This window comes from Electrona antarctica (genome assembly GCF_951216825.1).
Source record: "Electrona antarctica genome assembly, chromosome: 16".
NCBI classification, from domain to species: domain Eukaryota; kingdom Metazoa; phylum Chordata; class Actinopteri; order Myctophiformes; family Myctophidae; genus Electrona; species Electrona antarctica.
Window position 1 is genome coordinate 15885030 of NC_136797.1, and position 144179 is coordinate 16029208.

The window sequence follows — 144179 nt, forward strand, 5'->3', positions numbered from 1 at the left end:
ACATTTCAATGAGGCAATGATGTGCGAATTAATGTTACCAAAGGAATTGGGTGGGGTGTGTCACTCACCATGTGCTGTGTGCGTACTGCCTCGATTGGGTAGTCTCCCTTGGCGGTCTCTCCACTCAGCATGATGCAGTCAGCTCCATCCAGCACGGCATTTGCTACGTCGCTGCCCTCAGCGCGGGTAGGCCTGGGCTTCTTGATCACATATGCTTTTTGTTTTTTTCACTTGCTGAAAATAGCCAATCTACAAGCCGGCTATCGGCTATTTTCAGCATGCAACTAATTGTAAAATGACTTATAGTGGATCTCTTGTCCACTAGTCCCTTCCTAACATTTTAGTCTAGTTTTTATTTGTTGACGAAATTGTCAGTATATTTAGTCTTAGTTTTTAGTCATCGTAGCTGTTTTTAATTTAGTTTCCATTTAGTTTTCGTCAGTGGAAAAAGGTGGTCGACGAACATTTTTCATCTCAGTTTTAGTCAACGAAATCAACACTGCTGTTTAGGTGAGACGTGAGCTTTGACACGATCTAAATGTCTCCATAGAAGAGCAGGGAGACTAAATACAACCGATTAGGGGTCCACGATTATGAAATTATTTGCAGGGTCATATCTGCCGATACCGATTCTGACCAATTCCGATATTAGACAGAGGACCACAATGGAAACAAGCCTATAGGCCCGGCCTAGGGGCTTGGCCCAAAGCCTGTTAATAAATTAAATCAATCAATAAATAGCCTATACTCTTTTCCAAGTGTCTGTTTTCACAACTGAATGACTACTGACTGAGTTGACTACACAAATTAAATGTCGAAAAATGTAAAGTTTATTTTTACTTAAGATTTGACATCATATTTGATTTGGCTTTTGTTCTAGAATAGAGGTACTAGACAGTAGACACTTTTGATTTATATTGAACTCATTGATGATTTTTTCTTTTTTTTTGCTGGTGAAAATGTATTATTTTGAGACCGTTCCGATACCGATATGGCATTTTTATGGCCGATACGACCTATTCCGATTATGCTACTGATTAATTGCGCATCACTAGTTGCAATGTGTCGTGTTGTGAGCTTGTACTGTAGATTGTGTATTTTTTTCACAACAACGTGAACATTTCTGAACATTTTTGAAATAGGGCCGCCAGCTTGAAAGTGCTTAACCCATTATGGGCGGGAACCCTTTTTGGTGTTTTAAGCTTTATGTTATGCTTTAGCTGTTGAAAAATAGCAGATCTACAAGCTCATAGCGTGACACCGAGTGCCACGCTATGAACTTGTAGGTCTGCTATTTTTTTTTAATCATGAAAATGTAGCGCAAATCTTTGAATATATATTCTTTCAGAGCGAACGTTTTTAACTCAAATCTACAACAACATATGTTGTTCCCTGGAACAACATATTTTGAGATGGGGGTCGGCGGCCAAATACATAATTCTAGGGGTCCTGAAATAGTTTGAGAACCACTGACATAGAAACATGGGTTTTTCAGAAAACTGTCAGGATTTAGAAGACATTAGTAGAATTGTCCTCAGGTCGAAAGTGCTTAAGGCACAGAGTACACTGTCCAAATGTTCATGGGTGAGGCGTAGAGTGTCTTATACTGTCTTTCAGAATCACAAAGATTTTGATGTGTTCCGCGGCTCGCCCCGCATGAATTATGTAATGCTGAGAGCTGACGGACCCTCTGAACATCGTGCCCAGTTGGCTGCTTTGAGGAATGGGGGCACGACCATTGTGGCACCATCTCTATCTCTGGACAGTTTTTGAGCTGTCAAGAAAACCCTGTCTGGGTCTGCCATAATCTGATCTCCTATTCCTTTTCATTTTTATTTTAAATATTCTTTTGTAGATTTTCTTTTCTTTTTTTTCCTTTTTTTATTTTCAGATCACCTATAATTCTATTGGTAAGAGTGATCTCTTTGTGATTGTAATTTGACCATGTTCAAAGCCTGACACACACAAACATATTAACTGTATATGATTTTGGGTGTGACAGTACAGTACAGTACAGTGACAGTACAATACAGTATAGTACAGTAGAATTATCAATTTAGGCATTTAGCAGACGCTCTTAATCCAGAGCGATTTACATTAAGCAAGAACAAAAAAGCATGGGAATACATCACATATATAAAATGCATTTATCAAGAAACATGCGTAAGCTAAGAACGTAACTAGAACATATCTATATAATGACACTATACATATAAACTATACATATACTATACTATGCTGTACATATATACTATGAAGTGCTATGACTACATACAATGCAATTATTGTGCTGTCTACATGACATGCTATAAGTCTGTTTCAAATGCTATCTAAGTCTTAAAAGTGCTGTCTAAGGGGGTAGGGTAGGGTAGGGTAAGTGCTATGGGCCATGATGGAGTCTGAAAAGGTGGGTTTTCAGACTACGGCGGAAGATCGGGAGTGATGCTGCAGTTCTGATTGCAACGGGAAGTGCATTCCACAGTTTTGGGGCCAGAAGGGACCCCCTGGGGACCCCCACACAGTAACTCTGTCAATTCTCAACCATTTTGGACGCGGGGGGGCATTCCGGAACTTCTGTGGCATACTGAACACTGTTAACACTCCCAACCGTATTAACACACTATACATACCTAGTTACCTAACTACCTGCGAAGACCAACTCAATGACCTTGTGGTTGGAGTGTCCCAGAGCCATAGAGTAAGACAGAGTTACGACATTGAGGGGGCCCATAGACTCCAATGCGTTCCGTAAACTTGCCGGTTGACCCTTTTCAATAGAAGTCTACGTAGAAGAGCCTGGCCCCATGTTGAGTTGTCGTAACTCTGTCTTACTCTATGGCTCTGGAGTGTCCGCCCTGAGACTGGGAGGGTCATACCAAAGACTCTAAAAATGGGACCTGATGCCTCCCTGCTTTGGCACGCAGCATCACGGGTTGGATTGGGGGTAAGTCCCTGCGACATACTAGCGTCATGTCCAGGGGGTGTACTTGTACATCAAGCCGCCTCACGCTACAGAAACAGGAGATAGGCTCCTGCCCTTTGGGCCTCATGGCTCTGCAATTAAGGCTTACTGCCAACACAGAGAGATGACAATATCTCTTCAGGAACAGTACGTTCTAGTCTTATACTGTTTCTCTCTCTTTAAGTTATTTGGGTGGGGCTTTTTTGTACAGTGGAGAGAGAGACAGGAAACATGGAGAGATAGATAGGGATCGAGTGACATGCAGCTTGCACGCATATTATAAACAGCAGGCTGCTGTAGTAGACTGAATCAGAGTCTGAACTTTGGGGGTGTGGTGACTATAAGGTTAACAGTGATGTATTCCATAATCATCAGCTAGAGTTCAACAGCACATCTAGAAGGGCTGCCATGGCCTGGGCCGTGGCTCAGCGGTCCAGGCACCTTGGCTGGTAATCCAGTCTGGCAGTGTGCCGCGGGTTCGACTCCCGATCCCGACGGCCTTTACTGCATGTCACCCCCCATCTCTCTCCCCATTTCCTGTCAGCCTACTGTCTGTCCCTCCATAAAAAATATAAAATAAAGGCGAAAGCCACAAAAAAAAAACATTTAGAAGGGCTGCCACGACAATGCCCCTCCAGAGCCATCATTCGGGCCTTTTCATCCATGCTGACTGGCAGGTGCCCCCCTACACACGCACGCATGCACACACACACACACACACACACACACACACACACACACACACTATCTCACACCCTTTCTGTCTCCACAAGCCCATCACCCCATATAGTATAGATCATTTATGAGCTTGAACTACAACTCCTGTTTAATTCATGCTCCGTCGTACGACTCACCCTGCTGGGACAGAGTGAGCTTGAAGACTGTCTGCGATGGAGTATAAACGGTCACGCTCAGTCGCTCACCCTACGCCGACCTCACGCCGACCGCTCGGTGTGGGCAGTTCTATTCTTCTTGTATTTGTTGTTTTCTTTCACTGAGAATAAGGTTAGAAATAAGTTCAGGGTTAGGCATATAGTTCTACTGCATGGGGTTAAGTTTAGGGTCAGGTTTTGGTTTTGGTTTTACTGATAGATTTACTGAGGTTACGTTTAGGAATACCAGGCAGTGGAGTTACACCGGCTATACAGTATGCTCGAAGCTCGAAGTGTTTTGAGGGGAGCATTTTCATATAAATCAGGCTTCAGTCTTCCTAAAACAGCCTGTACTTCAGCCTCCAGTGTTGTTTTTGGCAGCAAATTTTGATTTTAGTTTTAGTCGTAGTCTCTTGAATAGTTTTCATTTAGTTTTAGTCACATTTTAGTCACCTGGAATGTTTTACTGTTAGTCTAGTTTTAGTCGACTAAATATCATGAGATTTTAGTCGACTAAATCTACAGTTGATTTAGTCGACTAAAATGTATTTTGGCGGGCCTTGATGCCGTCGTATAATGACTGTTCTTTTCACATGCTGAAAATAGCTGATCTACAAGCCCACAAGTCGCATCGCGACGCGTTGTGGGCGACGTTTTAGTTGACGAAATCAACACTGCTTGCCTCGCACTCCCTGACCCAGTGACAGAAGAAAGAGATATCTGTTTGAATCCCCTGCGTTCAGTCCAACATCTTATCGCAGTGTTTACACACATCATGCACTGCAACCTTGAAATTATCTAAGGAATGGAAAGTACCATTCATTTTTCCCATAGACATTTCAAAAAGTATTTATTTAAAGACGATTACGCCACGGAAAAAGCCAACTCGAGTTGTGACAAATCATGACGACAAACACAACATGTTGGGCCGAACAAATAATTACAAAGAACAAAAAGAACAAAAAAAGTGTTGTAACCTGTCGTTTTCTTCTTCTTTCTAATTATTTGTTCGCCCCGAAAAACTGTGTTTGTTTTCATGATTTGTCACAACTCGAGTTGGCTTTGTACGAGGCTTAAAAGGTCTTTAAATAAATACTTTTTGAAATGTCTATGAGGAAAATGACTTACTTACTTACGCCTGTAGCCCAACTTTGGGCATAGGCCACGAACAAGAGCTCTCCAGACATCTCGGTCCTGGGCCATCCTCTCCAGCTGTCCCCATGTGTGGCCAGATCCCCTCACATCTGCATCCAGGTCACGCCGCCAGGTGTTTCGTGGTCTGCCCCTCTTCCTTCTCCCTTGTGGGTTCCAGAACAAGGCATATCTTGTGATGCTAGATGCAGGCTTGCGAAGAGTGTGGCCGATCCATCGCCAGCGCCTTTGGATGATTTCTTCCTCCACCGGGTGTTGACTTGTTCGTTGCCACAGTTCCCGGTTACTGATTTGAGGAAAATTAACGGGGAATCATTTCCTGGTCGGGACTGCGACTCTCTATACCAGTGGTTTTCAACCTTTTTCATATCAAGGCCCATTATTTATTCGGCATTTGAGCCACGGACCACCATTTGATGACATTTAGCCTCTCAGACCCCAAACTTTGAATATTTTTTTATCAAAATAACAATTCTTGTATACATTCTCTAATTGTCTAGACTTCTTGTAAATTATGTAATTTGTTTAACAATAATGTAACTCTTGAGCGTGTACAATTTTACACACTCAAGAGTTCAGATCTATGAGGGTCAATTTGGTTGCCGACTCTCCCATCATTTAGCTGGGGACCACCTGGAACCCCCTCAAGGCCCACTGGTGGTCCCCGGACCACTGGTTGAAAACCACTGGCATATACCAAACGTTGTTAATGGTATTTATATTACTATATATTAGGTGTAAATGTACTATAGATTCTCAGTGGGTCCTTCCCTCCTGGGGGTCCTTCCCTCCTGGGGGTCCTTCCCTCCTGGGGGTCCTCAGCTAAATTATTGATATGTCGTTAGGAGCTGAATGGACCCTCACAGGTCTTTAACAAATTTAGCCCTGAGGCAGATTGTAAAGAAATGTCTTCTAAATCCTAAACGTTTTCTGAAAAACCCATGTCGTTCTCAAACATTTTCATGTCAAGGATCCCCAACAATATATATATATATTTGGCCGCAGACCCCCATCTGAAAATATGTTGTTCCAGGGTAGCAAAGATTTGAGTTAAAAACGTTCGCTCTGAAAGAATATATTCAAAGATTTGTGCCACATTACGATTTCTCAAAAATAGCAGATCTACAAGCTTGTAGATCTGCTATTTTTTCAATAGCTAAAGTATACCATAATGCTTAAAACACCAAAAGGGGTTCCCGTCGTCCTGAATGGGTTAATTAATGTCATCTAAAGAAAAGAGCAACAAAAAAAAACATTACTGCATCAAAGGTACTCTATGAAAACGGGTTAAATATTGGCCAAATTGTGATTATTTATCCGTGGAACAGAGTCAAACTAAAGGTAATGCCGTAACGCCTACATTCCAAGTGCTTTGAACTGCATGGGTCCCCAGTTAAAATATGATTATTATTTATGGTGAGGTCACGGCCTGAAAAGGTTGAGAACCACGGCATTAATACACAAAGTGGATTTGACAATCAGCAGGGTGTAATTAGTAGACCTTTGCTGTCATTAAGTAAGTGGCAATTAGCACAAGACATCACACATACAATAACCCAGGGACTGAACCAGGTCAATGCTACTGCTGAGCCCTCAGGAGCTGTCAATGGCAAATCACCTTAAAATGTCACGTCTATCTGTCTCTGATGTCATACAGGAGATATTATCTTTTAGTCAGAAGACGTTTTCTAGTTCAGAACATCTTCTGATGTGTGAAAATCAAAGCCAGATGTTCTAATTCAACTTATCCCCTGCTATAATCCCCTGTGGTATCAGTCAGACATCTTTCACATAATTATGAATGTATACGGATATGGTTGCCAAAGTCATATCAATACCGGAAGATGCTAGTACAGATAAGGCACATCCTCTCATATCTAGAACAAAGGAACCATATTCACAGAAATGCTGACAAGTTGTCAAAGCCATCCTTTTTGGTAGTGCAGTGCATACTGTATAGTCACACTGATGCAGTGTCTAGTTTTGAAAATGCCTTTTTCTGACATCCTTCTCCATATTCTGCCTGTCTGGGGCATTTTCTGATGTTATGAGCATGACCCTTCTCTCACTTTTACCGTTTCTCCCTCCCTTTCACCCTTCTATAAACTCTCTATCCCTTTTGGATTCTCCTTTTTCTCCCTCAGACTGTCTCTGTGCCTCTCCCAGCTTCCTGTCTCCCTAATCCTTAATCCTGTGGAAATCGGTCAGGCGGAACGATGCAGCTTTGATCAGGCTCTCATATCAGGCGTGCTAACAGTGTCGGCACGGCCGGATCCCACAGAACCCCGGAGCCCAGGGTCACAGCTCCAAACAGGACCCCGGAGCCCAGGGGCAGAGCTCCACACAGGGCCCTGGAGCCCAGGGGCAGAGCTCCACACAGGACCCCGGATCCCAGGGGCACAGCTCCAAACAGGGCCCTGGAGCCCAGGGGCACAGCTCCAAACAGGACCCCGGAGCCCAGGGGCACAGCTACAAACAGGACCCCGGAGCCCAGGGGCACAGCTCCAAACAGGACCCCGGAGCCCAGGGGAAGAGCTCCAAACAGAACCCTGGAGCCCAGGGGAAGAGCTCCAAACAGAACCCTGGAGCCCAGGGGAAGAGCTCCAAACAGAACTCTGGAGCCCAGGGGAAGAGCTCCAAACAGAACTCTGGAGCCCAGGGGAAGAGCTCCAAACAGGGCCCTGGAGCCCAGGGGAAGAGCTCCAAACGGGGCCCCATGGAGCCCAGGGGCAGAGCTCCATACAGGGCCCTGGAGCCCAGGGGAAGAGCTCCAAACAGGGCCCTGGAGCCCAGGGGCAGAGCTCCACACAGGGCCCTGGAGCCCAGGGGCAGAGCTCCACACAGGGCCCTGGAGCCCAGGGGCAGAGCTCCAAACAGAGCCCAGGGGCAGAGCTCCAAACAGAGCCCAGGGTCAGAGCTCCAAACAGAGCCCAGGGGAAGAGCTCCAAACAGAGCCCAGGGGCAGAGCTCCAAACAGAGCCCAGGGGCAGAGCTCCAAAAAGGAGTTCAGCCCTGGATAAACCTGAGAGAAAAATCGCAGTCCTTGTGAACTGTGTGGTATAATAATAATGCAGTGGTCAACGGGTGTGTGTGTGTGCCTGTGTGCGTCCGTGTGGAATGGGCATCTGCAGGGGTCATCTGCAGGGGTCAACAGGTCGTACTGTCTAAACAGCAGGGTCAAAGGTCCTACTCTAAACACTCATACACTCTAAACACCCATAGGGACAGACAGACGGACACACACACACACACACACACACACACACACACACACACACACACACACACACACACATAGCCATTTGAAGGAGGCGCTGTGCACCGCTCAAAAAAGAGAGAGAGAGGTACGTCAACTGCGAGAGTTCCTGCCTGCACCCACAGATATGGGAGTGAGACTGAACATTTCAAACATGATGTGGCATTATATGATCATGATAACTTTTCACTTTTAACTTTTGAATGAACGCCACAGCGCCTGCCAAAAACACGATTCTCTGTTTGAATGAACTCCACACCGCCTGAATGCCAAACAAGATTCTCTGTTTGAAAGGAGATTATTCGCCAACCATGATTATGACATTTCATTAGGGCTCTATATCTGAGGAATGTGTGTATAGTCACATGTATTTCTGTCAGTGGTGTCCCTGTAACAACAGCCCTTAGGGTCTGTGTCACGACTGTTTTGGTGCAATGTTTCAGTGATAATACCTGCCTTTGTGGAGGCATGTCATCCAATACCTAGAGGGTTATATACAGCAGTGGTTCTCAACCAGCGGTCCGGGGACCACCCAGTGGTCCTTGAGGGGGTTCCAGGTTGTCCCCATGCTAAATGATGGAGAGAGTTGCTAACCAAATGGACCCTGAGTGCACAGGACGGAGTTCTCCGCCCTATCAATTAGTAACGCCCAGCGCTCAAGACAGAGATTGATCAAAAGGACGGAGATTATTGATATCAAAACCGATCGCATCGCTTCACAGGCTGGGAGCGTCTGTTGCGCAACACTCAATGTTATTTTCCGGTGGGATGTCATCGAAATGTCCCCCCCCATTTTAGCCGACGAGATCGAAAATCTTAAAACGTTAATAACTATGAAACTATGAAACCAAATGGACCCAAATGGACCCGCTCACTATCCACAATTAACTACTCACAATTTATTTCTATACTCGGTCTGTGTCTCATAATAGGAGGGCTGTGGGCAGTTCAGAAACCCATCGTCAGATTTTTTTTTTAAACAAGATTTATTTATATATGTATTGTGAGAACGATGGCTTCCATTATGGTATTGCAACTTTTCAGGAATAGAAAGCCTGCCGTTTCTATTAGCTTGGATTCCCCATCGATTTTGTCACTGCAACACAGGTTTCTGAACTGCCCACAGCCATCCTCTGAGACACAGACTGAGTAGAAGAACAGGTTGGTGAAGTTGGTTGGTGAAGTCGTGTTGGTGAAGTTGGTTGGTGAAGTCGTGTTGGTGAAGTTGGTTGGTGAAGTCGTGTTTGCACACTGGTTTTTCGGACGAATATCAGAGCGAATTTCGGAGGACGTAAAAAGGAATCTACCTCCCTTTATGTCAATCACGTTTGCACACTGCCGCCAAATACTTCGTCTGTATAAAGTTTTTTCTGACCGTGGTCTAGTGGGGTGTTGGTGACAGGCTGACAGCTATTAAAGTTCCGGTTCATGAAGGAAATCCAAGCGTACAAAACTTCTTGCTGAAACACAGTCGTATTTGTCAAACAGCTCTTCTGCTTAATGGACACATTTAACTTGATTTGTAATGCGTACATGAGTATGCGTCCTGAACCACAGTTGCAAACTGGGTCCTTTCATGAGTGGAGAGGTGATCATCATCACTCTACAGATGTCTAATGTGTGCCTATACTAGTTGCCCTGAGGCCTCATTCACACGCATCAAACGAATGTGCTGTGCTCTGTCTGTGATTAATGGCTGCCACAATGCAATTCCAATGGGAGTCATCACATGGTTTGACCAAACATTGTGGCAGCCATTACTCACAGACAGAGCACAGAACATTCGTTTGATATGAGGTGAATGAGGCCTGTTTACACGACACAGAAAACAGAAGTGGGAAGAAGGTGATTGGTCTCACATGCCAGTTGCTGCTCTACAGAATTTGTAGTGTTCAGTATGAAATGAAATGAAATGAAATGATTACTATATTTACCCAGGGTATCTGGGCTAAGCTCAAGAACTTGTTTCCAGCCAGGCCCTGCTCATAGAACATTTCATCGTAGTGGTTCAATGCCTTGTTCAAGGGCACTTCAGCGGTGGTAATTCTAACGTGTCGGACCGCTGATTCGAACTGGCGACCTTCCGGTATCAAGACCGCTCCGCAATCCGTTCGGCCACCGCTGCCACTGTATCACGTCAAAGACCAGTGGAAAAAGTACTCAATTGTTTTACTTAAGTAAAAGTACCAATACTGCAATTTAGAAGTACTTCGTTACAAGTAAAAGTACGGAATTGAAAATGTACTTGAGCAAAAGTACAAAAGTATCGGCATCAAAATGTACTTAAAGTACTAAAAGTAAAAGTACTCATTGTGCAGAATGTGCCATTTCACAAGTTCGAAATGTGTACAAAATCTATTGAAAATAGCAGATCTACAAGCTCCCAATGCGTCGCATTGTGAGCTTGTAGATCGGCTATTTTCAAATGGCCGAAATGTATAGGGTTGAAGTGGTTAATGTATGTTTTCTAATCAAAATTAAAATCTCCAAATTAACTAGTAACTAAAGTTTTCAAATAATCGAAGTGGAGTAAAAGTACAAATTTTGGCTCTGAGATGTAGTGGAGTAGAAGTGAAAGTATTGGAAATTGGAAATACTCAAGTAAAGTACAAATACCTCAAAATTGTACTTAAGTACAGTACTTAAGTAAAAGTACTTAGTTACTTTCCACCACTGGAAAAGACCATGTCCAGTCATAACAGCAGTAGTTCTAAAAGGGTGTGCCAATAAGGGTGTGGTTGTAACAACCACACCATTATCATCGCAATAGCCTATAACAGTGAGACGCCTAAAGGCGTGCATGCATCCGCCTGGGTGACTGCTGGGCGAGTGCTGGCACTTATAAATATAAACCAGTAAGACGCCTTGAGGCGAAGTCGGGAGCACGCATCCGCCTGGGTGACGGCAGACTGCTGGGCGAGTGCTGGCGCTTTGGCATGGGGGGGGGGGGGGGGGGGGTCACATCAACATAATGGCATGAATTCTGTACTGGACATATAAGGAGAGTGTCTTGAGTGTACAGGGTTTGATGAGGTCAGATCAACATACAGTATGTGTCTAATAATACTAGTAATACCTGACTAATACTAGTATTTGATAATATGGGATGTCAGAAGCTCCATATATGGTGGCAGCAGGGGCAGTGTCTTGAGTGTACAGGGTTTGATGAGGGCCCAGGTAATTTCCGGGCCTGTTGAGAACTCTATTTTTTTCCGGCTGCCGGGCGGGGCTGCACTAATAACTTTGGGGCAGGCCCGTCTAGAGTTTGAATGGACAGGTATCAGTCAAAATGGAGACATCGAAGAGGAAGGATGGATGGGGAAGGATCAACATGAACATGTCAGCTCCATATATGGAGATCTAAGGGTTTGAGGTTTGAGGTCAAATAATAATGAATTAATGAATTGCATTTTTATAGCGCTTTTCCAAGTGCTCAAAGCGCTTTACAAATGGTTCATTCATTCATACATTGGGAGGTGAAGCGGCGAACAGTCGACGCCAGCGTCCTCAATTCCCACATTCACACACCAATGGTGGCAAGCTCACACCGACCAACTGATTGGAGGCAATGTAGGGTTCAGTGTCTTGCCCAAGGACACTTCGACATGTGGACAGGAGGAGCCGGGATTCGAACCACCGACCCAGGGATCATTGGACGACCTGCTGTACCTCCTGAGCCACAGCCGCCCAATGTAGAGTTGCTGGCCAATATTGATGAAACAGGGATCTCCGTATATGGGCATTCCCATACTGTATATGGGCTTAATATTGATGACATCAGGGATCACCATCCCTGATGATGTCACGTGATGTCACGACTCACGAGGCGCCGCATGACCATATTTGATCATGCCTGGGGTGACGGACTATCTAACTAACTAACTGACGGGAAATTCACATTCCTGCAGTCACAATAATACAACTAAAATGTTTTAAGGCTTTAAAAAAAGAGAGAGTACTATATCAGTACTTTGTTTCAGTACCTTCAGCAAATACTTACTATAGTCTATACCGTAAAAATGTATCTTTCCTATTTTGGGCATATGTCATTTCATGCATGACATTTCAAATTACATTTTTGTCCCTCCGAAATGTTCAGAAATACAGGAAATCTGGTGACCTGGTAGATCTGCTATTTTATACAGGTGTGCCCTGATATTTTTGTACTTGTCCATTGGTATGCCACAAATTGTTCGAAACCCACTGGTGAGTGTCCGTGTGTGCGTGTGTGCATGCATGCGTGAGTGAGTGCGAGAAAAGGGTTTCCCCCCTTCACTACCACATGATATGCTCTCTCCCCATCTACAACAATACTGTCAGTGTACTCAGGCCTCATATTTAATCATTTCAGAAATGTAATCAGGTGCTTTGAATCAGCCAGAGAGAGAGAGACGAAGCATTCAGTGGGCAATGCATCCCGGCTGTGTATTTACTCTGGCTCTCACTCGCTCTCACTATTTAAAGATAGTAGATACTATAATAGATAGAGTAAATGCATGAGGTCATACCTCGACTCTTACAGAGGAAGTTGGAAAGGGCAACATTATTAAATGTTTTCACTCGCAAGTAATTTACGGGGTAATCCTATGTCCCCAGGATCATTATGTTCCCTTCCATCCTATTAGTGTTATGGTTGGGATTAAGGTTAGGGGTAACGTACGGTGGAACTGAGGGAACGGGCGTCGGGCAGCTACAGTACACATTGCTGTAATTTCTACACAAATATACTAGCAGCCGTTCGCAAACCCTCGCAAATTGGGCCGAAGTAATTCGGCCACATTCTTCAACCCAAAATGGTTGAGAGCCTAAGAGTTTGAGTCTACTTTGTAATAATTATAGCCAAGTCTCCATCCCCATATGTGGCAGAGACAGCTAGCTACTATTAAAAGAAGATAAACCTAACTTTGAGTGTACGAATGGAACCAAATGCATTTGGTTTGGTGGTATAAGATAGCGAGTAGAGACCAGTAGAGTTATTGAACCACAGCTGTGGTAGGTTACACAGGCATGTATATAGCCTACTGTATGTATAAGCACTCCCCCTATTGACCTAGATAACATCTAAAGCCTGATTTATACACTGTTGTATGATGGTATATAATTTAAAGCATATAACAGCAGTTTCTTGCTCATTTTCTCCCTCTCTTTCCTATAAACATTCATCATCCATCAAATGATCACATGACAAACTAATATAATGCTAATTTCATCTCACAATTTCATAAACCTTTGAGTTTTGTCTACTTTTGTAAATGTCATTTTGGCGGAGAATTTCACAAAATGCTCCACTTTAACATAATATAATAATACAAATAATAACACTATATACGGGGGCAAATATGTCTTCATTAACACTGAATAGGAGACTGAACTTATGGTCTTGCACAATATGGTTTTAAGATAAGAAGCATTCATAAGCTATACGTAATTATAGTGCTCTGGGTTCAAAACTACAACCTGGACTACAGACTTGAGAGAAAACATTCCTGCATCCTGTCAGCCAGTGTTGTTTTTGGCAGCAAAGTTTTATTTTAGTTTTAGTCATAGTCTCTTGAATAGTTTTCACTTAGTTTTAGTCACATTTTAGTCACCTGGAATGTCTTAGTGTTAGTCTAGTTTTAGTCGACTAAATATCATAGGATTTTAGTCGACTAAATCTACAGTAAAATGTATTTTGTCAGACCTTGATGCCGTCGTAATGACTGTTTTTACACTTTCTGAAAATAGTGTATGCTGATTCCAGAGTAGAAGGGAAGATATAACCTCATTGTCAGCTCTGTAGCAGTGGCTACACTATAAGACCATATCCAATATGCTATCTAAATAAGGAATATTCTTTTTTTTTTTTTTTTTTTTTAATGTTCTGTTTATTCATTTTTCGTTTTTTACAAATATAGAAGTAAATTGAGAAATACAAACAGAGTAACAAATACAAAAAAAACTTAAACACAAACAACACAAAAATTCCAAATCAAGACAACCAAAGAACATTCAGAACAAAACAAAACAAAAAATAAAAAATAAAAAATAAAATAAAAACCCACTCCAATATAGTCAATGTACAAAGCAGTTCTTGGTCACAAACATCATCCAGACAAGACAGGTTGGCTAGTCAGGCGACAGCTATTCAGGTTCAATCGGGGGCACAATAAATAAGGAATATTAAAACATACTTTGATATAGTGAGTGACCGAATACTCTGATATCAACAATGATCTGTGATACGGCTCTGGGCCCTATCTCACCCCTATATCTCCATATATGGAGCTGGTCTGTTCTGACATCATTCTGACATCTGCATATACTCCATATCTGAGCATGCCTGACAAAGAACTCCATATATGGGCATACAAGGGACACAGACATAATAACTGGGTGGGGCATTCATTTCCAACTTGCATCGTTCCAAGTAGGCCAGTGCACAACGAGCACCGCTCTAGAGGCTCTGGACAGGGCCCCTGCCCAGGCTCTGGACAGGGCCCAAATTAGCCAATTGATCACACCTGATCATCTCTAAATCTCCATAATTTATATGGGGCCTGTTCTGACATCACAATGTTTGTTCTGACATCTGCATAGACTCCACATTTGGGCAAGCCTGATAAAGAACTCCATATATGGGCATAACTGGGTGGGGCATGCATTTCGAACTTGCATTGTTCCAAGTAGGCCAGTGCCCAATGGGCACCACTCTAGCCTATCTATAAACGCATCCAAGTCTCTGTACGTAACTCGAGAACCATTCGCCCCCACCAACTTCAAATTCGACACACGTGTTCCTCACCGCCACAGGGAGTGCAGTGCCTGGTGTCGAGTCTGGACCTGATCACCCCTATATCTCCATATATGGAGCTGGCCTGTTCTGTTCACAACACTCCATATTTAGGTGTGCCTGACACAGAACTCCATATATAGGAATAAAGGGACACAGAGAGACAGATACAGAAATCTCCATATATGGGCATAAAAGGGACATAGACAGAAGAGAAGGGTGGAACGGGTACTCTGATACGGGTACAATGGGTATTGCGTGGCCGGGTGGGGCATGGATCTCCAACATCGATACCGACTCAGTGCTCTACAGCCGGGCACCGGTCTAGTCATAATAAATGACAAAACTAACATTGTTAGGCCAAATACAATTTGAAATGTTAGTAAGTAAAGAAGTATGGTTCTCTAAAACAGGAATATCTATTTGTGATAGAACAACTTAAACTGAATTAGTATCCTTCTCTACTATCCCTGTCCACTATCCCTGCCACTATTTTACAACCATCCTGTATATATAAACTCCTATGCAAGGCTGACAACTAGTGGCCACAAATAGGTATTACTTCCTATGTGTCATCATAGTTCTTTCCTGAGAGAAAAGTGTGTATAGAATATGTGTAATATATATATTCCTAACTATTAACCATATTTTCAATACAGTGTCTAGTTTAAATGGTTATGGTAGCCATAAGTATACTCATGGCCAGGCCCCATTATCAAACAGTTTTGTGCTTGGAATAGCTTAACAAGTGCTGATATTGGTAGTATGATATTGGTAGTCACGTCTTTTCATAGCCTACATTACAATGTATTGGGCATTTCTCTCTTATTCAAAGCGTCTTCTAAGTGTGAAATCAGAGTAGGCACAGTAAGCATGAATCCAGTCAACAAACAGGGTACCTGTAAATTGTCACGAGTAGAGTGCAAAGACAACAATGTCAAAGAAACTAGGACACCAACCATAAACAACATCTAAATAACATTCTTAACATCTGTGGTCAAGAAAACAATATATAACCAGAATGTGAACAAGTAACCAACATTATTTATCTGCATAGTAAATTGGCCCTTAGTGGCCCTTCTGGCTCCAAAACTATGGAATGCACTTCCCATTGCAATCAGAACTACAGATTCACTCCCACTCTTCCGCCACAGTCTGAAAACGCTTTTATGTAGACTTAGATGGCAGATAAATGTAGACTTATAGCATTTTATGTAAACTATATAGTTATGTAGCACTATATAGTATATATATGCATAGTTTCATTTTATAGATATTCCACTGTTACGTTCTTAGCTTACGTATATGATTCATGATAACTACTTTGTATGTATGATGTATCGCCATGCTTTTTGTTGTCTGCTAAATGTCTAAATTGAGGGGGGAATGGCTGTTTGTAGTCGTCCTACACACCATGCAGACATTCAGGGCACGTTTGATTTGCTGCATCAGCAATACAGAGAGTGAATTTAGCATCATGTATCATTACTGCAAACAATAAAGTTATGGAGATATGGTTAAATAAGCAGGGAATGTCCATAAAATGCTTGTCTTCATCAAATAAGCCAATTCCGGCGAGCTGCCTGCATTTGAAAACGTTGAATAATGACAGTTACAGACATGTGGAGGTCCCTGGGGGGTCCCCGGAACATCCACACCCCCAGGAACGCGCCCAGGGGGCGGCCCGGTTCCGGCGAGCCATCCCACGTCCGAAATGGTCAAGAAATGACAGAGTTAAGGTGGTTGCACACTGGACGCGTTTTTCGGAAAACCGATGGAGAAACGCCACTAAAAATCCGAAAAATGCGCTCAGTGTGCAGGGACCTTTACCGTGTTGCAAATTTTCGTGCTCGGACATACAGACACAGAGACAGACATACGGACGGACGGATGAACATAGCTCCGTAATGGAGTGGAGGCACCGCTCAAAAACACAAACACTAAACGTTGACAAGACATAATCATAACACCGGAGTGTACAGAACATTTTCACTCGTAAGCCCTAACACAGCAGCACCACAAAGGACAAATACTGACACAGTAAAGTTTAACAGCCTTCCTTTGTTATCTGATCTAAGTGAACGGGAAGGGTTCGCTGAGGGGATAGATCATGTCCTCAATGTACGGGGTGTCATGCCCTTGAATGACTTGTTGGCCGTCAGTTTTGCACTGGGAAGTGCAACAGAGCGGAGATGTGAATATTTTGTGGAGTTGCTCCAGTGAGCAAGCTGGAAGGCGATTAGTAACATCAACGTGATAGACAAGTGATACCAGTACATAAGGGACAATAACATAACATTTTATTTAATTTTTTACCACTGGGGCCTTAGCATCCCAATTCTGGGAGGAACACTGATTGCTGAAAAAATTGTAGATCTACAACGGGTTGCAACGTGACATTGTGTGAGCTCGATTGCCCATTTTTCATGAACAGATTTGGTGCAGAGGGGTCAAATGGATCAAGTACAGAGCCGATCCCAGTCAACTAAGCATTAGTTTCAAGACTGAGGGTTTAAATGGTTAAAGGTTTCATGACATTCCGTTGCATTTCTTTTTCTTTTTCTTTTTTTCTTTTAGCTTTTATGACCTCAATTACACTGAACTTTGAACATTCAGTGGATTTTCTGTGGACTGAGGTTTTCTCTGTGTGTTCCGAAGCCTTTTGAGCTGCAATGAAAACAGGCAACATCCCTCAACAGTAAGCATGTTTCCATAAAGCCGAGGTTTTGCGCAATGATGCTCTTGTGAATAAAATCCTGAATGGAAACACTTCAAAATGCGAATAAGTCTATCTTTTTCGCAAAAAACACTTTTGCGCTTGCAGGGGGTGGATTTTTGGGCTATATCGCAAATGTAAAATGTGCAAATGGGGTATGGAAACACTTGCGGAAAATATTTCTAATTAGAAAGCATTGAACTCACATTATATCGCTTTTGAACAGTTGGAAAAGAAAAAAAACACACGCGATGGTGAGCAGTGGACCCAGGGTGGGTGGGATGTTGAATGGATACACACTCTCGAAGCCTCTGTCTGCAGGCTGAGGCTCTTGCTCTCTCCTGGTGAGTGCATTGATCATGGAAGTTACTGTAGATCAGTGCTATTTCTCCTAAACAGCTTGGAACGGAACGGACGAGGGGAGACTAGTCAACAACAGAAGCGACATCAACACGGCCAAAATGGAAATGTACTGTCAAGTCGCAGGGCAGCGGTCCCTCGGCCTCGTCCCTGTAGGCCTACTTGAAAACGAAACTATATCAGCCCCTGTCAAGTCAACAACACACGCCTATTTGTTTAACAGACAGCCTGATAAGCCTATCTCACAGAATTTCCCCGCCCCCCTAAATACGCCCCCTTTCGGGGTTAGTGGTGATAGCGTGACGTCACTCCATAGACGCTACATGTTAACAGGGGTAATTTAAGAAGTCTACAACTTTTGTTTTCTCAAGGTAAGGTTTGTTCTATCTGTTCGACCTGATTTACCATCTTGTTTGCTTCATAATAATATTGGTCTGTCACATTTTTACATTAGAAAATGTACTTAGATTCTCCAGAGAAAAAAACGTGTAAATGTTAAAGACACCACTATTTACCGGAAGTGGGCGTGGAAAGCGGGCTGTGAGATAGGCCTATTGAAAGACAGCCTCTGGACAGCAGACTTGCAGACCATTCGCCAACCAGGCAGTACGTGTATAATATTTTGTTATAGCCTCAAATGCACCGTGGTGAAGCACAAATCAGACAACTGTGTGTGTGTGTGTGTGTGTGTGTGTGTGTGTGTGTGTGTGTGTGTGTGTGTGTGTGTGTGTGTGTGTGTGTGTGTGTGTGTGTGTGTGTGCGTGTGTGTGCGTGCGTGTGTGTGCGCCATGATACAATAATCGTGTAAGATTATCCTGTAGTGTGTGATGCAGATGCTATCAGATTTCAGATCGGTAGTGTCTTAACAAAACATCAAACAAAATAAATGTCAGATAATATGGGCCTCTCTGTGCGTCTCACTTGACTGGCAAAATAGCGCCACCTACTGCTTATTTAATATCTCCCATGTTATGCCATGAAACTTACTTACACAAAGACAATGACTTATTGTATTACAAATCTTACATTTTTAATATGCAAATTAGGCATTATATAGGAAAATGTGCAAAAAATTTAAAATATGAAAAATCTACTACTGTGGAATTTTATATCAATTCATAATTAATGTTCCAATTTTGTAGGTCTGGCTCATGGACTAAAAATTGGTTCTGAACTGAACCGGTTCCCAACCGGTGGAAAGGGGGTCTCAGAGTTACAGACCCATAAGGGTCCATTTGGTTCCAAACTATCATTTAGCTGGGAACCCCCTGGAACTCCCTCAAGGACCCCTGGGGGTCCCCAGACCCCACTTTGGGAACCACTGTTCTACAGAATGTGGATGTCGGGGTTTAAGTGATTAATTTGATAGTATAGTTAAATTGTGCTATGGCGTGAGAGAGCAGATGCTACATCAGTCTATGACACAGTAATGCTTCACTATCAGGCAAGATAACATCCTTTGGCAGATGAGCTCTGGTTATTAATATATTATTTTTAATAGTATTCAAATGTACTTTTATTACTTGTATTTCTTTATTGTTAATGTTTCACGTTTTGTGTAAAGCACTTTGAATTTACAGAAGGAGGAGAGGACACTTAGACGGACATTTAGAGCCTCTTATTAGGTGCTAACGACTAACGTTTCGACCTATGCGGTCTTCATCAGAGTCATGTCACTTTGAATTTATTTGTTGTTGAAATGTGCTATACAAATACACTTGGCTTACCTTGACTTGAAGCACAGCACACTACAGCACACTACAGCACTCACTACAGCACACTACTCCTCAGTCAGTCACTTTGAATTTATTTGTTGTTGAAATGTGCTATACAAATACTCTTGGCTTAAACCTTGACTTGAAGCACAGCACACTACTCCTGTTCCTAAATGATTGTGTCCACCAGTCCGAAGGCATGGGGGAGAGCAGTGAGCAGTGTTGATTTCATCGACTAAAACTAAGACGAAAAATGTTCGTCGACTACCTTTTTCCACTGACGAAAACTAAATGGAAACTAAATGAAAATGAAGCTATGATGACTAAAATGGTAAATGGTAAATGGTGCATTTATATAGCGCCTTTATCCAAGGCGCTTTGCATAGATTGTGCATTACATTCACCCATTCACACACCCATTCATACACCGATTGCGGCGGAAGCCATGCAAGGTACCAACCAGCACATCGGTTGGTATTATTGACAATTTCGTCAACAAATAAAAACTAGACTAAAATGTTAGGAAGGGACTAGTGGACAAGAGATCCAGTATAAGTCATTTTACACTTGGTTGCATGCTGAAAATAGCTGATCTACAAGTTCACAACGCGTCACAGCGCGACACGTTGTGAACTTGTAGATCGGCTATTTTCAGCAAGTGTAAAATCAGCCATTATGACGCCATCGAGGCCCGTCAAAATACATTTTAGTCGACTAAATCAACTGTAGATTTAGTCGACTAAAATCTTATGATATTTAGTCAACTGAAACTAGACTAACACTAAAACATTCTGGGTGACTAAAATGTGACTAAAACTAAGTGAAAACTATTCAAGAGACTAAAACTAAAATCAAAATTTGCTGCCCAAAACAACACTGGCAGTGAGCACTCCATCTGTGTCCGTCCGTCCATCCATCCGTCCATCCGTCCGTGTGTGTCCGTCTGTGACCGTCTGTGTACAGCTAATCTCCGTTTGGCACACATGTCCCTGGAGCCAACAACGAACCTCTGCCCCAAATCTTCCAGAATGGCCTGTTGGCACCAGCCGCGCCACCATGAGGCAGATTTCTTTACATTACTTTTTTCACATTTTATCCATACATAACACAAATCGGTACACACCCTCTATAGTCATGTGATCAACACAGATCTGTCCGATTTCGATTGGCTAAGATTCCCTTTCAAAGTTTGCACGATTGGTCCGTTTTTTGAACAAAATGCCTCAACACAGCGTGCGATTTCCATGAAATTATGCACGCACATTGCCAATAGGCCGAGGAATAAATAAATGCCCCCCCCCCGCTATTCATTTCAGTGAAGTTGCTCAGTGGCGTTTTGAAGCAACCGGAAGAACCGTCTACTTCTGCATTACTTCTGCAAATGCGGAAGTGCAACCGAGCACTCAATGTTAAACTCCAGCGGTGCAGGGTTTCCTCGTCATAAATCTACAGGTCCGCCTGCAGTTCACGCTCGAACCACTAGGGCCGAGTGCTTCAACGTTGGAGAGCCTCCCTGGGGGCTTGCTATAGACCGATTAAAAAACGGGTCCCCTGGTCGCTGCGAACGTATTTCCTGTAGGCGGAGACAACATATCTGCGGTGTAAACTCGCAGGTCTTCTACTGAATGGTAGAGTGACTGATGTTAGTCTGCTCAAATGTTACTCTTTTACCTGCTTTTTACTAACACTAACTTTACAAAGATGCCCAGAACATTGGGATGAACCTGTGTAGTTTATGGCTGCTCCAACAGTAGTGGCCACATTCAACTTTGGAGAAAAACGGGGAATGTCAAAAAATACACAGCGGTGGCTGAGACCAGAGCCATAGAGTAATGGTTGAGACGAAGCAGTGAAAGGTCCTGAAAGATACATAACGTTAGTCTTACCCAATACCCCATCTTTCTGTTGTATGAACACAAGGCTGCTGTACTTTATACCTCATATAATTGAAATGCTTAGTATGAGGAACAATTAATGCCACCCTTTTAACATTGCCCTATTATAGTGCCAGCAGGAGGCACATCAAATTTAAAAAAAGCAACAACAAACTCCTACACATTTTGTTCAAACATCACAAATGTTCCTGGCCTGGTGGAGACCTGTGCTCTGAGGAGCACTTTTTCTAGTTGGTTGTGTGGCCTTGAACATTGTATTGCAGAATATAATCTGAGTCTGAGAAGAGCAGCTCCTTAATGATTTCAGTAATCCCCATACTCCGTGGGGAGAAGGTATCCCCCTGACTCTGTTTAAATCCCTAAACCAACTTTGACGATGGAGAGGGCCACTATAATTCCACTCTCACGCCAGAGGGCCACATTGCATATTACTGTTGTAGCAAAAATAGCCGATCTACAAACTCAAAACGCGTTGCAGTGCGACGCGTTTTGAGCTTATAGATCAGCTATTTTTGCTATATTTGAATTGAAATCCTGAATAATTGTTTGCTATTTTTGAATTGCAATCCTGAAAAGTAAAATTTTTATTTAATTTCAAATGCCTTTAGTTATAGTTATGTTAACTTTATGAACCAAATACAAATACATTGGACATAAAAAAGACAATAACATTCTAATAGTAGTAATTAGCTGAAATCAATCATTTCTGAAATCAATACTTAGGCTAACTAGTATTCTGATATTAACCTGAGGGCCGCATTAAGTGATGGTGGGGGCCGCATGTGGCCCCCGGGCCACCATAGTTGCCCATGTATGCCCAAAGCCTTTTCTCATTCAAGTTTTCATTATTATAAATCTTTCACATACAGGCCCTTGTACAAATGTCAAGGGCCTGATTGTTAATCAGAGGACTGATTAACAATCGCAGCATCCGCAAAACAAAAGCACTGAGGCTTCGTACACACCTTTCGGACACACAGATCTGTCCGACCGACCACTGATTACATTTTTATGATTTGATGCCTCCATGTCCCACAATGCTTTGCGCGATTTGGGCGGTGCTACGATACACGGAAATAGATGCACATATGTTCAGTGTAGTTTTCTTGACTGCAGCAGCAGCTAGTTTGTCGAGGCCGTTTTTCACACTCACAGTTCACTTAGAAGGTCCGGATCAAGGACCAAGGACCAAATATTTGCATTTTGATTTTGGTCCGTTTGGTGTTCACACTGGACTTTGTAAAGCGTACCAAATATGTAAACAAATGACACGTGGACATGTTAAGCGAACCAAATAGTGAAAAAAAGAAAAGAGGTCATTTAGCGACGGAGGGAAAAATAACATGAGGGGGTGCGGGAAATCACTGTCTACAATTTTTGGGCGCAACCTTCAGTCACACAGAGAGAAGAGAACAGCAACATGAATCATGATTGCAGCAACAACTTGAAATTGCATTAATTTAGTCAGTTAAGCTTCAAGTCAGAACAGCTCCGCTGCAGTTGAGTCGACCTATATCACGTCTTTTGCTATAGTGATGTAATCAATTAATCATTTAGGACCACCTGTGTAGCTTATTTAACATTTGCTCCATTGGCTCTTTATGCGTGCGGCCGTGCGCTAGAGCGAGACAGGATGATTTTAAATATTTCTCTGTCTGCGTCTCTCCCATAGAGCTATAAAATATATCGGGTCTCTCCCCCCACATCATCACATGTGCGCGCGTCATAACTTTGCGTGGTGGCGGTGGCGCATGCTTAAAATAAACAGATCTACAAGCTTACATCGTGTACCATACCGTAAGTACCATTCGTGTCGATAACTTGTACATCTGTTATATTTGCGCATGTGAACCTCGTACGCTGCCATTACATTTCTACTCTATGCTACTCATAGACATATATGCGTCTACTATTAAAATCAATAGTGATCCCCGTAAAAAAGACATGCTTTTAGAACTAATTATTAATGCAGCCTCACAACTGCCGAGGCCCGACGGCTATTTTGGCTATCGTCATGTATTTCTGTATATAGAATAGAACTTAGTACCATGGACTCACTCACTGGAGACAGCCGTGCGCAACTTGGACTCTCCAAGTTACGCACGGCCGTAGCCAAAAGAAGACATACAAACAAGCGATATAATAGTCTGTGTCACGTAACTCAGAAGACTACAGCCTAAACCCCACCCAGTGCTGTCAAGAACGGAAGTTCTCTCCTATTAGTTGGCGGTTAAAAACCACCCTTCTGTCCGAGCAGCAATCAAATAGCAATCAGGCATCGCACACGGACCAAACATTTGTTCTTTAGGTGTGTACGCAGCCTCAGGCCTCATTCACACGTACCAAACACCAATCAAGCAATGTTTGGTCGTTTTTTTGTTTTTTTGGGCCACCACAATGCTTTTCCAATGGGAGTCACATGGTTTGATCAAACATTTGTGTTTGATCGCTGATTAATGATTGCTCCCCCCTCATCAAACAAAAATGTTTGGTCAAACCATGTGACTCCCATTGAAAATGAATTGGAGCAGCAATCAAAAAGCAATCAGGCATCACACACGGACCAAACATTTGTTGTGTAGGTGTGAACTAGGCCTCAGGCTGCGTACACACCTAAAGAACAAATGTTTGGTCCGTGTGCGATGCCTGATTGCTATTTGATTGCTGCTCCAATTCATTTTCAATGGGAGTCACGTCGTTTGATCGGACAAACCTGTCCGATGTGGGGGCGGAGGGCACAACAAACACATCGGACACCTTGTAGTCAAAACAGCCAACGAACAGGGTGGGACTTCAGATCGGACAGAAGGGTGGTTTTTAACCGCCAACTAATAGGAGAGAACTTCCGTTCTTGACAGCACTGGGTGGGGTTTAGGCTGTAGTTTTCTGAGTTACGTGACACAGACTATTATATCGCTTGTTTGTATGTCTTCTTTTGGCTACGGCCGTGCGTAACTTGGAGAGTCCAAGTTGCGCACGGCTGTCTCCAGTGAGTGAGTCCAGTCTGCTACTAAGTTCTATTCTATATACAGAAATACAGGACGATAGCCAAAATAGCCGTCGGGCCTCGGCAGTTGTGAGGCTGCATTAATAATTAGTTCTAAAAGCATGTCTTTTTTACGGGGATCACTATTGATTTTAATAGTAGACGCATATATGTCTATGAGTAGCCTAGAGTAGAAATGTAATGGCAGCGTACGAGGTTCACATGCGCAAATATAACAGATGTACAAGTTATCGACACGAATGGTACTTACGGTATGGTACACGATGTAAGCTTGTAGATCTGTTTATTTTAAGCATGCGCCACCGCCACCACGCAAAGTTATGACGCGCGCACATGTGGGGGGAGAGACCCGATATATTTTATAGCTCTATGGGAGAGACGCAGACAGAGAAATATTTGAAATCATCCTGTCTCGCTCTAGCGCACGGCCGCACGCATAAAGAGCCAATGGAGCAAATGTTAAATAAGCTACACAGGTGGTCCTAAATGATTAATTGATTACATCACTATAGCAAAAGACGTGATATAGGTCAACTGCAGCGGAGCTGTTCTGACTTGAAGCTTAACTGACCAGCACGGCTTCAAGTTTAACATGGAAATGCCCGTCGATTTGATGCGCAGAAATAACATAGGCCTATATCGAATCAGGTTAAGGTGCACACATGGAAGAAAAGTCCTTTTTATCGGGATTCGGGGATACTTTGTTGTAGGCTATACGTCTCCGGTGAATTGTATGCACCAGCAGCAAGCACATTATTGTTCAAACACCTGCTCCTCTGTTCATCTGTTGTCTTATTAATGCAGAATTAATGCAATTTCAAGTTGTTGCTGCAATCATGATTCATGTTGCTGTTCTCTTCTCTGTGTGACTGAAGGTTGCGCCCAAAAATTGTAGACAGTGATTTCCCGCACCCCCTCATGTTATTTTTCCCTCCGTCGTGAAATGATCTTTTCTTTTTTTCACTATTTGGTTCGCTTAACATGTCCACGTGTCATTTGTTTACATATTTGGTACGCTTTACAAAGTCCAGTGTGAACACCAAACGGACCAAAATAAAAATGCAAATATTTGGTCCTTGGTCCTTGATCCGGACCTTCTAAGTGAACTTTGAGTGTGAAAAACGGCCTCGACAAACTACCGCTAGCTGCTGCTGCAGTCAAGAAAACTACACTGAACATATGTGCATCTATTTCCGCGTATTGTAGCACCGCCCAAATCGCGCAAAGTATTGTGGGACATGGAGGCATCAAATCATAAAAATGTAATCAGTGGTCGGTCGGACAGATCTGTGTGTCCGAAAGGTGTGTACGAAGCCTGACAAAACATTTTGAAGGGACACTTCACCCCTTTTGCAACCAGATCTTATTTTAATGATGTTTGGTAGACAAGAAACACTTTCCTGGGGTTTTTATGTGGGTAATATATGTGTTTTTAGATATTTTAGAATTTCAAGGTGTCCATGATTTCATGGACACTGGTCTTCCTTCCTTCCTGGACTACAAGTTGTCTCAGTAAGACAGCCCTCTCCCTCTCCACAAGGTGGGGTGAGTGTACCAAGCATTATGGTAATTGTAGTCCAGGAAGGAAGTGAGACCAGTGTCCATGATGGGAAAGTGTTTCTTGTCTCCCAAACATCATTAAAATGAGATCTGGTTGCAAAAGGGGTGAAGTGTCCCTTTAAGAAAAACAAAACAAAACATGGTACATAACAGGATCACATCAACCACTTGACACAGACAGTCATAAACCCCCCAGCATGGCAGCAACCCAATACTTATCATGAATACATGCACGCACGTCTCTCATACACACACACACACACACACACACACACACACACACACACACACACACACACACACACACACACACACACACACACACACACACACACACACACACACACAGTCACACACACACACACACACACACACACACACACGCACACGCACACGCACACGCACACGCACGCACGCACGCACACACACAGCCTTTAGGCTAGTGGTTAGTTAAGATGTTGGCTTTCCATGCAGGAGACCCGGGTTAGAATCCTGGGCGTTACATGGATATATAGCCTAGACTTATCTACCACTACCTCTACTATCCTCTTGTCCTAAAGCCTTTTCTATAGGGACGCCAGGAAAGACAATGCCTTATCACCCATTAGCTAATGTCTCATAAATTATGTATTCTCAAACATACTCACATAATTGTCTCCACCAGGCCGAAGGCATGGGGAGAGTATGTTTTGCACTCCGTCCGTCCGTCCGTGTGTGTCTGTCCGTGTGTCCGTCTGTGGACAGCTAATCTCTGACTGGCACCGTTGATCGCAGCCAAACTCTGCACATACACTCCCTGGATGCCAGAGCTGAACCTCTTCCCCAATTTATTTTTTGACAGTACACCTACAGATTTTGTCCGAACATCACGCAAATTGGTACACAGTCTCTCTATAGCCATTAAACGAAATGGGTCTTTCAGAGATTGGCTTCCAAGGTTTGCAGGAGTGCTCCGTTTTGAACAAAATGCTGCAAATCATGAACACATTGTGTGATTTCCGTGAAATTTTGCACGCACACTCCCACTAGGCAGAGGAAGAAATGCCGCTTGACAAATCAGCCTCATGGTGGCGCTATAACTATAATTTGTGTTTTTAACTGCACTGATCTGTGTAAAACTTTGTATGCATAGGCCTACTCCCTAGAGGCCAAAGAAAAACCTTTGCCCTGTATTTTTCACATCTGCCTTTTATAGTGTCACCAAGAAGCCGACTTATGTAAAACACAAATTGGTTTGATTGATTGATTGATTGAAGAATGTATTAACAGTTTGCAGAATTACAGTACATTTCAAGCACAAACTCAATACAAAGGCTGTTAACTGTGAGTGGACGACCCAATTAAGCATTACACTTGTTTCCAATAGGGTCCACCATGTTCAAATCATCAAAACATTTAGAGACGTACAAATAGACACTTCTATAGACAGAACAGGAATTCATCATGATCTCACACACACATGATCTCTATAGTTATGTGATCAAGACTGGTCTGTTTGATTTCTCATATTCCATCCTGTTTGGCTAAGATTGGCTTCCAAAGTTTTCTGGAGTAGCTTGTTTTGTACAGAATGCTGCAAATCATGAAAGTCTGATTGCAGTGAAACTGTGCACGCATATTCCCATATTCATATATGAGGAAGACGCCATATGCCATATAGCATGAATGATCAGTGTGCTTGTTCTATGATTACCGGTGCCTCCACTAACAGTAACAATGATGCAACAATATATTTTGCGTATTCTTTTCTATTGTTTTTAAATTGTGTAAAATAAAATAAAATAAAATAAAAAGTGCATAGTTTGTGACAGATCCTGTTCAGAATGACCATGAGACTGATCAATCTATTTGTCCTACACAGTACACAGAAACACACTTACATCAGCTAAATGTAGCTTACTGGACAACTCTAGGCTTAGAGAAATAGCTTAATTAATTATACTTACATTTATTTACATTTCTGTCAAGTTTCCAGTAGTTTGTTTGTGCTAGATTTTAACTTGTGTTTCTATTTACTTTTTTATTTTTTTTATTAGGCCTACCTGCATGCATGCATGCAAAAATATTTTGTGTTTTTTATTTTGTGTTTTGTATGTTTCTCTATGGACCCTGAGTCTGCAATAAAGGCATTCATTCATTCATTCATGCGTTAGAACTTTAAAAAGTCCGGACAATGTTAATGATATTTGGTTAATCTGAGCTATAACACATTTTTACCAGATTATTTATCTTCCTCTCTCACAAAGTCACAATAATAGCAATAAAGACCAAATATCCTGATTTCTCTTCAATTCCACATTTCCCCATTGATTTTTTCCCCCTTTTTAAATATTATTATTATTAATAATATTATAGGTTTTAGGACGAGGCCTATTAAAAGACCAAATAGTTTGGGAAGTTCCGTTCTATTCAAAATTCCCCCAATGAGCTTCACTTTTTTCCTTTTAGATTTTTTTTTTATAATCGCAAATGATAATGGACTATTAGAAATGCCTCCAAAAAGCCAATGTTGTTGATAGGCTGCAGTGCTACCAGCTGAGGAGGAGAACAAAATGCATTTCAGTGCACGTCCTACTTGTAAACCTCTATAGCAGGGCGATTCTGCGCGTCCCCGTGACTCTCTCTCGCCACCATAGAAAACAAAGATATCTGAACGGCTTCCATTACAACCAGGAGGAGTGCAGACTTCAGGAATACACGAATTTGGCCCCGGGTGATCAAAAACCACGTCTGAATATGGATTTACAGTGGCTGTAGCATCTTTACATACCGAGCCTTCTTGGCCAAGAAGAGGCTGACGGGCAAGGAGGGCATTTAGCGAAACCCGACGGAAAAGAACTAGTTTTTTCCTCCGTCCGGGGGTTGCTTTGTCTTATTAGCCACCTAACGTTAGCAAACCATCATTGCCATTTTTTTTTAACGCACAAGCTATTCAGCTAGTGATCACTAGCTGCCTGTGGGACCCCGCCGGGATGCATCGACATGTTATCTAACAGTAACTACTGAAAGGGGACGTTGGTTTTTTTTCTTCTTTTAAAGAAGAAAGAAAAATATCTCCGAGAGGGACCTGAATCCGAGCGGAGCTGCTACCCCAGTGTTGTCGACATGGCGGAGCAGGGCTACGGATCCTGGTGAGTGAGTGCGCAGAGCAGGCTCCGTACGACGGCTGCTCAGAGCTACCAGAGCTGCTGCTGCTGTGTGTGTACTGTGTGGGGGGCTACTAGGGTCATTTTCTCTTCCTCCCCACTTCACATACAACCATGACATTGTCCGTTATGGCGTGCACGTTAATTCGTCTGGATGTACCTGTCATGATGTGTGTATATATTTGTTCCCCCCCCCCATGATTCGCCAGCGGCACTGATCATATTGCAACTGCGAGCGAGCAGCTAAGTTGTGTTGGCTAGGATGGTAGCAACAAGCCAAGCTACCTTTTACCCAAGCCAAGCTATACGCTTCATTTAATAAGACCTCGTCGTCGTCGTCGCTCGATCGCAAACATTTTGACGTGTTTTTATTCGAGAAAAGTGTCGTCTGACTGACAGTCGTTTCGGTTAAAGACCAGAGACGTCGTTTTTGGTCGAGCGATGAGGTTTCAAAAAAACAAAAACGACCAGACCTAGCAGCTGATGGTCTGCTCTGAGTGACCAAAGCCAACACCACAACAGCCCGTACGACTGTTTGTGTCGCGCGAATAAAATCGGAGATCTACACAGACGACCCCACAGCGCGTTGTGACTGTCAGTGAGCTTGTGGATCGGCTATTGTCGGCGAGCGACACCGCCACGCAACAAAATAATATAAAAGAGGGACTGATCAGACGTTGGACAGCTAGCTAACCGGGTTGATCAACCCACCCACCGGTTAACTAGTAGCTCAGTGACTGACTGTCTCTTTAGTTAACATTGGTGCTTGAGTCTGACAAGTGGTCATTTTGGGACAATATGGATTGTTGTTTACATGGCGACGTATAAAGGGTTAACTTAGTCAGCTATTGGTACCAAATCATGCACCGTTAACAAACTAAGCTAATTAGTTCGCGTAGTGTTAGCTTTCGTTGTCTTCTAACTCGCACACAATAACAGCCTTTAGTCAAAGATAGCCCAAACATTTAGACTCTCGTAGAGGTTGTTTGGGCTAAGTCAAAGACCGTGTCAGATTAGCAGGCTTATTATTATATCACAACCATGTCCGATATGTCTAGCTGCAGAGCACGCCTTGACTGGCTATTACTATTAAATTAATTAATGCTAACAGTTCATTCTTGTGACAAACCATTTTTTGCAGCATAACGTTACCTGCATGGCTGGGTATGCTTGATCAGCTGTTCAGGTTTAGTTAAGGCCTAGCTGTATATTAAGGCTATATTGAATGAATGTATTGCTATGGCAAATGTCTTGTCAAAATTGCTTACAATTTTATGTTTTTGTCTACACTGAACAGTTTTTGCTTAGAGTAGTAGTATGCATGTTCATGGTGGACAAAATTAACCCTGGACTAAATACATACGTTATAAAGCCATTATAGGAATAGGAAAGGATATCTCTGCAATATCGCCAGCTGGTTTATTTTGTGTACTGTTATTGGAGTGACTCGTAGGGGTCATAATTGAATCAACGGTTTATCCTGACACTGACAAGGATCCCTTTTTAACTTTGAAACACGAATTCTTATCATGGTAGACTTCTATTCAGGATCATATGAATTAGAGCTGACCCTTTTGAATTTATCCTAGGCTGTATGTTACCGGGAAACGCTCTATAAATCCTGTAGCCTAACAACTTTAGGATTTTCGTTTTTTTTATTGATATATTTAAGTGACATGTTGAAGCATACCACCTGTGTGAATCGGTAAATCCTAGTGTCGTTTGTGAACGTCTCATAGAGCGCATTCTGAGATTGGCTGTTTTCAGAGAAGACTTTTGGTGTCTTATCATCAATCACCACCAAATATGTACACCGGCAGCATTGCATTGGAGCAATATTATTCATTAACCTTAGGGCACTTTAAATATTATATCATTTTGTTCTACATAACCACCGGGTGACAAACTAAACATACAGCAGCTAATGTTCTGGACACTTTATATTATATTGTGTAAATATCCATAGACATTCTATCTGGAAATACCACAGAATACGTTTGTTTACACTCTGATCTTGTCAATGCTGGTGGACCTAGTATAGAGCCTGGGGGGACTACATGATCTAGTCTATACACTACACAGTGTTTTAAAGGTTCGGGTCTGAGTGGTTAAGCCTGTTCATTTTATAGTCCAGTCATACATGTTTTTTTCATCAGTGACCGTAAAAAGATAATTTATGGTTATTTTCTTGATGTAGTTGGCAGCAGTCGCACCGTTAACCCTAAAGTATTGTTCAAAATGTTCGCTCAGTAATCCTGGTCTCTAAACTACCTCCCCCTGGCCAGCCAGGGCGCCTGATGGAGGGGAAAGGAACTGGTCGGAATAACGTGTTCCTTCCACGCGCTACGTCCGGCCGGTTTTCTATCTTGTGGGTTATGATAAACATTGTTAACTTAAATGTTGAGTTTTACATACCAGAATCATTGCTGTTAAATACTAACGCTAATCTAATTAGACCAAACCAGACAAACCTTATTTTGTTGGAAGAATGTTTAAGCATGTCCTTCCAACACAATCGTCAAGTACTTTTGATGTTTTCCCATTATCCATGGCCTGATATTTGAGCATTGGTTGGTACGGTATTAGTTGTTTGGGGTATTAATATTGCATGTTTTCAAAAGCACTTATGCTTCTGAAATCTCCTGGTATTGTGACATAAGCAATGATTGGTGAAGTGAACTTTAGGACATTTGAATGTGAAGCCCTAAACCCTTAGCGTTGTTCTAGTTGGTTGTGATGCAGCTGCTGAATGCTCCATTCATGAATCTTGACTCTTAACATTTCCAACATATTTCCAGGCACTAGATTTAGTTGGCGAACAGTACCAGTATAAAACAAAACAAAAAAAAACAATGCATTAAGCCAGAGAAAAAGACTTGAGTTTCTCTTTTCCCACTTGATGTAGGCATAGGTAACATCATAGTACCACTGACCTCATAGATTGGTCTGAGCGAAACTACCCGTACATTGGGTACAACTGGTATTGTATAACCGAAGGGGCATGCCTTCCGAATGGGCATCGCACTATTTTCAAAAGTATGAAACATGGAAGAAAATAGCGGCGGTACTTCAGTGGCCTACTGCCAGTGTGCACAAGAAACCTGGCGCTGATCTGTCCAGTGGTTTGCATTAACCCATTCTGACCTGAGATCAGATTCTAAAAATGTCTTCTACATCCTGACAGTTTTCTGAAAAAGCTATGTTTCTATGTCAGTGGTTCTTCGATTTTTCAAAAATAGCGACCTACAAGCTCATAGCGCGCCACCGAGTGGCGCGCTATGAGCTTGTAGATCTGCTATTTTTCAATAGCTAAAGCATAACATAATGCTAACACCAAAAGGGGTTCCCGCCCAAAATGGGTTAAGATTGGTTCCAGACACCCAAACATACAGACCGACACATAGACAGAGTCTCTCATAGACGGCGAGCCCCCTGCAGAGCCACACCGTTAAATTAAAGTCTGAATAAGATGCGTTTGTTGTCTGTTCCATCATGTTGCACATGATGCTGCTTGCTGCACATCAATAATACATTTACATTACCTGTAAATTGGCTTCTGTATCATCCCCGTTTTGAAGGCTAAGGGCCGAAACAACCAGCAAGCGCGTGTGCATATTAACGGAATTAGCAACAGAATATCATAGACAATTTTTTTTTACAATATTACCGTTTCATAGCTTATGTGCAAACATTTCAGCCTCGAATATGAGCAAGTAGGAGCTTGAAGTAACCGAAGATATCGATCTGGACAATGTTAGGCATGATAGAAAACATTATTTTGTATGCTTGATGAATTTTTGATTCATAGCTGCCATATACTAATGCAAATACTCCTGTTGCACGTAGTTTTCTATACTATCATGGTTGTGTAATAATAATAATAATCATGGTTGCATAGGGCTATAATTTCAGTAGCTTGCTGTGAACCCATAGTACTGTAGGTTGGAACGGCAAGCAACGCCTTCATCCCTGGTGGTACAATAACAAGGAACTGCAATGTTTTCAATGTGGTCAGCCAAGTTAATCCTGGATATGGGTGCAACTATTGATGTCCTGGATATGGGTGCAACTGTTGATTATCTTACATGTAATTATATTGATTACTTTTGTGATTAATCAAATAATCGAGAAGCACATTTAAAAAAGAAATTATATCAATGGAAAGAAAACTCGAAAAAAATGTAATAGAGTTCTTTATAATCGACTAAATCACTCGCTTACTCTGAGTAACTACTTGAGCCCTATTTTATACTTTTTTTTTGTACAGCGAAAATAGCAGATCTACAAGCTCATTGCAATGCCTTGGGTGCTTGTAGATCTGCTATTCTTTGTTATTTTAGAAAATGTATGAAATGCATTAGTGAAGGGGGGTCCAGGAGTCGGGGTTTATGTAAAATGTGCAGTTAATCTAATTGATTTATAAATGTTTTAATAAAACATCTGCAAGAGTATCATATGCTGATAAATGCCTGGTTGCTTTGATTATGCATGTCAGAAACTGTCTTTACCAGGTGGATTAGGACTAAACTGGACAGTCTTTTTTTAAATTGCTGATCAGATTAAGAGGGAAAGCAATTGGCTCGTGTAGCAGCTGATGAAGGCACACATCGGTTTCATAATGAGTTTTCGTGTACAGTGTACAGCCGATCATGTAGTTGGTTTTAGTACCAACTAGGTTAGGCCCTGGTCCTACAGTAATTCAAATTAGATTTCATGGCCATCTAGTCTGTGATGGTTCTTTTTTTTAAGTATTATCAATTGTGTTCTTTTTACACATTTTTCTCCCAATTTAGTCCTTATGCCAATGAATTCCTACCCACACATTGCTGTTGTGCTGTACTGGCTCATCTGTCGATGAGGAATCCCCAACAGGAGGACACGGCATCTTGTGTTTCTATAGATACGAATATATACCCTGGCACATCCACGAGCCAAGAGTGTATACTATATGCTCTTGGCCAAGTTGGATGTGCCGTGGTGGATTCGAACCCTTAGACTTAATGTGTTGGGCAGGTACTTTTACCCCTGTGTCACCAGAGCCCACTCGCCACTCAATGTCTATTTATTTTCACAACTGTTCACATTGCTTTGTTTTAACCGTTGCTGCTTGCTAGTGAGGCTTTTTAGACTCGACAGGCTCTGACAGCAAGCTGGCATAATAATAACTAACTGCAGCTACGGCGCAATTCAGATTTGCGTTTCATCGGGTCACGTTTCTGGTAATAGTTGCTCTAGATTCTAGTGACTAGAGAACACATGGAACAGAATACAGCATGACAGTTAGCTGATAACTCTCCATACCCGGAGGTGGCAGCAGTCTGTATCATGGCACGTGTAGCAGAGACCAGCTCCAAAGCAGAGATGACACGGGCCCTTTCACAATACCATGCAAAGAACAGACCTGCATGGCTGCATCGTTTCGGAAGAATGTCCTTGTTGGGTAATTTGGGGAGAACTGTCATGACAAGTGTTCATATTATTGGCTCATAAATGTCTGGGCAAATATATGACTGAATAAGATTTATTGTAACAAATTAAATTAAAACCGATGCAAATCATGCAATCCAGCTGGGTGATGGGCAATCCCTGTCATTACTGACTAATGTTTTCAATAGCGGCACTCTGAATACAAAGCATACAGTACATACTACTACAATGCCAAGAAATATTACCACTGGATTATATTCCACAATGGATATGTAGTTCTAACACTTTTAAAGCATAACAGAGATGGCATTTTACTTTTACTATTAGGATGTGTGCTAAACCTTTGACTATATGGTTAGGTATAGTTATTTAAGAACATACAGCATAATTAAGCATTCAAATAAACTGCACTTATTACAAAGACTACTGTACTGTACTTTCAACAAGACCGGTTTTATTGAATAGCAGATTGCTCAAAGTTGACTGGTTAAATAACTTAACTTTAATGTTCAATCAATCAGTTTTACATAGGCTATTCTCTCTGCTTGGATGGGTTATTCACTGCACCACAATTTATTGGGAAGACAAAAAAAAGACAAACTGAGCATTTTCATGCCACTCATGTCAATATGGACCATGGCAAATTGTTAACGAGGTGCAACTTCCCATTGGCAGCCCATTCATCCAAACAGAAAAGTCCTATCTGATTGTATTACACAACGTCAAACTCACCAACATTGCAGCTGTACGAAAAGCCCCTCTTTTTATCCTCAAAGTGTTTTTTTCATAAAAATGCACCGCAGACATGCTACTTTGTGTCCTTGCAGGTGATTCTTTTTCTAAGTATTGCAGTTTGGAAGTGCTCGTTAGATATCACTCAACTGCCCTGCGTTAGCTGCAGTGCGTACCACCTTTTTTGAATTTGCACATAATGCAAGAGGCAGCAGGACATTGCTTTACTGAAAACGAGTGCTTTCAAACTCTGATGGCAAGATGGCCCCGGTCTGCAAATGGTCAATTGCGGGTCTGTGGTTTACCCCACGGAGTGCATCACTTAACTTAAGCGTGGTATTGGTAATGTGGATAATTGTCCTAGCCCTGGTTTTTCAGTCACAGGAGGGGAAAAGGAGAATGGACATCATCTGTGCTCATTTACAGTTGGTTGCAAATTGCAATTTACACACGTGAAAATTACACTTTAAATATCTGATTAAGTTTCCTGCACCAATGCAGAATCGAGGAATACAAAAATAATTGAGTATGCCAAACCTAGTTGAACACTTGAACTAGTCACTAGTTTTGCACATTTCATTTGCAATTGGTCTAATACATCACATCATTGGCAGTCTTGGCTAGTTAGAATCTCTCTTATTCACTTACTTGCCCATCTTCTTGTTTTACATTTGTTACATTTCTTTCTGGCAATTTCCAGAATGTATCCATTCCAGGCTAGACATAAGGAGGTTGTGAGAGGATGTTTTCTTTGTTGTTGCCAAGTATGTGTTGTTTCCGGCTGACTCCTTCATGTTTGGAATTGTTTGCAATCAGTCCACGACATGTTTGTTTTCAAATATACTATACAGTAGAGGTGCTCTGATCAGGTACGTTGGTACCGATCAACAATTGTTTTTCTCACGGTCGGCCGATACAAATCTTGTGCGTATTCTGCGTAAGGGTTTTTTTTTCTTCTCAAATTATGTCAAAACTGTTCGCGTGTGTGTGTGTCACAAAGATGCAAAACCATATACTATATATCTGATTCTCCAGATCGGGTAAATTGCGATCACCGATCGAGTCTACATCTCAGTACACCGGCACTACCATTAGCCTATTGAGCCTAATATAGAAATACTGCACTTTCCAGTGAAACATTAGGATTTAGGAACAGGTCTTCTGTCAAATGTTAGTCAAAACAACCAGTGCAGTTGTGTCTTCGTAATACCCTAACATATTAACTAACCTTGTAGATTCCACAATTCCACAATCCAAAAAGTAAAACGCAGATAAGCTCTTAAGATTGGACAATTTCTGAGACTATTAGCCTAATGGAGAGTGAAAGTCCTAGCCATAGCTGTACAAACGCAGTTAATATTTCAGTGTTCAACAGCTATTTTTGTTTATGACTCCTTTGGGTAATGGTTGCACTCCTGGTGTCTTGTGTCAAGAAAACACATATCACAACCCAAAGCTCTCTGGAGGGGTAGTTCAGATGATCCACCTAATTTTAAGCAAATGGAACAGCATTATGCTTTATTTTTCTGTGATCAACTCATGCGATTCATGGGGAGCCATGAACTATGTATGATAAAGTGGCCAGTCATTTTCTAGAATCATTAGACCGTGGCCATAATCGTTGAACAGGTCTGTGGCCACTGGCCATGGTCCTTGAACAGACTACTGTATGGCTATATCGCATTCACTATTACATCCTGACATGGGTCAAAATAGTCATGGAATTGGAAGTAGCCTGAAGCTTCTCAGTGAAGTTAAACTCCACCTGACAAAGGTCAAAGTAGTTTAAGTTATCAAATGAATGGGAACGATAAATTGCAGTCGAGTCTCATTCTAGATGACCTCAAGCTGATCTCTTTAAATGTATCTGTGATTTAATCAGAATACAGTGGAGGGAGAATGCGTTTGGTTCTCTTCTGCTCAACCAACTAGTCCACTCCACACACACAAAAGGACAACTTTTGAAAAATCAGGTCTTCGAAGTAGCCTGGTGATGTAGTCCATTGTGGTCAAGTTATGCACTGTCTTGAAGGAGGAGGGTTTTGGAATTGTGTTATTCAAACCTAGTCTGTCAGTGAACAAGGACGTCTTATGGCACTTTGGGCTGCCCTCCAGCCCTCAACAGTCCGGGATTGTATTTTGTTTTAAAATGTTCCATTCATTTATCTCACCCATGTTCGACAGGCTTATGTGAGCAGAATTCAGAGGAACCCATTCGCCACTCGAATATGAATAAGCTCTATGCGGTTTGAAACAATTTATGTTGTTCTGTTGTCGGCAAGAAAGTGACGACATAAGTTTCATTTTAACAAGTCTGAGGCATTTTGTAAATTTCTTCTTTTTATCACTTTTTGTCTGGCCAAGTAGTTTACTTTATTTGAACATTTCAATCAATACATATCAATGTAAATGAATATGCCAGAGTCTAAGTAGAATTTAAACTATCTAAGATGGGAGCTGCGGAGCAAATTGTCAATAAAAAGATATGGGCTTGGTTTTTAGGTGTTCTTTTTGACCTAGATCTTTTGGGTCAAGGATATACAGCCCCATTGTGTTTTAGATATATCTGTAAAGATGATTCCTGCAGAGTCTGTTTCCCAGTCCTTAGCAGCATGCCTGTATGGGACACGCAAGACCAGGCCATGGTTGGGAGGTGTCCTGTTTCAGTGGTGAACTAAATGTTACCCCTCCCCTCATAGACACCCTCCAGTCATTTCTGTACTATTGACAGAATGAAAGACAGGAGATTCCCTCTCATTATTCTCAGTCCTACAATGAAACCTCAACAATTCCTGTGTTGGAATAAGAGCAAAATAATTTCTAGCAGTGGATGTTTCTCACAACTGTAGCAAAACTGGTGTTAGAGACTGCATGCACTAGTGGTAGCCAGACTGGAAACGGGGCTCCCTGCGGTTGATCAGAAAAGCACAGATTGAATTAGTTTTACTTGGCTGGTGACTTCACATGCTAATGAAAGATACAGGTATGCTTTAGATCAGTACGTAATAGTTCTCAAACTATTTTGTGCCAAGGACTCGCAAATTTATATATATTTGGCCATGGACTCTCTCATCTGAAAATGTTTTGTGCCAGAGGGACCCCCAGAAGAAAATATTTGAAAAATGTGGGGAAAAAAAATTAAACACAAAATGTTCAAAAATCGCAGATGTACAAGCTCGCTGCGCGGCACAAAGTGACATACTGTGAGCTTGTACATCTGTCTATTTAATAGCCAACGTAGAAAATATGGATAAAGTGGTTAAATTGAGTGATTCTGTATTAACAAATCTAGCTGGCCTGGAACCCCGCCCAAGGACCCCACTTTGAGAACCACTGCTTTATGACTAGTTGGTATGTATCAATCACTACCCGTCCAGGACAATGTGATTATATTTGTATCAAACATGCTCAAGGTCTTTGTCTATGCAGCGGCAGTGTGCATTGTTCTGAGTTCATGCATGATAACAAAAGTTTGCAGATTACACTGCATGGTCCTCTTAACACTTCAGGGTGTAATTTCGGGAGTTTGAAATGCAGACTAAACTCGATAGCATGAGCAATGAACGATCCAAGAAGACAAACTGTTATTTTGGAGCGGGGTCCTCTTAACCCCGGACTAGATTCCAAACACCCATGACTGGAGAAGCAGATGAGAGACGGCTCAGGGCGAGGGTCAAAAAACTACCACTTTCTCAACCGAACGGCAACACTTAACAACGCTCGTCTCCAGAAAAGTGGAGTCGTGATGAGGCCGCAAAGCTACTGAAACCCTATGCATTTTCTCACACCACGTTGTGAGCTTGTAGATCGGATATGTTCCACTTCTGCTTAAAGTTAACATTTGTGTATGAAAAGATATTTTATATATATATATATTCTTTGAAAATCATTTGAAATAATAATATATAAAAATGGGGGTATTTATTTGTGACGCTTAAAAATGTGTCCACACAACCCACAAATGGGTTCCGAACTTCTGACCCACTGTTTGGGAAACCGTGTTTTAGTAGATCTCAGCCTGCTACCGTAGTACTGAATACAATTAATTCATTTGTGTCATTAAAAACACTTTAGACATAAAGTTGCTACTTAAACTAGGCATTATAGGTAATTCACTCTTGTGAAATATACACGTACTCACTACCTTTCCTAAGTTTTTCTATTACTTTTGTCCACCAAATGCACCTGAGGGGAAGATTTGTTTTAATTGTGTCCCTGACTTTGTTTTTTGAATTTCTGTAGCTCATCTCACTCAGACACTGGTAGTTTGAAGGAGAAAGAAGGCCTAAAGGCACCTTGATTGTCAGAGTGAGAATTCAATTTAATTAAGCCAATGTGTGCGGTCGTATTCATCATCATTTGGCCTACCGACTACTTGCTGTGGACCTGCATTTTGAATGGGTCGTGTTTTGAAACTGCTCTGTGGGTCATGAATGTTTACTTTATAATTTGAATGGATGCAGTGGAGAAATAGGGTTCCAGGTCATGGCCCCGCTGCCTGTAACAAAGACCATGGCCTGGATTCCTACTTGCCATGATATGGGATGCTTGAATGAGTACGTGCATGAATTTGTTTCTTCATGATTATACGATCATGGTAACAATATGAAAGTTGGTTTTCATTAGGCTATATAAACTGACCTAATTCAAATTATTAATTCATTGCTACCATCTTGTAAGGTTGAGTGATATGCCATTTATTTTCCTATCGTCCATCGGCTGGCCGAGTCGGGTTACTGTAGATGGAGACATAAGAATTTTACTCTGGGGTGGGGAAAAATTGCCACGGTTGTATTTACTTGTAAATGTAATAATGGTGATAAATATGAACCATTTTAGCTGAGGACGCCCTATTACCCCCTCAAGGACCCCTTGGTCCCCAGACCACACATTGAGAGCCACTGACTGCACTGAAGTACACACAAGCACACTGACTCACAAATTAGCACGTGTATGCACATCTACCTTGCGTGCATGCACACACGCCTTCATGTGTACACACACACACACACACACACTGTTTGCACTGTTGTCTTGACTCTGGACAACCGTGAATGATCAAACTCCCGTTGTCTTTTTTTTTGTAGTAGGATAGGATAATACAGTCTTTATTAATCCCCCAAGGGAGAAATTCAGGGTGTTATAGCAGCCCAGAATAAGACGCAACAATTTTTCGGGCAAGTGAACATGATATGACCTTTGGGTGAGTAGAATAATGCTTTTGAAAGAGACCTCAGTGTCAACGCCTGCAGGAAGCATAATTGCCCATATTACGCATTCAGCCTTATTTGATTTATTTATTAGATCCCCATTAGCTTACTGTGAGTCACAGCAGCTACTCTTCCTGGGGTCTTAAACATATCATCAAAAACATCTTTCCATATTATTACATACATATACATTACATACATACATATACATTATACATTACTCTTCCTGGGGTCTTAAACATATCATCAAAAACATCTTTCCATATTATTACATACATATACATTACATACATACATACATACATTATACATTACTCTTCCTGGGGTCTTAAACATATCATCAAAAACATCTTTCCATATTATTACATACATTCACATTCATCCAATACAACACAAAACAACTCATGATCCGTCTACTACATTTGATAGCTAGCTCCACAGTACAATCCAATCTTCAGCATTGACTATACAATAAATATACATTGTAATGGGATATATAGCTCGTATTGATTGATTGATTGAAATCTTTATTAACAGTTTGCAGAATTACAGTACATTTCAAGCACAAACTCAATACAAAGACTGTTAACTGTGAGTCGACGACCCAATTAAGCATTACACTTGTTTACAAGAGGGTCCACAATGTTCAATTCATCAAAACATTTAGAGACGTACAAATAGACACTTCTATATAGTCAAAGAACAGAACAGGAATTCACCCATCATATGCATCTCCTTCACATCTCTTTCTGAGTGAAATGTTGACGTCTACAAAGTAATTATCAAGTCATTTGTTACTATCAAACTGAGGAAAATGTCATTGTGGAGTGTGACACTAATGCCAAGATATTGTATGCTAACGTTACATTTTTGAATGTGTATTTTACACTACAGTATACAAATTGTATACAAGTTTCTTCGTTTGATGTTCGTTTGGTACTCTGTAGTACTAGTCATTGATGATCGACTGGCGCTGTCGACTGGATCGACAGCGCATCTAGTGTCCAATCGGATGCACCGCCGGCGCCTCCGTGACTGCTTTCAGCAGTTTGCACAGTTGTCTGGACAGCCATAGATGATCAAACTCGTCAGTGTCAGTTTTGTAGAAGGATGGGATAGGATTACACCTTAAACACATTTCCCGCCATTCCCGTCTTTAGACGGGTTCAAAAGGTTATCACTTACCTGCCATACCCGTCTTGCGATGGTTTACGACACCCGTTTTATGGCAGGCCTCTTACGGCACCCGCCTATGACCTGAAACGGCATCCATCTTGAAACTAACGAGAGAAAACAAAAAACAGTCGAAAAACGTTCATCCGATCTCCGTAGAGTCCCATAATGGCCGCGATCTTCAGCAGAGTATATCTCGGAATTAATCCTCAGATTTGGTGAGATGAGGAAAAAGTATGCTCTCAGGATGCCAATAAAAGGCTGGCGCATCGCTCCGGTTAGCATATTATCGTCTTGCATACTAGTTTGGGACCCGATTGAGCGATGGACAGGATGCACTCTTACTTCCGGTTTAAGATGGCTGGTCGAAGGACCCGCAAATTGTAGTCATTTTGTAGTTTTTGTCTGGCAAGGGCTACTGAGGTGCCCGAAAACATGCCGGCAGGGAATGTGTTTTAATAACACCCCATGGGGGAAATTCAGCTACAAATAACTGCTGCTTCAAATGGCTTTATTGACATTGTCAACCAGTCAGTGTGAGGGAGGATGCAACTGTGAAAATGCCTCTTTCTGTCAAATACTGTACATTTGAATAGAATAGAGATTCATAACACTAATCATCATTATAAATATCGTATTATCATCTTGAATAGCAAGCTGCATGTGATGAATCAGAACTAGGTGAGTACTGTATGTTTGCAAGCGCACTGTGCCTCATAGTCCTACTCCTACTAGATTGAATTTGGAGGAACTGTTTGTATAGCCCCTACCCCCATTGTCAACCCAGTCAGCCAATAAGGAGGGATTACAGGGGGTTAAAATATTAAATGCATCAAAAGCTGCTCCAGTACCTCTGCTATTCTTCCTGTTTGCCAGTGGACTCATTTAGAGGCTCTGAGCCTTGGACAGGTTTCCTGTGCATCTAGGAGTCGCTTCAAAATGTAATTTGTATTTTTAAGCAGATCACTCTCCTGGCTAGGATGTCTGTGGTACGCCCAGTACGGGAACTATTTGCAGTATTCAAGTACTAGCTAGGTTGTGACATTCCTTCCATGAAATTGCGATTTGTAAACATAAAATGCAATAGTAGTGTGTTTAGATTAGTGTTTGGTATTGTCACATAACACATTTGTTTCTGATAGCGTCTGATCATGTGTTATGAATGAGGCCGAGGCACTGTAAACTATTACTGTTAGTTACTGTTTCAGTGTTTCATTCATTTATGGAGTTGACATTACTCGAGTCGGCTACCCTGTGTATTGTTCTGTTTCTTTTTGTTGGCTGCAATCTTTGTTGAATGGGCAAATAGACTGGGATCAAGACCACATACCTCCCATCGCATTAATATTAATATCAAATCACATCATCAAAACAATCATCGGTGTCATGAGTCATGTCGCGGACAATGTGAATGAACAACCAGGTCAGGACATGTATAGTGAAGGGAATGTCTAAACCCTTGATAGTCTGTGTAATTCACCCATTTAAACGCTATTTATGAGCAGATAATCTTAGTTGCACCGTCTGACATTGCTGTTGTGGAACTGTCTTTATTAATGGGATACGTTTTAACAAAACATAGCTATATTACATGCTGCCTGCTAGATGATTAACAAGCGAGTCGGGATGGCACGGCCACACATTATGGTCAGCACCACTTTCAGAACGGTCCGTTTGTGCACAGTGTGACAACCAGTGTTTCCCCAAGACCCTCATCCTCATTCCTCACACAGTCAGGCGTGACACGGATAGCTTTGGTACTAAGACTACAAGTCGACTTCAAGTTAGTCACAACACAAGTTCAGAGCAGGGCCTGGGTCATCAATGTGTCTGTGGCTAGACTTGGCCTTGTCTGTGGCAAATTTTAGATTTGTTTTTGAGTGGTGCAACCACTCCTATAGACCGCTATCTGTGTCCCTGGGTCCCTGCCTGGGTCTGTCTGTCGAGCACGGAAATAGTGTTTGGTTACACACACACACACACACACACACACACACACACACACACACACACACAGAGATTGACAGTGTGTAGTATGCGCAACAGCATGATAGTCATAGCTGATTGGCCAACCGTTCTGTAGCATACATTTGTTTACTTTAGCAGTCATATTAGCATGCTTTATATAGCTTCATGTAAATGCCAAACAGTGGTGAAGTACTCTGATCACTGTTAAGCAAAACGTTCATGGAGGTTTTGCTTGCCCAAAGCCCACTTCAATTGAGCAGCTTACACACGGCTGCAGCAAATGAAATAACGAGCCTGAGTGAAGCAATGAGAGGGAAGAGGAGGAGAGCCTCTGTGCACAGCGCTGCTCTGGGTGTAAGCACACTTACACGAGCGGCAAAAAGCCGCTCGTGGCAGGCGTCTCAGAATGCCGCGTCGGCCAGATTCCCAGAAAAGTTTCCCCCACGGCAGAATGCCGCGTGGGTGGAGCTTCATTAACATCCACCAGCTGTCTAAAAAAACAGGAAGAGACGCCTGCCGCTCGCGGCTTTTGGCGTCTTCGTGATGCTAAAGTGTGCCTGCACTGACACAGAGGGTGCGTTCGGAAATACCGCACCGGAGCGCACTCGCCTATTAGTTTGCATTGCATAGTGCGCTCGGCGCGCTATTTCCGATCGTGCCCAGAGACAGCAGGCAACTCGGTCATTGGATGCCGCTCCCCATCTCTCTCTCTCTCTCTCTCTCTCTCCCCCCCCCCCCCCCCCCCCCCATTTCCTGTCAGGCAATACATATCTTTAAAAGAGTAGATAAAGGGAAAATGTCAAATAACAAAACAAACATATCAAATGTACATATGACCATGGTGTGTGCTCAATAAATAAATAAATAAATTAAATACAAATAAAATCAGAGTCTCTTGTCTCATGCGAGTAGCAGCCGGTATAAAACATGTATGAAGTGGGTGGTTTTAAGGTCCCAACCTGGAATTTGTAATGAACTGTATGTGGGGTGTGTGTACACTAGAGAAAACAGTTACACATACTACAAGATTCGTGATCATCCTTTAGGAGGCAAATCGGACTGTAGGACTGTCTGTTTAATAATCATAATTCTCTCTATCTTTTCAGGGCATACTCCTTGGTTGATTCCAGCCAGGTGTCCACCTTCCTCATCTCCATTCTTCTCATCGTCTATGGCAGCTTCAGGTGAGTCCATAATACTGATAGATAGTAGGTCAGTCCGGGGTCAACATTGAGGAAGAACATATAATCTTGTTTCCACTGGTACAAGACCTTGGAAAACATTGGGGGGGGGGGGGGGGGATCATGTTCCAAAACGGAGGTCTGCAACCATTTTTCACATCCAAGTGCCATGTTTTCATTTTTGTGATAGTCAGTGTGCCATATAGAATCATGACACCACATAAAAATTAAATATTCCCGACTGATTTTGATTGTCCATAGGATGCACATAACAACCTTAGAAATATTTTCTTTCACATCAGGATGCAATAATGACCATTAAACTCGGAGCAATAACCCACCTATCTCCCGGAATCCCTCCCCAGTCATGAGTTAAGAGTTTGAATCAACGTACAATTATGTGCAGGATGTAATTTGTAGATGTGAGTGGACTTAATTTAACTGACTAAACCTTTTTGGAACGAAAAGAAAAAACTTCTCTGTCTCACACTTATGTAGAATGGGTAGTATTGGGTACATTTCAAACGAAAGCACAAGTCAATGCAAAAACTGCTACTTGTGTGGACAAAACCATGAAAAGTACAAGACTTGTTTACATCAGGGTCCACCATTTTCAATTCATAACAATTAAAGACGTACAAATACACACAATATACAACATGTACAGTATGGGGATAAAGGGGTGGGGACTTTTTTTTTTTTTTACGGGGGCCAGTTTCGAATTGCAGCCGTAGGTGCTCTTTGAGAGCAGTTTTGAAGGAGTCGGGGGATTCACATATCTTAATGGCTGTTGGTAGGGGGTTCCACATTTTAGTGGCATAGGAGCGTGTGGTTTGTTGAACTCCCTCTGGTGTTGTGAGTGTGGACTTTATTGACATTAAGGACAGGTACATACATGGGTATCTTTGTGGTGTAGCGAATCTTCTGGACCAGACCAATTGCAAGATGCTGTACTCTGTCGTCAACCCTAAGCCATTCCAGCCCATCAAAATGGGCAGGGGTGAGGTGGGTTCTGGGAGTGAGGCCAAGTAGTAGCCTGACCAGTTTTGAATCTTCTGGACCAGACCAATTGCAAGATGCTGTACTCTGTCGTCAACCCTAAGCCATTCCAGCCCATCAAAATGGGCAGGGGTGAGGTGGGTTCTGGGAGTGAGGCCAAATAGTAGCCTGACCAGTTTTGAATCTTCTGGACCAGACCAATTGCAAGATGCTGTACTCTGTCGTCACCCCTAAGCCATTCCAGCCCATCAAAATGGGCAGGGGTGAGGTGGGTTCTGGGAGTGAGGCCAAATAGTAGCCTGACCAGTTTTTTGGGGGGGAAGTCTGGAGCCTTGTTTTAAGGGCCTTTGAGGTGCTGTGGTACCAAGAGGTGCATGGCTGCATGCATAGTCCAAGAAGCGTTGTACGAGGGCTTCTGTTAGGGTCTTCAAGGTGTTTTTGTTGACCAGTGAGGAGATCTCGTACAGGAATCTTGTTCTTTGGTTGACTTTTTTTATTTTACTACATTGGTGGTCATTTTATCACAGGAAAGATTTGCCTCCAGGATGGAACCTAGGTAGGTAATTTGAAATTTCTATGGTAATCTTTACGTGTGATAATATTGTCACCCACTTTAACTGAGAATCCGTCTGCCTTGCTGAGGTTACTGTTTGATCCAAAGAGAATGGATTCAGTTTTTCCAAGGTATAAAGATAATTTGTTATCAGCGAGCCAGGTTACATAATGTAAGATGTTTTAAATTGAATGAGCTCGTAACAGACTTGAGTTACAACAATAATGACCCATGACTTGACTTGCAGCTGGACTGCTTCTGTCTCAATATGACGGCAGTAACTTGACCATATTTGTCCTTCAAAATCCCGAGCAGTAGTTTTCTGTTTTGTTTCGTTACTTAGCATAATGCTCAATTTCCCAATCACAAGCCCAGTCCACTACTTTCCATCCGCATTGCTCTGCTTTTCTGCAGCGTTTGAAAGGTAACTATGGTAACAAGCTTTGCCCTGCCAGACTGGTGTGGATATGCTTAATGGGGGTGGTTAACAGTAAACACCCCTAACCCTTAATGTTGTTGAATAAGTAGTGAAATGATCATTGATCAGGGATCAAATCCAGTAAAAACAATTGAGGTCCCTATTGCTACCCAAGCATACATTCGGTAACAACGCCTATTATCTATGTTTGAACTTTGAATTTAGGAGTCCAATTGCTAGAGCAGCTCAAATAACATTTTCAAATGTTGAAAATGAGTACGGAAATCTGATTAGCTAGTTAATTTTTTGTGCGTGTACTGATTCAGATCATTATCGTGTAGAAACCTTGTTTTGTTTTCATGAATGAATGCCCTATTTTATACTTCATATACTGTCATATAACAGTGTCACGCAACAGTGCCAAAAATAGCCGATAAATAATTATAGATTTTTTTTGGACGAAAGAAATATGCCCAAAATTGGGACACCTGCTTGCAAGCTAAATCTCTGAGAATTATGGGAGCCAAGGGGATGGGCAGGGGCGGCGAGGCTTCCCCTCCCCAAACCCTTCCCCCACTGGGTGGGTTTTTTCCTTACTGGGAGGGGTTTGAGTTGGGCGTGTTCTAATGTAGTAGACTCTGGAAAAGCATTCCAGCAGCCAGCTTGTAGCATGGCTCGTTAAGCAATAGACTTTCAATCCATACCTCCTGGGTTCGAATCCTGCTCCCGCCATCATTTTTTGTGTGTGGATAAAGTACATTTTGCTTTGGTCCGACATGCGCTGCGTCGTGCTTGCGGTTGGGGGTTTGGTTTGGGGTAGGTTGTTAGTAATAGTAATGTCCGACATACAGTACATGTTCAACTTCACCCACATGCGCTGCGTCGTGCTTGCGTTTATGGTTAGGTTAGGGTTAGTAATAGTAATGTCCGACATATGGTACATGTTCACCCGTGGCTTTGTGTGGTGCCACTCAAAGTGACTACTGGGTTGGGCTTGCTGAATCCATGTTCCAACCCCTACTATGTCTGTCAGAAGCAGTTGAGGGCTGAAAACACCCGCGTGCGCACAGCTTTTGCCCTGATGAAGTCAAAATTCTTTATGTACAGAAGATGAAACGGTGGGTGGCTGAGCCACGGTCTGCATTTTGTTGTTCATACTTTTTCATTCTCATGAGTAATTAACCTTATTACTAAGACCGCTCCCAATGTCCACTATTCCGATAAGTCCACAAACTTCTGAATCATGTTAATTACGTTAATTAGTTTCATCTGCAGATATCTACAGTACAATACATTACATTGTCAACTTTGAGATTACCACAAAAACATCACCTTTTTCAAAATGCACCTTTCTCAAAATGCAACTTAAATATTACTTGAAAAGGGGGGAGATCCTAACCTGACTCCGCCAGATGGGGCAGCAGAGAGTACACTGAGTTCCCCCCTCCTGCTCCCATCTGGGAACTCTCAGGCAGACTTGATGCCCGGCCACAAAACGGCCTGGCCAATCAGCAGCAGCTAGAAGCTAGAAGCTGCTGCTAGAAGCTGCTAGAAGCTGCTGCTGATTGGCCAGGCCGTTTTGTGGCCGGGCATCAAGTCTGCCTGAGAGTTCCCAGATGGGAGCAGGAGGGGGGAACCCAGTGTACTCTCTGCTGCCCCATCTGGCGGAGTCAGGTTAGGGAGATCCTGGTCAGAGTGGTAAAACGGTCTTGGGGAGAAGAAATAAACATGTGCCAATATTGGGGTTCCACAAGTACACATAACGGCAACTATTAAAATAAAGACCGTAATAACTGCATCCATACTGACCATATAAAGCCAAGATGCATGGCTGGTATTTTCGTATACATAGCCATAGATTGCTGAACAGGAAATAAGAACTACATATCTTGTGGGTTCTCTTGCAGATGTGTCGGTCAGCTCAGCTCCCACAGTGGACAGTTGTCTTTAATGTTAAAGTCAGCTCCCACAGTGGACAGTTCTTAAAGTTGACATTGCAACACAGTTCCGTTGACAAGGCCCAGTACCACACCTGTTTCAACTGTTTGGCCTACAATATGCAAACATAAATTCCGATTAAGGTTGTCTAGATTCTAGGACCCGGAGGGACAATGGGTGTGGCCGACCTACACAAGATTTGTCCCCATTAATTTGACAATGTTGGCAATTTGCGCTAATGTTGACAAATGCTGTTCCTGTTCAAGGGGTAATTCATGCTGTATTTTGTGCAATAGGGTAGACTCGACCTACTGTATATTGAACTGGTCCAGGGATTAATAGGGAATGGTTGGAGATATTAAATAAACCTATTAATCTCTGGTGGTTAGGGAGGTCGAGAACCAAAACAAGATACATGATAAATGTGTGTTAGATGTATCTTTGATTTTCCATGTCACGCCAATAGGAGTGACCACTGACCAGTCTGCCTGGCTAGGGTCCAGGAGCCTCAGACCTTGGATAAATAATCACTAGTATCCCGCACCGCTACTCCTCAGCAGTGTTTCTCAAACATTTTCATGTCGAGGTCGGACCTCCAAATCGATCACGTATCTGGCCAGTGGCCATGGATCATCCCCATAAGAGAAGATTTTTCAAAAACATTTGAAAAGAGCAGATCTCCAAGCTCACAATATGCCGTGAAGGCACGCAATGTGAGCTTGTGGATATTATTTTAGAATAGCCATACAATAAAATGGGGCCTACTGTATGTGTTTTGGACACCTGGGGGTCCTCAGACCCAACTAGTTTAGGATGGACTGAAAATAGCTTTTATACTTAAACCCAAGGCAAGCATTCCTATTCTGGGGTAAACATTCACCAAAAATAGCAGATCTACAAGATCACAACATGTCACAATGTGGCATGTTGTGAGCTCGTAGATCTGCTATTTTTGGTGAAGAGACTTGGTGCCTACATTAAACCAAGTGCAGTTTAACTTGGGTCCGTTTTACTATAAGTATAAATGGTTTACGTTTTTTAATGGAAGTGACATTGATTCAAAAACTATTATCAAAGTATTCTCGGGCACCCCTTGCCCGAGAATACTTGCATCACTGACGGCACCCACTTTGCGAAGACCCACTCTACACAGTTACCATAACAATGATTTTTCTTCAAACCGTGCCTTCCACAGTAACATTTTCCTGTGCAATTTTTTATTGTGGAAATTGGCAGAGAAATTGGATTTGGAAGAATTCACTGTGCTTAGAGTATTCCAGTGGATCCACCCTGAAACAGAGGTCACAAGTGTTATTCCTGTGATTTAAATTCAATACATGATGTCATCAGGAGACACAACCTGGACCTGCTCCATTTACAGTGACTAAGGAGAGGTCGTGCGTGCGTGCATGCATGCGTGCGTAAGCATGTGCAGGCGGTTTGACCGTAATGTAACCTCCTTCTGATGAGCGTTGGGATCGCACGCACGCAGTTTGTTGTTTTTGTCGACTAAAACTATGATGAAAAATGTTCGTCGACTACCTTTTTTCACTGATAAACTAAATGGAAACTAAATGAAAACTAAGCTATGATGACAAAAACTAAGACTAAATATCCTGACAATTTCGTCAACAAATAAAAACTAGACTAAAATGTTAGGCAGGGACTAGTGGACAAGAGATCCAGTATAAGTCATTTTACACTTGGTTGCATGCTGAAAATAGCCGATCTACAAGCTCACACCGCGTTGCGACGCATTGTGAGCTTGTAGATCGGCTATTTTCAGCAAGTGTAAAAACAGTCATGACATTTTTAAAATCCTATGATGTTTAGTCGACTAAAACTGACACCCATCAGCAGATTCAGCATCATATTTCTCATACACGTGCTGCCAAATAATTTTTCACATTATTGTTACTTCACATTATTGTTACTACTTTGTGCGAGACTTTTCACATTTATTGAATTAATAATCTCAGATCCTCTGTCCCTCTATATTTGGATGGAATAGCTATTGGCTACATGACTTGAAATTGCGACCGTATTACGGTCCAAAATGAATGTGTGGGAGCTCGAAATACAAACGCCAAATCAGAAGAAAAACATACTAAAATAGCAGTGATTTCTATATTTTCGGACTTGTATTTTATTGCAGACAGTATGAACATAACACAAATTATGTATTGCAGTATGAACACAACACTATGTGTTACTTGTATGTTTAACTTAATTTCATTCCTGCCATTCAGGCCGGCAACTAGGGCAGGGGAATATTTATGTCCATATTGCGATATGAGACTAGATATCGTCTGGGATTTTGCATATCGTATTGTGATATGACAAGTGTTGTCTTTTCCTGGATTGAATTACTCAAGCCTTATTTTATACTTTCAAGAATTGTCAAAATGTTTTTGAAAATGTTTGACAATTCTTGAAAGTATAAAATAAGGCTTTAGTAATTAAATCGTGGGCTTGTAGATCGGCATCCACAAGGCCACGACGAAATGAGCAAGAATTGCGTCAATGAGGGTTTTATTTAGAAGTGTACGACTGAAAGTCTTATTTGTTTTTGCAGTGTGGCACCACTAGTTTCCTAGTGGAAAACCTTTGCTCTGAAAGTGACACACACAAACCCCATTGCCCACAAGGAGCAGCTCTGCTTCTCTGTGTGCTTGAAGCAAAGGAAAGGAACGATGGCAAGTATACCACACTGTAGAAACATTATGAGGAGACGATTAAAGGAGAATAATTGGCATGTAACAGTGTGTAACATACAGAGTATATGACTAACTAGAGAATGTACACAGAAAGGGACATTAGACTTGTTCTACCGGTCCCAACCGGTAGAATACAAAGCGGTTGGGACGGTGAAGTATTTACCACTTTGTAATGTTGTTGTTCTCTGGCTTTCACAACACTGAAAATGCATTTAGGGACATTTAGGACTTGATGAGGACGATCAAGTGAGGAAGCATTTCAGGGGGAATTGTGTCCCATTCTTCCTTCCTGCACACAAGTCTTTAGGTGTGCAACAGTATGAAGTCTTTGTCGCATTTTGCTTTTTTGAAATGCACAACACATTATCTGTTGGGGGCAGGTCGGGACTGCTGGAAGGCTAGTCCAGCACTCTGAACCTTTTCTTCCACAGTCAGGGTTTGATGTGTCAAAAAATAGTCATGGATCCCCCCCCCCCCCCCCCCCCCCAACTCCCCGGACAATAGGCCTATCTCACAGCCCGCTTTCCACGCCCACTTCCGGTAGATAGTGGTGTCATTTAACATTAGCATTTACACATTTTTTTTCTCTGGAGAATCTAAGTACGTTTCCTAATGTAAAAATGTGACAGACCAATATTATTATGAAGCAAACAAGATGGTAAATCTGCTCGAACAGATAGAACAAACCTTACCTTGAGAAAACAAAAGTTGTAGACTTCTTAAATTACCTCTATTAACATGTAGTGTCTATGGAGTGACGTCACGCTATCACCACTAACGCGGAAAGGGGGCGTATTAAGGGGGCGGGGAAATTCTGTGAGATAGGCTTATTGAACCCATGCCTTTGTAATGTGTGCAGAATGCAGTGTAACTAAGACGAAAAATGTTTGTCGACTACAACTAAGACTAAATATATTGACAATTTTGTCAACAAATAAAAACTAGACTAAAATGTTAGGAAGGGACTAGTGGACAAGAGATCCAGTATAAGTCATTTTACACTTGGTTGCATGCTGAAAATAGCTGATCTAGTCGACTAAAACTAGACGAACACTAAAACATTCCAGGTGACTAAAATATGACTAAAACTAAATGGAGTTTCATTCCGAAGAATATGACTAAACTAAAATAGAAATTTGCTGCCAAAAACAACACTGGTAGAATGTGTTTTTTGCATATATCTTGTTAAAATATGCATGGGCTTCCCTAAACCATAAACCAAATCAATATTTTTAGTATTAATTAATAGTACAAACACGGAACTGTAATTTACACATGAGTTACTCTTGACAAGTGTTACCAACAAGTCTTTGGACTTGTTGCACATGCCATCCATTTATTCCACAAAATAAATTGATTTGTCTGACCACACCACCACCACGTTTACACCGTGTGATGCCTCAAGAGTCCAGAGAAGTCGACAGTGCTTCTGGACTGGGTTAATATAAGGCTCTGTACAGTTTTACCTTCCATTTGTGTATCTAGCTATGTACTGTAGTGCTTGACATTGCCAAAGATTACCTGTAAAACCATTGTGGTTATAACGCCTCTAGATGATTGACAGTTCTTGAAGCAGTGCTATCTGAGGGATTAGATAGGACAGTTATTCGGCTTAGGCTGGCACCCTTACCCTTTAGGCACTGAAATGCCTCCAGATTCCTTGAATATTTTAACTATGTTGCACCATGGAGGGTGAAATATCCAAATCCCTTTGCCATAAGGGGCGGCGGTGGCTCAGGGGTAGAGTTTCCGGATGGTAACCACAAGGTCGCCAGTTCGAACCCGGGCTCCCCCAGAGTTAGTGTCGAAGTGTCCTTGAGCAAGACACTGAACCCCTAATTGCTCCTGATGTGCTGGTTTGTACCTTGCATGGTTTCCGCTGCCATCAGTGTATGAATGTGTGTGTGAATGGGTGAATGTAATGCACAATCTATGTAAAGCGCCTTGGATAAAGGCGCTATATAAATGCACCATTTACCATTTATTTCTTTGAGGAACATTGTTTTGAAACATTTCAATAATTTTCTCAAGCATTTTTTGGCACTGAATGGGTAGAGGTGCAGCATGGGAAACAGAAGATTCTCGGGCCCCGCCCCCCGGGCCCCGTCCCCCGGGCCCCGCCCCCAGTCTGTGTGTCTGTTGCATAGCGGAAGAAAAAAACTCAGCGTCCATAGTGATTTCACTGTCACCCATAGGGGATGCCACTAGTGATATGAATAACACTTTTTGGACTGCACGCAGAAGTTCTGTATTGTGATCAGTCCTGTGCATGTCATTCAATATCTTAACCTTTTGCAGTTAACTTTTGCTGCATGTCGCTCATAATTGCTCCTCAAGTGATTGACGTCACATGATGTAGCTAATATCGAAAATGACATGCTGCTCATGTTGCAGCATTGGGAGTGAGCAGGGTTTGCCTCTGCATGTTTCCTAACCCATACTGCACATCCGCTTTGAATGTTATCAGCCTATAATCAAGAATATGTCTGTGATCAGAAGCTTGGAATGGAGCCAATATGTGATAATCATGAAATGTGGAGGGATCGCTTGCTTTTTTTGTGACCATGACCGTCACCATGACGGAGGCGTGCCGTCTCTGGTGGCCTTGGCTTGAGCCACTTGAGGCACCGCCGAGCGAGTCGCTGTGCCGAGCGTTGCGACGGCCACCAGGGCCGACTCTGCGCCGTTCGAGTTGCACAGAATAGTAAATATTAGTACCCCCTACTTTCCATGCCCCCGACATGTCTGCACCGTCCTGGGCGCACTCCCGAGTGAACACAGCCGTGTGCCAACGTCTTGGTCCTTAAATATTTGTGACTTGACTTGCAACTTGCTCACGATGACCTGCTGTTTGACTTGGATTTGCACTGAATGACGTAAAATCAATGACATCCATGTATCCTCCATTAGTATACACATCTAGGGGTGCAACAGTTATTAAACGAAATACATTTTCTTTTTCAGAAATTGTTGAGCTTGTACATGTAGGGGTTGGGGACAGGGTCAGCAACGTGGCGAGTCGGAATGGGCGACGCGTCGGAATAGTGGGCTTCGGAATTCCAGCGTGTGTGTGTGTGTAACCCAACAGTTGATATGGTGTTCGGTTCATAATGAACGTCGCTGTTGTCCAGCACCTCACCACCTCTCCATTCTGTCGTGTCTCCTCCTCCTTTAATGCAGATCGTTAAACATGGATTGTGAGAACCAGGAGAAGGACAAGGACGGTAATCCCATACCGGGGTACAACTCGAACAACAGTGAGTGTTACATACATGGTGAGAAACGACAACGTTCGGGCGTACAGCATTTACATGGATGGATGAATATTACTGTAAAAAGGAACGGAGAAAAAAAATACAAAGCCGTTGCTGATCATGTATTTCCCAGATAATGAATGTGTACAGTTGGGTGCCACCGATATTGTCCCTTATTATTTGACCCATTTAGGCCTGACCTCAACATTTTTAAAAAATCCAGTTTTCTGAAATAAATATTTTCACGATTTTTCAAAAATAGCAGACCTACAAGCTCGTAGCGTGCCACTCGGTGGCGCGCTATGAGCTTGTAGATCTGCTATTTTTCAATAGCTAAATTATAACATAATGTTTAAAACACCAAAAGGGGTTCCCGCCCAAAATGGGTTAACTGTCCTTTTGCGCAGATCACGCAAACCTCAGCAAAAAGAAAAGGACAATATCGATGGCCTCCAACTGTAGGAAGTTGGATTGGGATTTGCTCTCATATCCTGCCTAGGAACTTTTTTGGTAGCTGCCAAAGTCGTCAGGATTAAGTACCAATGGGGGGGGGGAAATAGAGCACCAAAGTGGTAATGTTCCCTAGCAACCCATCTAAAACGCAACCTACTGTACATGACATGTGTGGCTCTTCGCCGGCCTCGTCCCTTGACCACCAAATTGCACCATATTGTCAGATATCGAGTCGGTGATCTAATTATGTGAAGTTTCATGGCCTTGTGTTGTGATTTGACGACGATACAGTGTATTGGACCATTGGCGGAAGGATTGTCATACATGTCATGTATGCACAGGCAGTCGTACTCATTAAAACTAATTGGACAACCATGCCAGAGTGATGGTATAATATAGAGACGACGGAGCACCCTATCGGCCTAGAATGGGACAGTATGAAATCGTAAGACAGTGCAAGACAACCATAGACTTGTATTGATGTTGCTATTGATGTGACCGTTTTTCTAAAGTGTAAATGAGAATGTGTACTGTATGTCAGAACTTAAGATATAAACAAATCCCCTTTTTAAAGTGATGGGAGCCACCATGTCTTGTTAGACGGAACCAAATTCTCTGCAGCAGCACCTTCAAACGAACATTTTAAAACTTAAAAACACCTCGGTTGTTCTGGTACTGTGTGTGTGTGGGTGTGTGTGGGTGGGTGTGGGTGTGTGTGTGGGGGGTTTCTTATGCTCTGTGTTTTCTTGCAGGTATTCAGACCATAGACTCCACACAGGCATTGTTCCTGCCCATTGGAGCTTCCGTCTCGCTACTTGTTATGTTCTTCTTCTTTGACTCTGTACAGGTGGTCTTCACCATCTGCACTGCAGGTACCTGCCCTTCTAACACCTTTTACGTTGTGCCATTAATAAGCCCCCCCCCCCCCCCCCCCCCCCCAAATATATATTCGTTCCAAACATGGTTGTTTGTGTCATGCGTACGTACGTTCACACAACACGTGAGTATTGCACAGTAAAGTGACGTAATATCTTATTCAGGACACGGTTGATTTTTCTGAGCTTCCCTTGCATTAGAATATTTATTTATTCGTCGCGCCTCCAGTGTGTAAAAGGATTTGAAGGCATAACTTATTCAAAAACTGTACAATTGTTGTGAAGCAATTTTATACCCCTTGGAACATAAGCCGGTATTAACTGCTTGATAAAATTCACTGTCGTCTTAGGTTAAAACAATACAAACTGAAGCGAACGGCGTAGCAGTCATTAGATCGGGCTCCTCACTGTTCTTTCCCGTTTGTTGCTTCCAGTTCTTGCCACGATTGCATTTGCATTCCTCTTGTTGCCAATGTGCCAGTATCTGACCAGGCCCTGCGCACCAGTCAACAAGTAAGCATGGTCTTTCTTTTTTTTAAACATCTGTTTATTATGAATTTTTGGTATACAGGCATTTCAGAAATGTTTAAGCAACAAGTTACAGATTAGTCAAAAAAATAGCAGAAACATACAAACAAAACAAGACTTACAATAAAAAGAGACAAAACAACAACAAAGAAAAAGACAAAAACAATAAAATAATAACCGACATGGCTGATGACTACACCGCACTCCGAGGACAGACACAACATTACAACACAATCTAAAAAAACATTTACATGAATTAGATGACATTACGGGGCAGAACAACATCGTATTCAATCACTTCAGTCCAACACAACAAGCATCTCAATAATGGGTGACCAGATTCTTTGAAATAAGGGTTCCCTTTTTGACAGGGTAAATCTAATTTTCTCCAAATGCAGCACTCCTCCCAGCTCCCTTAGCCACATATCAACTGTCTGAGGCTTATCCGACTTCCAGGCCTGTAGTATTAACTTCCTAGCTAGCAGTGTAGCATGGTCTTTCTTCCTTTGTTTTTCCCCATCAACGATATCTCTTCCTCACACCGCTTCCTCTTCCTCCCTCTATCGATTTGTGAATGCCTAAGTTGCTCATCACATTTCCAACTAAAATAGCCAAATCCCAATAATGATTCCACAGCATATGCAAACGAGCCTCCCCTCAAAGAAGTTGCACATTCATCACCTCAGAAGATGCACATCCATCTGTTTTTTTGTTTTTTGTTTTTTATGCATAGCTGTATGTTTTTTTTTCTTTTTTTATATATGCATAGCTGTATGTTGCAGTCCACATTTTATAGAGACCATTTCAAGTACAAATGCTCAGTTTAAATCCCTCAAATTGCTCCTTAGCCTCGTTCCCAAATGTACCCGTGGTTCCATAGTACACTCTTTGGAGTTCAATTAAACAAACTTTTCTTAAGATAAATTAATCTGTTCAAATTCAAATTGGACCCACCCTGGAGAACAGTGAATCGTTTGATCTGACCCCCGCTCGCTCAGATCAGCCAACACGGGGAAGCTGGTAGAACGATCACTAAAAACGCTGGGACAACGCTCCACACGTCCCAGACTCTTTCTTCTGGCTCCACACTCACTCCCAATCTTCCGGCGTAGTCTGAAAACCCACCTCTTCAGACTCCATCTTGGCCCGTAGCACTTGCACTAGCTTCTACGACCTTACAGGTGTAGGCGAAGGCTAAATTTATGTAATTTAGATTTATAATTTAGCATTTTTAAGTTCACATTTTATGTAGACGTAGCACATAGCACTCTTTATTACATGGCTTGGTTGAATGCTTGATTCTGATTGGTCAATCACTGAATTCAGCGGTGAGTTATGTGTTGATAATGACCGCTCCGCTGTATAACAGACCTCTGCCTAATCAAACCCTCTGAGCACCAGCTGCGCGGCTGTGCCCCACTTGCTTTACTGCTGTTTCCAACATGACAGCCATGTAAACACACACACACACACACTAGTGACACACAATGTCATTTACAGCTAAACATTGCTCTCAAGAATGTTTTTGAAAACATTTGAGCGAGAAATAGACGAAGCAGGACCCGAAAATGGATTCTATTTGATCAACTCACTTCCTTGTTTTGCGACAGTGCTGCAGCTGGCCAGACGCAGTCAGCGCGAACTTATGGAATACTTTTTTTTTTTGTGTTTTGGGTCAATGTATTAATTTATGTTAGGTAGCCATGTAATAAGGGGGATAATATCTGGCTAGGTGGTCATTGTCGGGATATAATTCACCTTAAGGTTAAACTCCCTGTCGGTGAATTATCTCCCGACAATGACCACCTAGCCAGATATTATCCCTTAGTTAGTTAGTTAGTTACTTTATTGACACAAATGTAATAAACAACAATAATAAAAAACCCATGAATCAAAAACTTTAAAATGTATACTCATCGCTTCATTGCACAGATAATCTACTGTTAGACAGATATTAGGTTCTTAGCTTTCTTATGATTCTTGGATGACTATTTCTATGTATTTGATGTATTACCTTGTATTGTTCCTGCTTATTGTAAATCGCTCTGGATTAAGAGCGTCTGCTAAATGCCTAAAATGTAAATCCCTACAATGAACACTTGAGGATTTGACGTATGATTGTCTGTCCTCCCTGCAGGATCTCCTTTGGCTGCTGCGGTCGCTTCACTCTGGCGGAGCTCCTCTCCTTCTCTCTATCGGTATTGTTGGTGCTGATCTGGGTACTGACTGGCCACTGGCTCCTCATGGATGGTAGGTCACTCTGTCATGAGGCTTGAGGTCCGACACCTAGGCAGATTTGTTGTCCAGGCATCTTCACATACTACAAGAATCACTTCTTGCTATAAACACTTTTATCTGGATAGTCAAAGGTTGCGTTCCAGCTTGAGGCCTGAGAATTGACTGGTTTCAGTTTGAGAGTCGGGTCACAACAGAACTATTCAGCATGGAACCGTTTTATGTTTAACTCATCAATGTAAAATCTATAAGATATTGTAACAAAGATTCTTGAGTGAACAAAGTCTGTTTTGTAGCAGTAGACGGAAACAACTCATTTACCATTACGGTCAATGAGTGTTTTAGCGAGATGAATTTTAAAGTCATCTCACTAAAATAAACCACGATCATGTGCTTCCCTACCTTGCCTTGATTCGATTTTTTTTAATTGTAATTATTTTAATTATATGCGGGTTTTTTTCTGCTTTCCTCCTCAGCTCTAGCTATGGGCCTGTGTGTAGCCATGATAGCCTTTGTGCGGCTTCCAAGTCTGAAGGTGTCCTGCCTGTTGCTGTCGGGTCTCCTCATCTACGACGTATTCTGGGTAAAATATGCACCTATATCCCTGTATCCCACCGCCCATGATGGCAGCTGTTGCACAAAACCAGTGTTGTTTTTGGCAGCAAATTCTGCCTTTCATTTGTGCATAGAGACTGTTCCTACTGACTGCACATTTGTTTGTGTTGGCGCCATCGTGTGGCGTTATTAGAGAATTGCAGAACAACTATTTTTAATTGACATATGTCAAGAAACAAGAATGTCAGCATCTTACTCGAATGTTCTTTACAAAGCCAGGGAGAGGGAGTCTCCAACATTGGAAAAGAAATCATAACGGTAACGGTTCCAAGAGTAAAGAAACTGTCTGCTTGTTTTTGGTCTCTTGGGGTCATGTGCCAATCCTTTCCCACTGGTCTGTGCTTTCAAAGCTCCCTGCCAGGTGGTTGCTTGGTCTTACTAGACATTTCCTAAGATAAATAACAGATAAATAAAATCTGTAATTAAATCTGACCCATCAGCATAATTACATTTGTCAACCAAGGAACTTGGACACTCATGCATGAAGGAAGCATGAGTTCAAGTCCGTTGCTCTCCCCAGGTTGGCGGAGGGTGTGTAGAGCCCAGGATCACATTAGATAATTGACACGGGTGAAAAATGGGTTACAAAATTATAAAAAAAATAATTGCATTTGTCGATAAAATCGCATCGTTTGACATTATTGGATTACTTAGCCCAGGGGTGTTAATACCCCTTTCGGACCCCTTTCTGAAAGGAGTTTGTGCCAGAGAAGGAACCCTCATAAGAGACTTACGTTAAACTGCTATTTGATATATTAACCAATTTTTCTTGACAAACTTTGAGAACCACTGACTGTCGGCAGTAGGTTTACTTGCCTCTGTTTGTTCATCCCCTTCCAGGTGTTCTTCTCAGCCTATATCTTCAACAGTAACGTGATGGTAAAGGTGGCCACCCAGCCAGCTGAAAACCCCATAGATGTCCTATCCAGGAAGCTACACTTAGGGCCAGGGATGGGCCGTGATGTTCCCCGCCTCTCCCTCCCTGGCAAGCTGGTCTTTCCCAGGTAAATTATGCTGTGAAGGAAGGTGACCTGCTGCTAAATTCCCACGTAACACCAGTAATGGTGACGCATTTAGACCTGAGGACGATTCTACAAGTGTCTTATAAATCTTGACAGTTTTCTGAAAAACCCATGTCTTTATGTCAGTCGTTCTCAAACATTTTCATGTTAAGGACCCCCAAAAATATATGTAATTGCCCACCGAGCCCCATCTGAAAATATGTTGTTCCAGGGATCCCCCAGAACTCGGTGCCGCACTATGAGCTTGTAGATCTGCTATTTTTCAACAGCTAAAGTATAACATAATGCTTAAAACACCAAAAGGGGTTCCCGCCCCAAAATGGAAAATGTAAGTTGCTCGATTCAGTATTTAGATATTTGATATTCATCTTAGCTGCCATTGGCCACCAAAGCATTGTTGAAATATTTTCTATACAAACCCATTGTAACTTCAAACTCTATTTTAACCATGATGGTGTTTTTTCATTTACTGTTTTCATTTATTTTTAATACTTTTTTTTTTTTGGAAAAGAATAAGGAGCAGGAGGAGGCCGGAGGACACTAAAAGATTATTAAAAATAAATTAGAACAGTAAATGAAAATACACGGCCCCCTCACGTTTTAGGAGGACACTAGGAGTCACCAGAAAAAAAGACGGTGCTACAAAATATCAAATATCTAAATTCTGAATCAAGCAACTTAAAATCTGTCTGGGGTGTTCACATATGCCTGAGTAGACCATAAGTTGACCATAAGTGAAATAAACCTTTTAACCCATTTAGACCTGGGAACGATTCTACAAATATCTTCTAATCTAAATCCTGACAGTTTTCTGAAAAAACCTATGTTTCTATGTCAGTGGTTCTCAAACATTTTCATGTCAAGGACCCAATGTATTTGGCCACCGACCCCCATCTGAAAATATGTTGTTCCAGGGACCCCCCAGAAGCAAAGATTTGATTTAAAAACGTTGGCTCTGTAACAATATATATTCAAAGATTTGCGCCACATTTTCACGATTTTTCAAAAATAGCAGACCTACAAGACCTATGGGCTTGTTGATCGGCTATTTTTCAATAGCTAAAGTATAACATAATGCTTAAAACACCAAAAGGGGTTCCCGCCCAAAATGGGTTAATGATGTTTGTTGTTGTGAGAACTGCCGTCACACGTAATCTAACGCTATACATTACAGGACCATACATAAATTACTGCAGCATGACTATGTGTTAAAAATGGGATTGTGAGATCCGACAATATTTCCACTTCCCAGGTAGCTACACTGTGAACAGGCCTGGGTCCTACCATAGTTGAGCATCACTTTAACAAGTTAATACAGCATAAACTAGCAATTACATTTTATTAGAGGGTCTGAATCCACATTTGTCTCAAGACACTACATAAAGAGCAGACGTGCTTCACTTGTGCACGGAAGTACACGAGCACCCCTCACAAATGTGTGTGTGTGTGTGTGTGTGTGTGTGTGTGTGTGTGTATGCGCAGGCCTGCTTTTTATTTCATGGGCAAGTGAACAGGAGGGAGAGGGAGACTCACTGTATCCAGACCTAGGCGACTACTAGGCGCGACCAAAACTCGCTCGCGCCTAGGTCTGGATACACTGTATAAGTGCTTTTAAGACCTAGTCAACACCATCCGAGACGCTGTAAAATTACGATAATATTTCAGATGTGTCAATACTGTAATTTCCATATTGGTTAGTGAAACATGTCTATGATAACAAAGCACTGTCTTGGCATATTATTGTCCAGTACTGTGAATGATCAAACCTCAGCGTTCCCACACACTTTCACATCACCCACCTTCTACATCTGCTCACTGAGCCTAATTTGTTGTGATCTGTTCACTTTTACCACACTTCTTCATTTAAACCAGTGCATAGTCCTTTGTAAAATAAGTGGTAACAAAAGATGAAAAACAAACCTTAGCACCTTAAAACAAACAGGACACTTGACTGTACTAAACAGGTCATGCTCCTCGGCAAAAAAATAAGCCCTCCATAATAAATCGTACTCTTCCGTCACATAACATTGTAGAGGCTGAGCAGTAAGACAATCAATAGACGATCAAGATTATGAGGTTTTCTTTGTCACTCATGCAAAGTATGTGCAGTGAAATGTTGGTTTGACATGTGCCGCAGACTAAACAAAACAATATATAAAAACAAGATTTAACGAGTATAACGAGTATAAAAAAAAACTTAGCAACAATAAAGGGAATGTACAGGATAATGGGAGAATAATTTAGCAAAGACATTCAGTAGTGTGCTTAGGGGGATGCACACCAATGTTCCACCAAGGTGATTGTTCCTAAGTGCAGCTTATGTTTTGAATTGTTGTCAATGGGAGTTTCCACTGCACGATCAGGCCCTGAACTTGAATCTTGAACCTGAATTATTATTTTCTTTCGGTCGTCAAGAGTTGAAAATATTTCAACAATGCTTTGGTGGCCAATGGCCTTTCATAGTGTCTCTAACCTGGCTCTAGCTGCAGACTAGAATGTATTATTTAGTTTATATTTCATGGTCTTCATTTTGGAATATATTTAATTATCTAATATTCATGTCATTCAGAATGCTGTCTGTAATTAAATATAGAATATAATGCTCCGTCATTGCCTGCGAATATCACCCTGAATGTCAGCCTATTGCAGCCTGGCCCTCGCAGCCTGGCCCCGGCTCTCCCTCCCTGGCAAGCTGGTCTTTCCCAGGTAAATGATGATGTGAAGGAAGGTGACCTACTGCTAAATTCTCCTTTTTTTTGGGTCACAAACACGTAACACCAGTAATGGTGACGCATTTAGACCTGAGGACGATTCTACAAGTGTCTTATAAATCTTGACAGTTTTCTGAAAAACCCATGTTTTTATGTCAGTCGTTCTCAAACATTTTCATGTCAAGGACCCCCAAAGATATATGTAATTGCCCACCGAGCCCCATCTGAAAATATGTTGTTCCAGGGACCCCCCAGAAGCAAAGATTTGAGTTGCTCTGAAAAGAATATATTCAAACATTTGGGCCACATTTCACGATTTTTCAAAAATAGCAGACCTACAAGCTCGTAGCGCGGCACTCGGTGCCGCACTATGAGCTTGTAGATCTGCTATTTTTCAACAGCTAAAGTACAACATAATGCTTAAAACACAAAGGGGTTCCCGCCCCAAAATGGAAAATGTAAGTTGCTCGATTCAGTATTTAGATATTTGATATTCATCTTAGCTGCCCCGCCCCCTTCCTATACAAACCCATTGTAACTTCAAACTCCATTTTAACCATGATGGTGTTTTTTCATTTATTTTTTTTATTTTTTTTTGTTGAAAAGAATAAGGAGCAGGAGGAGGCCGGAGGACACTAAAAGATTATTTAAAAAAAATGAGAACAGTAAATGAAAATACACGGCCCCTCACGTTTTAGGAGGACACTAGGAGTCACCAGAAAAAAAGACGGTGTTTTTGAAGCTAGTTTGAAGCTACAAAATATCAAATATCTAAATTCTGAATCAAGCAACTTAAAATCTGTCTGGGGTGTTCACATATGCCTGAGTAGACGATAAGTTGACCAAAAGTGAAATAAACCTTTTTAACCCATTTAGACCTGGGAACGATTCTACAAATATCTTCTAAATCCTGACAGTTTTCTGAAAAAACCTATGTTTCTATGTCAGTGGTTCTCAAACATTTTCATGTCAAGGACCTCCAATGTATTTGGCCACCGACCCAAATCTGAAAATATGTTGTTCCAGGGACCCCCCAGAAGCAAAGATTTGATTTAAAAACGTTGGCTCTGTAACAATATATATTCAAAGATTTGCGCCACATTTTCACGATTTTTCAAAAATAGCAGACCTACAAGACCTATGGGCTTGTTGATCGGCTATTTTTCAATAGCTAAAGTATAACATAATGCTTAAAACACAAAGGGGTTCCCGCCCAAAATGGGTTAATGATGTTTGTTGTTGTGAGAACTGCCGTCACACGTAATCTAACGCTATACATTACAGGACCATACATAAAGTACTGCAGCATGACTATGTGTTAAAAATGGGATTGTGAGATCCGACAATATTTCCACTTCCCAGGTAGCTACACTGTGAACAGGCCTGGGTCCTACCATAGTTGAGCATCACTTTAACAAGTTAATACAACATAAACTAGCAATTACATTTTATTAGAGGGTCTGAATCCACATTTGTCTCAAGACACTACATAAAGAGCAGACGTGCTTCACTTGTGCACGGAAGTACACGAGCACCCCTCACAAATGTGTGTGTGTGTGTGTGTATGCGCAGGCCTGCTTTTTATTTCATGGGCAAGTGAACAGGAGGGAAAGGGAGACTCACTGTATCCAGACCTAGGCGACTATTAGGCGCGACCAAAAATCGCTCGTGCCTAGGTCTGGATACACTGTATAAGTGCTTTTAAGACCTAGTCAACACCATCCGAGACGCTGTAAAATGAGTTAAATTAACATTGATTTTAAAATATACATTGGGGGTCCCAGAGATAGAAATGCCATTAAATAGGGGATCGTAGCCTAATTCAGTTCAAACCTGGGGGTCCTTGAAATGAAAATGGTTGAGAATCACTGCTATAGCCGTAAAAATCTTCCCTGGCATGTTTTCAAATGGGGGTCAAACAAGTGTCATTTTGGGGGTCCTTGACATGAAAAAGTTTGGGAACCCCTGAACTAACCATATCAGCCTTAGGGCTTATAACATGCCAGGTATTTACGTACGTTGGTATTATTCTGATCTATTATTCAGATTAGAATACTGTTGACCCCCCCCCCCCCCCCCTTTTGCTGTTATAACTTAGGCTGCTACATTGTCTGAAGGAAGCCTAACTAAACTAAGTTTGACTCTTATGTATCTGTGCACAAAACAACCACCTGGAACTCAAATAAGGCTGGGTAGCAAAAATAAGCTTGCAACAGCCCATAAATATGAACAATATATACTCTGTACCAAGTTTTGGAAAATAGTTGTTGGATTCTTTTTATGTTTTATTTTATTTTTTATTTCTTTCGTCTGCATCTTTTACAGCTTATCTTTCACTTAACGTGTTTTTGTTGTCGTTTCTCTCTCTCCAGCTCTACAGGCAGTCACTTCTCCATGCTGGGTATAGGAGACATTGTGATGCCCGGGCTGCTCTTATGCTTTGTGCTGCGTTATGACAACTACAAAAAGCAGGCGAACAGCGAACTACCAGTACCAGGTCGCATGCAGCGCGTCTCCTACTTCCACTGCACCCTCATTGGTTACTTTGTGGGTAAGGATGTGTTTTGTATAAATAAATGAAATAAAATAGCCAGAAACAACATAAGCAGGGCTTCATTGTGAAAGTGATAAATAAGGACCTGAGGCCGACTCTGAAAACCTAACCTATGATTTTGATGCTAATATATATACTGTATGTTGCTATATGAGACACAGAGGTGTATGTGACACAGAGGGCGCATCCGCATGAAAGGTACGTATAGGTTACACCAGGTCTAAATGGGTTAGAGTATACTATGAATATGTTATCGTCATAGAAGCCATAGAATTGTACGTTTTTATTTAGAGGTGACCATGCCATTGACTGCCACTGTGTGTGTGTGTGTGTGTGTTCAGGTCTGCTGACTGCCACCGTGGCCTCTAGGATCCACCGTGCCGCTCAGCCTGCCCTGCTCTACCTGGTGCCCTTCACCCTGCTGCCTCTTCTCACCATGGCCTACCTGAAGGTAATCTTCTAGGACACTCATTGATTGGGGATTTATTAAAAATGTATTTCCCAAATGTTTCTCATAAAGCCTGTTGCTAAAATGTTATGTGTGCGCCATAACTAGTTTCCGGGCCCACCGGTAGGTTTCACCTAATATTACACAATGGGAAGAGGTCACGATCATGCTGCATGTAACAAACAAAACAATGCATCCATGGTCAAATCTTCACCCAAACCTTTTAGTGCAACAAGCATGGCTCACATGTCCAGTTGCCGTCCCTCTCATTCTATAGGTTTGAATGAAACTACGATTGACAAGAAAGGACCCATAAATAACTGAGACAGTTGCCTGTCAGGTCGATGGTGTCTGTTAATATCGTTGGATAGAAGTAGAACAAATGTGGGAGACTGGTCAAAACCTATCCATCCGCACGGATAAACGGCTCAAAGGGTACATAAAAATGTTTGGAACTAGCCTGGAAACCAGACAAATCTGCCACACAAAACAAATCCCTGTGCAGATTGGGTCTGGCACTAATCAGTCTGAATTACATTTCGCTCACCCTAGAGTTGTGGTTGACCAATCGGAGCCAACTAATCAAAGTGAGACTTTTTTTTTGCTATGACGTTTGAATCTGTTTGTAACCAACCGCCCCCTTGGAAATAAATCTTCCACACTGAAGTTCCAGACTAATATCACTGAATAGTCTAGTTTGGAACCACTGATCTAGGACAGTGATTCAGCGCCCACTGGTGGGGCATTGGTCTATTGCACCTGGGCCCACACATAATATCCAAAACACATCATTTTACTGATATGTTGCTTTATGTTGGCGCCAATGATCCTAATCCTTTGCCCAGTGCATGGAATTGAGTTGAATTGGGTCAGCTTTGGTCCAACGAAGGCAAAAAAATGTAGTGAGGAGAATTGTAGGTGTGAAAAGAATGTCATCTTTGCAGAGTATATTAAGTTTGTCTAAGAAAACCGCTCTGACATATTCAACCTGCTGAGAGATGGCGTAACAAATGAAACGCCAGCTCAACAGCAGCAGCGATATATATTGCCTGCCGTTTCCGATGCAATCAAACTGGCCTATTGATCGATATGGAATTGGGGAAGGGAAAGAACATGTACCCTGGCCCTGCACAGACACGCTTCAGTCTGGACAGAGTTATTGCCTTGTGTCTAACCCAGGGGTGGGCAACGTTGACGATGGAGAGGGCCACTATATTTCCACACTCACTCCAGAGACCAGAGAGCCACGTTGCATATTGCATAAGCTCAAAGCGCAACGCAAGTGTTTTGAGCTTGTAGATCAGCTATTTTTGCTATATTTGAATTGAACTACTGAAAAAATAACCATTTTATTTCATTTCAAATGGATTTAGTTATGTTAACTTTATAAACTAAGCATGTTTGAGCATGAGCTCATGAGCTGCATGAGCATGTTTGGAATTGTAACAGCTGAAATCAATAATACATCAGTATTCTGATAATTAACCTGAGGGCCGCATTAAGTGAAGGTGGGCGGCCGCATGTGGCCCCCGGGTCGCCAGTTGCCCATGTATGGAGTCTTAACCAGTGATGTGTGGACTGCAGGGAGACCTGCGGCGCATGTGGTCAGAGCCCTTCCACGCCAAGGCCAGCAGCCCACGCTTCCTGGACGTATGAGGCATCCTGCGGGTACACAACCAGCACGGTGGTGGAGGACCGGAGAGCCCTGCCCCCCCCAACCCGGTAGAGGGAGAGGGAGAGAGAAGAGGGTGCACTCTGAAGAGAGGCCACATTGTCCTCATTATTTTGTTCCTGCTTTCCGTCGGCCCTCGTTGATACCCAGAGGACACTAGTGCGTGCGGACCACCATGCCCAACACGACCCATCGCCCCCGTTTTTATCTGCGCTTCCCACCCGTCTTTCTGCCCTGCTTATTTCCTCTGCTTTCCAACACATCCTGCCATCGCTGTTTTTTTTTTTTTCTCTCTCTCTCTCTCTCTCTGTCTCTGTCTCTCATATACTTAGCTGTGCGCCAGTGCCGATGTTCAAGCTCGCAACGCATCGCAGCGCGAAGCGCTTTTAGCCTGAAATCTGGTATTCCTCCTCCCTCACTTTGTCCTCCCTGCTGATTCTTTCAAACACCCTCCCATAGTTGGGCTCCTATTCACTTCCTTCTCATTGCCCATTCCATTTTTTTTGGCTTATCCTCTCTTACTTTGGACCTTTTCATTTTCTTTGTCCACCCCTCGCATCTTTGTATTTCACTGACTCTGATGGACTTACGGGCCAGGCCTCCCCTTTCTGTGTACTTATGGTTGTGAGACATGACCGGGGCTTTTTCTTTTTTTTCCCCTTTTTTTCTTTTTTTAGCATTGTCGTGGTCATTATGGTTCTTGTTGTTATTAATATTATTATGGGATGATTTCAACAGACATGGTGGAGAGGAGTGCGAGTGTTGCAGGACAGTGAGTTTGGAAGCCGCACCACAGTAAATGAAAGATCTCCACCTTCACCCTCTCCCCTGCTATCTTACTGGCATCCCTATACTGGGCATGTCATAATACTGTAGGCGAACCCACCCCCCTCTACAGCCTCATAACATGTTGCATGGTGACACATTGTGAGCTTGTAGATCGGCTACTTTTGCAATTCCTCGTACCCCTTAAGCCCTATATACTTAATTGTGCGACAAATGGCATTAATTGCCGATCTACAAGCTAAAATTGCATCGCAATGGTTATGAGCTGGTGGATCGGGTATTTTTTTTGCCCAACGGGGACGCCAGGGTTGATGTGGTTCAACTTGTCTTGTCATTCTGCTACAGTGTGCTCTGCATCATGGTGCCCCTTTCTCTAACACTCCCTGCCCCACCCCGTTATACTGCAATCATCTGCTGTCCCCACCCTGCTCACAGATACGATATGTATTTTATTTAGATTTTTTTTTATTCTTGGCATATACAGAAAGGATGCATTATAAATTGTGAATGTGTCCCCACAGTGTTGAAGGGGGCACTTCTGTTTGTATATATGTGTACACTTGTATTTGGGGGTATCATGGTGAGTTTCTATTTGTGAATGGGAGTGTTTTATGCAGGGTTGGAAACTTGACACCAGCCACCAGCCAAATGCTGGCAAATTTGAGCTGTGGCTGGAACATGTCTGTCTACTCTACTCAAGCAACCATTAGGAGCTTATTTTCTAATTCATTTTGGATAGTATTCTAGTCAAATGTATCGGGTGAATTCTGGAGTATAAACGGCACTATGGCTGGTGGACAAGGTTGGTTTCCTTCCTTTGTGTTGAGCCCAATTTATACTTTGGCAAGCGGCGGGGTTGCACAACAAAGCATAAATGAGGCTTTATAGTGTGAGAGTGAGAGGAAATGAATGTTTGTTTTACTTCATTTTAATTTGAAATCCAGAAAATGTAACAAAACAGTAATTATAGTCAGGTTTCCATTAACCCTCGTGTGTTTAACAAAACAGTTGCATACAAAGATATCGTGTCTCAAAACACGATATTAATCAACAGGAACACGTTTTTAAATGGGGGCCAATTTTCTTGTAACCAGTTGACAAATGGAAACGGTGTTTCCAAACAGTGTTTTTCAAATAATTAAATGAATGTGTATTTGGTTTTTAGGACACGCTATTTTGATTTAGTCATGGAAGCCCAAGTTTCTGTGAACTGTGCTTGAAGGCATATTGCCAAATTACCCACGAATATTATGTACCTAGTTCTCTTCTGAAATACAAAAGGCTTGTCATGCTTATTTATGTGCTTTTGGCTAGCATTCAATTCTTTTGTTCTTTTCTTTTTTTTTTACATGTAATATGAAGTGATGTGTCTTTTTGGTCCACATCAGTACAGTATAGTCTTTTCCTTGTTTTCCCCTCTCCCAGATCAAATGAATGGAAATGTGGTATTTTATCTGAATTTTCTAAATATATTTCGTGTTATGTTAATGAAAACCTGACTATTGTGTAATACTGGACTAAATGCCTGGATATATTCAGTGGGATATGTAGTCCTTTGCTGATGCTAAAACCATATCCAGACAATATCTGGAAGATGAGTCCCACTTGAGATGTATCTTCTCCTCCAAAAGAAATGAACAGATTCCGGGCCATATTAAAATCCACAAAAACCTAGGCGTGTGGCCAAGGCTTGAACTGGAATTCTCTGGGTGGCGAATAGGTTTTGTGTGTGAGTGCCTGATCAAATAGCATTACTTAAATGGAGTCTGGACCTAGGAAGGGGAGAAGATCTGTTAGGCCCCTCTGAAGTAGGTTATGGATTTTGATAGGCGGACCCTTAGAAGTCAAAGCTAAACCACGGACATTTTTAACATTTGGTACCCAACAGTCTTACAGTCTTTCATTTGCAATTGTCATTCCTCCTGCTGTTTTTGTGGTGCTTGTTAATAATAGCTTAAGTATACTAGGACATGTGGGAGGAAGCGGGTGAACGTCAGAGGGGGGAGAGACATACGGAAGTTGCCATTTGCTGGCTTCTTGTCCTTTCCCTCTCCTTTTCTCTCCTTGTTATTCTTTTTTTTCTTTTCTTCCTTAATCTGGCCGTGCATGTCAAGTGTACAGTGTGTGATTTCTCAAGATTGCATTACCAGAGGAACTGCAGCTTTTGTTTGAAACTCTGGTGGCCTAAACCCAAGGGACTGGACCTATTAGCTCGGCTATAACCAGAGGAATGGACAAAGGCAATGGGTCAGAAAGACTGGTCAGCTCTGACCCTCTAGGCCAGACGTGACTGACTGATTTCACTAAGACTGAATATTCCCTGAGCGCTGTCAGGGTTGGACACTCAGCCTGTCTCTCCGTCTTTGCCTACAAAATCATGGAACCACGACCCCACCCATCTCCCCCTGCCTCTCAATGGACATGGAAAATATATATAAATAACTGAAGCCGTTCATGGTGATAACAATTTAAAAAAAGAGAGTAAATGAATAACTGCTATTTTCATTTTTTTAATGGAAGATCGCTTTCTTTTTATCCCCTTGTTTGTATCGTTTGTTTTTTTCTTAGTGCTGTAGATTTAGGTTTTCCATTTTATACTTTTCTTTCAAACCAATTCTCCCCTCCAGCAGAGGGTTCTAGCTCTGTTGGTGCGTTGACATTACAGCTGAATGGATTCTGTATAGAGAAAAAAAAGGTGAATAAATAAATTAAGAAATGTGTAGTGAAATATGGATCCTGAAGTGCTGAATCTAAAACACTTTGTCTCCTTTTAACTCCTTCCCTATATTCCCCCTTGCCCCGTCCCGTCTATCCCTCTCCAGTCAGGATTCTGCTGTAAATAAACATGACTCTAACTGTACTACCAGTGTGTCCTTTTCATTCACTCAGTTTCCCAATAGTTGTCCATATAATTATGCCAGTTATCAGTTTTGCTATTATATAATGCTTAAAAGCACAAATTGGTCACAAATAACATGGCACCCAACGTCAATACCCAACATCTGGGGAGGACACGCTATGATTGGCCAGTCTTCGCTTTGACTGGCGGTTCTGCCTGCTTGGTGCCTTGGCAAATGCCAGGATGAAAATCATTGTCTCCCCTATAGTTGAGTGGGAGTTTTTTCCCAAAATGTAAAAAATAAAGCATTAAACACAATCCATGCCACCTGTTAAACAGAAACGCTGGCCTGGTGCCAGAGACATGGGACAACACTTTGTGAGCTTGTAGATCTGCTATTTTTGTCCAAAAGTGCCCTCTTGCATGTTGTCTCTAACACTGCATGTCCCTGGACTGCTCCATTCCAAGGGCTGTATTGTTATTCCAAGTTCTAACTCTAAAACATGATGCATTATGGTTTGTGCAAACATAAGTAACAGAGGGCCGTACCACTCTGTTGCATAACCCTTTATGGCATAAATGAAACAAATCTTATACCAAAAATGCAGCCGTTACTTCTCAGATAACTACTTTCCGACAGACTTAAATGGGCACTTTTGCACACCATTTTCTTGGCTATAAACTTGTCAGAGTATGAAATCACATAGTTCAGTCAGATAACTCACAAATAGGCTAGATTGAGACCAATTATAGCCTGAGAACATTGTATTTATAGACTGTAAATACAAGTGTGAATATTATATTATTTATATTTGTTCTTGGCGTTTTGTGCATGGAGAGATGTGTGCTAACGGCGCACTGGTTTGGTGTCCGATATCTCAAACCCTCACCCTAACCCTAACCTCCCACGGGGCAGCACACCTAAACCTAACCTTAACCCTCTCCCAACCCTTAACGCACCCCTCACCAACCTTAATCCAGTCGGACCAATGCTATGTCCAACCACAGTATGCCTCCCCCATGGGCTTGTGCATTCCATTAGGGTAGAAGGATTATTACTCCCTGCTCAGCACATTAACAGACAAACACATAGTTGTGGTGGGAGCAAACAAAGCACATACAACATCTTGTGTGTGTAATTTGTGTTTTTAGATATTTCAGTATTTCATGATGTCATGGACACAGGTCTCACTTCCTTCCTGGACTACAATCCCCATAATGCTTTGGTCCACTGCTCCTTGTGGATAGGGGGAGGGCTGTCTTACTGAGACAACATGTAGTCCGGGAAGTAAGTGAGCCCAGTGTCCATGACATCATGGAGCCTTATAGCTTTATGCATGGATCCCATGGACACAGAAATACTGAAATATCTAAAAACACATATTGCCCACATAAAAACCCCAGGAAAGTTTCTTGTCTCCCAAACATCATTAAAATAAGATCTGGTTGCAAAAGGGGTGAAGTGGCCCTTTGAGTAGAACACCAATTGAGCCGCTGCTTGACACGTCACATACAGAAGGCAACATCTCCCACACGGAGCTGCACATACGTGTTAACCTCTCGAGTGTATCCACCTGCCTGAACTAACTCACAGGCTACTGGTTTGAAAGTGTGTGCGATCCTTTATACACACAAAAGCTGTCAGTAAGCAGCACTAAAGTTTAGGTAGCACATTTGTTTTTCTTCTGAAGCCGTCTGTCCATTAATAAATTAGATTTGTCTACTTGTGCTGACTTTGTTCTACCACTTAATGAGACTAGAACCTGTGCCTCTAGACTTAGGACACAACTTTAGAATAGGGGATATGTGTGGGTTTATACGGGTCAAAATACTTGTGAATTAGTTATGAGCAAGACCTCACTAATTGAGAGAATATTCTGAGTTTGAAATACATCATTTAGACTTCAGAAGTTTAGAGGTATATGGAAACTATTAACATCTGTGAAAAACGTAATCCATTCTCTTTGGGTCAAATAGAAACCTCATCAAGGCCAGACATTCATTCAGACATTGAGTGAATTATAATATGATGTTATACTTTAGCTACTGAAAAATAGCAGATCTACAAGCTCAATAGCGCGGCGCGGCTGGCGGCACTCGCTTGAAAATAATTGTGAAAATGTGTCGCAAATCTTTGAATATATATTCTTCCAGGGCGAATGTTTTTAACTCAAATCTTTGCTTCTGGGACGTCCCTGGAACAACATATTTTCAGATGGGGGTCGGTGGCCAAATACATATAGTGTTTGGGCTCCTTGACATGAAATATTGAGCACCACTGATATAGAAACATGGGTATTTCGGAAAACTGTCAGGATTTAGACGATATTTTTTAAATTTGACGTCAGGCCTAAATGGGTGACTTAATGTTATCACAAGAAAAGACGAAATTACCTATACCTGGGTTCCATCTTAGAGGCTCCAGCAGCCACTTTTGCTGCAATTCGAATCTGGCCCCATGCAGTAAAATGTCAAAAGTTCTATTATTTATTTTGATTTCACTGTTTATATGATGTTTTTGCATAGTAGGTACATGTATTTGTATGTCACTAAATGTTCTGATGAATTGAATATGAAGGACCCCACTGGAAACAAGCCATAGGCTTAAATCCTCTTAGCAGACCGAGTATTGAACTGTAGGCCTACTGTTAATAAAGTAATCAATCAATCAATCAACACTTGTTTTGTGATTTGTTATGAGAATATTAAGGGATATAAATTAAGGGAGAAAGGAGAATGAGTCTTTAACGTGGTTTGAGTTGATAGATTGGACATAATAAAACACAATTCAATTAAAGATATATCAAATAACAATGAATAGAAATGTGACAATAAGTAGAAAACAACAACAAATAACACAATTTATTGTGGTGCTACCACATTATAAGGCTCAAAGAAAGCATAGTTAGACCATAATTAATGTACAACTAATAGTAGGATATTAATACAATGAATAGTAAGTAAGGAAGTCCTTACTTACTATTAATAAGCAGTAGGAGGTTAGCGTTTGTGAAATCAACTGGAAGCTGGTGTATGCATTGAACATGGTGGACCCTCTTGTAAACAAGTGTAATGCTTAATTGGGTCGTCCACTCACAGTCAGTCTTTGTATTGAGTTTGTGCTTGAAATGTACTGTAATTCTGTAAACTGTAAATATTTCAATCAATCAATCAATGCATGTATCCTACTACCACGTTCCCTCTAAATTCTAGATACAATGGTCTAATCACCACTAGATGGCGATGCAGTCCACATAATGTAATTGCTGCGGAAGTAACAGGGTTATGAAAGGCTCTCGACTCACCCATTTGCGCAGAGTACAGACTCGAACTCGAAGCAGACACACGCCCTCATACATGTTACATTTTAGATGGACATACGTCTAGTGACATTGCAATATTATAAACCATTGCCAAAAGATTCCCATGGACATTATATAGTCAGAACTTCAGAAGGCCTATAAGTAGGGAACTGTGTGACTCAATCACATAAACCAATGGTTCTTGATTGTAGCTAAGAAAGTCATAAACTTCAGCGTTCAGACTCTCAATAAACTCCTTAACCACTTAAGCCTTATAAACGTTGTTGCCAAAAATAGCCAATTTACAAGCTCACAATGCATGGCATTGCCAGGGGCTGAACTTGTAGATCTTTTATTTTTTGCTATTTTTATTAATATATACACCTAGGCCTATATATTGGTCGATTGAAAAGGGGAACACATTTGTATGTATTTAAAGCCTCACAATGTCACTTTTTTTTTTAATGAATCAAATGTAATTTTGTCCAATCTGTATCGTAGCTCTAGTAGTATGTTAACACAATCTGTATCTTGTGTATGTTAACACAATTTTGTCTCCCTGATCCCTACTCTTCTATTGAGACATTTAGATCGTGTCAAAGGTCATAGATCGTGTCAAAGGTCATATTGTCACACCTAGACACAGGATCTGACACAAATTTGAAGTAGGCTAAAAGTATCAATACTGAAATCTAGAAATACTCTATTACAAGTAAAGGTCCGGAATTAAAAATGTACTTGAGTAATAGTACTAAAGGTATTTAATATCAAAATGTAGTCCATGTACCAAAAGTATAAAGTATAGGCTACTCATTATGCAGAATGTCCAGTTTTACACGTTTTTGAAATGTTTTAGAAATGTTTTGAAAATAGCATATCTAGGCTATACAAGCCCACAATAGCCTAGGTTCAAACAGAAAAAAATAATAATAATTATATATATATATATATATATATGTATATATATATATATATATATATATATATATATATATATATATATATATATATATATATATATATATAATCAAAATCTACAAAGTGACTAGAAACTAATGTTTTCAAATTAGTAGTGGAGTAAAAGTACAATATTTGCCTTTGAGATCAATTGGAGGAAGAGTCATAAAAGTACTGAAAATGGATACTCCAGTAAAGTAAAAGAAAACACCTCAAAATGGTTCACTTTACACCACTGGTAATCTTTATGTTATGTTCTCTGAACTAACATTGTCACATATTTGGATGAGTCTTGACCCATTTGAACTATTGAATTTGACCGATTACTACATAATTAACTTACACAGGATATATTGTAGCTTTATTGGAAAGGTAAATGATAAATACAACATTAGCATCCATTCCAGCTGTTCATGTTTCAATACCATTATTGTGAAACTATAAATGTATGTCATTATTTTCAATACCCTAAAAATTGTGACGCCATTAAGAGAGATCTTTACTTTTGTATTTCAATGTTTGGGTCCGTTAGGGCTCAAATTCAAACTGAATAATGTGCTATATTAAACATTTAGTTCTAATACTTTATACAGTAAATATATGACAATGCTATATTCTGAATGTTGTTGATGTCCTCAAATAACAAGCTAGCACGAGGCAGATAGCCTATCAGGTCGTCTGCTTCAAAGACAAGAGACAAAAGACAAAAGTACAATAGGGAGCGAACCAAGTCATGTGAAGTTTAACCACATGCATGTAGAGAATAGGTGAGCGTTCTGTGAAGTTAGCAGATCTACAAGCTCACAATGCTGCACATCAAGACGTGTTGTGAGCTTTGGGCTAGAACAGCAAAGAAGAGACATGGTGTAAAGCAGGGGTCTTCAAACATTTACCAGCCCAAGGATCCCCTATATCTGAGAGAGATGTAATGGATTTGTTTTTACGTTCCGGATACCCCGTCCAGGACAGGCTTCAGGGGACTGTACACTTGTGTTGCAGATGTACCCTTTTCATAGATGGGCTGGCTTCATAGACTTGTTTGACAGCATCAGTGTATGTTAGATTCACGCTAATGTGTATTTTCAGACATCTGTCTTAAACCATCAATACTTGACCTTTCACTCTGTATTTAGTCTGCTCTTATCTCACAATCGTTTCTTTGCCAAAACAAATAACTGCTATACAAGCTCGTACGAGCTTGTAGATATGCTATTTTTGATTAAACAAAAGTTATCCTATCACACAAAGATTAGGCGGCCCCCCTGTAGTAACTCTGAGGACCCCCTAGGGGTCCCGGACCCCCTGTTGAAGACCCCTAGTGTAGAGGGACAAAAGGAGGAGACCTAGTATAGACCCCTGGGGGACAAAGAAACAATAAACAACAAGAGAGACGGACAAGATGACTGACTGACTGACTGACTGACTGACTGACTGACTGAAGGCTGAGGGGGGAAAGGGGATGGAGTGAGAGCTTTTTGAGGATAGTGGGGGTGGGAGTGAGGTCAGTGGGGTCAAGGTAGGGAGGGTCCACCCCCCTTCATTTATTGGTCAGAGCATCCGATGAGTTCTTTGCCGCTTTGTGGCCCTGAAGTGTCCAGAATTCCACCAGGGCCATGGGGATTGTAGCATGTCATTTGTAAAATGGTTTGGCGAGATGGTCCTAAAAATGGAGAGGTTGGCCTACTTTTGGAATGTAGGGTTTTGTCTTTCAGAGGAGGTCCTTGGGTCCCTCTTCTCCTGTGCCTGCAGACTGCAAGGTTACAGTGTATGCTGTCACTTCCTAGTCAGACAATTTATGTTAAGAAACAAGACCCTTACACAGTTTAAATAGATTAAGAATGGGCAGGTGACATAAATATGTTATGTCTCATATGTTCAGAAATTCCACATGTATGAATTTTCCATGAGAGAGCTAGTGAACTGAACAATCACCTTTACTGCTGTTTTGTGATTTTTAAAAAAAATCCAAAATCGCTTCAATTCTGTAGGCTGAAATCATTTTCACAATTTTCACATACCTTTTTCATCTATAGCACCTGACTCTTGACTGTGCATAAATTACTTCATTTTGGCTGCTGTTTATTCCTAGTTTCAAATGAAGAACTTAAGGTAACCATAAAAAGTTAATATTTAATTTTAAAATGTCATGGAACACATAACGTTGTAGTAAACTTAAACTTCAGCAATGCATGGATCGAGGCAACCAATGCAGGTATACTGTAAAATGCTTGTCGTGGCCCCTGCTACATACATACATCCCAGAGAGGTTCCTTCCCCCCTCTTCCACCCAGGCATTCCGGGCTTGTTTAAATAAGGCTTGCTTGCCTGGGCGCGGGTGGATTCCCCTCTGGCCCTTTGCCCTTTGACCTGAAGTGCATTCCGTATGTAAAGTGAGGAATTCTTCTGAAGTTCAGTTAATGGGGTTGAGTTTTTCATCCTTTGGACTCTGCTCTGCTCTAAATACTCGCCCACTGGAAGGAAAATCTCGGTGTACACACGACAGGGCAGCTGTGTTAGTTAAGGGTGAAGTTTTATTGTTAGTCTGTGGTTAAAAATCAATTTCTCCCAATGGGAGATCATGATTTCAAGCTTCAATAAACTTCAACAATGATCCTCTGGGATTGTGAGTGATTTGTTTTATGACTGAGAGGGAGAGATTGGAGAATATGAACTCTATGGAGTTTGAGGAAGACGGGAAGTAGAGTTACTTCATTGGTTTATTTCATCTAACCTGACCATGGGCAGAGCAACATTGAAGCAATAATATTGATACCATGACCATATGCAATGGCAATACGATATCAAAGGTTACAGCTGTGACTTCAATATGGTTAGGGTAATATGATTTATTTCCACAGTGCAAATACATGTATAAACTCATACATAACATAAATAAACTAATTATTCTCTAATCTATTATGTGCAAATTGTATTGTATTGTATAAATAATGAGTTTAAATACTCTTGACTTGCAATGCCATAATCAGAGTAACGGTGGAATATATATAGCTAGAAACTCAATTAAATCTAACCAATTAAGATGTCATCAACTTCCATCACGTTAAAAACAAAGATGGTGGCATTCCTCAACTGCTCCTTTCTTTTCACAGCAACCACTTAACCCCTATTTAAAACTACCAAACATGTAGTTGATCTAAACACTCACAATGCAGCGGATTGCATCATCTTGTGAGCTTGTAGATCTCTTTGTTCTGACTATTTTTGACAACTTTTGACCGGGGTGCATACTTAGTTTAGACTAGTCATTGGTTAGACATGGGTTAAGGACGGTTTAGGTGTGCTGCCCCGTGGGAGGTTAGGGTTAGTAGGGTTTGAGATAGGTTGTAGTTGTAGGACTATATGACTGGTCTAACCAATGACTATAGTCTAAACCAAAAACTGTCTAAACTAAGTACTGCACCCCTTTTGACCATATAGGGGCGCCAGGTTGAAAGAGGTTAATTTCTTGTCACTTTACACCAGATCGAAAGAACCATCGCGAACCTTCAGAAGCAGACCGAGCTCTGCATGGTCCAAACCTTCAGAAGCAGACCGAGCTCTGCTTGGTCCAAATGTTCAGAAGCAGACCCAGCTCTGTATGTGGTTGAAGATAGAACAGAGCGCATACATGGTTCTCCTGGTGCTGTGCTTTGGGAACCCTGCACAGTGTAGAAAATGGACCATGGCTATACTATATATATATGGACCCATTTGCTATATTAACACTCAGGATTTTACTGTGTGTGTGCGTGCGTGCGTGCGTGCGTGCGTGCGTGCGTGCTGTTGGAGACGCTGTAAAAGGCAGTGCCACCCACACAGCTGGAATGTCATGTATGCAGTCTATAGAGTCTGTTTCAAGAGGGAGGCGGGAAGGGATGGGGGTGGAGGTAGGGGCCTGGGTGAGGGTCTGGATGGGGGTGGAGGTAGGGGCCTGGGTGAGGGTCTGGATGGGGGTGGAGGTAGCGGCCTGGGTGAGGGTCTGGATGGGGGCGGTGGTCTCTTTGGAGGAGACAGGGTGCAGGGGCTTGGAACTTGTGGTGGGGTCTACCAGTCCATGTAAAAGATAGGGAGAAAAATCACTCCCAACCCCCACATCATCCTTTCTCTCTCTCTCTCTCTCTCTCTCTCTCGCTCTCTCTCTCTCACACACACACACACACACACACACACACACACACACACACACACACACACACACACACACACACACACACACACACACACACACACACACACACACACACACACACACACACACACACACACACACACACACACACACAATGAAAACGAATCCATTAACCCTTTTTTTTTTCAGTGGGAAATGATCAGTGATGATCCATCAGAGAGATGTTTGGCCTCCTCCTGATGAGAGGGAGTCACCAGAGACGTGAGATGGTAGTATGGGGGTTGGGAGAGGTGAAAGGCCACAGGAAGAAAGGGAGGCACACACTACAAACCCTCGGTGTCCATTTTGCTATACACGTGTATACCGAATGGACCCTTTCGGGTCTATTTTGGTTACATCTGCGTATACTCTCAGAGTTACAAATGCATATAGATCGACACTGAGGATTTTTCTGTGTACATTTTCGGAGGAAGGGAGGTTGGCAATGAGGGAACAATAACTCCCATGTTTAGAAGGCTTCTCTCTCTCAGCCCCCACGATATCCCTCACAGCCAACAGTTTTGAATCAACTTATTCAAACGAGACTTTTGGTGTTTGTTGCACTTTACCCCCACTGCAGTTTTCTGAACAAACACTTCCAAAAGATGAAAGGGATTTTTTTTGTCCCCCATATTTGTTTTTCTTGTTTTCTTTTTTTTAAGCATATATGGAGATGTGCACAGAATTGTTTCTTGTTAACTTTTTACTGTTGTCATGTGAACATTTCCTATGAGCATTTTCAAAATGTGATGCTTTTGTAGGTCCAGTTAATGTAGTTGTAGTTAATGTTAATTTGCAAACCTTTTCAGTAAAAAGGTTGCATGCTCAATATCAGTACTCATATTGAGGGGATTAGTATGGCTGTAGTTTAATTTAAATATGACAGAGCTTATTTGCAGAAGACATAATTTTCCCTCTACACTACAGTCACATGTTCCTGTTGCATTTGTCCTCTTGTCCTGAATGCTGACATTAGCCCCAAACTCACCTTGTTGGACAACAAACAAACGGACATGTTTCCTTGTGTCCTCAGATTGAATGCAAATTCAAACTGAGGGTGTTTATGTGTCCCCATGGTATACAGACTTATACAAACTTAAAACAGCTACTATAAAAGGTCAACTAAGTGCAGAATAAAACAAGAAAAAAATAATTTATCTTGTTAAGTAGAATCGCATATTTGTTGTATTCTTTTTTTATTTATTGGCACACTTGTATGAATGAATTTAATATAGACTAAGTACGCTGTTATATTGCTATCCAGAGCTGTTATCAGAAGTTATTTGCTGTGTGATGTGTGTGTGATGTAATATACAGAAAAACTCAATTAGGCGACTGCTTTATTCATAATGTATTGAATAATTACAGCTAAAATTGTTCAATTATATGCTTGAACCGAACGTTGGTTTTAATCATAAAAGACCTGGATGCATGTGCAATGAACTATAGCTAAATGTAAGTTTAACAACTAATACGCTTGAAAAGCATTTTCCAGTACAGAACCTCAGTGTAATCAAAGTGTATATATATTGGTTTTCTGCAAAGTTTTGATATTAATAAATGTAAGTCAACAGCAATATTAATGCTTAAATAGAGAATATAATCATATTGAACTTTGGTTATAGATTTATTTCTTTTTTACTTTTTTAATCATGAAGCACAGTATAATAACAATGTCACTACATTTGCTGAAAGAAAATTGCATGATGAAAATGCTGATAGGACAGGAAATCCATAGCCTACAGTTTTACTCAAGGTATAAATTAATAGTTACATGTAGTTATATGATATTTAATAAACTTCTGAATGTGTTTTCAATTTGTATCCTGATATTTATACCCATATAAATTAAATGGATGCTATATGCTCATTGTAGAACACAAAAACTGACACGAAAGTACCACAATTATCGCATGATAACAACTACAATATTGTTTATGGGAATATATCCATTTCTCAGCAATACTGATAATAATCAAAATAATAATAGGCTAATAATAATACTTCACCACAGTTTGATTTATTTTGTTAAATGGCGTTGAGTGCTAATAATTGATTTCAAATGTATTAATTAGTTTCGAGGAGAGTCCCCTTAAATGTAACATTTGATCTTAAACAAATCTTGCTATATAGGCTATAGGCCTACTGTAGGCCTATAACAATTAATTTGCATTTTATATTTTCAAAGTGATCATTTGATTGAACATGTATGATCTGACAATAAGCTGATCATTTCTTTTATTGCATGTTTGGCATGATCTTATAGACAACATTTTACAATATAACTTTATTTAAATGACGTTTCAGGTTTTATTTGTATGAATTAAGATATCAGAAGTACCTTTTTCTTTAGGCGCTGGGAAGTGATAGAATTAGCAAGTAGCCTCTCTACCATTACGAAATTACTCGCCTTTGAGTTTCATTGGCCGTTTTGATCTCGGGCTATAGCCTATAGTCTGCTGTATACTTCGTCTTGCAATAGCATATCGTTTAGGCATTAAGGCTACTAGTGGTAGTGGTTCGGATCGGCCGCCTACTATACAACTGAGTCCAATTAAGGGGAGTCGAAAACGCGGCTGTGAAGAGGGGGACATCCTCCTTCATCTCCAAAATCTTCACCGAACTCATCAAGCCCCGCCTTTACATCAAACATCTTTTTGCCGACTGGCTGCACAATCAGATCTCCTCAGAGTGGGTGGATGGTGGGGTGGTGTGGTCGTGTGGGAAGTGGGGAGGGAAAAGTGGGTCCTCTCCCACCGGACAATGCCATTATTTCAGCTCCTCTGACCAGGAATGCCAGATTTCACAGCCCGCTACTCTTCTCTGCGCGTCAATCAAAGCTTCGCATGGGGTTCGTTCTACTACTAGGCGCCCACCGGGAACGCCTCTAGTGCCACTACTGTCCATGTGTCCTGTCCACCACCACCCTTACTGCTCTACCAACATTGCAACCCCCCGTACGACCACCACCACCCTAGTGCTCTACCAACAACCCCCCACCACCGTCCACCAGCAGCAGTAGGCTATAGAAGAACCACCACACCACCAGCCCACCTTCATCAACCCCTTCCAGTCTTCACCAAGCAAATTGTATTTTTATGAACTTTGTAGGCTAGCATGGTGATCTTTTAACGGCTTCATTCTGAAGGTGCTATCATGTCGACGTTTGCGGACGGACAAGGGAAGAGGGGAAAAACAATAACCTGTATATAATAGGCTACAAGCCTACACAAGATCGTCATGAGTCTAGAAAACAAATAGCCTACATTTCTAAATTCTACCCCAAGGCCATAAGCTAAAGAAAATAGGCGCTTATAGCCTGCTCTGATACATTCAACGATATTTATAGCATTACCAGAACGTAACCGCTCGTAGCCTATAATGTAGCCTACCTACAGTATTATAAAGGCTACAGAGCTATATAAAACACTTCTGGACTGGACGGCAGTAGACGCTCAGTGTTGGCATAGAATAAAGCATTCCTGCGCCTCCGGGTGGCCAAAGTGCTCTAATTATTATCCATCTAAATTGTTGCGCATAAAATGAAGATGGATATAAACGTAAACCTTTACAGCGGACAGATGATGGGAGATGATGAGAAATTTGTGAATGGAAGACAGTTAATCAGGTATTCGTCGTTGGGACGTGACGCTCCCAGCAGTGTAAACCAATCACCTGTCGCCTGCTGTACACCGCGTCGTACGGCGGTGTCCCGCGGGCGAAAATAGCCGATCTACAAGCTCACCAACGCGTCGCGAAGCTCCGCGTGGCGAGCTTGTAGATCGGCTCCGTTTTTAAGTCCGCGGGACACCGCCGTACGGCGGCGGCCACGTCGGACAGAACGTGTCGAACACGCTGAAAGCAAACCAATGGCTTATCGCAGGGCAAAGACTAGCGCAGGAAGAGGCCAATCACTACGAGGCATGCAAAACTAGGAATGTGCTCCGGCAAAAAGGCTCTGAATGTCAAGTAGTCAAAGATGGAGTCTGGATGGTGGAAGGCCGACCGTGTGGGTTTGTGTTGCATGGGAAGATTTTTTTTGCGATTTTGATCGTCCAACGCTCCGGCAGAAACGTTTTTTTTAGACGCTCACCCCCTTCGGAATGACTGCACGGTTTCCCGATACTGCAGGATCTGTAAAGAATGGCCTGTGGAGAGGGTTGGTTTCTTTGTTTTATGGACAACTTTTGCTTCTTCTTGGGTTTTTTCCCTTCTCGCCTATAACGGATTGTCCCTCCCATGGCTAGATAGCATACTATTCATAAATTGGGGAGGGGGGGGTCCAAATTACAAATTACAATGTGAGTTACATTTGGCGGAATTAATGTCAACAGCTCAGTGCAAACTTGGAAGTTGTAAAGGTATGAAGAGGCAGTAGGCTACTTCTTAGGTACATTTTATGCAATTTCTAGAAGGGATCAGAAAAGAAGGGGTGAAAACACGAAAGGGGGGCAGCCTGTGAGCTCCGCGCTGCTTTAGCTTTGCTTCGAAACTTGATCACTGTGATTTAGTGCGATGTGTATACGATGTATAAACGCATCCTGACGCTCCGTGTAGCTATTAAATCGGGCTCTTTAATCGTATAGCTGACCCGGGTCTGTCAGCCAAGGAGCGAACATTCAGGATGTTGGTTTGTTTGGTCTTGCCTTCTTGTGCAATGTATCTAACAAGTCGTCCATACTGTGAGCTGGCACGAATGGCTCGCTAGGATCCAGTGTTTCCAGTGAAATGAAGGCCTGTCCTAGCATATAGAATAGATGCATATGGCGGACAGAACGTACAAGCTCAACAACATTTTAACATGTTATTATCTTGCGGACCAGGACTAAGAAAGCACACATTGTTCTTTTTATGCCATGTCCCCACTATACTACACATGAATTATGCAGAACCGCTTGGTATTATATAGGCTTGTTGAATTATATTATTTAATAGCCTACTGTCAATGTAACTCTTTAAAACCTATAACCTGGAGTTTTTACGATTTCTCTATTGATTCGATTGTATTTCCTGGTAACGATACGTCGCTTGCTGAGTTAAAGGAGCTTGTAGCCTAAAAGGACAAACCTTTTTGGAAGTAGCCTAGCTATGGTATTATGGTGGGTGGCTTGAAAACGTAGAGTAGTATGTCCCCCATCTCGAACCTCCCATTTCCCTCCCCAAAATTAGAATGCATGTCATTCACTGGAAAAGAATAGTAGCCTATAGACTCCCATGCTGGGAAATTCCCCTTTCCCCAGAACAAGAGCAACTCATGGGTCCATTGTTTGGCGTTCGCTATACTCCATGCAAAAGTAATAATTTATTGTTTGTACACTAATTAGATCGTTATGCCAACAAATATTTTAAACTTTGTCTCTCAGAGCAGGTGAGTTTAAAGTGTTACCCTTTTTGTGAAAATTGCATTAATAGGCTAATGAGGGTGTGCAATAGGCCTAGTTATGAAGGAGCATGATGCTGCTTATATGTCGGTGGTCTGCAAAGTGCAAACTTTTCAGTTGCCTTTGCTTTATTACTCAACTACCCCTTCCCCCCACCCCAGCAGCATTGTGTAATCTTCAAACACTCTGAACCACTCTGAGTAGGTAATGTCTTTCTGTGCCATAACTTTTTAGTTTTGATCAGATCCAGATGTTGAAATCCAAAAAGTTACAAAACAAGGATTTAATAATAATCCACTCTAGGCTCATTACTGACTGTACTGAAGTATTAGAAGTAGAATCATCGTTTTTTTCATTATTAGAACTTAAGTAGAATCATCTTTTACTGGCTGGCTTAGTTTGTCAATGAGGAGAACGTGTAGTCAGAGGCGTCAAGTATGAGGTCGATGGTGTCCATGTTGTCGTCCACTGCCCTTTTTCTGTTGCACTACTGGACACTGAGATGAGCAGTGCAATATTAAAAGGGCATTGGCTGATGAAACGGAGACCCACACTTCCCTCACACTTCCCCTAACCTCCTGCCCCTCATATGCAGGCAAGCCATGGACGTTATGTAAATGTCGTTTTTTAATACAAAACCATACCCATTTACTCAATGGTATGCTAATGATACAAAATAAATGTGTATTCCATATCCATTTTCAGCCAACGAGGTGTGGGCTATACAATGTGTTTTCTATCTCTGGAGTCAGTGTTTATGATTAATTGATTATCATGATTTTTTTACACATATAAAAAAAAGAAATATGAGCCTCATATTAATTTTGGCCCAGTCAGCCATGGGTCACATAAACACCAGAACAAGCAATCTGAGCATTTCATGATTTCCTCATACAGTGTGTGTATAATGTGGGGTACATACTATTGTGGCTTATGGAAATGGAATTCTAGTTTGGCAATGGAGAATGGCAGTCCGCATGTCCACGTGCTGACACATGCTGAGGTCAGCTGCTTTGACAATGTTGCACTACTGTACCATCCATTCTAGCAGTGCAATAGTATTGTCATAGCATTTGGCCTCAGCTCAGTCTGAGCTGCTGTTAAAGGCTTGCTTTAATATGCTGTGGAAATTTGTGAGGATCGATTGATGAGATGGGTTTTAACAACAACTCTTAATTCTTTAGAGAAACAGGCTTAACTTAAAACTGTACTTGGATCTCCCTTTCTCATCTACACACCAAATCTCTTTGCCAAACATAGCCAATGTATAAGCTCACAACATGTCGTTGTGAGCTTGTAGAACTGCTATCTTGGGCTGATGCCGCCACCCCAATATGGATGATGGGGTTCATTGGTTATAGCATTAAACTTTAAAACATTTATTGCAGACAGCTGATCAATATTCTCAATCTCATCAGAGGTGCAAAGAAATAAGTAGACAAATTGAAAACTAAAGTTAAGTAGATTGTATTGTTATAGTAGAAAGTTAGTTATCAATAGTACATTTTCCAATAAGTTGTAATAGCCAAATCTAATTGGTTCTGCTATCTCTCCATCAATTGAATATAGCAATTTTTATCATGAGAAGTTTTGGTTAGTTTTATAGCATTCATTCAAATCTATGATAAATACACATTCTACTAAATCCAAGTCCTCTTCATCAAGAGAAGAGTACTCTGTTACACTGTCGTTAGCTGGTTTGTTATGTCGGCAGATCCAACAGCGTTGCAGTGTAATACCTGGCTGTATGTAGGCTAAATGTCAAAAGTTGCAGCTAAAATACAGAAAAGGGAGAGAGTTGAATTAACTGAATGTGTTTTTGAGCATCCTCGGTGGTGGCAGGTCGATGGGGGAGGGGAAGTTAGGGAGGAATGTTGGGAACGGGCCCTGTTCTCTCTCTCTCTCTCTCTCTCTCTCTCTCTCTCTCTCTCTGTATCTCTCTGTCTCTGTATGGCCTGCTATCCCTGCCTGGCCTGCACTACGGTGGGGTCTTGCTTCACCTTTGCTCCTTTGTGCATTATGCTTGAATCTATTAGAAGAAACCGTTGTTTTATGACTGCCAGTACCTTTTGGGTAGAAATGTTTAACCAAGTCTGGTCTGGTTGTAAACTACCACAACTGTACGCTATTAGAATTGAGACGGTTAAACCTTTCTGGTAAAGATTCTACCTTCATGATACACATGCCATGCTTTCAGACGCTCCGCTTTTACATTCCTATACAATGCTTCACATATGAAAGCATGTTTGTTCCAGCTGCTAAGGTCTAATAAAGCCCACAGCTGTACTTTCATTCTTTAGGACCATAAAAGTTGCAGAATATTGCATGAAATTATTCTGAGGTTAAAGTTCATTTATCTGAGTGCACCGTGAAGGAAAACCAGTATTCAAACTTAGGCTAGAGCAAATCTCCACCACTTGACTGTGTGAAAGTCTTCCTGAGTAAAGAACGTGACTTGTTTAGGCTTGCTTGCAATGCTTTCTGGGAAATCCTGGAATGTGTGGAATGGGGGGGACGGTGGTGCTTCTGCAGTTATCTGACTGGAGCTGAGCGGCACAGTAAAATCCTCAGTATTCATTTAACTCTGAGGCGTGTACAAATGGGTTCCATTTGTACACTCTTCAGAGTTAAATTAACAGTAAGGGGATTTTATTGCGAAAGAACCCAAGTATTCTGCAATGAAATGAAATCTTAACATATCGGTGGTGCTTTGTGAAGGAGCACTTTGTGTGGATCAGACAAGCACCGCTGCAAACTAAACTTGCAGAGAATATAAGCTAATGAGTTAATGAGAACCAGATTTTCCCTAAATATGTGAAGCACACCACATTCCAATTGTTCCACATAAAACAAATGTATTTCCCTGTAGCTGAATCTATTCTTTGCATGCGTTTATGGTCTTGTTGTTCATGGAAATCTGTTTTTTGTTGATTAATTGTTTGGGGAAATGTGTGATGTATAAATGCAAGTCCATGCTGGGGAGGGAAAGTGTTGGAAAAACACAAGATCAGTTATTATACAAAGGTGATATTTGTAACAATTAAAAAAAAAAGGGAAAAAAGTGAAACTGGTCTGTTTTAATATTTTGTACTTCTGTCAACGTATCATTGAATTAAAAAACATCTAATTGTTGTTTTGTAGAAATATCTAAATCTTTTTTATAAGCTTTATAAATAAGTTTTAAATGTACCCAAATGTAAATTGTAACACAGACCTATACAAGATCTTCTGGAATATCTAAATTTCAATGTATTTGGTTATGTCAACAAGCATGTATGTTTCATTGTTTCAGCCTAATGGCTTTTGTTAGAGCATTTAATAAAATGTATTCCCAGTCAACACATTTATTTTAATTTAGGCTGTTTCATATTGGGTCTGACTTGAGGAGGTATAGTTTTAAACAGAATGTTGAACCCAATTCTCTTTGACCTGAGCTCCAGAAATCACTGTCAAAATAACTTGCTAAGCGTGTTTATAAAGTTACAACACACACACACACTGACACACACACACACTAATCAATCGTCTAAGTTGTAGTTGTAATTGTATTGCATATTTGCATTGTATTAGAAGAACAACTTTTTTAAACGGTTCAACAAGCATGCATTTGAGAAATGAACATTGTTCTCTGTTCCAAGCTGGCACCTGTAATAGCCTGTGTACTAGGCCCACACTCTTGCCATATTTTGACAATGACAATTTATTTTAACATCGTCCACTGACTTCCACCATCCGACTCCAACACTATCCTCTCTTTTCATCATCCTGATGTGCCATGTCAATCAATCAAGTAGCCTAGTTATCTCTTGCATGGGGCTATTAGGCCTATTCCAAAGTCAAGCAAGCTATGCTTCCTCAGAGAGAAATGTTAAAATAAGTGTTTCAAAGGCTCTATATTCTGATGGCTATAGTGATAGTAACAGGGTTCTCGCCAATCTCTCCAGCTCTTTAACATAAATGTTCAGGTTGCACCAATTTTATCAGGAGAGAGAACTCATACCATACAGGATAAACAAGTGAAACGAGTCATGAAACAAAAAGCGGCAGACTTCCAGAATTGGAACACTATACTATGAAGTTGATGAAATCAATTCCTGGTAATTTGTGACTCAACAGAATTTGCCTTATTTTCTGTTCACTAGAGAGCCAGACGTGGAGACCACTGTTACTGATCACTTTTGATTAATACAATGTAACAAAAATATATATCCTAGCAGTCATTTACAGCAAATGCCTTGTAAACAAGCTGCCAACACCACTGCGAGAAACGTGACAGTGTAGGTATCGCCTACTGCACAATCAAATCAGGGTATTCATCTAACTAGCGTAAAGGTGGACCCGTAAAAGATCACAGCTGTCATTTGATTAGCTGGCAATAGCTGTCATGAGAGCAGAGCGGAGGTGTCAGAGCCAAGATCATATAAATTGTACATTTATGTTCCGTCAAACATGACGGTGACGGTGTTGTTATGCACAGAAAATAGCAACTTGAGAGTGACACGGGACGTGTAACTTAATTTGTTTTTGTGTTGAAGCATTAGCCGATACGTTTTCAATCTCCATGACAAGGAACAGTCTCAGATTTCAAATGAGGTATTTTAGTAGCCTAGCAATCTGCGGCTGCTGTGGTGGAGGTGACCGTGGTTCTCCATTTGTGTACTATTCAATCAATGACTAAATAGCAGAAATCATTCAGGAATCGGGATACAGTAAACTAAGTAAAGTAAGAGTGTGCTATAACAAAATAAAACTTGAGAGTAGAGGTGAAGATGAAATTAGCTGGGCCATGTCAGCGAGCACCTCAAACCAGAAACGTTCTGTACTGTGGTATAGTGGAAATGTTATGCCATCCAGTGGTCAAAAGATGTAGCGCAGGCAGTTGGTTGGTTGGTTGGTTGGTAGAACTGTAGACTGGGTACATTTCAAAAGAAAGCACAATTAAATACAAAAACTGCTACGAGGATAAAACCATAAAAATACTTTTTATATCAGGATCCTCCATTTCATGTCAGATTGTAGAGTGTAGGCTATGTATACTTGTAGTTACATTACCGATTCGCCTGTTATCTCACTCGGGCTCATGCTGTTTACTCCTCCTATCTTGCACTTTGTCGCTCTGGATAGCTTATAAGAAAACAAATTCATGCCTGCATTCTAAATTGTAAGCATTCTAAATTGTAAGCCATTTACATATCTGGTTAGATGGGAACGGTAGCCTACTAGCCTATTAATCTAATTCAAAAGCAACAGGCTCTAAATGGTTGAGCGGAGTCCCTCAGGGCTCTATACTAGTGTATTTTCTGTTATTGTGGGGAAAGCTTTTGCTTTCTCTGAAAGTAGCAGATCGTGCTCAAAGCGTGTTGCGATGCGTTGTGAGCTTATCGTTTGGCTATATTTTCACTGAAAGCTGGGGTTTCTGTGTAGATTAAAGGGGTATTTCACTTTAAAAAAACCTTTTGGTCATTTCATCGTCTACTCAGGCTAATGTGAACACCCCAGACAGTTTTTAAGTTGCTCGATTCAATATTTAGATATTTGATATTCATTTTAGCTGCCCTGTCCTTTCAGTACAGTTGCATTTTAACTTCAAACTCCATTTTAACCATTATAGATTCATCAAAAGTATTTTTTTCTGGTGACTGATATTGTCCTTCTAATACGTGAGGGTGGTTTTTCTTTTACTGTCTTCATTTATTTTTTAATATAGTTTTTTTGTATTCTTTAGTCTCCTCCGTCCTCCAGGAGTCCTCATTTTCCAAAAAGAACAGTAAATGAAAAACCATGGCCCCTCACGTATTAGGACAGTATCAGTCACCAGAAAAAAGACGGTGTTTTTGATTAATCTATCATTAAAATGGAGTTTGAAGTTACAATGGGTTTATATAGCCAGGAAGGGGGCTGGGCAGTTAAAATTAATATCTAAATTCTGAATCGAGCAACTTAAAAACAGTCTGAGGTGTTTGTTCACATAAGCCTATAGACGATAACAAGTGAAATATCCCTTCACTTTTCCCTTATTATTATTATTAGGCTTCAGAATTGGTCAAAAAGTACATTTCACTGTGACTATTGTGACCAAATCCAAACTGTTCATTTGAGGGGCAGAAGTATCGCTTGAGTGGGACGGGGGGGGGCGGAATGGGACGGGCTTAGCAATTTCTAACTATAAATGCGCCACATCTGTCTGTCTGTGTGTGTGTGTGTGTGTGTGTGTGTGTCTGTCTGTCTGTCTGTCTGTCTGTCTGTCTGTGTGTGTGTGTGTACGGTTGTAATGCACGTAACTCGAGAACAGTTTGCCCCACCGACTTCAAATTCGACACACGTGTTCCACACCCCCACAGGGAGTGCAGTGCAGTTGCATACACCGTTGTCCAGAAACACCACAAAAGGCTCTGGTCAGGCTCTGCCAGTGGGCCTAATGAGGCCACGTCCTCTCACCTGTGCGATTTCCAGCCTCTGGCTCTGCCAGTAGGCCTAATTAGGTCAAGTCCTCTCACCTGTGCAATTTCCAATTTGTTTCACGTTGCTTCAATCGCTTCATTTTGGTCAGCGTTGGTAAAAAAATAGTCCCTTCTCTTGGGTTGCATGCCGATTGGCTTGTAGACACAACTTTGGGAGTGTCGGTTCATTCACCCAAGATGGCTCAGTTCAATATATTTAACATAATTCCTGCTATATATCATTTATGAGCAGCAAAACTACTTCCTATGTCTTTGCAAAGGGTTGGTATAGGGTATATTGTTTTTTTCCACCGTTGCTGAGTCCCGGCGGTCAGTTCAGTTGGAAATGGATGAATAAAATCGAACAGCCAAACTATTTCCGGGGTTCCAGACAACATCAACGCTGATTGGCTGCGATGCGTGGAGTCGGGTGGACGCGAAAGTAGCTCCAGTTGGATTTTTCCAGCAGGGGCGAACATACTCTAGGCGGCCGTTCGTGTCGCCCTTTTTGCCCTGTTGGCGTAACTTCTCGTATTTGCATTGACTTTGTATGTAATTGTGCCGTTCTAACTATCCAAGTCTGAACGCACCTTCAGTCAAATCACTTCAGAATGAATTAGGGGATATTGGCAATCAGCACAGGTGCGAAAAATGTTCCTAATCAGTAGCTGTTCCTTCACATAAAATACACTATTACAATATAGGCCTACTTATCCAAAACCAAGTCTGACCAATGAATGAAATCATTGGTGACCCACCCGTGGGTACCCAGTCTTTGGGAAACAATGCTCTAATAGACTATAGCAGAGCAGCTCTATACCACCAAGATGGCCACCAGGGAAAGGAAAGGGGACGCTCTTAGGTCACCCAAAGGGCAAGTTTCTTATAGTAATTTCTCCCCATTATGTTCCGTTATGTGTGCTTAATTTGAATTATTAATTATAATATTTCCTGCATTTTATTTGGCGAGCGGGGAACATATAGAACCATTTTTTAGAGGTAAACAAGGAACATAGAACCTTTTTTGGGTAAGCGGCGAACATAGAACCTTTTTTGCGGGGGTAAGTGGGGAACATAGAACCTGAGGAACATACAGTAGGTATGCTCCCATTATCAGTACAGTTAGTGCTTCCATCGCACGTTACATGAGCAATCGGTCATATAGGTGCAGAGGAGTGGGTGCGTGTCATATGATTATTATAGAGTTTGCTGGCTTTTCAGAGGACAGTGTTACTTGAGGTTAGAAGATTACGTTCTACCAGTTCTACCTTACCAAACCGAAACTATTTTGTTTGCTAAAGGTAGCTCGATAGTTGGTGACATCTTGATGAGATATCTTCTATCATGATGAGAACGTCTTAGACCTTGTATAGTTGTGCACCCATGACAATGGAACAATAATGGAAAAAGAAATATAAGAGTAAAAATAAATTTCCATAGCTTTGATTTGCGGGACGCGGGACAGACAGCCCACACGACACAATAGTGGTGGTCCCCAGGTTGCTCTTAGTCAGGATGGTGGTCCCTGGGTCAAAATCAGTTGAAGAATGACCCTTCCAGCAGGCATAACATGCATGCTAAAGTCCCATAAAATCAAAATCGCTTCACATGTTCTGCAATGGCACTAGTCTTTTAGTCCATGTAACGTAGCCTACAATAATTATTATAGTACAGATAATTTTTATGCTGTTGTCACTGCCCCACAGGTCAAAGTATTCTTCTTAAATTGGTCATTAACAGACCTGATTATTTGCATTTTCTGTATGCCTGTACCTGTCCTTTTCCTCTTAAAATTAAATAAAAATTCTAATTCTAATTATGAATTAGACTTAGGTTGTCTCCATGAGCACACAATACTGTTTATACAAAATGCATTTCATCATGACAGTCATAATAAAAAACAATATGATTTGGTTTTATTTGAATGAATGGCAAGTGTAATGTCTCAGAATCAGAAAGGATTTCCAAATACATTTCAACCAAAATCCAGAAGCCTACGACGTTAAGAGCGCCATATGGGCATGTCCTTGACCTTTTTATGACGATGCTGCAGAGAAGAACACCAGATATGTAGAGCTACATTTTATATATTGCCAGTCGGGTGGAAAGTTGGAAACCATAAAATTGAAAAATGAACCTTGTGTTCCAAAGGATCCAATGTAGTTTAGTCACAAGCACTTGCTAAAACCTCTCATTGGTTCAATATTTATAAAACCCACAGACACACTTACTTTCACTTAAAAACAAAAATTGAAAATAGCAAACATAGCTGATCTACAAGTTCAAGCGCCGTGATGCACCGCATTGTAGCTTGCCTTGTAGACTGGATATTTTTGCTACTTTTGTGTGACACAGTAGTGTGTGTATATATATGCCGGTATTAAAAGAAAAATCACACCCGTGTGAACTGAGTGGTGCAGTGACGTCACACACTAACCATAGCAACCATGCTCACCCCTACGTGGCCCCACGTACAGGTACACACATACATAGACACATAGATACAGACAAAGCTGGTTATTGGAGTGGTTTGCACCACAAAAAAAAAAAACGTTATGATGATGGATTGCGCCTGAGAGGTCATCCTTTTTTCTTGCAGTGGCGACTGAGGCGACACACAGCCCCACTCTGGCGTGGCAGTCTCTTTTGCAGTTGCCGCCGACAAATGGAGAGGTCTGGCACAAGAAGGGTCATTGGGTGTTTCGGTTGTTTGAGTTTCAGGTCATGGGAACACCAGACACCCTCGCCCTGGCCCTGCCGAGGTTGATCATGCCGATTGGCACACAGTGCATAACCTACCGCTGTACAATCCCCTCATGTCCAAATTCAACCTTCAAATGTTTTATGAAGAACTTGCTGTGCTGAATGAAAATCAACAGATGCAGGATCCACTTTAGACTCATGAGGCATCTGAAAGAGGTGTTTGATGGAAATGTCATGATATGAACATGAAGTGCTGTGACAGTAAAACAAGGTGTTTATGAAGTAAATGAGGCGGGACTGACCAGGACAGGTGAGGCTGTGAACAGGTAATTGAACGGGTAGTGAATCAGGTTGGTGCAGGAGGAAGAATAGAGATCTGCATAACGAATGAGCTGACTGGCAAACAGTGTCTGTCTGGCCCCACTGCGCAGAATGCTTCCCATTTGGCCATAGGCTATGTCCATTTTAAGGGTCACCACCTAGGTACCAAGCATGAACACAAATAACACAATCAGTTTATGGGTCACCACCTTGGTATAGAACATAAACAGCAGCAAGCAAGTAAAGTAACCTTTGATTAACCCATCAAGACCAGAGGCAGATTCTACAAATGCCTTCTAAATAGTACTCAAATGTTTTTGTAATTCAAAATGATAAAACTAGCACTTTAAACATTTTCAAAAATAGCAGATGTACAAACTCGCAATGACGCGCTGTGAGTTTGTGCATCTGCTATTGTTTAGTAGCCAACGCAAAAATCTAAAATGACACTTGCTTTCCTGGTTTTAATTGTAAAACATAAGTCAAGGGCAGCAGGACTATGTCATGTTTCCTTTGCATTATAGCATCTAATAAACGTGCAGGATTAAAGGTAGCAATGTATGCCTATAATAATTTATACATTGCACATCATTCTCAATAAGTGTTGCTTGACCACAAATAATGTAATTCCAACTGAGTAACTTTTGTAGTTTAAAGTTCACAAAAACAAACCATGTAAATGTAATGTAAACAGAAGTATAGAACATAAAGGGTGAAGTTACGACACAACAAAAGAGGAGTCTGACATATTTCTATTCAAACAAGAGGCCAAAAAGTCAACCATTGTAGCTACAATATTGCGTTTCATTTATGGCATTTATGTTCGGAGTGTTTTTTTTATTGTCTCAAATGTGCTTTAAATGAAGACTGAAAAAGAAATCTATTTGTAATCCCACTAAATATGCTGTGCTGTCAATAACATTTGTCCAATACATTCAAAGTCTCCAATACCTATTTAGTTTATGTAATTGTGTATCCCACTGTGTACAAGTCTAAACTACTCATACCTGACGAAGGCCGATGCAGGCGAAACGTTGTATTTTTTATCCGCTCTGTTGTCAAATTATTTTGGGAGCTTTTAAAACGGTGTGCGGATCTCCTCTCTCCTTTCTTACAAGTCTAAACTACCCTGAGAAGCCACATTTAATTGGCCTACACAGGTTCATTCAAATGCATATCTTTGTAAAGAGCACATCATTCCTTATCATTACCCTGGAATGTTCATATAGGACTTTGACACAGCACTTTGTAAATATCTCTGAATAAGAGCATCTGCTAAATGCCTAGATTGTAAATCGTATGGAACAAAACCCATTAAGACTGGGATGACTCCCCTTCTCTTAGTGGTGTTGTGTGCAGTTACAGTATGTCATTAAAATACTATAAGGACGGAAGTCCCGAGATAAGCGGGCTCTACTGACAGTAGTGTAAGGAATGATGGATGAATAGACGCACAGCAAACAGACAGAAAGTCTTAAGAAACAGTACAGTAATATTATTTACCACAGCAAATAAGTCTGATCAGACTGCTGCTGATTACATTAATTAATCAAAATTATAATAAAAACATTTATTTTGTGAGAGCATGCTGGCTGTTTCTTAAAGGACCACTTCACCACTTTTCAACCTATCTTCATATAATAGGTCCTCACTAATAATCATGCAAAAATGGCACAATATCTTTCCACTCAGTCTGTGTCTCATTATAGGAGGGCTGTGGGCAGTTTAGAAACCCGTCCACCAGTGACATCATCGATGGGGAATACAAGCTAATAGAAACTTTCGTATTGAAAAGTTGCAATACGAAAATGGAGCCATCGTTCTCACGATAATAACAATCTAAACATTGTTGTAAAAAGAAATCTTGTTTAAAAAAAAATCTGGTGGACGGGTTTCTAAACTGCCCACAACCCTATGAGACACAGACTGAGTAGAAAAAAATCGTGCCATTTTATCATGATTATTTGTGGACCTATTATATGAAGATAAGTTGAAAAGTGGTGAAGTGGTCCTCTAATAAGACATTGAGACATACAGCGGTTGCGGTGGTTCTCAACCATTTCTGGATCAGATTCAAATCAGGGCCCACTTGAAAATCTTCAAAGTGTTCGCGGCACACCATTATTATGACCACTTAACGTTGCAGCCTTTCAGTGTTAAGTGGTGAAGATGGGTAGGCCCGGAATTCAGTCAGTATCGTAGTATCATAGTCAATCTCATGGTCAGTAGGCTATCACCAGTGAGACGCCCTTTAGGGCGAGGTCGCGTGCACGCATCCGTCTGGGTGACGGCAGACTGCTGGGCGAGCGCTGGCGCTTTGGCATGGAGGATCAGATCAACACAGTGTGACGGATGGACTGATTGACTGACAGGTTCTTCAGGTTTTCATAGTAATCTGCGACCTATACCGTCACAATCATGTCAATATCATGGCTGTATCATGTCAGTATCACAGTCAGTATCATGTCAGTTTTTAAACAAGAATACCAGCACTCATGGGAACTGTCCTTTTAAGGCACTTTATTGTTTCATCATAGGCATGGTATGCTGCAATGCAGACAGCGCAACAACGTATGCGTTTCGGCCAACGGCCTTGGTCAGCTTTGTATGCTGCAGACAACAGAAATTGGAGTCGTGCGTGCTTCCTTGATTTCAATATCATGATCAGTATCATGCCAGTATCATGTCTGTACCATGGTCAGTATCATGTCTGTATCACGTCAGTACCATGATCAGTATCATGCCAGTATCATGTCTGTACTATGGTCAGTATCACGTCAGTCCCATGATCAGTATCATGTCTCTATCATGGTCAGTATCATGTTAGTGTTGTCAGTATCATGATCAATCTATCTATCAATCTATCTATTGTGCTCCACCTGGGATCAATGGAACCAAAATTGTATACTTTAAGTTCTCATCCCCCCTTAAAAATCATTCTTCTGCAACAATGCAGGAGCCCCCGATGGATGAAAATGGAATTGCTTTTGCCTCTAGGTTGATTAAACCACCCACGACATGTGATTAAAATTTGGGATGGATTGGACATTCCTTTCGTGATTTGTGGCATTTTTTGTAAACTAGGCCCCTCCCACTAACTTCGGACGACGATTACGGCCGAACGATACGGACTACCAAAATTCTGCCTGTGGTGTTTTAATCGGATAGGTTCAGAGATCATGGGCTCCAATTTTGTCGCAGCCTTTACCCGCAACGCGGCCAGCAATTCAGCCTCTGCCCGAAAATTTCGAATATAGGAGCTTTCTCTGTCCCTTAATGGTATTTTCGTCCCGCGTCACCCGCTATCTTTTTTGCCGACACCGGTATTTGCGCCTAGAGGTGTGGTCATGGGCGTGTTGGCATGCTTTCCCCTAAATTGCTATTTTGGTCACATACATTTGGGAAGTCGATAGTGGAGTTTAAAAGCACCCGTAAGCCGTGCCAAATTTGGTAGATGGAGATGTCTGCAGGCACAGAGTAGGCTGCCTCATCTCTCCTTATTCTCCTATCTCTTTGTAATTTTCCTATAATCAGCAGAAGTCGAGTGCCTGCCACTTCCTTGTGTCCATTGTGTTTATATAATTGTATAGTCAAAGAAGTTATTTGTGCGCGATTCCATTTCCATTTGCTCTTTCAGTTCATGATCACCCCATAGCAGTAAATGGGGTTTATTGACCGAACTTTCCTTTTCGCTTCATACTAATAATAATATAATATAAAATATATAATATATGTCAGTGTTTTGCCAATTATTTGGGGGCCCACCCAATATCCTCATGGCCCACCACCACTGGGCCTCAGCCCACAGGTTGAGAATAACTGGTATACAGTACAGTATATGAACATGTCTAAGACACTTCCCTGTTTTTACTACCCCGTTTCGCACCAGTAAGGGGAGGGAGGGGCGGGGGGGGCAAGGCGACGGCCCTAGTTACAGTTAGTTGAATCGTCAAAACTCCTGCATTTGATCATCCATTTATTCCATTAGATTAGAATCAGATCATAGACATGGTTTTATCCAGAATGAAATCATTCTCTGAGGTAAATGAGTTAGTGTAACATTTCCCATAATAGCCTATAGCCACTATAATGTTTTAGGGCTGTATTCTTCTTGGAAAAATATAAAAAGATACTCCTATGGAAAGGCTATTATTTTACTTATATTGACCAATTAGTATAATTTAGTAGCCTACTAATTTAGTTTAGTTGCATGCATTTTAATTGTAGGCTACTGTCGTGAAAGTTTATAATATTTTTATTTGTGTTGTTCCAGTCATACGCGCAGGTCCGTTGTGCTGTCTGCCTTGACTTCTGTGTGTGCTGACACGGTGTGGGCTAGCCCCTCCCTCCCCTCACTGGTGCGAAACAGGGTAGTAAAAACGGGGACACGTCTAGGTTACTGGGAACAAAGCTGACCATCATTCGTGTCTTGATGGAACTTATATTGGGACGATCTTCAGTGCCACAGTCAACGCTCCTTCAGGGGACAGAGACACAACATATAGGAGTGTGAACAGCTGTGCCATTTCAAGCCATAAATGATGCAGCATTACACATGTGCAAAAAAACTCACGTGTTAAACTTATCTATGAAAGCGTCAAGGTACTGCAATTCTGCAAATAAATCTAGACAGACAAAAGAGAAAAGAAATCACCCAACAGACTGTAATTATAACCACTTAAACCCTATACATTTTTGGAACGGCGTCCCTCAGGGCTCTATACCAGTTACTTCTGTTTTCACTTAAATATCTTTGCTGGAAATAGCTGTGAGCTTGTAGATCTGTTATTTTCTGTGAACGTTTTCCCAAGATAAACTTGATCTGTTCTTACGCTTCTTCTCCTCCCAGACTTTCAGCTCCTTGGTAAGCTCAGGTACAACCAAGAAGGTCTTCCATCCTTGGCGCTTCTTGGACTTAAGGATGTCCCCAAAAATGTGGTCTGCCACATAGAGGATGCTTTTACCTTTCACGTTCAACAGATCGCACATAATATCGGAGGAGCCTGCAGAGAAATAGTGAGAAATATATTAGTTAAGTATACATACAGTATGCATGAACCCTAACCTGACTCAGCCAGATGGGGCAGCAGAGAGTACACTGAGTTCCCCCCTCCTGCTCCCATCTGGGAACTCTCAGGCAGACTTGATGCCCGGCCACAAAACGGCCTGGCCAATCAGCGGCAGCTAGAGGCGGGATCAAGGCAGCACTGTGTATGCCTTGATCCCGCCTCTAGCTGCCGCTGATTGGCCATCTGGCGGAGTCAGGTTACATGAACCCCCCCTTCAAAAAATAATGCACACGCTAGTGTCGTGTGTCAAAAATCTTCAAGCTCACTGCATGTTTTTCTTTTAGGCACACGTCGTACGGTACGATGAAGTGTAAATCAGGTTTAACCCTCCATTGTATTACCTCCAGAGTATACATTTTCGGTCTGGAGATCTCCTGTATAAGTTCCTATGCGGAGCTTCCCGGTTTCCTGTATCCAAAAAAGAAAGAAAGAAAGAAAGAAAGAAAGCACATCAGCAATCAGTTGTTTTACCTACCGTGTGTGTGTGTGTGTGTGTGTGTGTGTGTGTGTGTGTGTGTGTGTGTGTGTGTGTGTGTGTGTGTGTGTGTGTGTGTGTGTGTGTGTATGCGTATGCATACATGTACAGTTATAAATGCACTATATGCTAGTAAGTATAAATATGTTAATACCGTGTCTACTTGTCTAAGCACAGACCCCTCTCCGAAGAACAGCGGCTTCCTAGAGTCCACCACAACAATGTCAAAGAAGGAACGCCATGGTTTCTTTGGACCGCCATGCTGGATATAAGGATCAGTAAAGAGAAGGATCAGTAAAGCATTTTCTTTAATCTTTTTTTACAAAACTTTTATTTTGAGGCTGTCTGTGAATATGTACGTTATATATATATATCACAAATCGCATCACAAGGCTATGACACTTAATAGATTTGTGACTCAATATCAGATATGTGGTGTAATTTGGCAGTCAAAAGGTCAAGGTGAAGAAGGCCAGTCATTGATTGTACATGACTTCATGGTTGAAGGATGAGACTGGTTGCATTTGGAAGCTTGTGTCATATTTCACTTGACATACATGTACATTTTATGCTGGAATTTTGCCGATGAACGCTGTACATGGTTGCCCTTGTCATCAATTGCAATCACTTTTTCCATGAAGGTTTATCTTTAAACATTTATTCCACCCCTCTCATGATTTCTTAATTGCCAATTCCACCTCAGTGGTCTCTGTCACTGCCCCCACTGTTGGCCTAAGGGGAGGGTGTGCAGAAAACCTGCTCCTCCTTCAATACACATCCACTTTTTCTTTTACCTGACAGTGTCGTAACACACATGAAGTTTGGTGCTATCCGCTGAAGAGATGCCACAACCAATGAGCCACTAGTACAGTAGCCTGGGGTCCACCTATGCTTTCTATGGCATAGGCAGCTCCCGGCGGGATTGATTGATTGATTGATTGAAGAATTTATTAACAGTTTGCAGAATTACAGTACATTTCAAGCACAAACTCAATACAAAGGCTGTTAACTGTGAGTGGACGACCCAATTAAGCATTACACTTGTTTCCAATAGGGTCCACCATGTTCAAATCATCAAAACATTAAGAGACGTACAAATTGACACTTCTATAGACAGAACAGGAATTCATCATAAAGGAGGTAAAAAGGGAAAAGAAACATATACAGTGAGGGGGAAAAAAAGGGGTGGGCGGTGGGGGGGATTCACGTTCAGCTCCGTTAATTTGTTTGTTTTCCTTGGAGGAGCTGCGTTGGGTCCCCAAGTCGGCTCCGTGGCCGTACCTTGAGTTGGCTGTGTGGCCGTGACCGTCTCTTGTGTTGTCCTTGCGTTGGGTCCCCAAGTTGGCTCAGTGGCCATACCTTGAGTTGGCTGTGTGGCCGCGACCGTCTCTTGTGTTGTCCTTGCGTTCGTGTTTGAGGGATTCCGATTTTACAGGGGCCAGTTTCGAATTGCAGCCGTCCGTAGGTGCCCTTTGAGAGCGGTTTTGAAAGAGTCAAGGGATTCGCATGTCTTAATGACAGTTGGTAGGGCGTTCCACATTTTGGTGGCATAGGAGCGAAAAGAATTTAGTCCCTTGTTTGTGCCGAATCTGGGTTGTACATGGTTCGTTGCACTCCCTCTGGTGTTGTGGGTGTGGACTTCGTTAACATTAAGGAAGTATCTAGACAGGTACATGGGTATCTTGGTGGTGTATCGAATCTTGTGGACCAGACCCATTGCAAGATGCTGTACTCTGTCGTCGACCCTAAGCCATTCCAGCCTGTCGAAGTGGGCAGGGGTGAGGTGGGTTCGGGGGGCTAGGTCAAGTAGGAGCCTGACCAGTTTGTTTTGGGAAGTCTGGAGCCTGGTTTTAAGGGCCTTTGAGGTGCTGTGGTACCAGGAGGTGCATGCATAGTCAAAGAAACCCTGTACAAGGGCTCCTGTTAAGGTCTTCAAGGTGTTTTTGTTGACCAGTGAGGAGATCCTGTAAAGGAATCTTGTTCTATGGTTGACCTTTTTGATTACGTTGGTGGCCATTTTATCACCGGAAAGATTAGCCTCCAGGATGGAACCTATCTAGGGAGAATCTAGACTGCGCGACATGAGACTAATTAATTAGACTACTTAATTAGTCTCATGTCGCGCAGCTGCAGAGAGAGAGAGAGGAGTGTGTGTGTGTGTGTGTGTGTACGGGTGTGCGTGTGTGCGTCAATTTAACAAAGGTGCAGACGATCAGAAATCAGCAGAGAGTGATCGACATTTGCATACTTTATGCCGAATTGAAGTGGACTCGGTTCCAGACTTTTTTTTTTCTCCCTGAAAATAAAAACGTCTGGGTTTCCGAGGCCACTAGGTGCAGTGACAGAGAACACCCTCCCCTACCACCAGCTTCCCACACACTGCCAATTATGTTCCTTGGAGGAACCAAACCAAGCCAGAGGCACTCCCTGTTTGACCTTCCTAATTTGACCGATATATTTGTATATTTGCATTTTGGACCCAAATACATTATGGCCTTACCTTAGCAGCACTTTCCAACAGGTATTTCATTATGGCCTTGGTAAACAATGAAAAACAAGTAGTCAGAATGGACAGCAACCTTATATGCATTACTGCTTATAGTGATGTATGTTTCACGTGATTTCAGTTAATTATAGCCTATTCATGGTAATAATGAACCCTTATTAACCACTTACAAGCATTGGCCTGGCAATATGCCTACATATGTTCTATGGCCATTACATCTAAAGTAACACTATTATAGCAATGGTGGCCATTTTGTGGTTCTATTAAAAAATAGGCCATGCATTTTTTCCCATTGAGATTTTCCAAAAATATTTACATAAATTATTTTAAACCTAGAATCAAGCCATCCAGGATCCTGGTGAATCATATCCATAACACCTTTGAATATGTGATATTGTTTTTTAAATATATATTTAATTGTATGATATACTATATTAATATGAAATCAATACCCTTTGTTTAGCGGTTTTCAGTTATCTTTCTCACAGAATGTCCGCCACTGTTATGTTATTTTTAAGTGAGACTTCACGGTAGTAAATTTACATTGCACTGGCCTCTACAGGGTTGAGCTGAAACTATCATTGCACTGCTAGTCACACTTGGCCCCGATCGTGATGTAATAGTACCAATGTAAACATTGGGTTTGCGCCAAAACCCTTTTGACATCTGCCGACTTGGGATTTTTGGGCGTGGTTTCCACAGCATTTAAATTTGGCACACGAAATGGCACATGTCTGACCTACAGTCTTGGCACAGATGGCAACGCTATGAAAAAACATCTAAATTGCGTGGCCAAGCACTCACACCAAGCACTATCTAACAATTAATTCTACAAATATCCGTGTGTCTGTGTATCTGTCATAATATCTGTCATACCTCTTCCGTATACCTCCATTTTATTCCTCCGATTGGCTACCGCACGCAAGTCACGCAGTCAGTGAAATGCATGTTGGGAAGCAAGTAACTAATTTAATGAGTCACAGTTGTCTGTGCAACATCGCCGCGCTACCTTCACGTCCTAAACAGAGTGTAGAGTAGGAGAGTAGCAACACGCTTTGATCTCGCCGCAAAGTGGGTGCCTATGGGCTATAGTTCCAAACATTGCTCCTATGGCTGGAACTATCCCATTGAGATAGTATGAGCACTTCCGCATTCCATTATTACAATGTGAGTCAACGCTAGTGTTGCCACCCTCTTACTGGATTACTGGATGGTAATGTAAACGTATGTTTTCTCATGCCAATAAAGTCTCACGTCGCCCCCATTATGTTAGTGGCAGCTTCAACGTTGACCAGCCGGTGTGTGTGTGTGTGTGTGTGTGTGTGTGTGTGTGTGTGTGTGTGTGTGTGTGTGTGTGTGTGTGTGTGTGTGTGTGTGTGTGTGTGTGTGTGTGTGTGTGTGTGTGTGTGTGTGTGTGTGTGTGTGTGTGTGTGTGTGTGTGTGTGCGTGCGCAACCGCAACAACGGGTCGAGCGCACGAGCCGTGCGTGTGTGATGTCCGCTGATGGACCACGCGCACATGCGTGCGTCCGTGTGTGGGTGTGTGTGTGTGTGTGTGTCAGACTCAGACCACATGAGCCGGCCGGAACAAATAACATAACTCTATGGCAACGACGGGGCCACTGCGCGTGTGTGTGCGTGTGACAGAGAGAGAGACGTCTGTGGGTCCGAGCGAGGAATACACAGATCCCCTCACGGCATGCTTCACGGACCACTGCGGACCACCTGCCTATATAATAATAATTACTTCCCAAGCTCATCCCAACTCCCTCCCCCAGCCCCAGACTGAGTACAACAAAAAATACATCGCATTACCCACACTGTACATCATTTGGTGTTCATATATTCAAAAGGTTAAGGACCAGTAAATATAAACAAACACAAAATGGTTCTACATGTAACTCAAGTGGATGGCAATGTGGCATAGTCCACTTGAGTCCACATCACAACTATAACAAAAATGGTGCACGATATGGTCATAGTTATTATCGTTAGTGATAGTACCGGTACTTGGTGTGAACAGTCTAATGTGGTTAAACGTCTGTCTCTGTGCCTGATGCTACAGTATGTAAGAAGCAGCTTGCAGCCTCACCTAAATAGAGCGGCCCGATGACACCTGGGGAGAAACAGGCACTATTACATCACGATTAGGATGTCACCAGGTAAGGCTATAGCAGTGCAATAGTTGAAGATGTCCACTTTGTCGAGTGCTAAAGCTAGTTTTCAGCATGTAACATGGGTGGTATTAAACTGAACGGAAACCCAAATCCACAATAGACAAGTCACAATAGAGGGTATGCGCATGCCTAAAGTGAATGGCACATCGAGTGGCAAAGCAACAGGCAAAGTGAGTTTAACATTGTTTAATGCAATCAGATAGGACGTTTCTGTTTGGATATGGGCTGTCAAGGCCAGAAAGTAGTTTTTTGCCACTCAGTAGGCAGGGCTGCCAAGTTTCAGAAAATGCCAAGAGTGAGACCTTAGTGTCTTAATGTGTTCGACGCCGCCCACCGGGCGGCGGCGAAAAAAAATTGGCCTTTTTTAATGTCGATTTGGCCTTTTTTAACATTGATTTAGACTCTAAATCAATGTTCAGACCCACAGGATAGAGCCCAGGGTGCCGGGCCGGTTCCTGCGAGCCACCCCGCGTCCGAGACGGTAGAGAAATGACCCACTACTGTACTGTACTGTACTGTACTGTACTGTACTGTACTGTACTGTACTGGCACACCCGAAATCATCATATATACAGTTAATATGTGCATGTGTGTTTGTGTTTGGTTGCGCACAGGTGGTGAAAAACCACCACGCTGTTTTCGTGCTCAGACCCAGCCAGCCAGCCAGCAAGCCACACACATAGTGCTCAGACCCAGCCAGCCAGCCAGCAAGCCACACACATAGTGCTCAGACCCAGCCAGCCAGCAAGCCACACACATAGTGCTCAGACCCAGCCAGCCAGCCAGCCAGCAAGCCACACACATAGTGCTCAGACCCAGCCAGCCAGCCAGCAAGCCACACACATAGTGCTCAGACCCAGCCAGCCAGCCAGCCACACACATAGTGCTCAGACCCAGCCAGCCAGCCAGCAAGCCACACACATATAGTCCATGAGCCAGACAGGTTTTCATTACGAAATGAGTGGGCAAAACCATACCTATATTAAATTGTTTAGAAGGTCAATATAAGTAAATGAATATATGATAACACTTCCACAGGAGCAGCTTTTTCATATTTATCACACATTTTGTTATTTTCACCTATATACATAGGATGAGAAAACTTAAGAACTAGTGATCACCATGAAACTTCCCTAGTAGGCCACATTGAAATGCTCTGATGTATGATTACATCTATCTAGAACACTCTAATATACACATTCATATTGATACAGATAGGAGTATTAAATAATTAATGCACAAAATCTCTGTACGTGCATACACACGTCCATCTAGTAGACCATGGGTTTTCAACAGGTGGTCCGTGGACCACTGGTGGTCTGTGGAGGTATTGCATGTGGTCCCTGACCATGCATTTAGTAATGTAGGATTTGTTGATTTTTTTAAATGTTCTTTCCACTAGTTGAGAAACCGTGAACTGAATGACCTGGTGACCTATGATGAGTCCATCCATGTCATTTACTGACAAGTTGGAGTTCAAGAAATTCAACAGAAAAAGGGAGTTAGAATCTCAAGAAAGGGGAAGTGCAGTGAATGACCTGGTGACCTATGATGAGTCCATCCATGTAGTCATTTACTGACAAGTTGGAGTTCAAGAAATTCAACAGAAAAAGGGAGTTAGAAGTGCACCGGATTGTCTGGTTGAGTCATTATTATTAGGACATTTTACCAGTAGTAGTCAACGGTTGAGAAACAGTGGGATGTTGTATACACATGGGATGCATAGCAAGTGTTAAGTTACAAAAGCACTAATCGCATATCCCCACCCAACACAATAGTGGTCCCCAGGTTGATTTGAAAAAATGCATTGAATGAGTAGTGCCCATGACGCGGGAACGAAATTCATTTTCTAGGCGCTTTTTCTGGGGTCCCAACACGGCCTATAGTTGATTAATTACATGAAAACAATGATTTATTGTATTACAAGTTTTCTGAAATTGTATATTTAAATATGCAAATTAGGCATTATATAGGAAAATATGCCTGATTTTGCATGACTGTCAATTGAATATTGTATTGACAGAGTCAACATTCTTATTTCATTTTGTTAACATGTCAAAATCAAAGGTTTTAAATGAGGGAATATTCAATGTCCATATAGTAGCCAATGTATCATCTAACTATAAATGCATAGTCTCTGTGTCTGTACAGCTGTACGTCTGTAATACATGTAACACCAAAACCGTTCGCCCCACCTACTTCAAATTCAACACACGCGTTCTACACCCCCACAGGGAGTGCAGTGCCCGGTGTTGAGTTGGTCGGACCCATGATTGTCCAGAACCGCCACAAAAGGCCTCTGCCCGGGCCACAGCTGACATCACAAGGCCTCTGCCTCTGCAACTCCATATTTGGGCATGCCTAAATACGGGTTCGTCCCACCGACTTCTGACATCTGCATAGACCCCATATTTGGGCATGCCTGACAAAGATGGGCATAAAAGGTGATACCGCTGACATCACCATGACTTGACCAGCTCAACAGAACGATGAATTGGCTAATAGATGGCAGTTACAGATCACCTTTTTTACATGCCAATATGCCCAAAGGTACCCGAGCCTATACTGCAACCGGATGCGTGACGCACAACAACGTGCATAGAGAGCTGAGTCAGACAAAGCACGAGATGCACGCCTAAAGCTGCAAGATCTGTGGTTGGTGTCAATGCGGGATGCACTCTCAGTCCACGGCCACGCATCACCCTGTGTCCAACCAACATCATCTATCCATTCACTCTGCCCCACCAGTTTCCAGTGAGACCCTGCTTCGGCATGACTGTCAATAAGTCTAAGGGCCAGACACTACAACGTGTTGGGGTCTTCTGCATGAGGAACTTCTTCAGCCTGGTGTCGAGTTTTAAGCATATATGAAAGTATTGAATAAGTAAAATGACTATTCCAGTCAATTACCCATACTTGAATTATGCAGAAAGGTGTGATTATAGGTCTCTACACAATAATGGCTCAAACGTTTATCATATATTTTTGTAAGAATGTGTGTGGTAATATAGGGGGCCACATATTCAATGCATGATAACGACCACTAAGCTATGTGTCTGCAATGGTTATCATGCCAAACTGTGAAGTAGAGATGCACAACAAGTCAAAAAAAGCACACCAGCTTTGCCCACGATTTGATTCTATAGCTATGGCCCTGGCTCGTGTTATCACACTATAATAGTGTTTCTGATTGTATCTCTAGAGTTACAAAACGTACAAACACATGTTACCACTCATATTAAAGATTAGAATGGTGAGCAGTTTTCTATAGCCATTAGGAACATGTTGGTTCTTAGCACACACTTCCAAAATGGGGATATTTGCAAGCCTTATTTAAAATTTCTTAGATGTGTGTGCAAAATACTGCATTAAAAGCCCATTTAAGCATATATGGAAGTTTTGTGGAAGTAAAATAACCATTCCAATCAATTCCCCATATTTGAATTATGCAGAAAAGTGGTTTCATTGGTCTCTGCACAAAGTAAGGTTCAAAAGTTGATCATGTATTTGTTGTCACAATTTGCATGTGGCAATATAGGGGTGCATGTACTCAATGCATGATAACTACCACTAAGCTGCTAGTCTGCGATTGTTATCATACAAAAATGTGAAGTAGACAAGTACAGCTAGTCAATTAACGCGCAAATTAGGGGGGTCTGGCTCATGGACTAGTGCTCAGACCCAGCCAGACAGCAATCCACACACACATAGTGCTCAGACCCAGCCAGCCAGCCAGCAAGCCACACACATAGTGCTCAGACCCAGCCAGCCAGCAATCCACACACATAGTGCTCAGACCCAGCCAGCCACACACATAGCTCCGTAAGGGAGTGGTTGCACCACTCAAAAAATCTTCAAAAAACTGAAGAGGCTACTGGAGATTGGAGAACCTGATTTGGACATGATCTGATGCAGGACAATGTCACTATGACAGAAAGAGAAGATGGGTCTGGCCACATTCATTCACCCCATAATCTCAGTGGAAATTGGGGAATATGTTGTGAAATAAAAAGTCAGAAAACTGGAATTTGGGAAAATGCCTTATTTTTAATTTCCCCATGCCCACACATCTGTGGTCTCTCTCTCTCTCTCTCTCTCCCCCCCCTCTCTGAACAGAACTATAACGACAAGTTGCGATGCGGCCCCTCCCCCTTCACACACACACACACACACACACACACACACACACACACACACACATACACACATACACACACACACACACGACTTTGTCCCTATAATGTGCGTAGGCTACTGGCACCGTTCCTCATATCACGCAAGAGACGCCAGTCACGCCACACACCAGTATAGAAGAGAGATAGTCACTTGTGACTTACTCACTTAATGTTGTAACTTGTGGAGGCTATATTGTCTTCCATGACAAATATTTCGATGCGATGTTAAACTCTGCATGGCTCATTTCCATGCGTCACAGTCAGGGACCCTGCTGACGATTTGGTGGTCCACTGCCTGGTTACCCTTCTACTGCATATAACAGCGCTGCATGATCTCCTGCAGATCGGCTATTTTGCCGTTTGTGAGGACGCACACATGGGCGCGCGTTATTACGCGGCGGAGCCGCGGAGAAAATTGTTATTATGATAGCCGGCTTGGCTTTTTTGGCACATTTTATGCCCCCCTCGGCGTGCGTATTGTGCGTGCGTGAGAAATGAGAGGTGTGGCGTGGTGCGTGGTAAAAGGTCAAATTGCGTGACTCTCACTCTCAAAGCGTGAGACTTGGCAGCCCTGCAGTAGGCATTCCTGCATAACTTCCGGGTTTGATGATGATGTCACACTCATACCCTCTATAGCCTTAACTGCAGTGTAATCTAACGTGAATGTGAGGGACATCACAATGTTCACAGTTCATTAGCACCTAACCAGGAAGTATCTGCATTGTTATTGTTTGTTGACTGTATTGTTAGTCAAGTTCCCTCGTTCTTGTGGATATTATTATTAGAAAGAACCCATGTAATTTAGAATCTTACGAACATAATAGTAAGCATCTAAAAAGTTAAAAGTATCATACATTATTTTCAGTCCAAATTCAAAATAGTGTCATTTATGGACAATATCTTATGGACAATACTATATCAGTATGTACCTTTGGAGATACAAGATTCCCACCCTACAGTGGCGATACAGAGGTAATGTTGGGTAGGTAGTTTCCCCACTAATAAGTCATAGCACACTAGAAGGTTAGAAGCTACCTCAGTGTAGATATAGTCACTGTTGGTGGTCAGGAAGACTTTGGCCACCTTTTTGATCCTGGTCAACAGTAGAGGGAGGTATGGCTATAGGAAGGAAATAAAGAGCAGAATCTGTTTCGAAGTTTAGACACACACACACACACGCACGCACGCGCACGCACACACACACACACACACACACACGCGCACACGCACACGCACACATACACATACACATATACAGCAAGCCCTGGCTGGCTCTTGGTACAAGCAGCAGGAAGCGGGCCCATTCAAAGCATTATCTCAGGCTACAAATGTCTATCTACATCCTGTAAGTGTAAGTATAGACTTAGAAGTAAAACTAGTAGACTAGGCTAATCATTACAAGTGGCTCTTATTTTGAAGAGGAAGAGGAAGTCTGTTTCTGTTGCAGCCATGCAAGTTGCCATGACAGTTGTTATGATGCCGGGAAGTCTACCCAAGAAGTAAAGAGCCCACGTGGATTAAACACAAGCTTTTAGCCAAAGTTAATATATTTACGATATTAAAACCATGCATCTGTGACTTAAGCAATGTACACACACTTTGGAAGTAGGTTAAACATAGAACCTCTGTGGCATTATAGGTGAGTAGTTAATTGTATAAGTCTCATGCTGGCTCACGCTGGTAAAATCATCATCAACAACTGCCCCCCAAAAAACATTAACAGGTAGGCTACAGTACTGTTTCTGTCACTGCCTGCAAGAATGTGATGTTATTAATTGAAGTTCACTTAGCCTGCTTATATCATGTCCTTAAATAGTGCAATAGTGTACTTGGAACTGTTTGGCCACCGTGCCAATTCTTATAAACATTTTAGTTAATTAGTTGAAGTGGGTCCACCGTGCAGCGGTGGCCGAACGGATTGCGGAGCGGTCTTGATACCGGAAGGTCGCCAGTTCGAATCAGCGGTCCGACACGTTAAAATTACCACCGCTGAAGTGCCCTTGAACAAGGCATTGAACCACTACGATGAAATGTTCTATGAGCAGGGCCTGGCTGGAAACAAGTTCTTGAGCTTAGCCCAGATACCCTGGGTAAATATAGTAATCATTTAATTTAATTTAATTTAATTTAATTTCACTGTGGTAATGAACTCTTAACTCTCAAATGGTTTGAATTTGTGTGAGAGAAAACTGCAGAAGCCAAGGCTTGTAAGATACTCGCAGTGCGTTGTGGGATGTGTTTGTTTTTGTAACATCAAGCTTTGATAGGTTATATCGCACCATAATGCATCGTGTCGTACAGTGTGTGCGTGTGCGTGCGCGCGCACGTTGTGTGTGTCTGAAATAAGCTACATCAAAGTCTAAGTAGAATGTTTTTACCACTCACATCTTTAACAAGATATTTATCCAAATTCTTGATGGTATAGTCTTTCAGAATGCCCTGTAAGGAACAGAATAATTTAAGTTATTATTACACTGACAAATGTGTGACATGCACCGTGCAATGGAGGGGAACAACTGCATACATTTAGAAGAATATCATGCTTATTGTACTAACCGTATCATGAATATAGTCCATTGCATCTCGAACATCATGGAACATGCTTCTGAAGGACATGAACAAGTCACCATGCTGAAAACCTTTCTGGAGACTAGAGGACATTTTAACGGGAGAGATTAGAAAATCTTAAGTCTCATTTGGGCTATTTTGCAACTGTTCAAGGGGGGAAACTATAAGCAGAGAGCCGAGAGAGGAGACAGAGGTTAAAGAGTGAGGACAGAAAGTGTTCACTTACTTGGTATATCTGGTGCATCTGGTGAAGAAGTCCACAAGGCTAGCATAGATATACGTTTCTATAGAGGTCGAGCATAGGCATAGGTTAGTGATCCAGCAAATATTCAGTATGTTGCTGATAATTCTACTTCTTACATTATACTATATAGTAACAATAAGGATTCATGGCCACTGTGTTTAACAGTATATTGTCATTGAGAGGTGGAAGTTTATTATGTAACTGTAGCCTACCTGAGAGGTTAAATAGAGTGTTAAGAACATAGAAGCGATCAGTGTCATCCCTCTGAATGAATCTGTTGGGGTAATACTCCACAATGCCCTCCCTACAAAGAAGAACAGATTATTTTAGATAATAAGGTAGTATTACAGACACTGGTACCAGCGAACAAGCCCATGTTTACTTGAAATGGAAACGAGCCATCGAGGCGTTTTTGTGTAGCATTGCTTGTGTAATTGTACTTACTGTTCTGTTTGCAAACTGTTAATAACGTAATCAATCAATCAATCAATCAATCTTCTCTCCTGTATGTATGTATGAAAAATAAAAGTTTATTATATTCCTTGGGATTTTTCATTTACCTGTTAAGGAAGCGGAAGCCATGACTGCAGAGCAGAATATTTCCATTTGAGTCAATCTTCAGGAGATTTCCATACATGTTGTCAAACACTAGACCACTGAAAGATTAAAACAAATTTAAAAGTGATTCACGTTTTTTTCTTTTTCTTGTTATTTATTAACATTCATTCTAAAGAAGGTTTGTTATGTCACTCTAACCTAAGTGGAGCCTGACAGATTTTTTGTCTCCACCAGGCCGAAGGCATGGGGAGAGAGTATGTTTTGCACTCCGTCCGTGTGTGTGTGTGTGTGTGTGTCCTTCCGTTCGTCTGTTACCAGCTAATCTCCGGCACCGTTAACCCGGTCGATGCCAAACTTTGCACACACACTCCCTGGATGCCAACGATGAACCTCTGCCCCGCATTTTCCAGAACGGCCTGTTATAGCGCCACCATGAGGCAGCTTTTCACATTTTTTACCTAAAACTGCACCGATCTGCGTGAAACGTTGCATGCACACTCCCTAGAGGCCAAGGACAAACCTTTGACCTGCATTTTCCGCATCTGCCTTTTATAGTGCCACCAGGAGGCTGACTTTTGTAAAACACATTTTTTGATATTACTCCTCCAGATTCTGTCCAAAAATCTCACAAATCGTTACACAGTATCTCTATGGTCATGTGCTCAAGTCGGATCTGTCCGATATTTCATATTCCATCCTAATTGGCTATAATTGGCTTTCACAGTTTGCAAGATTGCCCCGTTTTGAACAAAAGCCTCAAATCATGAACGCAGCATGCAATTTACGTGAAATCTTTCACACATTTTCTTACTAGGCTGAGGAATATATCCCACCCTTTTCACATTGGCCTGTTATAGCGCCACCAACAGGTTGATTTTTGCAAAACACATTTTTGGAACAAAATGCCTCAAATCATCCAATTGCCATCAAAGGCAAACATGTTTATATTACTCCTAAACATTTTGCCAAACATCTCACACAGTCCTATCCTCCTGGTGGAGACCTGTGCCCAGAAGGGCACTTTTTCTAGTTTACTATAAAACCGGTAGACATCGGCTGCATAATTGCCAATACAGATGTCATCAAAAAAGCCAAATAATGGCCAATATATTGGCCTGGCTCTAACCCAAGGCCATTGGGAGAAATGTTACTGTGCGTCATTCGTTTGGACGGATACAATGATAGAATATGTGATGCCTTTCCCAAATGGTCTCCCCTGGGCCACAGACACTGAAAATAGAACGTACAACAATTAAGTGGCCTTAACTCTGGGAAAGAAAATGGTTGGAGCTCTATGCACTGTTAGTTGTCGTAGTTACACGTTATATGATATCATTGCTGTTGGGCAGAAACTTTCAACTTTTTATGTTTTTTTCTTCTTTTGTAAATGAATGTCCTACTTTATCGTACAAGAGTGTTGTGGAAAAATAGCTAAAATAGCTGCTCTACAAGCTCACAGCACATCCAATCGTGTTGGGAGCTTGTGGATCGGCTATATTTTGCTATTTAAAAAAAGAAAATGTAAGTAAAAGTAAAATTGGTTAAGTGTGTGTATGGGAACTCACCGTGTGGGGAACGTGTAATCGTATGTGTAGCGCAGCATCTCGTGTGGATAGCCCATGGACACCAGCCTGTCTCTTATCAGCTCAAAGCCAAGGCTCTCATAGTCAGGAGACTTGTACACTACACACACAGTATGCACACACAAACACAGCAAACAAATGCAAATATCATAAAAAAGACTAGAAAAAAACTAGAATAGAAATTAAACCCTCAACTTTGGCAGTGTTATACAACAGTTCTCAAACTTTCAAAAATGTTTTGAAAATAGCAGATCGACAAGGTCACAACGCCTCACGATGTGATGCACGTTGAGCTTAAAAATCAGCTATTAGGGGTGGCGGTGGCGCAGTCGGTAGTGCTGTCGCCTCACAGCTAGAAGGAAGGGGAAAGGAACCGGTTGGCATAACGTGTTCCTTCCATGCGCTACGTCCTACTGGGGAAGAAGCGGCCTGCTCACTCCTCATGCATGAGCTCAGTTCGGGGCTCTCCCCAGGTTGGCAGAGGGAGAGTAGCGCCCAGGATTACAGTTTATAGGCAATTGGCACCGGGTGAAAAAATGGGTTACAAAATCGTGCGATAAATATGTAGAAGTAAAAACAGATCCGCTATTTTCAAGGACCCAAGCTGTTCCTGGACCCCACTTTGAGAACCACTGTTGTACAAGACCGTTGAGCTCTTGCACTTGCACTACAGTATTGGTTTTACATACTTGCCAAAGTGTAGTCCATATCAAAGCCATAACATTTGATGTGCTCCAGAGTCAGACTCCTGTTGACAAACACCCTGTAATCAGACAGAACAGGGAAGATGAGGTCTCCACATCAGACAGAACAGGGCAGATGAGGTCTCCACACAGGTTCTCTGCCACATTCCACCATTAGTATTGATATTAATCAGACCGAAGAGGGCAGATGAGGTCTCCACACAGGTCCTCTGCCACATTCCTTCATCAGTATTGATATTAATCAGACCGAAGAGGGCAGATGAGGTCTCCACACAGGTCCTCTGCCACATTCCTTCATCAGTATTGTGAGAGAGGTCACCAGAAGAAAAGCTACAAGCTCACAAGGCGAAGAGATTTGGTGTAGAGGAGGGGCAAAAGGAGGAGACCAAGTACAGACCCGCGCTGGACCCTCTTCTTTGTTGTTCCCACATTTGGATTGCGTTTGTAGCTTGATTATTTGGTATTGATTTCCCATAAGCACTGTATTGATGAACTACATGTGTACTAGGGCCGCCTGATTGTCCCCCCAACCAGGTGGTCCTCTAATGCAGTGATTATCAAACGTTTTAATCTCAAGACCCCCCAGTTTTGAATACATTGACCCCCAATGTCCCCCATAGAGTCTGTACAGATTTTTCCACTCTGAGTTACAGGCCTACAAGGGTCCATTTGGTTCTTAACAATTAATCATTTAGCTGGGGCCCTCTGACCCCATCATGCACTGCTCTTATGCCGTACTAAGCACTTAAAGATTAGTGTTTTTAGGCTTTTTGCCTTTATTGATAGGGAACAGTAGACAGACAGGAAAGGGGGAGAGATGGGGAGTGACACGCAGCAATTGGCCGTCGGGAGGGAGTCGAGCCCGCAGCACGCTGTCCGGCTGGCTCGGCAGCCTAGGTGCCCAGACGGTTGAGCTAACCGTCCGGATACTAAGCACTTAAACCTCAGCATATTATTCTGGGAGGAACATTCACCAAAAACATGTTTGGCAGACATTTGGTGTAGATGGAAAAATTTGTTCCAAATACAGTTGTAGCTCAGGTCCGTTTTACTAAGACAAGAGAGTGGTTTAAGTGGTTTGAAAGGTAATTTATTCAAAGGGAGTTCCTGTCCCTTGCTGTTTATTATCAGCGACACCCTGCATGACGAGAGCTGCCTACCGGTATCTGCCTTTCAGTCTGCATGGCCCTAAAGCTCAGGCCAGGAGCACTTCATAGTTCATACATATTGGGTTGCTGTTAATAATTTACTGATGGACTCTTGCTTTGTAGGCTAATTATACTTTTGCGCACTGATGGGGATGCCTCACGTGATCGAGCTCATTCTGGCAGAAGAGGGGAAGGAGAGAGCAGATGGAGATGGATTGAGGCAGCGCTCAAACTTTTCCTGTCAAGGATCCCCATCTGAAAATATTATATTATGCCAGGCCTGGACCGCTGGCGTATTGGTAGGGTCACCGAGGCTACGATGTAACCTGACAGTGACAGCGGGTCGCGGGTTTGAGTCCCGATCCCGGTGTTCTTTGCTGTGTGTCACTCGATCCCCATCTCTCTCTCTCCCCATTCCTGTCAGCCTGTCCTGTCCTATCCATAACAAAGGCATAAAAAGCCCAAAATAATTGTATATATGCCATATATATGCCTAACCCTAACCCTATCCCATAAGAGAAGATTGTTGCATCGTCAGTTTCATTATGAGTAGATTAGAAAGTAAAAAACCACACCTGTGTGAAGTGAGGGGCACGATATATACATATTTTATGACGTAATTATCAGACAAAACAAACATGGACAAAACAAACATTAAAGTCTGTTCATGTCAATGGCTTGGTTTTTAACGTTTTTAAATTAAACCTGTATATACGTGTAGGAGGGGCTAGCGCCCCTCAAAAATAGGGTTAAAGTGGTTAAACTGATTGTGGCGCCATCTACCTATAACCCAGCAAACCTCTGTCTGTCTGGATGTCTGTCTGTCTGGATGTCTGTCCTAGCCCCCTGGAATGCTCCTCACTGGCTTGCCCAGTTGTGATCTGAATTTTGCACACAGACATTGCCCATTCCATTGCACACTGACTCTCAAAGCCGTTTATTAAATTAAATAACTACATTAAATTAAATAACTACTATTTAGTCCGTATTGCGCAATACAGGAAGTTGGCTACTTCCTGAAGTGGTGCACCGTCCAATTCATCATCACTTTAGGCCCAGTACAGTACAGTACAGTACAGTACAGTAAGGTATGGTACAGTCTGTCCGTCCCTATGTATGTTTAGGCTACCAACAGGGGGCGCTGTTGCACCACTCACTTCAGTTTCAATTTACCCAATTTATCGCTGTTTATTAAATTACAAAACTGTTATTTAGTTCCTTCCATATGCCTCCATTTTAGATCACGTGACACACACACAGATGCATGACGGGAAAGTGTGGCACTATGAAGCGTACTTACCATGAACGGTCAATAGGGGGGGACATGGTATAGCGTAACACTGCAGCGTAGGACTTGCATAGCTTTAGACATTACAGTATACCACTGTTGTTACACACCAGCTCAGGACTTCCTGGAGTGGTGTTACAGGTCGGTCATTATAATAAATACATTTTGGTAAAAGGAACTTAAAAGAAGAGGAATTTACTTTGATTTGGATTAAAAGGAACCTTGACTATGGGCCAGTGGTTACAGGTGGGGTGGGGGTCCGTGCACCAACTGCCTCAAATTGAAATAATCATAATCATAATCATAATCTAATAGAGCTTCTGACCAATGTCCCAGTACACCTCCAAATAATAGGATCTATTTCAATCTATCTATCAATAATATAATCTATTCAATCGCAGTACCCACACTGTACATCATTTGATGCTCTTGGCTATTAGAACGGGTAAGGACTAGTATTAACAAATTTAGCAGGGAACCTGGAAGTCCTTCAAGGACCCCTAAGGAGCTTCATGAGCTGACCATCTTTAAATGTGATTTTTCTTTGTGCATTTGTAACTAAACTGCATGTTAGAAAGTATATTATAGGTGTTTTGTCTAATTTCTTGTTGGATCTCTGTCACAATGTATTCTTGAAAACCATAGATGGTGGAATAGCCTATTTTGTAGAGAAAGGATAATAGCTAATTATCATACATAAACTGACTCCACCTTAGCCCGCAGAACTTGCCCTAGCACGACCTAGATTATAGGGGAGAATGGGGTAAGATGAACCACTTTTTGCTTAAGTTGTCGTGGAAGCAAGGCAAAATGAGATAGCAGTCAAATCTAAAGATCTACCCTTATTTCAGGATGTCTTCTATCAATTGAAATCATGAGTAAGCATCTGTATGACAAAGGGACTTGTTAAAAAAGTGGTCATGTGGCTCAAATTGCCCCAGGTCAAGGTGTAAATTGACCCACATGATATTTTAATGTTTACAATTTGAACAGATAATGTGTTCACATATATCAAAAAATATTTAATAACTGCACTTTTCTCTTTTGCAAATAGTATTATTTATTTGTATATTAAACAATATAAAGACAATTGATTAAAGTTTGTTATTGAGAACCTTTTTAATATTTGCAATTGTTAATACAATAATGCAAACTTCTCTAAGAACAGTTTGTGGCTGTGGTGGCAGTTGCACAAGTTGGTCTCCATGTAAGTTTAAGTTCTGTCTTAAAAACATCCACACAACAAACAAGCAACATTCTTGTTTGCGCGCGCGCACACACACACACACACACACACACACAGTAAACAAAACAGTAAAGTCACAAAACAAGCGATGCATATATTATGCTGTGAAGTGAACATACAGCACTACAGTCCTATATCAAAGTTGTGTCGTTCTATGACATGATCGATTGAAGTATTATATACTGTTATATATATTATATATATAACAGTTTGGAGAATTACAGTAGCCTACGTTTCAAGCACAACTCAATACAAAACCTGTTAACTGGACGACACCATAAAGCATTACACTTGTTCACAATAGGGTCCACCCTTTTCAATTCATCAGAACATTAGAGACGTAGCCTACAAATATATACACTTATTCTACATAATCAAAAACAGGAAAATCATCATAAAAGGAGGTAAACTGGGAAAAACACATAAACAGTGAGGGGAAAATGGGTGGGGGGGATTCAGATTGCAGCAGACCTGTAGGCATACATTTATTTACTCACTTTTGCTGATCTGTCTTCCTGAGGTTATCAGAGGAGAAGTTCCCATACTCATCTGTGTCCATCTTGAGTCGATCTTCTAGTATCCGAGTGTTTTCATCCTAGCCTATACTGGCTGAGCCGAGTCTGTCACAACATCAGTAGCGCCTCTCCACATTTGCGTCGGTTAGGTTGACATCTATGACACATTTACGCGGCGGCCTAAAGGTTTCCCCATTGGTTTCGTAACTGGGACTAGTGAAAACCCTCCCCTATTCTTTGCTCGTGATGTAAATGGGCTTTTGTGAGACGCGCATCATCAGCCCCGTCCTGGCTGCAGGCTGCATGTTTGTCACACAAACGTCCAACTCGCTTTGAACATCAAGATTGCGTTATCAGAGGCGCACACACATGCAATGGGTGGAGGCATGCGCGTACGTTATGGGGTCTCCGCCTACGCACTATAGTGACAAAGTTATTTATAATGTCAATATGTTGGAAAATACCCCGTGGTGGCAAACAACAAGGCATATAGGCATACACAAAATGGAACAAAGTAGGATGTAGCCTATTATGCGGCGCCTATACCTTTAGTTTAACCGGTGGTTCTGAAAGTGGGGTCCAGGCCTCCAGGGACCCTCATGGGCATGGGTCCTTGAGGGGGTTCCATGGGGTCCAGTACAATTAGTTATTACAGTAGCATATAGCATCTAAATCAATTTAACCACTTTATATATATATATATTGGCAATTTGAAAATATCCGATCTAGAAGCTTGCACAACCATCACAGTTGTGAGCTTGCCTCTTTTCATCCTTGACATAGCCTACAATTAAAGAAACACATGTTTAACAACCGTAGGTTGATCGAATACTTTATTAACAGTTGCAAATAGGTGGTACAAAAGGATAACACAAAAAACTCCAAGGGCAAAAATGTTAAAGGTGACTTGTATTTGTTAAGTAAGGCATGGCATGTTCATTTTGTATAGGCCTTGTCTATTTAGTATTTCAGTTTGCAGACTTAACTATTTTGGAAATGGAATGCTAACAGTTCCATCCCGTTCCCTTGTGATTGTTTTGTGTTGAGAAAGCCTGATGTTCGCCCCAGTGTTTGTTTGCCAAAGGCCAGAACATCCTGATAACCTGCTCTATATAACAACCCTGCCATGGCAACATGCAACACAACCTTGTCTGACTGCTGTTGCCTGGCACCTGTCTGTGGAAAATAGTGACATGGGTCAATTGAATTGAACCTATGATGATCGTCAAGAACACATAGGTTTCAAATCATTGTCATTCCCTAAGTTTATCCGGATAACATTTTCCGATTGAATTGAATCCCAATGGAAACAAGCCATAGGCTTTCTTGGGTCTTTAGCAGACCTTGTATTGAACTGAACTTTCATGTACTTTTTCCTGCAAACTTTTAATAAATTATTCAATCAATCATTTAATCAATCAATCAACATCACTTCATAGTTTATTGTGGTCAATATTGTGGTAGACTGTAGCATTACTTCCTGTTTTACTGGGGTTATAAAAACGAGGTGTGATTGCCTGTAAAATCCCCTTGTCATTCATCATCATCATCATCATCACCTTTATCTATACACGGAAATACAGTTGAGGGCAAGCCCTCATTTTCAATGTAGCCGAGGTTACAATACATAAAATACAGTCAAAAACAATACATCAAACACAACATTATAAATCAGGATAAATTACAAAGGAACTTAAAGGACCACTTCACCACTTTTCAACTTCTCTTCCTATAATTGATCCTAACTAATGTTCATGATAAAATACCACCATTTTTTCCTACTCAGTCTGTGTCTCATAGGAGGGCTGTGGGCAGTTCAGTTCAGTTCATCGGTGGTGAATCCAAGCTAATAGAAACGGCAGGTTTCTTTTCCTGAAAAGTTGCAATGCAAAAGTTGAAGCCATCGTTCTCACGATAATACAAATCTAAATATATTTTAAAACAAATCTTGTTTAAAATAAAAATCTGCCTAATGATGATGTCACTGGTGGACGTGTGTCCGAACTGCCCAAAGCCCTCCTATGAGAGACAGACTGAGTAGGAGAAAATTGTGGTGTTTTATCATGAACATTAGTGAGGACCAATTATATGAAGAGATGTTGAAAAGTGGTGAAGTGGTCCTTTAATGCAGATCATTAATCACCATATGAGAGCCACAGATTGTCTGATAAGAAGAAACAAAATCTCAACTTTGATAATGCTTTTAAAATTCTCCAAAAAAGCACAACTAGAAAACAATGGTTGAGAATTCATCAGAGAGCGGAAGTTTAAATTGACACCATGCACCTTGAGAATGACTTACTGCGAGCTACTAATAAACTCAAGCAAGTTTGGCATATTTGCCAAAATTCATTGAGCAGTAGGCCTACGGTCATATGGGAAAAGACTGAACAGCATTGACATGCAACTCATGCACACAGTCAAAGACTCTGTTCACACTGCAAGTCCAAATCAGATGTTTGGCCTATCCAGATTGGAATCACATTGGTTTTATCAAGTCTGGGGGAAAGAAGAAGAAGAAAAACACATGGAAACTGATTTTTGCTAATTAGATTTGAACCACATTCCTAGGTGGGTTTGAAATTCAATTCAAATCTGATTTATAAAGAAAGATGTGTCTCAGTCTGGACAATGAAGCCTGATTTATGCCTGTCGATCGGCTATCGTCTGCAAGCAACACTGTCCTTATTGGTAATATAACATGAACAAAATCACTGTGATCCTGCTACAGGAACTTAACGTATACTACGTCAGGTCAGTTCCATTGATCCGCGCCGGAACACAATCAATTGATTGATCATGAAAATAAACATTCTCTGAAAATGGACAGCAAATGCTTTTGAGATTTTCAAGCGGGCTCTGATCCAGAAAAGGTTAATGTTGTAGTAGTGCATGCTGCACACATAGCCTGTACGTGTGATTCAGCCCCATTAGAGTCGGGTCTGACATATCTGTGTTTCATTGGCTGTTGGCAGATTGAATTTTCTTCTTTGCAATGATTCTGTTTTTGGGTGCATCTTTTGGAACTCTACAGCGATCTCCAGGGCAGTCCGATTCTTGGTCTCTGGAACATTGAACCACACAAATAACCCAGAGAGGAAGCAGAAACACAGGAATATGAGAAAGCAAAAGTAGTCCAGGTGCTCCTGAAAAACAAGGCAGACATGGAATAAATTCAGTATAATGAGGAAACATAAGCAGCACAATGTGTGGGTAATGACAACTTGATGAATTGATTGTGACCTGATTATAGTTTAGCATTTTTCATAGTCCTAATCCAAGATTTCTTTAGCTTTAAAAATATATATGTTGGGGTTTACAGCCAGGAAACAGAGAGAGAGAACTTATAGGAAACAGACTAGAGAGAGAGAGAGTCTGGGAGTGAGGGTGACATGTAGAAAAATCATTGGGCTTGGGAATTAAACCTGCAACTCGCTAGAGTCTACAGTTGGGTGCCACCGATATTGTCCCTTATCATTTGACCCATTTAGGCCTGACCTCAAAATCCTTCTAAATCCTCCAGTTTTCTGAAATAAATATTTTCACGATTTTTCAAAAATAGCAGATCTACAAGCTCATAGCGCGAGTGGCGCGCTACGAGCTTGTAGATCTGCTATTTTTCAATAGCTAAATTATAACATAATGTTTAAAACACCAAAAGGGGTTTTGCGCAGATCACGCAAACCTCGATGGCCTCCAACTGTATATGTGAGTCTAATTAAGTCAACGTAGATTCTCCATATCGTTGCTGTCGGGCAGAAACCATATTGTATCTCAATCTTTCAACTTTCCTTTCATAAATTAATGCCCTTCTTCACTCTTCTTACAAGAGTGTCACAACCTGTCGAGGTGGCGTATTGTGAGCTTCTATAACGGCTATTTTCACTATTTTCAAATGTTTTTAAAATGGTAATAAACTAGAAAAGTGTGCACCTCGGAGCACATGGTCTCCGCCAGGCCAGGTTGCCAACCCAGGGCCAGCACATTTTGGAAGGCAAAGTACTTTTGGAATGGGATCTGAAAAATAGTAGCAAATGTGTGTTTTGAATAAAATGTAATCTATAGCCTCTATGGAGAGTGAGAATCCAAGGTGGGTGCAACGTTTCACAGCAATCGGGAAGCACCATAGATGACGGGGAAACACCCTAGGAAGCACCATAAGAGAGAGAGGGAAGCGCCTTAGGAAGCAAGCACCATAGTGGAGATTCTTCCTTGGCCTGCCCTACTGGGAGTGTGCGTTCAAGGTTTCTCATCTGTTGATTGCTCCAGCAGTGCTTGTGGCATTTTGTGCCACAAGCAGAGCCATTTGGAATGGAATATGAGATATCTGACAGATACATCTTGATGACATGAGTCATGACTACAGAGATATGGTACCATTTTGCGTGAGGTGTGGAGGAGAAAAAAAAGCAACATGGCGGAAAACTGGTCAAAATTGGTGTGGCTTATTTGGAGGTAATTTTGATTGTATGACATACTGTTAAAGACTAAAGAGTTATCGACCAAAACATGAATATGCCTGTTTATATATTTATATAAACAGGCATTATATTTTTGTGTGGCTTTTTTGCCTTTATTGATAGGTTACAGTAGCTTGACAGGAAAGGGTGAGAGAGACGGGGGAAAGACATGTAGCAAGGGTCGTCGGGCTCGGGACGCGAACCCGCGACGCGCTGTCAGGCTGGATTACCGGCCGAGGTGCCTGGACCGCTCAGCCCAGGCCTTTGAAGGCAATCTTAACCAATCAGGATGGAATACAGACACTTCAACCCTATATACATTTCGGCCATTTGAAAATAGCAGATCTACAAGCTCACACTGTGTCGCATTGTGAGCTTGTAGATCGGCTATTTTCAAAAGATTTTTTAACTTGTGAAATGGGACATTCTGCGATATGGGTACTTTTACTTTTAGTACTTTAAGTACATTTTGATGCAGATACTTTTGTACATTTACAGAGCGGCAGGCTTCTCTTCCGGGTTTTTAGACTACAGGTGGTGGATGGAAATTAAGCTCCACCCTCCGGCATTCTGCCGAGTGGGTTTTTGGCCGTGCATGGAATCCCAAGTGTGTTTACACCCAGAGCGTTTTCTCACCACTATCAGGGGGAAGAGCATCCCCAACAGAAACAGGCCTATCCAGTTCAGGGTGCAGGCAATGGTGTATCCTGCAGATTTGAACGACTGGGTGAAGATTTCCCCTGGAAGCGGGGCTGTCACCCCAGCTTAGAAGATCCAAGAGAAAAAGGCATGTCAATAGGTGATAAGATATTCACGAAATTCCCCCGTCAGGTGAAAAGAAGCAGCTTGGACTCCTCATGCATAGAAGGAGGCATGAGGTCAGTCTGCTACCCCCCCCCAGAGGAAGTGTAGCACCCAGCATTACATTAGATAATTGACACTGGGTGAAATAAATGGGTTGCAAAAATCATGGGATAAGAATTATTTAAATAAAATCACACCCGTGTGAACTGAGTGGTGTAAGGTCTGTCTGACGTAATGAAATCATGTCTGACGTAATGAAATCACACCCGGGTGTGATTTCATTACCTGGCTTTGAGCATGGTTGCTATGTTCACCCTGTTCACCCGGGTGTGATTTCATTACGTCATTACAACAGGGTGAACATAGCAACCATGCTCATTTTTTCTGCACAAAAAAGCCAGTTGTAGGAGTGGTTTACACCACTCAAAAAACAAGAAAATTGGTAAAGAATAAAGATATTTAAAATATTTCCCCAACATTTCAAATCATAAAAAAAATAAAAAGCGGATCTATTGTCACTATTTGTCATGTACAACAATATGTACGTAGTAGGGATGTGCCGATGTGACATTTTGGCCGATATCGATGTCCGTTATAATTAATTGCTGTTATGGCCGATAACCGATATTATCAATGTCGATGTGATCTCATTCTGTATCATTTCAAAAAAGAAAAATTTGTCCAGTCTGAAAAATACAGGTAACAGGGTATCTGCACTGCAGGCTTAGGCAAGTCAGATTTAACTTTAATACCTTATATTTAATATTGTGAGCTTGTAGATCTGTTCAAGCTGTTACTTTGGGCTTGTTTATCTGTAAAGACAATCGGACCGATTAATCCAAAAACAACTAGGATCGGCCGATACCGATGTGTTTGCAGATTAAATCTCCCATCAATAGTACGTAGGACTTGAGTGGTTGATAAAATGTGAAAGTTTCACAATATGTAGTGAGTATAGTAGGTATAGAGTATAGTGATTATAGTAGGTCACAAACGTACCAGGTCCACTGGAGAAGAAGAAGATAAAGATGAAGATGAGAGCCAGGCTACAGTATGGCATCCATGTGACCTGACCCTGGAGCAAACATTGAACATGATAATAAGACAACATTTGATTCTGTCAATATGACAAAGTCAGTTACTTAATACAGTGGTTCCCAAAGTGGGGTCCGGGGACCCCCAGGGGTCCTTGAAGGAGTTCCAGGGGGGTCCCCAGCTAAATGATAGTTTGGAATCAAATGGACCCTTATATGGGTCTGTAACTCTGAGAGTGTACACATGTGTACATTTGTACACTCTCATAGTTAAAGGAGCATTCAGTGATTTGGGTGATATGGAAAACCCCCCGGTCCGCCCCGGTAACAAGATGTGCACATGCACGCACTACAGTGGGGGACACACACGACAGGCCAACAGCATGCACACAAAGGCCCGCACCCGCTCGATCATGATTGGCGGAAGGCCCCTCTCTATCCTGATTGGATGAAGGCTGGGCCACCTATAGCCAAAAACGAAACCTAAGGTTTTTTTGGGGATGGTCAGATCGGATCGAATCGATAGCTCTCTCTCGTTAGCATCATAGTGTGAAGTGGGACAGTGGCCATTTTGAAGATGGGCGTGCATCCACTTGCACTCTATATGTGCTGCTTTCAATGGCCTGTATCTCCAAATCGGCGCAATGAATGCCGTTTCTGGTGAAAACAAGGTTTTTCAACGGCCGACAGCAGGCGCTGTGATACTCACTGTCGGGTTTTTTCTGCACCGAGTGAGAGAACAACAACTGGTCAAGACACCACACACAGCATTACGTCATCGTAACAGGATATTTGGCTCTTCAAAATAAGGGTTGAAAGGGGAAAAACCTTGGCAATGCGCGATAAATGGATTAATTAATCCTGGCGGTCATATGCAGATCATGCGGTGTGGTGGGAGTTTACCTGCAGGTAGAGTGTGATGGTGAGGAGGCCGAGGGCGATAGCCATGCATATGTATCCCCTGAAAAGGAGCACCTTCTTCCCAGTGCTCTCAATAACTATGAACTGCAAGAAGGACAAAAGAAAGAAGACATGTAACCAGTTCCAGTGGGTGCATGAAAAAGCTTACGCAATTGTTTTACTTAAGTAAAAGTATATAAATACTGCAATGTAGATGTACTCCGTTACAAGTAGAAGTCCCTTATTCAAAATGTACTCAAGTAAAAGTACAAAAGTATCGGCGTCAAAATGTACTTAAAGTACATATAGTAAAATATTTCACTTTCAAAAAAACTTTTGGTCATCTCATCATCTACTCAGTCTTATGTGAACACCACAGACAGTTTTTAAGTTGCTCGATTCAGTATTTAGATATTTGATATTCATTTTAGCTGCCCCGCCCCCTTCCTATAACCCATTATAACTACAATTTTTGATTGAGACTACACATTTTGGCTGTAGTGGAGTAGAAGTAAAAGTACTGAAAATTGCATATACTCAAGTAAAGTACAAATACTTCAAAACTGTAGCCTACAGTACAGTAAGTACAGTACTTAAATACATGTACTTTAGTTACTTTCCACCACTGCAGTTCTCAAACATGTCACCGAAAATGTTAATGGGTAATGAAGTCAGTGAACCACATGGGGGTGCTGCTAGCATAATGTAGGCTATATAGGTTCACCAGGAATTTATTTAGGAGAATATAATTCCCCATAGATTAAACTCCAAATGTAGGATAATTTATAGACAGTTATGCCTTTAGGATTGATTTTAAAATTATTTTACTTGTTTATAAAGCTCTCAATGGTCTCTCACCTTCCTACCTACATGACCTACCTAAATATTTCCCAAACCCCCTCAGGTCTTCCACTGCTGGCCTGCTCGCTGTGCCTAAAAAATGGCAACTAAAAAACACGGTGAAGCAGCTTTCTGCTTCTACGGGCCGACGGCCTGGAACAAACTCCCACTGTACCTTCGACAGGCAGCCTCTGTAGACAAGACCAAGACCTACTTCTACACTCTTGCTTTTAATTGATCTTTTAAATTCCTTGTTATTCATGTCCTCACTGTATTGCATTACTGCTATTATTTTAATGTTTTATGCCTTGCTTTTATTTTTTATTTTTTATCAATTGCTCTGTAAAGCACTTTGAGCTGCATTTCATGTCATGAAAGGTGTATATGTGTTTCAAATAAAGTTTTATTATTATTATTATTGATAAAGTGTTATGAGAATGTGGTAGAATTGGGACTTACACAGGCTATAGAGGTAGTGAGCTCACATAGCCCCATTCCTAATGCAGCATAACGCAGCTGGTGAGTTTGGATTCCAGCAGCACGGAACACCTCAAATGAATAAAAGTACACCTGAAGAGGACATTCAATAAATGGTAAATGGTGCATTTATATAGCGCCTTTATCCAAGGCACTTTACATAGATTGTGCATTACATTCACCCATTCACACACACATTCACACACTGATGGCAGCAGACACCATGCAAGGCACCAACCAGCACATCAGGAGCAATTAGGGGTTCAGTGTCTTGCTCAAGGACACTTCGACACTAACTCTGGGGGAGCCCGGGTTTGAACTGGCAACCTTGCGGTTTCCATCTGGTCACTCTACCCCTGAGCCACCGCCGCCCCATGTAATACATTAAGTTACATGGTTACATATTACATTCTATAATATTACATGACACACATATCGCATCACACAATATGTTCTTTTATTAGACTAAATGCAACTGCAACCACCGCACCACCACCCCTCAAAATAATGGTCCATTTCACTTGAAGACTTTATAATTACGTTGTGTTCTTTTTTTTATCATATCATTTATTTTATATGGTAGTGTGAATAGTGAATTGGTTTGTGAGCAGCTGTGTTGGTCAAGGGGCTTTAATGTCTAATAATTCTTAATTGAATAAGTATGATTAAGCATTAAACAGCTTAAATTACTCCATTATCCCCATACATTCCCTTCCATTAATACTGAGGATTAAGGCATTAAGGCTCTAAATTATTTGAATGAAAAGTGCATGTTAATTAATTTCTTTGGCTCTGCTCTTTGGCTCTGTTCCATTTAGTGTGCAGTGGTTCTCAAAGGTTTTTTAATTTCAAGGACCTCATAACTCTGAGAGTGTACAAATGGAACCAAATGGACCCATATAGGTCCATTTGGTTCCATTTGTACACTCTCAGAGTTACACACCCGTACGGGGACATTTGGAACACACTCAAGGACACTTTGAGACCCACTGGTGTAGCAGTGTTTCCAGTGAGCCAAACAGGCACAATAGCAGCACCCTGAGGCCTCACTCAGACCTTTACTGCATTGCTGTATGCTTGTTGGATGAATGTTGTGTAGTGTCATGGCCGCCCAAATGCATTTCCAATGGGAGTCACATGGTTTGACACAACATTTGTGTTGTATGAGGGGGAGGGGCGCAGTCGAAACACAGCCGAAAGCCATACAACAGCTTGTAGTCCAAAATGTGGACTACAAACCATGTGACTTCCATTGGAAATGCATTGGGGCGGCCATGACACTACACAACATTCATCCAACAAGCATACAGCAATGCAGTAAAGGTCTGAGTGAGGCCTGACTCTGTTTGACCAGTCTGGAGCAACAGAGCCTTCATTAGTATCATCTGTAACACCTGTGGAAGGAAGTAGGGAAGCAGCCCAGAAGTAGGAAGAGTTAATCTGTGTGCATATTTATAGCCCATTGAATTTGCTTTGTAGGCCACCATGACTGACTGACTCACAGCGTTGATGCCACAGAGCTGAAGTGTGGTGAAGCACACCAGGATGGTAAGCAGCTGCCAGCGTATGGATGGGTTACAGATCAGCTCCATCACCGTGTGGTTGCGAACCCCCTGCAACGCCACATGCTCCTCAAACATCTCCTCCACCTCCACGCTGTAGTCCTTGTTGCCCCATAGCCTCCTAAGAGCTGGGGGGGGGGAGTAGACCAGTGGTCACCAACATGTCCGTACATGGACAAATGTGTCCGTGGCAAAGACTTGGTCATGTCTGTGGGAAATTCTAGATTTTTACACACCATTATAATGTTCTTATTTTGATCATAACACCCACTTTACTGAATGTCAAGTCTCCAAGGTTTATGGCACATTAGGAGTCCACTCGTACTAGCGGTTCTCAAATGTTTTATTTAAGTAAGCTAGGGTCCATTTGGTTCCATTTGAACATTCTCAGAGTTACAGACCTCTAATGGTCATTCAGGGCTATCTATTTATGTGTTTCTGGTCGTGTCCACTCATTTTGTATGTCCGTGGCAAAAATGGAATTTTTACAAAAATGTCCACCACAAGCCAACATGGCGATGACCCCTGGGGGCTACAAATGACATTGCATTTTTGCAGTGGTGCAAAATGTACTCCCTTTTGGTTTTTAACTGACATAAAAGTATCAATACACTGCAATGTTACAATGTACACTGTTACAAGTAAAAGTTCGGAATTCTAAATTTACTTGAGTGAAAGTACAAAAGTATTGGTATCAAAATGTACTTAAAGTACCAAAAGTGAAAGTAGCCTATACATTATTATGCAGAATAATGTCCCATTTCACAAGTTTTCAAATGTCTAACATGTCTAAACATCTTTGGAAAATACGAGCTCACAACGCGTCGCAAGCTTGTAGATCCGCTATGTTCAAATGGCTGAATCGGGTTGAAGTGGTTCATGTATGCTTCGTAATAGTATTAAAATTTTAAAGTAACTATTAATTACTTTTCAAATAATTGTAGTGGAGTAAATAGTACAATATTTGCCTCTGAGATGTAATGGACTAGAATGTACAAGTATTGAAAATTGGAAATAGTAAAGTAAAAGTACCTCAAAGTTGTACTTTTAAGTACAGTACTTGTACTTGTGTAGTTACTTTACACCACTGCATTTCTGGGCATAGAGGAGGAAGGACAAGGAACACAGACCTCTGGTTGAATCAAACTGTGTTTGCTTTGTCAACATAAGTGCACTGTGGTTCTCATAGTGTGATCCTGCGATGCGTGCGTGCGTGCGTGCGTGCGTGCGTGCGTGCGCGTGCGTGCGTGCGTGCGTGCGTGCGTGCGTGCGTGCGTGCGTGCGTGCGCGTGCGTGCGCAGCACTCTTGAAAACAAAGTATTGCATTGTAGGTTTGAGCTGACAGGACGTTTTTGATGCCAATCAATCAAGTAACCTTAATTCCAAGTGGCAGCCAGATACCCCTGGTCATCCGGTCAGCTATTATACTGGCATTACATGGTGCAGAGAGAGACTGACTTGTATTTGAATAACAAGTTCTCTTTACAAAATAGGTCAAACCTTTCTCACAACCCTGGCGGTCTCCCCTGCCCAGCAGCAGGTATTTGGGGGACTCTGGCAGGAAGGGCAGGGTGAGGAGCTGGAGCACCGCGGTGAAGCCACCGAAACCGAGCAGCCACGGCCACCTGTCCTGTGTCCCCAGCAGCTCACTGCAAGAACACCATGCAGCGTCATCACTTATTATCATCTTAATCATCATAGAACAGGTACAGGTGTGCTGCCCCAGTGCTACAATGTGGCCACCTACAGTATACAGTGCACGCACACACGCACACACGCACGCACGCACGCACGTGACACACACACACACACACACACACACACACACACACACACACACACACACACACACACACACATTTGAATACTTTTATTTGGATCTACAACAAACATAGCAAACAGTAGCATAACAGATCTCGAGACCACACCATATGCAGTATGATCACCGATTAACTCACAGTAATATGAAATGCACACACACACACACACACACACACACACACACACACACACACACACACACAGAGAGAGAGAGAGAGCCTTTCTTGGGTGTCGTTCAGGAATTTTGCAGTTCTAAACTAGTGTCAGAAATTAAGATGATTATTTTGTTGACTTTTCCATTTACTCAATGCTTTTGACCACATAATGTAGGCTTTGCGGTATGATGATGAAACATTTCCTATCTGTGGGAGACAACATTAGCTATCTGTTTTAAAGAAGAAAAAAAACTTTAGGTAAAATAAAAAAGATCATATTTCAACTGGGACTGAATCCATCACACATTCTGGGGTCACATGTCAGCTGACACTTGAACCCAATGCCACCTGACTCATTCAAAGACACTGGACGGTATCTATGACGCCGGAAGCCTCACCTGATCCCTAACAGCTGTCCACAGAACTTCCCCATGGAGACAAAGGTAGCAATACTGACACCCACCATGCCTCGCAGCCTCTTGGGGGCGCATTCCACCAGGTACAGGCTGTGCATAGTCAGACTCACTCCTAGGGGAGACAACATAGTGTCATACATTATGGGACCCATCCATAATCAATAACCAGTTGACTAATGACCTATATGGAGACTAAGCAATATAATAGCCACATGTTTAAATGGAAATCGATTGTCTGTAAAGGCGGCCGGGCCTAGGAGTGATGGAGCAGCAGCCATCCATGTGGACATAAAGGAAAACATAAGCAGTAATGAGTTTTCCCTTGGGTCTACCTACCTGCATTGATGCCACAGAGGAAGCGACCAACCATGATCATCTCAAAGGACGTGGCTGCTTTGCTCAGCATTAACAAAACGGCTCCGCTAATGGCCACAAGATTGTTCAGCAACATGCATTGCTTTCTGGCAGGTGCAAAGGAGTGTAAAGGACAAACTGGTGATGAGAGGCAAAACATACGTTTCTAAATGTATTAGAAAATAATTAATAACTAAAAGTGATGCGCAGGTTTCCCTAAGCAGTTGAGACGAATAACAGTCTAAGTCCAACATTTATACTGACACCTCCACGGAAAGGCCTATAGCTGTCTTGACCCCTAATCCATCATTTATACATTATGGATAATTAGTGTGGACTTAGACTGTTATTCGTCTCAACTGCTCTGCTGACGACCATACCATAGTCCTTCAAAGAAATACACTACTAAATGTACTCACCTGCCATAGTTTGCTGACAGTGAACCAGCACACAGGGACCCCACTAGTCCCCCAATGCAGTAGATTGAGACAAGGAAGGACCAAATGATAGAGATATGCCACGTCTCTAAGGCGAGCCCATATCGCTGCATGCATGTTATGTTCACCAGCTCCTTTATAAACTACAAAAGAAGTCTTGCCATCAATTACATAATCATTGGTGGATTCTTTGAAACCGTAGGTCGCAGATTACTATGAAAACCTGCAAAACATGTCAGTCTGTCCGTCAGTCCGTCCGTCCGTCACGCCTCCATCCATATATGGTTGTCAGTCTGTCACGCCTCGTGACACTTCACGCTGCCATATATGGCCGTCAGTCCATCACGCCTCGTGACACACTCCATATATGAAGATCACGAAACTGACCTCATCAAACCCTGGATAGCCATACATGGAGAAGACTGTATCATCACATGCATATGTGGAGCCGGCCAGCAACTCTACCTCTGACCTCAAACCCTTAACTAAAACTTCTAAAAGTAATCAAATTATGTGTTTTAACTTGAATGTTGTACTTACAGAAGAAGGTGAAGTCATTACAGATATATGAAAGCCATACTGGAATGTCCCTCCGATGCCACAGATGAAAATGGCAGCAATTATGACAGGGCACTGTAACTGTGAAAATGAACCATAAGTGCAAAATATGTATATATATTCGTTGCTGTCCGGAGGAAACCGCATAACTCCATTTTGAGGTTTTAGATTTTTTTCCCATAAATCAGTGCTATTGAACACTCTTTACGTCTGTGTGTTGTTTCGAAAATATTGAACCAATGGAGTAAAGTAGTAAAAAGCGCTTGGGACAAAACTTCTTAACTCTATTGGACCCCCAAACTGTCTGCTAAACTCCACCACCTCCAGGGCCGGATCTACCATATGGGCACTTTGGGCACGTGCCCAGGGGCCCATGGGCACCAGGGGCCCCTTAAAAAATGTTTTTATTTTATTTTTTTTAGCTCCACTGGAATTTTCCCTGCTAATCCAAATGAAATAAATGGTGTCTAAAAAGATTAGTGTTTTATTGTTAGTGAGAAGGCAGCTGAAAAGTGCAAGTTTGTGTAAAACAGCAACAATGCGCTAGATTGGCTGTTGTTCAAGGTGGGTGGGCCCACTGGGCTGTGTGAGGTCAGGTTATTGGCTGTTGTTCAAGGTGGGTGGGCCCACTGGGCTGTGTGAGGGTGGAGTTAGGAGGTTGTTGGCCTTCTGATGACGTCACTCTGATCAGTTTGCCATATTAGGGACTGCAACAGCCACCGGCCCTTTGATTGGCCACAATGTTTATGATGTTTCCACCACTGAACCAATATAAGTGCCAGTGCACACAATAGGATGCCATTAATTCACAGAGAAGCATTTGAGGAATTGTCTTTGATCCCCGGAGGAGCTGTTTGTGAGAAATGTTCTGCTGGACGCTGCATCTGAACAGAGGACCTAATGAACACAGACAGGCTGCTGTTGCCGTGGGAGACAAAGTCTACTCATTTCGAGGGTGCTGTGATGTCAACAAGGATCAGATTGGTGTTCACGTCTTCAACACAGTGGCTTTATGCTGGACGGAGTTGACCCCAGAGACTACTGGAAGAGGAGAATGTCAACTTGAAGTTCCATCCAATCGGTGGGGACACACAGCTGTGATGATAGATTATATCGTCTACATCTGGGGGGGTTATAATTGCGACACAGAAAGGCACTGTAATGTTCTTTATGCATTTGATGTGGACACCCACAGATGGTTCAAGACCAAGGTTTCTGGAACTGTTCCAGAGGCGAGGAGCAACCACTCAGCCTGTGTCTTGGGGACGGTCATGTTTATCCATGGAGGATGGACTTGGGATGGACTTGGGACTGGAGAGTATAATTACATGTACAAGATGGACACTACCACAATGGTCTGGTCTTTAATTAACAGCAGAGGCACTACACCTCCACTCCACTCTGCCACCATCATTGGGACAAGGATGTTTGTATTTGGGGGAGGATCCACCAACGGGCTCAGAGTGTTTGACACAGAGACCAACCTCTGGCTGAGAACACCTTCTGCACAGCTTCTTCCTGAAGAACGCAGGTGTCATTCAGCCTTTACCTACAATGGAGATCTGTACATATTTGGTGGTCACAATGGGAACCAGAACTTCACTGATCTGTGGAAATTCAGTCCAGAGACCCTCTGGAAGAAAGTTGAGCCCAGAGGGAATGGCCCATGTTCAACATATAAGATGTGCTGTTGCATGGTGGGAGATCGCATCATCCTCTTTGGATCATTGGACAGACCTGATGAACTGCATGTCTTGGACTTAAATCCTAGTCTTAAGACGTTGTGCAAACTAGCGGTTATTCAGCACAATCTGAAGCAGTCTGGACTCCCACACAACATCAGGTGGGAACTGGCAGCCATGACTAACAGCAGCAAAAGGAAGTAGGAAATACTGTTCCTGAAGAAACAGGGTGGGCTCGAGGAGCTATAAGAACAGCAGACAATGGATATCCAAGCTAATTCATGCCTCTGGACTTTAATTAACACCAGAGGCACTCCACCTCCTGCTTCATCACACCACTCTGCCAACAACATCCTCAGAGTGTTTGACACAGAGACCAACCTCTGGCTGAGAACACCTTCTGCACAGCTTCTTCCAGAAGAACGCTGGGAGCATTCAGCCTTTACCTACAATGGAGAGCTGTACATATTTGGTGGTCGCAAAGGGTACCAGAACTTTACTGATCTGGAAATTCAGTCCAGAGACCCTCTGGAAGAAAGTTGAGCCCAGAGGGAAAGGCCCATGTTCAACACATAGGTTGGTTAGCCGATTTGCTTGTCTACATATAAGGGCCGTATCTACCATATGGGCACTTTGGGCACGTGCCCAGGGGCCCATGGGCACCAGGGGCCCCTCAACATTTTTTAATTTTGTTTTAGCTCCACTGGAATTTTCCCTGCTAATTCAAATGAAATAAATTGTGTCTAAAAAGACGCGTCAGGTGGTTAGACAAAATTTTTTAAAAACACTGAAATACACACTGGAACTGGCAAATTCTCTTACCCATTTGCCTACTATGTGGGTCAAATTAAAATAATGTGTTTGTTACTGCCTGGCTGTCACTCTGGGGAAATACGCGCACGCACAAAGATTTACGCATGCATGTGAAGGGGGGCCCTTCAAGCTTCAGTGCCCAGGGGCCCTCAGAGGTGTTAATCCGGCCCTGACCACCTCTCTCCTTCTCAAACTGTCTGCTAAAGCAGCTAACTCCACCACCTCTCTCCTTCTCAAACTGTCTGCTAAAACAGCTAACTCCACCGCACCTCTCTCCTTCTCATGCAAGTAATTGACAATATCTAAAGTCACAACACCAACTTTGATCGTTTAAAAAATATAAGGTTTTCTTCATTTCCTTAAAAATGTATATTTCTCATTTCCTGAACAATGAACATTTTGAGAGTTATGAGGTTTCCTCCAGACAGCAGAGATGTACAGTATGAATCACATTTTATATCTCATCCAAATAGGTTCTTCTGTTTACTGATTAACAGCTCAGATAATTGTAGACTATAGGGCAAGTAGGACATTTTTGGGGATTTTAAAGTAATAACATGTTAAACCGTGTAAAATTGACCTAAACTACACAGTTTATTTAAAACATGCCGATTAGCATTACATTTCTAAATGCTTCTGGTGATGTTTCTTACGTTTCATAGACCTATAAAACACACATTTCAAATTCTAGGAGATTATCAGACACTCACACATTAATCACTAATACGAATAACAGTATAGCTCCATTAACTAACCATTTAAATGATGTCTTACCAGAAGTGCCAGGGCCTGTGACATTGCGATGTGGTGATGTTGGTCCACACTCAGCTCCAGAAAAGATAATTCAAATGTCTAACTAGTTCGGTTGAAAAATAACTCTGTACTGAAATTATTTACTTTGTGCCAAGGCTCAAGCAGGGGTGTAGTGGAGTAAACGCCATTTACCCACCTTTTAAATGTTGTATTATTAACTTTTAGGTTTGGATTCAGGGACAAACCTGAAAGGGGAGCAATGGAACTAAAACATGACTTTATAGCAGCTGGTCTCAGCAGCCGTCATCTTGCAGGCGCCTTCTTTGTCTCCATATAGGACTGTTCCCTGTTCCCTGTTCCTGCTTTTTGTTATAGTTATTCTATTTATGTGACTCATAGGAATAGACTATGTGACAACCCAGGTATAGTCACCGGAGAGACGGGTGACAGCCGGAATGTAGACGGCACCCGGGTGAGCACAAGGTGTCCTCCGTGAGGAGGAAGCCCAAAAACCCTCGGTGAGGCCTTTAGGAGGGCTACTCAAGCCTCAAGCGGAGCCTGCAGCACCACCTTGCTCCTCAGGTGGAGTCCGCGGAACCATTGCGGCTTAGGAATCCACCCCTCCTGAATGAAGTGTCTGGTGCTGGGACTCTGGTGCAACGCACAGGTCCTGGCTGCACCTGGTAAGAGCAGGAGTGGACCTGGTGAGACGTAAGATGGGCCTGGACAGGAGTCAACCCACAGAGCCTATAGTCCTTCCATGCGCCAGAAGCGTACCTCCCAGCCCTGGCAGAGTAGTTCTGGAGTAGTTCCAACGGATTGTGTGGCCAACTCCCAGGTAAAAACAGGTAAAAACACTGAATTTTGGCATATCAAACATTTAATACTTTCCAGTAATTAGATAGGTGGGGAGTGGAATTGTGACAGTTGCCATTGCCATAAAGTCAATCCCAGGTTAAAAAATCACACCCGTGTGAACTGAGTGGTGTAAGGTCTTATATAGCCTGTCTGACGTAATGAAATCATGTCTGACGTAATGAAATCACACCCGGGTGAACAGGGTGAACATAGCAACCATGCAAATTTTTTCTGCACTAACAAAGCCAGTTGTAGGAGTGGTTTACACCACTCAAAAACAACAACAAACAGAAAAAAAGATTTAGATAGGCCCTTAAAGATGAACTCATGTAGCACTGCCCCTTTAAGGGTATTGCATAAAAGGGGTGACCAGGTTTGAGGCCTCATTGGAAAGAAGACATGTAAAAATTCTATTAGAGTTCTTAAGGGAAACAGGAGTGTTTGACAGGATATAGTTTAGTTAAGGGTGTGTGAGAGAAAGGATGTGTGTGTGTGTGTGTGTGTGTGTGTGTGTGTGTGTGTGTGTGTGTGTGTGTGTGTGTGTGTGTGTGTGTGTGTGTGTAATGCACCATAAACTGGTTGCCAACTGCCGTAAAACAAAAAGAAGAAGAAGAAGAGGCCTCGTCTTTGGCCAGAAGCCTGATTTGAGTGTTTGTTGGGGACCTGGAGGCACGAGGTGTACTAGCCTGGCTAATAAGCCAGACTCAAATCACATTGTCGTGTGGTATTTGAGTCTGGAGATGCTGTGTATGGATCTTGTTTCCCGGGGGGCGGGTTCAAACATTTTCTCTTTGACGCAATTGGTTAGAGCTACTGTCAGTCAAAGGTCTCAAGCATTGAACGTCACTGTACCAAAGCCCGCCCATATTGCATACCGTGTCCCGATTGGCCACACCAGTTCTCTGGTGTAAGAAATGGGCGTACAATTGAGCCTCTCCAGACCGTAATCCGCCGGCAGGCAATTTTTTTTTGCCAACGGCTGATTCGGTCTGGCTTATTAGCCAGGCTAGAGGTGTACAGCCTACTTGGTAAGAAAACCTCAAACAAATGTTGATCAGGGCAGCACCTACTATAGTGACATGGTAGCTATTTGTAGTGTATTTGACACTGGGCTTTATCAGAGTGTTTGTTGGGCCATTATGCCATAGTGGACATAAGCATATACTGGGTCATTAACTAATATCACATATACTTTATTTGCTTGCCTATTTAGTATTTATATTGTTTTGATTTGTTTTATTTGCTGTGTATAGTTTTTGAGGGTCCAGTAGGCCCTGAACTTCACCCTATATCACCTGCCCTTGGGCTCAGTCCTCCTTTTCTGTATTTCAATCAATCAATCAATCAATCAATCAATCAATCAATCAATCAGATTTTATTGTCACTTCGACAATATACACAGGGCATACAGGGGAGCAAAATGCTGTTCTCCACAACTCATGATGTTAAAAACAATTGACACATTAAAAAGAGGCAAAGCCTTTTAAAAAAATCTTTAAAATAAAGTTCTTGAACCAGCAAGTGGCGGTGTGCAGGTCTCTCCTCCTTCCTCACAATAGGGGACAGTGGAATTGTGACAGTTTATCCTGTTATAAAGTCACTACCAGGTCAAAAACACTGCTTGAAATAGACACACATGCTTTTCTGGGGTATAAATAATCACTTCATGACCATAGGTGAGACTAGGAACGAAGAGACAGAGAGCTTTGCCTTCTGGCGACTGCATACCGCACCTGCCACAGTACATCCCCTGGACATTATACACTAGTCTTTGGTATGATCCAGCCGGGGGATTTAACCACAAACTCCCAGCCTAGGGCGGACATTCTAATCACAAATCTACTGAGCTTTCGAAGGTTGCAGTTCATACTCCAGTTTGAGGTGCAGCTTATCACCGCGGTGTAGTTTTTTAAGGGTTAGAAAACTACATTACGTCATTCGCCGCGGTGATCAGCTATCACAGTGGTTTTTAATGTCAGACCTTTCACTCTGGAGCTATCACCCTGTTCACTGATTGGTCTAGAAGTTGGGTAGGCGGTTTTGCAGGCACGGGGGTTTCGCATCTAAACCAGAGGGAGACGGGGTCAATGCTTAAGGACATCAACGCGAGTATGATGGCCTCGGCTCGTTATGAAGGTGACGGTGATAGGTGAAGGTGATAACTTATCACCTATAACTGGAGTATGTATGAGCCTTTAGGGTCACCTGTGGGAATTATAGCAACAAAAAATAAACGACGGACAAATAGTCAATACTTATCTTGAAACAAAATCATTACTGTGGCTGTTATCACCCTAATTTAGCTTAAAGCTGAGAAAAATAAACAAGAATGACTCATCAGTCATGACTGCCAGCTGCAGCAAGCTCTCGTTTATTTATGAACATCTATGTTCAATTTGTGTGCTGGCTCATGTTGCAGCGTTCATCTGCTGCGTTCAGAGTATATCCAGGGTTTTATGGGTAAGTCTTCAAAGGCAGCCAATCATGAAAAGTCTCCACTATACGGTCGCTACTAGAGGTACTAGCAAATGTAGTCCAGGTGCTTTTTAAGCACCTGGAAAAAAGAAAAAGGTTCCTCTCACTTCCCTGCCTCTTGGTCATGCCTTCATCAGAAACACTAACCTGACTCCGCCAGATGGGGCAGCAGAGAGTACACTGGGTTCCCCCCTCCTGCTCCCATCTGGGAACTCTCAGGCAGTCTTGATGCCCGGCCACTAAACGGCCTGGCCAATCAGCAGCAGCTTCTAGCAGCTTCTTGCAGCAGCTTCTAGCTTCTAGCTGCTGCTGATTGGCCAGGCCGTTTTGTGGCCTGCAATGCACTGAGAATCTTGGCCATGTGGTGGCGGCAGTGCAGTGAATTCACATTCTTCTTTAGCATGTGTCCCTTCTTTGACCAACACAGCATACAAGCTTGCAGAACAGGCTTGAATCCCGGTTGCCAGTGGTCAGAACATTCCTGGCATTGGATCCTGGGAAGTTTGAGTCATGCCAAGTACATAAGGTCCTCTAGTCGACTGTGAGGCATGGCAACACTTGATTACCATGAATAATGGATGACTCACAGGTTCACTTTACAAGGACCTTTTCAGGCTGAGTCAAACACAGAATATCTTGTTATTGGAGTGTGAATTGGAGGCTGGGCACAGTGGGCAGTGTAATTTAAAAGGCTGAGAGACTTTTACAAGTTCCCCTTTATTTCTGTCGGAAGCACTTAGCTCACTGCTCATGTTTACAGCATATAGCAATGAATGCAGGTGGGTGATATCTGAAACCGTGTAAACTATTGCAGTGGTCCTCAAACATTTTCATGTCAAGGACCCTAATATTATTATGTATTGCATTATTTGGCTGCGTTTTGAAAGAAAAAAATATATTTTTTTTGTGCCACGGAACACCAGAAGAGAATAAAATAAAAGAATTGTGTTCTCAGTTTTGTTTATTCAGGATTTCAGGGCATATACATTAAATAATGACATACTTACATTTTATGTGAAACACCCATATACAGTAGGACATAACAAAAGACAATAATGTATCGACATATACTATACTATGTCTGTAGTTACAGGACAAGAGGTACATACAAAAATATGCAGATTAGTATGCCAGCATCAAAATTAAGAACTTGTATAATTCTACTCCAGCAAGGAGGGAACTGCATACCCTGAATCAAGTTATGAAACAAACAAACATGAATAATAGTAGGCTCAATATCCCACATAATACTCATCCCACAAAGCAAAACATATAATGAAAATAAATTATACACAAATACTGTAGTTTCTCATAATAAACATACTAAAAACAACCCAGCTGCGTCAGATCATGTCTTGATACGCTCAAATTCAGGCTTATACTCAATCAATCTGGAACAGCATGGAAATGTTAAGTTATTGTTTTCCAGTGCAAATCTCCAACTCTTGTAGCCACTTGGGTACCTAGATGATGCCACTGGGGCATCTAGGTACATTGGGGGGAAAGTTTGACAGTCCAAAGCTTGATGAAAATACTACTTCAGCAGGTCTGTAAACCATCTGCTGGCCCTTCAAACTAGGCATTGGTATGCTCATCGTCAGAATCATGAGTCTGATAGACTAGGAAAGCATGCATGAAATACAAACCCAGAATAGAGCGTGAACTCCTCCCATACAAGCCTTTTCAGTATTACAAATGACAAGTAACAAATGAACCAGCAGAACAGCAGTATATATCATTCTGGTCAGGGAAATAAACTGGTAACCTGGAGGTCAAACTCACAGGTGGGGGAGTGCTGTCATGCCCTTGAGCGAGGTTCTTAAACAAGATTGCTTCAGTAAATCTCCATCTCTGCACAAATGGCTCACATGTCAAGAGTGAGGCAGCTATAAACACCCTCTGGATTGGGGTATATCAGGGATACAGGATTACAGGATTTGGATCGGGATCTATCAAACGATCTCGCCTTTTCTTAAAGTATTTTCATTTGCTGTATGTCTTATGATATGTATGTACTGTATCATACAGTGACCGGGAAAAAAAATACTTAATAATAGTTACTCCACTGCGCCCTCTACCGATATTGCCAAGAGAAAACCCTCATACAGAATGTTTTTCCTCCGGTGAAATAAAATCCATTTCTGGCCAAAAAGTACCTTTTATACGTGTGGTGGGGGGCTCAGAGTGCTTCCACTAAGGAAAGTAGGCTTTCTAATGACACAACCCGCCTTTGTTTTGGTAAGAAACAAAAACGTTATTTTCATTTACGCTAAAGACTGGTAAATAACTGGTCTGCATTTATGCGAGCCCTGGAAGTCATCGGTAACATAGCTCTAAATGCAACTGCATTAGAGCTATGGACCAGAGCTACTCGTGGCTTTGGGATAAATGTTTGGTGTGGTAATACCACAGAGACACACAATAGTAACATTAACTAGTTATTTACTTTATTCACCTTTATTCATTGATCAACATCTTTTATGATTTATCATTGATGGAGAGCGATTAATTTAGGCCCTTTTCATTTTATATGTGCATGATTTATATGGAATAGAAGGCAGCATGCACGACTCCATCTCGTCTCACTCACTTTAATCATTTTACCAGGTGCACGGTCAGAAACGACATTTTAAACAGAAGAAATGATTTATATGGCACATACACTCAAGGAACATCATGGGAGCAGTACGTGTCACAAGAGGGATGACTGCCTGTCCCAACAACACTGCAAAGTCACCTTGGTTGTCAAGTCACAGTACAGGATAAATCTTGTATTTTAGGAAGCATTGTGGAGGGCAAGATGCATCTGCTGTAAATGTTGTTCACTGAATGCTAACTGGGCACCTCATTATTCATGACTGATTACACATTGGTAATTGTAAACCGGGGGATGGTTTCTGTTCATGTTCTGGTTACAATTCTACAAGGAAGTAAACCGGTGTGCATTTTCACATGACCTGAAGGAGACAACAGGTCGAAACGCTGTCTGTACCTTATACATGCTTTGGTGTGCGGGCTCTACCGTTTTGAACTGAAGCCTCTTTATAGCCAAGCACCCACCGGTCGACATGCGTTACCTAAGTTCCTTTTTTGGTTACAATTCTCCCCAGAAATGACGTGCAGTTCTCCCCAAAAATAACAAAACAGGACCAGTATACTCTCAAGTTCCAACAATTTACAATTTACAATTTAGGCATTTAGCAGACGCTCTTAATCCAGAGCGATTTACATTAAGCAATAACAAAAGCATGGCATACATCACATATATAAAAAGTAGTTATCATGAATCATGCGTAAACTAAGAACGTAACAGTGGAGTATCTGAAACTATGCATACTATACTATATAATATATTATACATGTGTACTATAAAGTGCTATGACTACATGAAGTGCAATTCTAGAGCTGTCTACGTAACAAGCTATAAGTCTGTTTAAAATACTATCTAAGTCTACATAATGTGCTATCTAAGGGGCTAGGCTAGGGCAAGTGCTACGGGCCATGGTGGAGTCTGAAGAGGTGGGTTTTCAGACTACGGCGGAAGATTGGGAGTGAGGCTGCAGTTCTGACTGTGATGGGAAGTGCATTCCATAGTTTTGGAGCCAGAAGGGAGAAGAGTTTGGGACGTGTGAAGCGTTGTCCCGGCGTTTTTAGTGAAGGTACCTCCAGCTTCCCTGCGTTGGCTGATCTGAGTTCCCTGCAGTTACCTGGTTGACACTATACAGGCAAGACAATCAGTCGAAATCGTAATGGAAGTCACTCAGTCAGGATGCTGTGACACCATCCTCAACATTTTCTGCTTCCCACCCCACATTCTGCCCACAACAGACTGTGCTCTTTCACCTGTCCTCCACCCTCCTGACAGTCATCAAACAATGCGGTGACCAGCATTTGCCCCCAGACCTCTTGTCAGTGGAGAAGAGAAGGTACTGTATGATTATATATTCAGCTGCACGTGGAAGCCTTATGGCTACTTTTTTAGTAATTTATACTTCATCATACCATACCATATCATACATCTGAGTCATTCACAAAAATCTGATTTTCACCTGAAAAACATTATTTTCAGTGAGCGACACAGTTCTACAGTATAAATTAATTCATCATTTGTTGCCAACTTGCCCTGGTGCTCACTTTAAAACAACCAAAGTAGCCAACTTTTACTGTTGCAAAACGTCAACCATCACTCCTCATTCCAGGAAGGATAAGGTCACATTCACAGAAGATGTCAATGAAGTCAAGCCCCGTCATTCACAATAACACTCTTTGAGTGTAAGGCACTATAGTAGAGTGCACTTAAAGGTCACCTACAGTTTGTCCACAGAGCAAATCACTTAGTGGATGATGCATTCATCTTGAATAATCTTAGACTGTCCTGGAATTACTCCCGACTGCTACATTTTTCTTTTAAACATATGTTTATTGATTTTTCTTTACAATATAGTATTTTCAAAGACATTTTTTGTTTTCTCCATACACCCACATGGCAGCACAAACAAGAAACATCAGGATATGTCCATGAATACAAAGCA

The 144179-nt window shown here is 41.9% G+C and overlaps 3 protein-coding genes across 4 annotated transcripts; 1 reads left to right on the forward strand and 2 right to left on the reverse strand.

The window, feature by feature from the left end:
* The first annotated feature begins 28875 nt into the window (after positions 1-28875).
* On the forward strand, positions 28876-71742 carry sppl3 (signal peptide peptidase 3). 2 transcript variants are annotated; one of them, XM_079524744.1, is made up of 12 exons: positions 28876-29398; positions 45030-45107; positions 54910-55004; positions 56189-56308; positions 56746-56824; positions 58977-59089; positions 59551-59657; positions 60530-60693; positions 63361-63417; positions 65795-65973; positions 66318-66427; positions 68009-71742. In XM_079524744.1, exons 1-12 carry the CDS (start codon positions 29373-29375, stop codon positions 68078-68080), a joined length of 1200 nt encoding a protein of 399 aa, XP_079380870.1. In that variant the 5' UTR covers positions 28876-29372; the 3' UTR covers positions 68081-71742. The 2 variants fall into 2 exon arrangements, with proteins under 2 accessions (XP_079380870.1, XP_079380871.1); XM_079524745.1 differs by lacking the exon at positions 63361-63417.
* A 22772-nt stretch (positions 71743-94514) lies between these two features.
* nt5c2l1 (5'-nucleotidase, cytosolic II, like 1) lies at positions 94515-119431 on the reverse strand. Its single transcript, XM_079523635.1, has 17 exons — positions 119231-119431; positions 115037-115110; positions 114330-114447; positions 112767-112862; positions 112419-112510; positions 112189-112246; positions 111951-112044; positions 111780-111833; positions 110430-110513; positions 103038-103073; positions 100692-100799; positions 100404-100470; positions 99826-99996; positions 99567-99618; positions 99410-99470; positions 94975-95151; positions 94515-94879 (listed from the first exon to the last, which is right to left on the reverse strand). Exons 1-17 carry the CDS (start codon positions 119290-119292, stop codon positions 94796-94798), a joined length of 1488 nt encoding a protein of 495 aa, XP_079379761.1. The 5' UTR covers positions 119293-119431; the 3' UTR covers positions 94515-94795.
* Positions 119432-122178: 2747 nt separating this feature from the next.
* slc2a11l (solute carrier family 2 member 11, like) lies at positions 122179-136359 on the reverse strand (the record flags this gene model as incomplete). Its single annotated transcript, XM_079523906.1, has 12 exons — positions 122179-122394; positions 124345-124472; positions 125512-125587; positions 126450-126551; positions 127746-127856; positions 129266-129453; positions 130826-130974; positions 131700-131829; positions 132054-132178; positions 132491-132651; positions 133049-133147; positions 136336-136359. 12 exons carry the CDS (start codon positions 136357-136359, stop codon positions 122179-122181), a joined length of 1509 nt encoding a protein of 502 aa, XP_079380032.1.
* Between the last annotated feature and the right edge of the window lie 7820 nt (positions 136360-144179).

What these genes read in the sequence shown, in the direction of transcription:
- sppl3 (XM_079524744.1), top strand. Translation starts at nt 29,373, where the DNA reads ATGGCGGAGCAGGGCTACGGATCCTG. An exon ending in CCCTGCGCACCAGTCAACAA is followed by an intron (nt 56,825 to 58,976) that starts GTAAGCATGGTC and finishes TCCTCCCTGCAG; the next exon opens with GATCTCCTTTGGCTGCTGCG. An exon ending in GGCAAGCTGGTCTTTCCCAG is followed by an intron (nt 63,418 to 65,794) that starts GTAAATGATGAT and finishes CTCTCTCTCCAG; the next exon opens with CTCTACAGGCAGTCACTTCT.
- nt5c2l1 (XM_079523635.1), bottom strand. Translation starts at nt 119,292, where the DNA reads ATGGACACAGATGAGTATGGGAACTTCTCCTCTGATAACCTCAGGAAG. An exon ending in AGTCTGGGAGGAGAAGAAGC is followed by an intron (nt 99,619 to 99,825) that starts GTAAGAACAGAT and finishes TTGTCTGTCTAG; the next exon opens with ATTTATTTGCAGAATTGCAG. An exon ending in TTCATAGATAAGTTTAACAC is followed by an intron (nt 99,471 to 99,566) that starts GTGAGTTTTTTT and finishes TGTCCCCTGAAG; the next exon opens with GAGCGTTGACTGTGGCACTG.